Raw genomic sequence first — 144,179 nt, forward strand, 5'->3', positions numbered from 1 at the left:
ATAAAAGAGATGCTAAGCACCCCTCAAGCAGACACAGATGGAAGAAGGGAGGAAGTCAAACAAAAGAGAGAACCATTTGATGAAGAATATAAAGAAAATATGGAATACATGAAGCAGATTCAAAGAGATTACCAGGAAATTAAAAACTCTATGAAAACATGGAAAATCTGCTTGAAAGCAACAGGATAGACTATCCAAACTGGAGGACAGTTTTGCAATGTGAGATTATGAAAGGGAAAAATTTTTAAAACTAACAAGGAAACAAGCAGTGATACAAAGGCTAGAAAATGACAAGAAGATCTATAACTTGAGAATAAAGAATGTGAATGAAGAAGCAGGGATACAAACAAAGTAACTACAAAGGCTATTCAGAGAAATAATTAAGGAAAACTTCCCAAACCTAGGAAAAGGAAATGATATTCTGATATATGAGGCATACAGAACTCCAGCCACCTACAACCAAAGCAGAGCTACACCTAGGCATATAATAATCAAGATCCTAGAAATTCAATATAAGAACAGAATATTAAAAGCTATTATAAACAAGAAACAGATAACCTATAAAGGAAGGCCCATCAGAATAATGGGAGACTTCTTGACACAAACCATCAAGTCAAGAAGAGCCTGGAGTGAAATTTCTAAGCCCTGAAAGAAAATAACCTCCAACCCAGATTGATACACCCTGCTAAACTGTCTCTACAAATTAGTGGAGAAACAAGATGCTTCCAAGACAAAGACAAACTTGGGAAATTCACAACCACCAATCCAACTCTACAGAGAATACTTCAGGGCATTCTAGAGAGGGAAAAATACTAGGATTCCAGGAACAGTGGCAGAGAGGCCTCAATGAATGGAGCAGAAAACAGAATGAAGAAGACAAGTAGACAACTGATGGCAAAAAAAGAGCATAACAGAAATGAGGCAGAGAAGGTTGGTTATAATCTCTAATATAGATGGCCTTGATACACTAAATTAAAAAAAAGAACCACACATAGAGTAGATCAGGAGGTAGGGCCCACTGAGATGCTATTTTTAGGGAATAAAATTAACATGAAAAAGAATACATGGACTGAAAATCAAATAGGAGAAAACAATGCTCTATGTGAGAGAGAACCAGAGAGTAATAGGGGCCACTAGACCAGTATTTGTGGATAGGTTGGAAAGACAGGCTTTAATAGGTAAAGAAATACAATTAGAGATCAAGTCCAAGAGAGGGAAGGTTCAGAACCACTTAGGTAAACAGCATGTTGCCCCCCTCCCAATTTAAAACCAAGAGTCTTGTTCAGACCCAAAAATGCACAGTGAATCCTAGGGAAGCAAAAGGGGAGGGAGAGTCTAAAAAAGATTGTAGAAGACATTGTTAATAGTGTATCAGGATTTAAAACTCCATTACTCGCACCACTCTGCCTAGATAGATTTTATTCTGTCCCAGTTTGTCTACTTGCATTTGATTTGAGGGCATAGACAGCTATCCCAAAAACATCAGTATATAGCACAGTAATTATCTTTAATTTCCTACTGTCTTAATCTGGAGCCCTTATATAGCTTATACTGTTTTATCATGACTGATCTTAGTTAAATCTAGTGTGTTTGACTGCTGTTTGGTATCGACAGATTTTATTCAAAACTGATATGATTGATAGTATGAAGTCTGAGAGTATAAGCAACTACATTGAAGATGACAAAGGTTCTCTGGGCCTTTTCCCTGGGGCTGTCATGTCTAATATTTCAGAAAGTGGCAAAGCTGCTTTGTTTTTATCACAGGACTGCTAAGGGAAAATGCCAGTTCCTGCCCTTACTGAGACATGTTTCCTTTTTGCCACTTTTTAGAGAGCTCCAACTGGCTATCTCCATCACCACTCGTAGTTATTACTCCAATATTTGTCGTGATACTGTGTTATGGAAACAAATGTGCACCCTGGAAATGTCCCATGTCTAACAGCACAGCAATAATGGATCCCATCCTGGGTTCAGGTAGGTCTAATGGGGCCTGATGCTCAAAGGGGCTGGCTCCTTCCTCCCAGGCATATGGGCATGTGTGCACTTAGGAAAACGTCTTCCTTTGTTAGGGTAAAAACTGAAGGGAACAAAGGGTACAAAGCTACAGGGACCACAGTGCTCAGCATCTGAAGCTGAGGTACTGCCCGCTTGTCTCCAAAGATACAGGTCTATTAGAGTCAGTGTCAGAGGCAGACCTAGATTGCCATAGGTTACATCTGGCCAGGTTTCATGGGAGAACACGTTGGCAGAGGCTCTGGATGACCCCTGGGTGCTGTGGGTCCACAAGCCTCTTGGAAGCTTCCAGAAATCCTGAGAAGATAACTGAAAGACAGAGGGGTGTTCAGGTCACCCCAGCAAATTCTTTGAGGGTTGTCCTTATATTATGCCTGAATCTGAGCAGGATGCCATGGACCCAGGCCAGAGGATCTCAGGGTACAAGGAGCAGCACCCACTAACCAGAAGCTTCTCTCTTGTCTTTGCAGGAAATGCTAATGGTGAGTGCAGGCCTGCAGCTGGATGGGGCTGTGAATCTGTGAGAGGACATAGGGCACAGGAAAGGCACAGGGGATTATCCCCTCCGGGAACAGGCCTGCCTGTGGCCTGTAAGTGAGGTCAGGGTGGCAGGAGCCATCCTAGGGAGATGCCTCAGGGTTGCATATCTAAGTATTAGGCACTTAATTGTCCTCAGGGCCCGATGGCAGCCAAAGATCCTGAGCTAGAAGGAGACTTAGCTCTTCAAAGCTTTGTTTGGGTAAACTGAGACACCAAAAAGCTGAGGATATGTACATGGTGAGCTGGGTTTTAATCCATATAGGAAGCTGGATATATATCACCTTATTTGTATAAGAATACTCATCTGGTCTGTCTCACTGAAGGAATATTTATACTTTCCGTTGTGGCCTCCTTTTATATACTGGCTCTAGATACTGTGTGGGGAGGGAGAGTTCACCAGTCACTGGGTCAAGATCCCAGCCACCTGGAATGGTAGAAATCCATCACATTATGCATAGAGTTCTACAGCCACACAAAATAATCTTGTATGACATTGCTATGCTATTTAAATTAATGATGGCACACTCAGGTTTTCATTTATCACATGAACCCCCACCTGGCATCTCAGCGTGTGTCTCCATTGATGTCAGTATCTTCTGTGCCCTTTGTGGGATCAGCTTGGTGTACTTTTGCATGATTTTCTAGAAGTGATATCAGCAATCTTACTCTTCTTTGATGGTAATTTGCATGTTTTCCTCTGCTGCCACATGAGAAAGGTAACAGGTCCTCCGGGAGAAGTCACACCAGACTTCTCTTTAGGCATTCTCTCTTTTTTAAAATTTTGTCATTTATTGGTGCATATAAGGGATTCAGAATATGAGTTTGTCTTTGGTGTACTGGGTTTGCATATACCATACTCTGATCATTTTCATCCCCCTCAACTCCCTCTCCTTTCCTTCACCTGCTCCCTCTGCGGCTTTCCTTAACACTAATCGTGCACTTCCCAGTTTTCTGTCAAGACCTTTTCTAAAATCCTCGCCTCTGTTCTAGCACTGGGTGCACAAACTCCTGGTGGATAGTGTGTGTATGGGGTGTGCGCTGGTTTCTCTCTTTCAGTCTCTATGCTCTTTATTTTCCTTTCTGGTTTTGTCCTGGATAAAACTTGTAACAGTGCTTTGGGGCTCTGCCTGCTGTTAGTGTCTGTGCATGGTGGTGGTTTTCCTTGTGTCTCTTACCCACGAGTTCCCATCAGTCAGGCTGAGGCTTCTTGAGGGGGAATTAAGATCACAGGTAAAACTGGCTCAGCAGTGTGTGACTGCTGTGGTCTGCGACCCCAGCTGTGGTGGCTTAAAGAGCACAAATGTATTCTCTTCCCGGTGGAGCTCTCAGAGGCTGAGAGTTCTGTCATTGAGGTAGGCGATGAGCTCAGCAGTGCCCCAGCAAGCACTTCTCACAATCTCCTGGTGAAGAGGGAAGCTGATTGTTACCTCAGAGTTTTGAGGGTTCCAGCCCAGGTGATCCATCTCCATACGTGGTGACGCCAGACACCATGCTAGAAGCATGTGGCACAGGCTGCCCAGGAAGCAGAAGAGAAGATGAGAGGACTAAGTCCCAGGATCCCCTTCTAGAATGCACACCTAGGGACTGAAGGCCTCTCAGCAGGCGCCACCTCTCAGAGCTTCCAGTATCTCCTGGAGTGCCAGGCCAAGAATCAAGAGTTTAACTCAAGCACCATGGATACCAACCATAACATCTGCCCTCATGGGTACCCTGGATAAGACATAAAGGGCAATGTAGGGTGGGAGTCCTGTCTTGTGGCTTGTCCCCTCCTTGCTGCCTTAGCCTGCCCTGCTTTGTCATGGAGTTTGCTGCCACACCCACTGAGACATCCAGGGTCAGGCTCTGAACTAGCGTTGCAGAAAACAGACCAAACATGGGATGCAACAGTACCAAGGAGCTTAAGGAGTCAGTTTATTACTCAGGGGGGCTTCTGAGCAGGGTCTCTTCTGAAGAACCAGAGCCCTGCCCAGCACGGCCTCAGGGATTTTAAAGGGAAAGTAAGTAGTGGGGGGCACAAGGCAAATTCAGTGCATATGGTTGAAGACTTGGGTGACAGAGAGAGAAATGTTCTGTTATGTTGTAAATTACATCACAAAGCTGTTAGCGCCAGTTATACAAAAGCAGTGAAGAGGGGTTTATCAGAGGACCATTTGAAGTTCCATTACTTTTAGACAGGGTTGCACAAGAAAGGAATGTTGTGTTTGCAGGTGTCTTTGGATGCATCTTGCAGACCGATCTAAGCTTTAAAAATGAGTGAGTTTTGTGTTATTGTATTTTGCAGTTAAGAATTTAAAAATAAAAATTCTATAATATTTGTCAGTTTTTTCCATGTGTGCATGTGTGAGCCTAAGATTTGCAAGGCCCTTTGCTCCACCCCCTGCACCCCATTTGCCCCTTGCTACCTTGTGAACAACTAGGGCCTTACCTGTCACATGGTGCCTGGCCAAATTTTGGGATTTAAGGATGGGGAGGGTCTGGGCTTACTCTTGTGTAACAACCCTCGTATAATAGTATAATATTATACTATTAACTATATATATTAACTACTGGTGGTCCCACAAAAACCACATCAGTTCCTTAAAAGACCAGCGCCTCCATGAACTAATTACTGCCCTCTAGGCCATGCTTCTTTTTTTGTTTATTTGGTTTTTAATTGTTCATTTTATTGGCACATGTTTATAGCACACAATGATAACATTCCTTGTGAGCAGTGGCTGCAAGCACATAACACATCTGGACTTTTTTTATTGGCATCTCTGTTCCCTCTCTCAGCCCTTCATCTGCTTCTCTTATGCTTTTACACAGTATTTAGTTTGAGTGTCTTATTTATTACACCTAACATTTGTGTCCCGGTGCATCCATTTTCTCACAATGACTCACATTAATGCTTCTTTATGCCAGAGTGGTGCTCCATTGTGTACACATGTGGATAAGCAGCACATTTTCCTCACCCATTCATCTGCTGAGGGATATATGGGCCCCTTCCAAGACGTAGCTGTTTTGAGTTGTGCTGTTAGAAACATGAATATGCATGTACCACTATAATATGACATTCTTAACTTTCAGGAAGAGACCTTCACAGGGCAGATCTACGTTGAATGGAATTCCTAATATCAATGTTTTGATAAATCTCCATGCTGATTTCCATAGTAATACTAATGTACATCCCCACAACAACATAGAAGGCTTCCTTTCCCCCATCAGCCTCCTCAGCGTTTGCTGTGATTTGAACACAGGGCACTTGTCTTAGCTGCATCCTCTGCCTTTCTTTCTCCTTTATTTAGATGTGGTTATGTTGCCCACACCAGGCTTGAACATGCAGCCTTCCTATCTCAGCCCACCAGAATAATGGGAATTACAGGCCAGCTCCCCCATGCCCCATTTATGCTGCACCTCTTGAAAGTCCTCCACATCTTCACTCTACCAAGGTGGAGGCCAACTTTCCAGCACAGGATCCATTGAGATGCACACTCAGACTCTCCCTAAACAACACCAACCAAATGTTTTCAGATTCATGTCATCTATGATAATTGTAGGTAAATACCAACTGTCATTCAGGTCCTTGTCTTAACTAAACCATGTGTGTCTTCAAGAGAAATACATCTCTTTCATCTGTGTTAACAGATTGAAAACCCAGAAATACAACTTCTCCAACCAAGATTTACAGAAATATTGTCATGGGAAAAACAGTCAATAGGAGCCAGGAGCTTAGGAGAAGAAAGGAAATTTTACGGATGCTAGCAGACCCCAGAGAAGTGGTCCCCAAAGTCTGAGATCCTAATTATAGAGTTTGTCATTTTTATAGGATGGCAAATAGAAGTCACAAGATAAACTTTTGCAGTGGGTATCTTGTGGTGAACAAAGTTGTATGTAGCAAAGTTGTTTTTAGCACATTCGCAGAAGTTTCAGTTTGTTGACAAATCCCATCATTGGGCAGATTTCATTTGCAGAGAGCAGAATGACTGCACCTTTATTAAACAGAATGACTGTAGCTAGGTCAGGATTTGTGCTTCCATGTAATTTCAGAGCCAGAAGTGTGGCTCAGTGATTGAGTACTTGCCTAGTATGCAGCAACCACTGGGTCCCACCCCTAATACCACACTCATGCACACACACACACAAACACAACACACACACACACACACACACACACACACGTAAGTACAATTTGTCCCTCTTTTTTTAGTGATAAAAATTGATACGTGTCATACTATAAAAGTATTATTCCACACACTAAAATGCAGCACAGAAACAAAGGGATTTATGTCAAATAAAAACATAATTTTAAATATAGCCGTGTTTTATTTTTCAAGTGTTTTATGTTAGTTTTTTGATGCACTACTGCATTAACTTTGAGAAAATAAAGCTCAAAAGAGTTTGATTAGCTTTTTATCAAGTTTCACAAAGAGTTCAAACTATAACTTTTTAATGAATTAAAAAGACATGATGGGGGGCTGGGGATTTAGCTCAGCGGCATAAGTGCCTGCCTTGAAAGCAGGCAATCGTGAGTTCAATCCCTGGTACCGATAAAAACGAAAAAGCCAAAAAAAAAAAAAAAAAAAAAAAAAAGACATGATGACCCCAAATGCTTTTTGGGGATCTTCATTTCTATTCAACAGCTAGAAGGCCATATTGATTAGGAGAAAGAAGCTCTCAAACTACAGGATATCTGGTATGAGTTCATGTTCTCTAGAATTGAAGAATAAATTTTAGGAACAACAGAGGTTAGGAGCAGATTGAAAACTTCTGTCTGACAGAAAGGGTCCCGAGTGGATCCCTAAGGACCCTGTGTTTTCTAGAGATTTTATAGAGAAAAACCCCAAAGCCAGGCAGGTCCAAGACAGGAAAATATGGGAACTAGCAAGGTGGGCATGAGGTGGGACAGAACATTGGCCAACCAATAAGAGGAGGTGTATAATGGCTCAGGTAAATGGATTAAATATGGACCAATGGGGAAGTCAGTCACATAGCAATTGAGCATGAATACAAGGCAGGGCCTTTGGCTGTAGGGGGTTGGGTTAGTGACTCCTGGCTTCCCAGGGTGATAGAGACTTATGTAAAATATCAGTCCTTAGGATGAGGGTGTCTTTGTTTGATCTTTTGTCTTGAGGTCTGACTGGAGGTGTCTGTCTCTAATCTTCTGGGCTGGCTCCTACCAGAGCCCAGCCCTGTCTGACTGCCTATAATATTTTTATCTAACTCAGTTACCTGCCACAATATGAAACTTGTATCATACATCCATGTGCTTCTTTCCTATTTGTGACTTGTCTATCTTTTGGCTGTGAGCAGGGTTTTACATGTTCTTTTAAGTTGTGATCAAATTCTCTGACCCAGCCAGAAAACCTACACATGTGTGGAAATTCAAGACACGTGTTGGCACAATATCATGTGGTAGGGGACAGACAGTGAAATGGATCAACATAGGAGCCTTGGTTTGGGGGCTAATGACAGCCCCACAGAAAAAGGAATTGAACGCTGTGATGAACTCAACTTTTCCCCCAAAGAGATGGAGTCTGGTGCCCTGGCATCTGTGATTGTGAGCAGACTTGGAAATGAGTCAAGTTACAGTGAGGTCTTTAGATGTAGACTCTAATCCCACACAGCAGTGTTCTTAGGAAACAGCAAGTGTGGGCAAGAAACAGGAAGACACACGAGCTGATGATGACTGTGGACAGACAAGGGTCCCCCGAAGGTCGGAGAACCCTATGACTTACACACACAGGAATCACAGGCTTCAGCCTCCAGAGGGGCTGTTCCAGCCAAGCAGTCTGTGCCACTGTGGTATGGCTGCTGCCAGGAAACCAATACAAAACTTGTGGCAAAATATTAGGGATAAGCCCAGCAGGCCAGAAAGGTGAGCAGCAAACTACAGATTCCCTGCCTGGCCACGCCCTTCCTGCTGCCCACCACGCAGCCTGGATAATATTTCCCAGAGGACTCCTCCCTTGCCTCCACTGTGACTAGCACCTGGGCAGTGCACTTCCAGCCCCAACTCAGGCCATGGGTTCCCTGAGCTGCCACAAGCGCCACTCTGCCCAACTTCTTGCTTGCACAGCAACAGATGCTTGGCTGTGAGCCAGGATGGTGGGGCCCAGGATGGTGGTAGCAGTGCTGTTCCTGGTCCTCCTGCTTGTGGGCCCTGGGTGGGCCAAGAGGGTACAGCTGCACCCGCCTTCCCCAGCGACATTCTGGAGACCGAGCCTGAGCCCCTCTGGGAGAGCCTGGTGGGAGGCCTCACTGATTTACTTTCTAGTGGCTGTGCAGCCCATGGAGCCAGTGGTCCAGAGTGATGCCATCGACTTCCTGCTTTGTATCAAAAGGCTGCAGCACTAGTACTGCAAGGTGGGCATTGAAATCCACCCCTCTGGTCTTCCCCTACTGTGGGATCTACGGAGTGTACAGGGTCACTGGCCACAGTGCCAGGGTGGCTTGCAGGAACGATGGGCCGAGGTGGGGCCCTCTTCCAACTCAACCCAGGCCTCCTGAGATCTCCTCCAGGCAGGCTGTACTTCCTGTCCCCTATGATCCCAGGATTCAAGGAGGAAAACTTTCTTGGTTCTTGTAGCTTCCCGGTCCCGGCTTTGAGCACCTTGGCGGCCAGCCTAGTCCTGCCTCTCCGCCTAGGAAAGGGAAGCCCAGACTCGAGGAGCTCAATTCTGGTGCCTTCACAGGGGCCCAGAGGACACGATGTGGACACCTGCACTGCAGGAGCCTGGAGCTTCCATGCAGGTTTGGCCTTGCTTGAGGACACCTCACTCCTATGGTCAGAGACTGGCCACTGATACTCCAGAAGGAATAGGAGAGGACCTATGGAGACTCTTGGTTGTGGCTTGTGCTGGGGACCCTGGTTCCTTTTCCTCATCATCTGCCACAGAGATGAAGTCCCCAAAGGAGTACACGGGCTGAGGAGCTGAGGGCCAAGGATCCCATGTCCCACGTGACCTGTGCCCCATTCACAGGCCTCCTGGACATAAGGCCTTCCTGACCAGGAGCCGCAAGGGAAGCTGTAGGGCTTGTTTTTCTTTACTATGAGGGAAAATTCAAGGAGATCGTCTCCCCAACAACTGCAAGGCCTTCCAGTCCAACAGCTACGTTAGCATATTTATCACCCTAAGTAAGAAAGGGAGGACTAAGAAGGGGAATGGATTGTCTCCCACCAAAAAGGTCACCTGCTTTGTCCACAGGCTGTGGCCCTCCAAAGGAGCACTGAGTAGGACTCTGGAAGTCTCCTGGAGGAGCAGTATCTTCAGATGAAGAGTTTAATGCAAGACTAGGTGTAAGCTGTTTAAATTAATAGTTTAAATATTCATATATTACTATCAAATTATTTATGGCTCTGGGACTGTGTTCCATAATTTTCTGGAAAGAAAAATAGAGAAAAACAACAACAAAAAAAGCAACTCTTGTCTTTTCCAAAGAAACAGGGGATGTATTTTGTCATGGCATTTATTTCACTGTTGTCGCGAATGTGCTGCTATTTCATGTGTGTGAAAATGGTGATGTCAGATTCTGACGGCACCCAGCGTTCCTGTCTGGAAAGACCTGCCTGGGGCCTTGGGAGCCCCACTGCCTCCAGCAGCAGCCTGCAGCAGCCCACTCCCTTTGTCCCTTTGCTCAGTGAAGTCAGGGCAGTTCAGTTTCCTCACTTCTGCCCAGAAAATGCTCTGTCCTAGTCCACCCTGCCACTGCGTTTTAGTTCCCCCAAGACTGACTTTTGAGCTTTGCTGAGTCCATCTTCCTCGATCTACCAGATGGGAGAGACCCTTAGACCGCTTTATAAACTCCTGTTGGCCTTTTTTGGAGTAGCCACAGCCATCAAGGAAAGGCAAAGTGGTTGTGTAAAGTCCATGTAAAGGAACTCATGTCCCCATGAGAGGCTAGAAGTACGCAGGATGGTGCATGGGCCCAGCAACCCGAATGTGTATTTTTTTTGCTTTGTATTTTGAGATGTTTGTTTGTTTGTGTGAGGCAGGTCTCACTATGTCCAACTTGGCTTCAAACTCACAGTAAGTTCCTCAGCTTCCCGAGTGCTGGGATTACAGTCATGTGCCATCATGCCTGGCAGAATGCGTGATTTTAAAAGCAAGCAAAAACCAACAAAAAGCAACCCCAAGCTTCCCTGTGCACGGGGAGCCTCGGGCTAGACATTGCTGTTGTTTTTAGGCAAAATGTCCCTGTGACTGCACAGGACACTGGCTACAGCCTCCACTGCAGGAACACGCTGCCTTCCCGTGCATTCCCTGCACATGCGCATTAAACATCTACTGCATAAGCCCACACAGCCCTGGCGAAGCTGCATCACGATGCAAGGGTGCAGTTTGGCATTCTGAGTGGTTTTTTTTCCATATGTAGCCAAAGAGGACTGGCAGATAGCATTCCATTGGAACCTTGTCATCTTTGAGCTCTCTTTACTCCATCTCATTAACTTTTACTAAAATAAACCATGGTGAATGCATTTGCAGACAATTGATACAGCACACTGTAACATCAAGTAACCTTACAGTTCATCACCAAGTAACCTTATACTTTTGTTGACATATTTTACAAATGTAAACCCTGTCACTGAATAAAGATGGAAGAGGCAGGGTTGGTGAGGTTTAAAAAAAAGTTCAAGGTAATGGCAAACATTTAATTTTAATGAATGACATTTTAGAGTTCACCCAAAATGACCTTAGCTTGCGACCAGAAATTCTCTGAATGTTTCACCAAGACTTTAATTCTCTCCTAGGATGTTTCTGAACCCGCTCCTGAATTTACTTTATGGGAGTTTGTGGACAGCAAGACTGGAAAATCTGGTTGGACATTTTGTGTTTCACATTCCTTTTGCAAACTCTTTGTTCCAATGCAAATCATTGACTTAAAATACTATTCTTACCCAAGGTTTGTAAGAAGCCAGTTGTAAGAAGCCTCTGAGACAGGACTATACACCTTCAACTGCTGCTTAGAGTCTTAGGACATTGCAATGTAATGCAGTTTTTCTGATTTTTAGATCACATCCTGGACTCCAGCAATGGTCAGAGATCTTCATGCTGTTGGGATAGTGGAGGGAAGAATAAGTTTTGGGGTTTGTATATTTATTTATTTATTAGTTTATTTGTACTGGGAATTAGAGGACCTTGTCCTTGCCATTCAGGTGACTATGCCACTGAGCTATATCCCAGGCCCTGGACTTGGTGTATTTCATGTATTCACATAGAAACAGACAATGATCAACTTGCCTGCAGCAAATTCTTAAGACTTGTCTCATCTCAGAGTCTAGTGAAATCATGAGGGATTAACATGTTTTAAGGTCAGGATTCCATCTTCCTTTTTCACTGGTAAATTAAATTGTGCAGGATGCATCTAAGCATGAGACTGCACGTTTCAAATGTAATGTTTTCATGTTGTTGTGATGGGAATATGAAGTTTCTGATTTACCACTATTTCAGAATCTGTAGTTTTATATAGGTACTGATCTATAATTTGATATATGTGCCAGGCACATTGAGATGCCCAGGAAAGTGAAAACCATTTCTTCATGTAAAAAATGAACCGTATTGGACATGATATAAATAATTGGGAAGGGTATTAGCGGTGGTAAAAAGTATATTACAAATACCTGAGTAGAAGAGAATGTCCTCTGTGGGCAGGCCAAGGACTCTAGCTGATCAGGGCGTGTCTTCATTTCTGTAGGTGTCCTGGGGGGGGTGGTAGGCTCCTGCCCTAGGACAGAGGTAGGCCTGCTTGGCCCAGGTGAACCACTGGAGAGAAGAGCAGGAGGTTCCCATAGGAAGTGTTTCTAAAGGATATCTAGAAATGATGAGCTAGCTAAGAAATTCAAAATAGAATTTCTCTTTCAGTCTTTTGATGACTCTGTACACTGATTTCTATAGTGACTATACTGGTTTATGTGTCAAAGGGTTCCAGTTGAAGGTCTCTGGCCCTCAGGCTTGGGATTAGGAGCTGTGGCCCCTCTGGTATAAATGGAGAAGGAGGAACCCCATAGGCCGAAGGAAGAGGTAGCTTGATTCACTGATATCCCACCCACTAAATCTCATTGTTGAGTTATTTGGGGCCTGCTACCTTCTGTCATCACTTCATACACAACACTATAGCATTTATCTCTCAGGGTAAGTGAGGGTTTTTAAATTCAATATGTTGTAAAAATGAAGGAAAATTTCTTAGTAGCAAAGAGTGTTTCCAAATCCCCATCCTGGTCTCATAATTCTTTTTCTTACTAAAATGAGTAAAATACGCCTGGTTTGGATGTCATTTATTTCCTCTCTCCTCCCAGCAAAGTTTTTGCTATGGTTGAAATCCAGAATGTTCCCCTAAGCAGGTGCTGGGGAAGGGCTTTGGGTCAGCTGGGTAGCTCCATTGGTGAGGGCCCCATTTCACGGCACTCTTAGGATGTGATGGAAACCGAGGTGATGGGTTTAGATTTAGGCAGTGATTCATGAGTGCGTGAATGCAGGGACTGAATCCTGGCCTCACTCTCTTCCTTCTGAATGGTCTCCCTGTCTCTCTTCCCTCTCCCTCACCCTCTTTCTCTTCTGCTTCTCTCTTTCTCCTAATGGCTGCAAGAGGTGAGAAGCCTTTCTCCACTGTGCTCTCTGTCTTGATGTTTATGTCTCACCTCAGGTATATCACCTCAGGTCTACCAGTTAGTGTTTATTAGAGACAGATTTAATTCAAGACTTCTGACTAAAGCTAGAATGCTGGACTTGCAGTCTTTTCTTGAAAGTGCTTTGTCGCTTCCTTTATTTTTGGTGGCTTGTAAGGAGGCATCTCTGTGACTCAACTGGTTCTCCTCTATAAGAAGGGGCTCTTTCTATTTCACTGCTCTCAGACATTATTTGTCCTTAGTTTTTAGAAGCTGGATCAAGATGTGTCTCCTGGGCATTCTTTCCACTTTACCCTGTTTAGAGTTCACTGACTGCTTGAATCTGCAGGTTTATGGCTTTTTACAAATTCCAGCTCTGCACCCTCCTGCTTGCCTTGCTAGAACTTTGGTGTGCAATGGTACAGAACCCAGTGGAGTGAACCTACAGCATGGGTGCTGCAGCAGGCTATCTGTGTCCCAGAAATCTCTAGAAGGGTTCACCTTCACTGATATAGACATTTTCTAGACTAGGGGTAATTTCTATTGATTCCTATAGACTATGGGTAAATGCTATTGATTCCTGTACTTCACATTTCTAAAATGTTTTTCAGTTCTAAAATCTTCAAATGGCATCAGGTGAATTGGAAACGGCCAGAAGCTGAGCGTTAGTTATAGCAACAGGGTGGCCTCAGAAGTCTTCAGAGTTTCTCTAGAAGTTAAAACAGATTGCAAACTTCAAACCACAGAGGTTTCCTCAGTGAATCACCTGCCTCCACAGAATCTGCCCCACCTAGCAATTGGGGGGTCCTGACTCTCATGAGAAAGGACAAGCAGGGGTGTGACATTTGGATAGGTGAATGCTGGGATTGGTTATGGGACTGAGCTTTATATCCTCTCTCCATACTTGCACATTTTCTGGAAACACTTGATAATCCTTTGTAGTCTTCACTCCAAGATCAGTCAAACAGGAAAGCAGTGTCAGGAAATCCCCTCTAACTCTATTACTTAGAAAGAGTAGAAAGAGCACTCTCACTCAGAGGGGATATGACTCTAAGGCACAACTGAAGAGAAGGACATAAGCAGGAGGGAAGGGACCCAGGGCCTCACTCTGTGACAGAAAAGTATCAACACTCTGATGCACTGTTGAGACAAGATTTGCCCCGCCCGCCTACCATATACTGAAACTATTAGACTCAGCCTTCACTCACTACTGTGGCTGCAATTTAGAGACACTGACCTGCCTCTGTCTGACCATGTCCATCTGGATTGCCTGTTCTGTTTGACATATAAACATAATCTAGTGTAAAGTACTGTGCAATCCAAATAAACTATTCAGGTACATGCTTAGTTCTAACCACCCCCCCAACCCTGGCTCTCTTCTTATTTTCTCCCACCTTATGATAAACAGTCTAACTACCCTGCCAAAATAAATCTGCCTGACAACATAGGACTTGACTCATGTTACCAATCAGATAATAACCTGCTATTAGCTTAGTATTTGCTGTTTGCAAATCTACTATAAGCTAAACCTCAAGCCGCCATAGGGCTGATGATTTGGAGTTGGTCCCCCCGCCCCCCCACTAAGGTAATAAACTGTTGCCTTCCAACTCCTTCTTTAAAGGGTCTTCCTTTTGATTCACCAGATTTCTGCAACAATGTACTCTGGGCAAGAGCTCTGTTACTGAACTGCATCTGTAGCCCAAGCTGACTATATTTAAAATGTACAGTTGTGGCTTCCTGAGAGCCAGGACCAGCCATGGGGAAAGGGAATGGAATCCAGAAGCCTAATCATACCTTTCCGTAAACCAGCCAGTGCATGCACTGGGAGACAAGAAGAGAGACCTCCCATACCCTAAGCAACTCACTGATTTGGAGGAACTCAGGGTGAGATGAAAGGAATAGCTTGATGCTTGTGTTGTTTGATTTACTTTGCAGGCCTGGGTCTAGTGGTCTGCTATTTGAGGAATGGTAGTGTTCACTGTGGCAATTGTGGGGGATTTCCTTCTGTCTTGCTTTTGAAATCCAATGTCTTGTTCAATTTTACTGTTTTGTTTTATTTCTGTATCGGGTAACCTGAGCAACAATTTTGAAGATAATTGAAAGGATAGGATTTTGCCCTAGATAGGATACCTCAACAGTGGGAGGCGCAACCAGGGACATTTACCCTGAGGTCACTTTCCCCGCCCCTATGCAACTTACCTACTGTGCAAAAGGAGTCCCAATCAGCTACCTGCATATCAGCAATGCCACCTTAAACCCAGTCAAAAACTATGTGTATGCTCCCCACACCACATGTCCATCAGAAAAAATCAGACCCCCAGTTGTCATAGGGTTTCTCTCCACGGTCTTAGAATAAAGGCCATTTTTACTTTATATTCTCTCTTTTACTGTGCCGAAAATCCTATCATTTGGGTTCCCCGACCAGGAAGGCAGCATGCATGACTCCTGGGTCTCCCAGTTTGACTGTCCCTGCCAATTTACAGATTCAACCGCATCTTGGATTAATTCCTCATTTCTCAACATGCGGGAGCTACTCAACTTGTTGCCACTGGCCTGCAAACAACACCAGCCTAATTCATTTACCTCAGGTGAGCCAACCTCTGTCCAAGGGTTTCTCCGTGGCCGTGGGCTGGGCTCATGCTGAATTACCCATTCTGGCCCTGGACTGGGTTAGCGGTTCTCATGTTCCTTGAGTAGTCTGAGGCAGAGCCATTACTATGGTCCTCTGGGACCCCACCCATGCATCTTGGTGACAGCTGGGGGTCATGAGTTGGAATTGTTCCTTTAACCTTCCAAAATAGGTGACGATCTCTTTTGGTTAGCTGTGGTGTGGCTTTTGGCTCACTTTTAATTCGGGCATGGGAAATACTTTTTCCTTTCCCCAGAAAGCACACCTCTGAGGTACCTGTTTCATAACCTTGGTATGAATGGCCTAAAGAAAACCATAAGAATTGAACAATTAATCTTTTACTGCCAGGAGGCTTGGCCAACCTACGAACTTAATGGCTGCCCATGGCCTAAAGAGGGCACGTTTGACCCCTGTATTCTCAAATATTTATATGACTTTTGTTACACTGGCAGCAAGTTAGCAGAAATTCCGTACATACAGGCTCTCTTTACCCTAAGAACTTGCTCTTCTCTCATTAAATAATGTACACTTGCTCAAATATTTTTAGCTAGCTCTACTGTACCACAAACTTTTCCCTCCTGCCCTCAAGACCCCTTAGATGATGTGCCCCCATCTTTAACCCTCCCTTCCTTCCTATCCCTGAGATCAAACCCTGAAGCCTTCTCAGCCAAAGGTTTCTGTACCCACTGTGATGTCCTCTCCTCCTCCCCCCCTAGGGTCTCTAATCCTTCCCCTAGGGTCCCTGATCCTTCCCTTAATGTCTCTAATCCTTCCCCTAGGGCTTCTGATCCTTCCTGTAGTATCTGTAATCCTTCCCCTAGTGTTTCTCCCCAGTCTCTGACTTCTCAGTCCCCCCAACCCAATCTGTCCTGTCTGAGGGTTCTTTGTCTCCTTCCCCTGTGGCGCCATTTTCTCCACCAGCTCACCATACTCAGTCTTGGGCGTTCCAGCCTTCTGGTGGGACACATGGTTGCTGCAGCTTGCATGGAGGACAGCCACCATCTTAAGGCCTTCCTCCAAGTGGTAGGGCACTGGCATCCTGGGACAGGTCTCATGGTCAATGGCTGCCCCCTTGTGGCTCCTCATGTGATCAGCAATGACTGTGGGTCACATGATGACTCACTATGCTGCCCATAGCAGCTAGGCTGCTGCGGGTCATATGGTGAACCTCCAGTGGCCTGTGTTTCCTTGTCTCATGGTGACGAGCGGCTGCTTTGTAGCCAATCATTGGGTAATTGCCCACACGTGCCTGCTGGACAGTTGGCTGCTCGATGGCCATCTACTCCATAGCCTTTTCTACCTCAGTCTCTGCTCCCATTTGCAGAACAGGCTGGCCCTGAGGGACTTGTAAATACACATGTATGTTTCTCTCTTTCTGACTTATCTCAGATTAGCCAAAAATTAGGTTGCTTCTCTGTTGACCCACAGAATTATATCAGAGAATTTGAACTTATAACTAATTTTTATCATTTACATTTTCAAGACATGTGATTCTGAACTCTACCCTCAGTTCACAAGAGCAAGCTCAGCTGTGGCAAGCAGCTCGAGAAGAAGCTGATCACAGACATAAGGCAAATACCGCTGAAAATGACCCTATGTGTACACAATGGAGCACCACTCTGGCATCAAGGAGTATTAACGTGAGTCATTGTGAGAAAAATGAATGCACCATGACACAAATGTTAGGGGAAATAAAAAAGACACTCAAACTAAATACTGTGTAAAAGCATAAATAATTAAAACCAAAAAGATCAGATAATGGAAAACAGGAAGGTGTGAGATCTTTGGCAAAAGAGAAGCAGAAGGGCTGGGGAGAGGGGACAGAGAAGCCGATAAAAGTCCAGATGTGTTACGTGCATGCAGTGACTGCTCACAAGGAATGTTATCACTGTGTGCCTTAACCATGTTCCAGTAAAAATAAAAAATAAAACAAAGTAAACAGAAAAATAAGTGTAGCCTAGAGTGCAGTAATTAGTTCATGGAGAGGCTGCTCTTCTAAGGAACCGATGTGGTTGGTTTTTGTGGGACCACAGGTAGGTGTTATACAAGGGTTGTTACATCACAGTAAGCCCAAACCCTCCCAATTCTTAAGTCCCAAAATTTGTCCAGGCACCATGTGACAGCTAAATTCCCTGTTGACAAGGTAGCAAAGGGGTAAATGGGGTACAGGGGCTAGAGCAAAGGGCCTTGCAAATCTTAGGCTCTATGGGGGCACACATGGAAAAAATCTTAGGCTCTATGTGAGCACACATGGAAAAAATTGACAAATACTATAAAATTTTATTTTTAAATTCTTATTGCAAAATACAACAAAACTCACTAATTTATTAATGCTTAGTTGAGTCTGCAAGATGTGTCCAGTGGTAACTGCAAATACAAAATTCCCTTCCTGTGTTACCCTGTCTCACTGTAATGGAACTTCAAATGGTCCTTTGATAAACCCCTCTTCACTGCTTTTGTATAACTGGCGCTAACAGCTATGTGATATAACTTACAACATAAAAGAACAGTTCTCCCTCTGTTACGCAATTCTTCAGCCGCATGCACTGAATTTTTCTTTGGGCCCTACCTTCCCCCCGCAATTATTTTCCCTTTAAAAGCCCTGAGGCCGTGCTGGGCAGGGCTCTGGTTCTTCAAGACAGACCCTGATCAGAAGCCCACCTGAGTAATAAACTGACTCCTTAAGCTCCTTGGTGCTGTTGCATCCTGTGTTTGGTCTGTTTCCTACCACCTTAGTCCAGAGCCTGGGGGTCACAGTGGGGTGGCATTAAACTCTGTGACAAAGCAGGGCAGGCTAAGACAGCAAGGAGGGGACCAGTCATAAGCCAGGACTCCCACCCCACGTTGTCCTTTATGTCTTATCCAGGGTACCCACGAGGGCAGATGTTATGGTTGGCATCCATGGTGCTTGAGTTAAACTCTTGATGCTTTCCCTGGCACTCCAGGAGATACTGGAAGCTCTGAGAGGTGGGGCCTGCTGAGAGGCCTTCAATCACTAGGGGTGCATTCTAGAAGGTGATCCTGGGACTCAGTCCTCTCATCTTCTCTTCTTCTTCCTGGACATGCTGGGCCACATGCTCCTGGTGTTGTGTCCGGCGTCACCCCGTATGGAGATGGATCACCTGGGCTGGAACCCTCAAAACTCTGAGGTAACATACCGCTTCCCTCTTTACCAGGTGATGTGTGAGAAGTGCTTGCTGGGGCACTGCTGAGCTCATCACCTGCCTCAGTGACAGAACTCTTTGCCACTGACTGCCTCACCTGGAAAAGAACACATTTGTGTTCTTTCAGCCACCACAGCGGGGGTCGCAGGCCACAGCAGTCACATACTCCTGAGCTGGTTTTACCTGTGACCTTAACTCCCTCCAAGAAGCCTCATCCTGACTGATGGGAACTCTTGAGTAAGACACACCAGGAAAACCCCAAGCACTGTTACAAGTGTTACCCAGAACAAAACCAGAAAGGGAAATAAAGAGCATAGAGACTGAAAGAGAGAAACCAGCGCACACCCCATACACACACTGTCCACCAGGAGTGTGTGCACCCAGTGCTAGAACAGACACGAGGATTTACAAAAGGTCTTGACAGAAAATGAGAAGTGCACAATTAGTGTTAAGGAAAGCAGCAGAGGGAGCAGGCGAAGGAAAGGAGAGGGAGCTGAGGGGAAGAAAATGATCAAAGTAAGGTATATGCACACCCCAATACACCAAAGCCAACCATCATTCTGAATCATTTATATGCACCAATAAATCACAACATTAAAAACAAAGGTTCTAGAGAGAAGTCTGGTCTGACTTCTCCTGGAGGACCTGCTACCTTTCTGAGGTGGCAGCAGAGGAAAACATGCAATTTACCATCAAAGAAGAGTAAGATTGCTGGCAGCACTTCTAGAAAATCATGCAAAACTGCACTGAGCTGACACCACAAACGGCACAGAAGATACTGACATCAATGGAGACACTGAGACGCCTGATGGGGATACATATGATATTATGAAACCCTGAATGTCCCATCATTAATTTAAACACCATAACAATGCCATGCAAGATTATCTTGTGTGGCTGTAGAACTCTGTATGTAACGTGATGGATTTCTACCATGCCAGGTGGCTGTGATCCTGACCCTGTGATTGGTGAACTCTCCCTCTCCAAGCACTATCTGGAGTCAGTATGTGTAGGCACAAGGGAAAGTATAAAATATTCCTTCAGTGAGACAGACCAGTTGAATATTCTTGTAGAAATGAAATAACCTGTAACCAGCTTCCTATATGCATGAAAGCCCAGCTCACCATGTGCATATCGTCAGCTTTCTGGCATCTCAGTTTGCCCAAGCAATGCTTTGAAAAGCTAAGACTCCTTCTAGCTCAGGACCTTTGGCTGCCATCAGACCCTGAGGACAATTAAGTGCCTAAAGCTCAGGCATGCAACTGTCAGGTAGCTTCCTACCTCCCCAGGAAGGTATATGCCACCCCTGACCTCACACACAGGCCACACGCAGGCCTGATCCTGGAGGGAACAATCCCCTGGGCCTGTCCTGTGCCCTGTGTCCTCTCACAGGTTCACAGTCCCATCCACGCTCCAGGCCTGCACTCACCATCTTCTCACATCCATTAGCGTTTCCTGCAAAGACAGAGAGAAGCTCGTGGTTAGTGCGTGCTGCGCCTTCCATCCAGAGGTCCCCTGGCTTGGGACCATGGCATCCTGCTCATGCTCAGCAATAGTGTAAGGAGAACCCACAAAGAATTTACTGAGATGAACCTGAACACTCTTCTCTATGTCCCATTATCTTAGGATTTCTGGAGGCTTCCAAGAGGCCTGTGGCTCTTTGTTCCCACAGCACCCAGAGGTCATCCAGATCCTGCTGCCAACTTGCTATCCCCTGAAACCTGTCCAAATGGGACCTGCATCAACCTAGGTCTGCCTCTGACACTGACTCTAGCAGACCTGAAACAGCGGGCTGTACCTCAGCTTCAGATGCTGAGCCCTGTGGTCCCTGTAGCTTTGTGCCCTTGGTTCTAACAGAGAAAGACCTTTTCCTAAGTGCACATGTACAGATATGCCTGGGAGGTAGGAGCCAGCCCCAGTGAGAATCAGGCCACACTGGACCTACCTGACCTTAGGATGCTACCTCATCTTCCCATGACGTTAGACATGCGACATATCCGGAATGCACATGCCAGGAATACTACTACCTGGAGGACTCTTGCAATGGGTATGGGGGATGTATATAGCCATGACCAGTGGTAGATCTCTAAAAAGTGGCAAAAACAGAAAACGTCTTGTTAAGGGCAGGAATTGGCATTTTCCCCCAGCAGTCCTATGATAAAAACAAAGTAGCTTTGCCACTCCTTAAATGTTAGACATGTAGGCCTCAGGGAAGAGGCCGAGAGGACAGGCCAAGCCTGGGAGGAAGGGGAGGATATCCAGCTCCCATCCCTCAGGGCATAAAGTAAGTATGTCCCTCCCCAATGGTCTCATGGTGGGGGATGCCACACACAGGCTGGAAAGCCTCAGGGCTGTGTGAGGGAATGGTGTGCCACTAGCCCCAAGCCAGGCCAGTGCCTCTGGGACATCAGATGTCTTGGAGGCATCACGTGGCACCTCAGCAAGGTGGAGGGGCAAAATCAGGCCAGGCCTCAGGTGATGGACACATCCCCATTGTCCTGGGACTGAAGCACAAGTCATGGTGACTGCAGTAGGACAGCTGGGCCTGGGTCGGTGTGAGACAGACGCATAAAAGGGGCCCAAAAGACCACCTGACTCCCTGGCTCCCAGCAAGCCCATTTTCCAATAAGGAAGGAAAACCCTAACTTTCCTTAAGTCTCTTTTTTGTTTACTCATTTGTAAACTGTCCTAAAATAGATGTAATATAAAATTCACAATTTGAACCATTTTCTGGGGATCACTAATTTCAGGTATGGTTGTGCATGTACCAGCACCAACAATCTCTAAAACATTCCCACCCTCCAAACTGAAACTCTGCCCTAGTAAACACTCATTCCCCACCCCTGTCCATTCCTGCTTTCTCCATGGGTCTAATGACCATGGATCTCCTATAAAGGCGAAACATAGTACTGCCCTTTGGTGACTGGCTTACGTTGCCGGACAGTGTCCACAAGGTTTATTTATATTGCCATGTGCCATGAGTTTCTTCCTCTTTAATGCTGAGTAATATGCATGGAATAGATGTGCCACCTTCAGTTTTCCCATTCTTTCATCTAGGACACTTCAGTATCTTTCACGTTTTGGCCGTGATAAATGCTGCAGACACGGTGTGCAAACACCTCTCGGACCCCACTTAGCTTTCTGGGAGACACGCCCAGAATGCAATGCTGGGGCACACGTCAATGCTACCTTCAATGTTCTAAGGAGCACCCGTACTGCTTTCCACAGTAACTGCACTATTGTGCATTTCCACCAGGGATACATGTGCCTCCACTCTCTCTAAGTCCTTCTAACACTTATGATTTTGTTTTTTCAACAGTTGCTGACACACAACAAGAGGAACAGCCCCAGCCATTGAGATAGAAGCTGAGGAGTAGTTATCAGAGGCTCAGGGCCTGTGGCATCACAGCTGAAGAGGGGTGGGGACTCCATTTTGGGGACATGGGTATATTTTGGAATTAGAAGAGGAAAGTGATGTCAAGTGAGCTTAACACATTAACTTTTAAAGGATTGACTTTAGGAGGGTGAATAAGGGGGGAAATGATCACACCATGTTAACCATATATAGAAATCTATAAATATTAAAAATAAACCTAATAATCCATGTTATCAGTGTGAACTAACAGGAAGAGAAGAAAAATAACATGGTTAATTTCATCTCAGTAAACTTTACTTCAGTACAAAACAGACAGGGTAAAAATAATATAGAAACCCTCTTACCTGAACGAGCCGCTCTGCAGACTGTATTTGATGCGGCATTGCATTCCTGCAGGACTGCAGTCCCATCAGGACATGTAGAGACAGATTTCCTCACTCAGTTTCCTTAACATGGAGCTTGTCCCTGTCATCACCAGCAGAAGGAGGCTTTGCCTCTCTTGGTGCCTGCCCACCCCACTTAGTAAGAGACAAGGAACCCTCCCCACACCCCGTCCCTGATGTTCCCAGCCTGATCACAATCCTCAGAAGACATTGGTGTGATTCTCACTAATGGCCTAAGCTGACCGATTTTCCTCTTTTATGCATATGGCTTCCCTACTGGTGGCCCATACATAGAAGCAAAAATGAACTTGTCCTTTTGTTTTATCAGAGCCTCAGGGTCTCAGGGTTCCCTCCTAGTCACTGCACCATGCAGACCTGTTGCTCATGCTGGTAAACATTAGTACTAGCTCGGCCTGGACGAAGGGGATCTGTTACTTGCTGACTTCTTTCATAGCTTTAAACTCTGCATTTCACAGTGTGTTGAATGTCATCCATTTATCTACAAATCATGCCTGACCTTCCTCCTTGGCTCTTCTTCCTTCCTTTGCTATGCCTTGCTCATCCTCTGGGTATGACAACTCTCCCAGCAATGAATGAGGCTTCTTCTTACACCATGAACTCCAGACTCACAGTAGGAAACACTGGAGAAATCGCTAAGACAAACACCCCTTAGGGAACCTAAGTCCTTGCTCAGGCTGTTGCTTTGCTTCCTTTTGACAGAAGCCAGCCTTGGATGTTGCCAGGTGACTCCTGTTCCTGTGTGCTACTCCATGGCATACAGAACAGCACATATGGGGCAGAGAGAGGCATCAGGCAGCTCCTTAGCACCTTGGTGGGAAGAGAACCCTGATGTGAAGACGCCACTGCTACAGGGGCCACACTGCAGCCCATCAGAGAATGGTGAGTGGAGAATGAGGCCTTCCAATAGACAGTGCTGCAAACCAAGTCCGGCATCATTTCACAGGGCGTTATGTGCAGAAGAGGAAGAAAACCATGAAAAGAATGACTCAAGAGAGGACAGGAAGTCTGCACCTGACAGCTGGAAGTTCATCAGTATATAGGAAACCCAAAGGGACTGTGAGGAATGAGTGGCCATGACAGAGAGAAGGAGAGTCATGGAGATGTGGAGAACGTGAGGCATGAAAGGGCCAAGGAACACATCAGAGAGCCAAAGGCCAATCAGAAAATCACAGCATAAAGAACTAGGTAAAAAGAAGGTGTGCAAATAGCAATTGCCTGGGCAGTGATGGCGTTTGGCAGCATTTTGGGGAGAAAAGATCAGAGAAATTTTGGACCATGTGGGAGTATTCTCTCTGGGCTGCTGCAGGCTGAACTGACTGCTGGAGGTCCCCAGCTATATAATAGCCTGCTATTCTCAGCTGGTAAAGCAGAACACCCTGTAATGCCCCTCCAAACCATGTCCACATACTTATCACATGGTGTGCAGAATTCAGAAAATCCAGCGTCCTCAGGGAAGTAGCCCTGTTTGCACTTGCATTTCCGGTCAGTGGTTGGAGAGCACTCTCGCACCACTTCTTGGTCTGCAGTCCAAGGAACACGGGTCAGCTCAAAGTGGAGCCCCTCATCTCACCCAGGCCCATGACAGTGTAGTTACTAGAAACGGGAACACAGTGTGTCCCCTGTACACAGCTTAATCCACCAAAGTAGGTGCACTGAGGTCTTGAGATTTCAAGTAGAAGATCTATGGAAAGCCAAGCATGGTAGGGCTCACCTGGAACCCAGCACTTGGGAGGCTGAGGCAGGAGGACTGCAGGGAGTTCAAGGCCAGGTTAGGCTAAAAAGTGAGTTTAAAACCATTCTCAACTGCACAGTCAACCCCTAGTTTAAAAAAAATAAATTCTATGTTAGCTACCTGCTTCTATTCCTTCAGCTTTTCTACATGTTTGACAACTTTCATAATACAGAATTTATCATTCTCTAGGATATGAGCTTGTTGTTGTTTCACCATGTATTTTGAAATTCTAGATAGAACTGGCTATTTGCAGTGAGAAGAAATGACAAAAATCTCAAGGAAATGCTTTCCTCTGGGCTGAAGCATGATTAAGGCTGTATTCACATTGCTCTCCTCTGACAATACATAAGGAACAGTTTTTATGCCAAAGAAAAGTCGCGCGCTTGCTTTGCTACATCAGTTTGCAACTGCTTCCTCGAATGCTGGATGAATGGGTATTCTCTATTTTCTGTATGTTTTCAAAGGTAAATGCGGAACACCTAAATATCGGAAGCTCAGCCTCAAGTCCCTCTTTAGAGCCCATTGTCAGTAAGAGCACTGGCTGGGTCTGGGGTGCAGATGTCATGGCCAAATCCCTGGAACTCACCAGCCCGGCAGGTGGAGCAGACGAGGCAAGACTCCAGGCCGTTGGCATATGCTGTGAATGTCCCCAGCTCACACTTTACACACACTCCCTGGGTGTGGGGTCTCATGCAGAGCTTCTCTACATACTGACCTGTGGAAGCAATTGGGTAGCTGTGAATCCTTAAAGGGGCCCCTTACAGATCCTGGGCTGTACTGTGTTCTACCCAATCCCTGGAGGCTCAAATGAGTCAACAGCAATGCTGATGCTTTGAAGTTTAAGTTCAAACTGGTATCTGGAAGTAACAGGCACCCAGACATGATTAAGTGGCCAGCTCCACTGAGGGCATCCCTGTGAAACTGTGCCTCCAGTTCTCCTCCGTGAGCCTCTCCTATCTCTTTTTTAGGGTTCAGTGCTCACTGATGGAGGTGCCCCAAACCCAGCTGGAATTGCTGGACACACCCTGCCCTCTCAGTATATACAGATACACAGTCTGAGGTACACAGGAGAGATCCTCCTCACATGGGAAAAAAGATACCTGTCTAGGGTCCTAAACAGTAGGCAGCATGTGAGCATAGTCCCTGCTCCTCACACACCCTATCTAGTGCAGCCTCTACTCTGCTCCACTCTGGCCACCTAAACCCACATCCCAGGACTCACCCGTAGGGCACATCTTGCAGCAACGATGAGCATATATGTATTCATCAGCATTACAGGACTCTGGGCCAGAGTACTGTAGGCTCTGTTTGTACATGCAGTCAGTTATGGTGATTACCTTCAAGTTGAAAAGCACAAGAAATGTCTAAGTAGCAGCCCACCCTTACTGGTAATGATTTGTCTAGAAGCAGTGTTATGAAGCAGTGGTGAACAAGGAAGCAGCGGGCAGTGCTTTCCGCTCCTCTCCTAACAATAATCATTAGGAGCACGAGCTCTCTCAGCTGAGCATGTGAGAAGCTTTACAGCTTGTAGCTTCCCAAGAAGGCTGATTAATAAATCCCAGTAAATTGCAGTTAAGGTTGGCTCTTTACACTTTAACAGCCTAGGTTGTTTCCGGTCAGAAGGACAGCAAACATAAAAACAGGCACAGTGATCATCTGATGTAATGGGAGAAAATATCCTGAAGTTGAGGCAAGATGTGACACAGATATCCAGGAAGTTTAAGGGGCTACCGGAAGACTGAGCTCACAGAATCTGACAGGCTAGCTCCATGTAATCAGTCTCTTTAAAGGAGAAGAGAAGAAGGGAATACTGCAATCAGCCAGAAAGGAGTGCCTGTCACATCCCAGGGCTCCCCAGTAACATCTCTGCAGATTTCTCTTATGATGCCTTGGAGGCCAGAAGGCAATGGGTCAGGGTGTTAAAGATGCTGAAAGGAAAACAAGGCAACCAAGAATTCCATGTCTGACCAAAAGGAGGAAGAAAGGGAGACGTCACAGAGCAAGACAGGATGCAGAAGCCAAGGCCACTGGACTGTAAGATGCGCCAGACTGAGCCTTTCAGGGCAAAACTGGCAAGAAGCTTCAAAGGACATGCACTCTGCAGGGAACAGTAATGCGTCTGGGGAAATGAATGAAGGCCATTAGAAGAGCTGGTACTCTCCTGCTTTGGTGTCATAGTCTTAGTTTTATTTTGTGTGATTTCAAAGGCAAATACATGACAATAATAATTGGGCCAAGATTAGAGGGATGCATTGCATAAGGACAAAATTTTTACATCATTAAAAAAAGTGTGGAGATGCAGCTATATTGGAGCAGAATTTCATATGCTACTGACGTAAAGTTGACGTGACAAAATACATTTTGTCACTTTTTTGTTAGGGGGATGGTGGTGTCCTGTTCAAGCATTTGCTCATGAAAAGAAGGACATGGAAACAAATTACAATGAAACTATTATAATATTAGGATGTTAAATGCAATCTGTTAAATGTCAGAGAAAATAGCTGCAGAATACACAAAATGAAGTCAGTTAGAAATTTTCACTTTAGAAAATAAATCTGAAAAATCAGACTATCCCATAAAATGAGGGCACAAGGTGTAAGTCATCTAGAAGAATACAATGGCCTAAATCTAGTCAATTATCCCTCTGCAGCTTCCTTGCCCACTTCCTGCCAGGCTTCATCAGCTGCTGGTCCCTGCCCTGTCAGCTCCTGTCCTGCAAAAGACTCCACTGCCTCAGCTAGCTGGTCATATCACCCAGCCCTCCTATTCCTCCAAGCCCCTGGGCCAGGCTCTGTGTTCCCTCGCCAAACCAGGGTACCGCTAACTAAGGGCATCCCTTGTTAGGGGAAGGTGGTGTAGGGCTGGCACAGCTGGCTAGGGAATAAGCCAGACTTGTTCATTCCAGGATATCAGGACACGCCCCAAATAAGTCTCGGGACTCCGTACATAAAAGTTCTCCAGGTTCCTGGCAGGCCTGGGAGAAATACAGAGACGGGACACCGCCCTGTGTTCCCTTGGGTTATGTATGCTGTTAACTGTGATTCACTTTGTTTGGTCCATTTCCTGTGCAGAGACAGATTCCCCCTTACCTTCCACATTCAGGTTTTCAAATACATTTTGTCACTTTTTTGTTAGAGGTGGTGGTGGTGTCCTGTTCAAGCATTTGCTCATGAAAAGAAGGACCTGGAAACTAAACAGGCCTCTCGCCCCGCTCCCCATTTGTTCCCCGGGGAATTCCTATGTGGTCCGGACCCTGCCCCTGGATCTGTCAGCTGGTTCCTTCCCACTTAGGCTTACAGTCGGGCGCACTGTGCATGCCATTCCCAGGGCCCCAAGTCCCGGGCGCTGACGCATTGTTCAAGGGACCCCGCCACTGCCTAACGGGGCTCCAGCCACAGGTCCTCCAGGCCACGTGGTCAGGGCTCCGCCCAGGGTGGCGGGCGGGGCTGCCGCCTGCAGGGAGGGAGCCCCAGGGGTCAGCTATGGCCGGGATCGAGGATGGGAAACCCAGTCTGGGAGGCGCCAAGCACTTGGGCCAGGGCCCTGCCTTTTCCGGAGGCTTCGTTCTAGGAGGCTCCTGCCGGGCTCCCCACTCGAACCCCACGTGCGCACCCACCTGCACCAGTTGGAGAAGCAGATACTAGGCGGGGAGCCAGGTCCTGACCATCGGAACCGGGCACTGCTCAGCGGACAGTCCGGCTCATGGACGGCAGAAGCAGGTCCTCACCGCTCAGGCTGCCTCAGCTTCCGGAGTTCACGTGGGCTCGCCATAGAGGTGTGGAGTTGGCACAAGTGTAACAGGCTTTTCAAGGACTCTGGCTCCACCCCTAGGCTCGCCTAAACCATCTTGAGCCCCCACAAACTTCTCTGCTACCGCCCCCAAGCGCGCCTCTCTAGGGAGCTTGGACTCAGTCTCAGGGGCAGTTCCTGGGGGCGATGGAGGGTGAGGGAGATGGGGTCCTCAGGGGACCAAGGGGAGAAGGAGGGAGGGGCAAACGGGGTGGAAAGGAAGGGAGAGTGCGCACCTTGCCAGGGGATCTGGCCTCGGTGGGTTTAGGAGGCCAGGACCCAAGACCAGATTTGCAGGAGTCATTCTAGAGTACAGGACTGTATTCAGGGGCCCGAGGCTAGTGCTGCGGGTCGGGGGTGTGTCAGACTCCAGGGTGCCTACATTGAGGTGCTGAGGCCTGGGAGCCTGGGCCCTGGGGCCTGGGCTAGGTGCCCTGGGGACTGGGGCATGGAGCCTGGACTGGGGCCTTCTGGGGAACCTGGGCTAGGGTTAGGTGGCCAGGTGCCTGGGGACTGGGAAGCTAGGGCTGGGGACAGGAGCAGGGCCCTGACTAGGTGACCTGGTAGCCAGAGGAGACCAGGAGTGGAGGCTGGGCTTTGGGACTGTTGGACCAGTGGTGGGGCCTCTGGCTGGTGATGGGAGAGTGGAGGCTCTGGCCTGGGAGCCAGGACCCTGTGCTAAGGCTCTGGGACAGGAATCCAAGCCTGAGAGCCGCGTCTGGAACCGAGGCTAGGGTTGGGGGCTAGGGTCAGGGTCCAGTGGGTCTGCAAGCCAGGAACTAAGGGGCCCTGGGTGTTATAACTTGAGCCCCGGTATAAAATCCAAGGAGGCAAGAGACCGAAAATTTAGTGGCAAAGGCTTTATTTCCAGGCCTGGCGACCAGTCTCCGGGAGCCAATTTGGAGACTGTTCCCTAGAAGCTGAAGGGAGGACTTTAAAAAGGGGCTGGAGGAAAGGGTGGGGGGAGAGAAACAAAGAAACCTGTAGAGCCATCAAACTTGTTGACCCGAGTCTGGAAACTGTATTGCTGTCCACTTAGCTCTGACAATCTAGGGAGTTTCTGGTGTTTTTTTTAAAAATTATTTCTATCCTGCAGACTGACATTATCTCAGAGTGGCACGTCTGCAGCAATATTTGGAGAAGAAAGTGGACAGTTAATTATCTCAGGACAGCTTGTCTTCGCTAGTGAGTGCGAAGGGGTCACAAGTTATGAGACGCTGGAACTTAAGTTTTACGAAGACCTGATATCTAACTCATTTGATATATACAGAACAAAAGGAAAGCACCGATTGGGGTTTGGGCCATAGTATTACCCGGTAATTTGTTTAAGCTAAGCAGTTCTTAAAATTGGGGCAGGCTCATTTTACAACAGATCATCACCGGGTCAGGGGGAGGTCACCAGAAACCCAAATTCTTTATGGCCTAGATAGATAGGTGAGGGGAGAGGGAGGCAATAAGGCGCCATACAGAACAGAAAACGGCGGTAATGTGTCAAGGTCAGGATAAAGGGTTAAACTCACACGCAAATCTCTCTGCACACAAGCAGGTTACTTTAAACAAATGTAAATTAATTGCCATTTTAGTTTTCCTTAGCTCTTTAGCGGAGAATAGAGGCTCCTAGCAGTGATTAACAACCCTTGTTAGCTTGTTTTAGCACAGCTTCTGTAGTTTGTAGAGAGCAACAATGGTTAACATATCAATTAGGTGAGATTCTTGCAATTCTTTACAGAGGAGAGTGTTGCTCAACAGATCAATTAGGTCCCTTAACATATCAGTTAGGGAAAAAGGATAAAACAAACACATTTAGTAAGCCCCTATACAGGTTTGCTATAATACACATATAACAAAGCTATTTTTTTAGGGTACAACACTGGGCTTGAGGCATTGGGGCCTGCTTTGCAGGCGGGGGCCTGGAAGACAGGAGCTGGGGACCCTGTGTTAGTGCTGGAGTTCAGAGGCCCCTGTCAGGGCCTGAGGGTTTTGAGGCCTAAGGCAGAGCTATGGTAGGAGGGGCCTGGTGCCTGTGAGCCAGGGAACATGGGCAATGCCCCTGCGCACTGAGGCATGGGTGCAATGTGCACCAGGACAGGCAGGCTAAACCAGGGCGTGCTGGTACGCTGAGGCACCAGGGTGCGTCCTGTAGCTGGGCTGGAAGTGGTGTGGTGAGGCCAGGACTAAGACTCCAGGATACTGGGTCTGGGGTGCTGGGGCCCTGGGACTATGGGCCAGAGGTCTAGGGGTCTGGGGCGAGGGCTAGGTTCCAGGGACCAGGGTCCCTGAGACTGGGGGACTCGGAATTCAAGGTTTGGGGCCAGGGACCCAGGGGGGATGGGGAGAATGGTGTCTGGGCCTGGGTACCAAAGTTCAAAGTTCAGAGCTGGTTTCCTTGGGCCCAGAGTGGGAAGACAGTGCAGCAGTGCTAGGCTCAGGGGACTGTGGTTCTGGAGGCCTTGGCCCAGTTCCTGGCCAGGGTTGGGGGGTGGTTAGGGGCCAGAGCCCCGTTGCCAGAGTCCAGAGGGCCAGGCTAGGGGAGGCAAGTTTGCGCCTGGGGTACTGTGATCCAGAGAGCTGTGTTCAGGGGTCCAGCGTCCTGTGACGGGGACATCCTGGCTTGGGGGACAGTGTGCCTGGGGGTCATGAATCCAGGGGATGGGGATGGGATCACGGGGTCGGGGGCATTGGGGCCAGGTCGTGGGGTTCCGGGTGCCAGACCCTGTCCCAGAAGCCTGTGGCAGGGGCAAGGCCATGTCTGTGGTAGGAAGTGCAATGGGCTTGCTAAGAGTTCCACGCCAGCCTGGGCTACACAGTGAGCTCCAGATCAGCCTAAAATACACAGAGAGACACTGCCTTAAAAAGGCAGTGTCCTAAAAAAGAAAAACCCAAGCAAAGAAGCAAAAGTCTTTGAGAGTTGGGAATTTACCCCAATGGTAGAGCAAGCACTTGCCTGGCAGGGGTTTGGTCCTCAGCACCGAATATTTTTCTAAGACCTGCAGTGATGCTCTTCTCTTTACATAAAAGCAGCACTACAGGCCCTTGTATTTCCCAGGAAATCATTTCAGAAACTGTCAAAAAAAAAAAAAAAGTACTCCCCATCCTTGGTGTTCATGGGGACTCATCTTTGTAAGTAACACACATCTTTTGCTCTCCCCTGGGTGCCCATTGCCCACATCTTATCCACATGCCATCACCCAGGGCTCCATGGCACCACTGTCCTTTCCTGTGGCTCAGAGCAGCTAGAGCAGGCTGTGCCTTCTGTATGTCTTCCTTCATCACTCTCAGGGGTGCTCAGGCAATCTGGGACCCCCCTGGGGACAAAGGAACACAGGGCAGGTGCCTGCTCTGGGGCCTCAGCTCAGGGCCAGTTACCCACCGGAAGTGTGGTGTGAGTTCTTCCCTGCCCCTCACTTTCCCATTTCATCTCATTCACCTAAAAACCCAGAAGTCTTATTAAACCAGGATTCCTGGCTGGGATTGCCTGGTAAGGGTGAGGTTGTGCACGTTTGATCCTTAGTACCAAACAAACAACAGCAAAAAACCAGGACGCCATCACACCTGTGTCTCCCAAAATAAACTAGATAAGCAACTAAAAATGTCCCACCGAGAGACAGAGCAGGGAGGAACTCTAGGTCCTGCACCTGTTACTCTGTAAAAGTATAATGTGTACTTATTCCACTCTTCCGCCTATGTGTTCTCTTAATGAAGTAGACAGGGACCCTTGTGGAGATAAGAGACATGGTCTACAGCCTTAATCCATGATGCTTCCCTACTGAGAGAAAAGATGTGTGTTTCCCCCACTCTTGCTTGCCAACAACCTATGTTTTCTTACTCTCTGTGGAAGGACAAGGTACCCTGTAATAACAAGAGGATCCTAGAATATTCCCAAATGCAAGAATCCCTGCTAGTCCACTGGATGGGCTGAGACACATCTGTTATTCCTGAACTGGAGAGGCTAAGGCATAAAGATCACTGAGAGTTACTTCTTAGTTCTCCTGTGTGGGCATTAGTGTACTGAATTTCATGTTTGGGGACAGATAGAGCTCCACTCTGAGCTGGCCGTTTTTCTTATGGATTATCAGTTATCCACATTTAGGGTTCTATTTGAAGAAGCCTCAGCTATATAGTGATTTCAGGACCAGCCTGAACTGCACAGAAGATCCTGTCTAAGAAAACAAAAACAAAAACAAAAAAGAAACGAAGAATCAGGATGAATCTTAAAAATATGCTCAAAGCATTGTTTTGATCTTACCCCTAAGAGAATAGAACTCCTCTAGTGGGGCAGCTGCTCTGGAGATGGAATATATGGCCCTACCCATGCTGGAAAAGCACTCTACCTCTGATGCCCTTCCCAAGCCCTGTAACATTTACTGAGGTACAGACAGCTTCTGCATGTTTTGGACACAGGCCTTGTGTAGAGGTAACACAGACTCTCCCATTTCATGGCTTAAGATTTCAAGTTTTTATGTCTATTGATGGATACATCATTTTAAAGTAGTATTTATCAACCTTATCCACAGCACTGTGATTTTTATGAGTTATATAAATATTGTCTGATGCCTTAAAGCCCTAGTCTCTTTTCTTCTTGGAATCTTGTTTCTCCTGTGTGGACCTTAGTGTACTGCCTTTCGAGTCTGGGGACAGCTAGAGTTCCACCCTGAGCTGGCAGTTTTCCATATGGATAATCAGTTATCCATATTTAGGGTTCTATTTGAAGCCATGTGCTGCAAACCATGGGTTCACCTCTGAGCCACGTGTTTCTGGGCCCACTGCTTGCCCACAGGTCCCCATTCCAGCCCTGCATGGACTCAGGCCATCCTCATTGTCCCCTCACACAGAGCTGTGCCATCAGGGTAGGCCTAGTGCTGGCTGGGCTGTGGTCCTCAGGAGTCTTGCAGCATCTGCTAGCTTCTCATTTAAGAAAATCCCTGTTGGGAATCTCACTAGGAATGCACTGGAACATTCCATAGAGGGTAAGTGACATCTTTTTTAAGACTGAGTCTTTTTACCTGCCATGTTATTTCCATTTTCTGTGCAATTCCTGTAGACTGATGTGAATGCTCTTTGGTCATTTTATACATCTCCTGCTAGGTTCATTCCAGTCTCTCACATGGCTTTTTGGCTACTGAAAATGTGTGACTTTTAAAAAATTTATGTTTTTATAAAAAAATCCATTGTTGACATATAGTAACTTTGATGAATTTTTACATAGGAATCTTGTGTACTGCACTTTTGTTAAATGTCTTAAAAATCCTAGTAGTTTGTAGATCGATGGTTTATCTATCTATGTGTGTTATCATAGTAAAGAGAAGCCTGACAACCACTACAAGAACCAAACCCTGTGTGAGGGGCACCATTGTAGCTGCATGTCTGATAGAACACTTTTCTTGGGTGAGATCCATGGGAGCCAAGAGTAGAGGGCATGCTGTAAAGCCAGTAGAGCTCTGGTATATATTTCAGTGGTGAGGGCTTGCTCTGCAACTTTAGGATCCTGTGTTCAATTCCCAGAACTGAAAGAAAAAAAAAAAACAAAGAAAAAACCAAACAAAAGAAGACCAGAACAATGGCATCATCACCCTTGCCTGCCCCTGGCTACACACTTACCCTCCTTTCTGCCCTAAGAACAGACAGAGCAAGATGGGTGGAGGCAGGAACTGGCTGTGAGGCTTCCAGACTCAAAAATGCATACTCTGCAATGCCATGGTTTTCTTGGAAGGGTTTGGTGACATGTTGGCCTGTATGAGAAAGTGAGACGGGTGACCTAGGCCTAGGGCTGCCTCCTCTAGTAGAGCCCCAATCTGCAGGCTGTGTGACAGGATGCCTCATTCCTGAGAGGTCGCATATACTTTCCTTTACTGAAGTCTCCAATATTCTGGGAGTCTTCAAGAGTGACACCCGCCAGAGTCTTCAGCTAAATTTTACACAAATATGTCATCAAGAACTGAGACACTGTACCACCCTCCTCAGAATGCACTGGCAGAAGGTTTTGGGTCTGTAGACTGAGCTCACCAAGTCCTTGTGGGTGCCTCTTTATCCATCTCCACCTCCTGTCCCAGGGTCTTAACTGCCAGGTCCAGTTTCACTGAGGAACATTGAAGCTCTAAAAGGATAAGCATCTGGCTATGGCCCCAGCATTGCTCCTCCTCCAGTGCTCTCCTGTAAGGGCTTTAACAGCAGCATAGCAGGGATGTGCCCGCATCCTGGCTATGGCCACTTGCACCTCATGCACCCCACACATGTACCAAGTTCAGCAGATGTTAGGTCAGGCCCGTCCTGTCTCCTCTGTTCTTCAGCTATGGTGTGTACAATGTGCAGATATGCATGGTGGATACGCACATGTGTACCATGACCTGTGAGCTCTTGAGTTTTGAGGGGTGAAGGACCATGAGAGGCTGAGAAAATAAAGAAAAGACAAAATCTGGGGTCAGGTGGAGCCCTTTCTCTCTGGATGGGAGGAAAGGAGCAGCCTCCTCACTTTAGGGACATTTATTTATACATTCAGTGACACAGGGTTATGTGGCACCCCTTTACCTAGCCAGCCATTGCTTGCATTGCTAAGGGGCTTGGTGTTTTCCAGACTGAAGCAGCTTCTTCACATGGTTCACCCAGATGGTCTTTTTTCCCAATTGTCCCTGCATATGAGATCAATTTCCATCTTCAGAGGCTCCCTACATGCCCCTCTTTGTTGTTGTAGCACATGATGTGTGGTCAGCTGAAGCTGGAGGAACTGCATTTGGAGAACTCTTTAGTAGGCCTTTTCATTCTTGAACCCTTTTCATTTTAAGTTTAGTTCAAGCATTTTAAATCCCTGCATTCTTCAACTGAAACCCCGTACAGACCAATAATCCATCAGAGTAGACAGCTCTCAGTGTAGCTGGCTATTGTCGGATAGTGTTAGTGATTTGAGTTTTTAATAGGTACAACTAGAGCACTGGTTATACCTGCAGGATTTCTAAGAGCAGATTCAAGGGAGACCTGATTAAGTACAATCAGGTTTTTGTTATCTCTCAAGGACAGTTGAGTCTCCTCAGCGATTGCCTTGAAATGTTGCTTAGCCATTCTTACTATTTCTGTCAGTGTGAGTCAACTGAAAGACTCACTACCAATGCTTGACTAATTAGTTTTCCATGAAAGCTTGAGAGATTTTCTCTCCTTAGTCATACCACACATGATTGACCACATTTCTCTGTGGTCTCATAATCTTCTTGATCAGAAGGCTGGGACTCACCGAGTTATGGGATATTATAGCAGAGCTTCTCTTATATTCTGGATCCTCATGGACCTCAAATATCTGGCCTAAAACATAGGTTATCCCCTTTAGCCTGCCTATCTGTTTAGTTTTTGGTCCCCAACCCTCAGTTTTTGAGCATCCAAAAGAGTAGATTGATAGCAGTACAGTGTAGTAGCAGCAGTAAGCATAATATTACTGTCTTATTAAACATCATGGACCTTAAAGTATAAAATAGAGCCATTATTTTTAATAACCAGGCATGTTCTAACCCTTGAATACCTAATGGGAAGGCTGTTTCCTCCATACGCCCAGTTTAGGCAGAGAGAATCAGGAGATCTGCCTCTGCCTGCTGGGCGCTGCCACTGAAAGCCCCTTTCTTCCATATGACTAATGTGGAAGAGAAAACCAGGAGATCTACCTTCACCTTCAGGGAGCTGGCACTGGAAAGCTCCTTCCTGCAGAAGCAGGAACACACAGCCAGGGAAGCTCTGTGCATTCATAGGCCACTATTTGAGGCCTTTGTTTCCCTCAGACAGACATCATCCACGAGCAAAACCAGACAAACACATCCCTGTGTGTCTGCCACCATCATGGGAGTCCCAGTGTAAACACACAGGCTGAGAGAAGCACATGCACCCCTGTTGATGAGGGAAGCCCCAGTGTAGCTGCACAGCTCTGGAGAAGCTGACTCCATACCTTGGTACCTCCCTGTAAATCTGGAATTAGAGGAACCAAGATGCCTGTCATATCCCCCTATAATGCCTAGGGGCAGCCAACGTGGGAAGTGCCTGGGTTAGAATTTAAAATTGTAAAAAAAAAAAAATTAAAATTTTGTAATTGTATATACCATCATGAGGTATAAATTTTGTAGGTACAATACCCCCTTTATTGATAATTGAATTTTGTGCAAGTTTAACAATATGTAGCCTGTGTTATACATGCGGAACTTTGTTTCCCAATTTGTCACACCTGTTCTCAGCTTCCATGGAAGGCGGAAGTCTTTTGTCGAGAAGGGAAACAAAAGCCTGTTGGATGGCATCTGAGGAATAAGAGTTCATGCTAGTGGAAGAAAGAAAATCAGCAAGAGCCAAGGAGAAGTGTAAGCCTACTTTTTGGTCCTACATTGTAAGCAGGCTGCCCCCTCAGATGGGTGCAGCGTGCCCACCATCTCTGTGCCCTCCTGCTGCACAGGATGAGGATGTTTACAAAGGAAGGACCTCAGGGTCTCCACAGACTCACTCAGCCAAGCTCCTAACCTTTAAGTAGACACAGTGTTTCCACCATTCCCATCCACCCCCTTGGCAACTTGGTAACCAGCCACATTGCTTTAAACTTATTTCCAGCTATTATAACATGCCTGTTCTTAACATTTTACAACTTGGACATTGTAACACAGCTCTAACCTTAAGAACCAGGAGTGTGTCTACTAATAACATTATATTACATTAGCAGCATAACATTTGTCCCTTGTAGCTGAAAGAAGAAACATTGTTTTACCAGCTCCCTTGTCTGGGCCAAGGTCCAGGTTCCATGGAGGTCTCTGGTTTCCTCCCCTGCTTGGGGGTCTGTGAGAAGTAGTGAGAGGAACAGAAAGCATCAGTTTCTTCTAGTTAAATAATGCTTCAAAAGACTGCCAATGTCCTGGTAGCCTTTTTTAAAGAGGAAAAAAATCAAGGTAAATAAAACAATAAAATCAATTGAAATAAACCAGAATAAGTGATACAGGACTTCCAAGTCTTATGAAATCAACAATGTCTACCACAGTGCCTTTATTGTCTTTGAAACCATCTTTGGACATATTAAAAATCAAACAGAACACAATAGAATAGAAACAGAAAAAACAAAACAATGAATGCAATAAAGGGCATCAAAACAAGGCAGTAGTAGGAAATACATAATGGCTCTCATATCTTTGCTATCTTTCAAATATCTTCTATGTCATCAGAGTTAACATTTAAAAAAAAAAGAAAACAAGACCCCCCCCCCCCAATGAAAATGGTACAGTTTCTGGGCAGGGATCTCCTTCCCTGGGGCTGGTTCTCTCCCTCTGCAGTCCACAAAGGGAGCTGACTCACAGAGGGAGTCTTGGGGCTGGCTTTCCCCAAGTAGACAGTGCCTCATGCATGGCGCTGGCATGCGGGAGGCCCAGAGACTTGTTGGTTTGCTTTCTTCCTATCCTTGCTCTGAGTTGTTTTTAATTTCCTCTTAAATATGGAAATTTAGCTTTTTCTTGTGGAAACAAACTCACTCAAATTTAGGAAGATGTGTAATGTCAGTGTATTAAAAAGCAAAACTGACTTAAGAAAGCATAAAAGAGGATAGATAACAGCTGGGTACAGTGGCTCCATGAGATGGTCAATTTAGAACTCAGTATAATACAACATGGGGAGCCCCAAACAGAGGGAGAGGAATTCTCTTGTCTCACAGAGAAACTAAGGTGAGAAAAACAAATCAAACATTCACTCCTGGCTGTCTGCACCACCGTGCAGCCCTGAGCACCTCCAGGTGGCTGGTGAGACAGGCCATCCCCATGCCACCGCCTCCACCCACCGCTTCTGACTCTGTCATCAGGAGCCCGACAGAGGCTGGGGGAGTGAAATGACTAGGCGCCCACCGGCTGCCCCCGCCCTGCCTCCACCATTTCCTCGCTGGATCCTGGCCATGTCCAGGAGGTCATAAGGAAGAGGGCGGGTTGCGGCCATGTGGGCATGGGACCCCATTGCTGGGATGCATCCCCACCTTTGCACTGGCCTCTTGCATGAGGATCCGAGCCTGCGGCACTGGTGCTGAGCAGGCCCCCACCACCGGAGTGCGATCCCCAGGCAGGCAAGTGTGTCTTCACTGCTGCAAGGCCCGCACAACCGAGCCCCATGGAGCTGCGGCTGCCGCCATCGCCACCACTGCTGCCTCAGCTACATCCGCCAACTCCCTGGATCTGGGCCCTGTCCCAGAGGGTGCAAGGAGAAGGGGTGTGTTGTGGCATCATGGGCACGAACTGGACCTGCTGGGATGCATTCCCATCTTTGCACTTGCTGCTCTTGCAAGGACCCGAGCCCACGACCTCGGCATTGAGCAGGCCCCTGTTGCCTGAGCACTCCCAAGGTCCCCGGGCAGGCAAGTATATCTTCGCCGCCTGCAGGCCAGTGCGACCAGAGCCCCACAGAGCTGCCGTGGCAAATGGAGCCCAGAAAAGCTGCTTCTGACAACATCTCTTTAGACAATAATCAAAAATACAGAACCAGAATTTCCAGTTTCCGGCCATGATTGACCAGCTTCAGGGAATTGGGCCTGCTTGCCTGCGTCCTGAACTCTGGACTGGGCGACCTGGGGTGAGTGTCCCTGCACCATCCCAATCCCCTGAGAGGGAGTTTAAGATATCTCAGGTAGCAGTAATTTAGGGAGGGCAGCAAAACCCCAGTCAGCACACTTCAGAAAGACCCTAAGCAATACCTCAAGGGCCAGAGACCCCCTGGACACACCTGTCTGAAAAAAACCAGAAACATGACAAGAGATAGAAATGTAAAAAAACCTCTGGTCACTGACCCTGGAAAAATAAGCCCACGAGAGGGAAATACACAAGAGAAACACTGCGGTAATCATGCAATATTAGATACAGCTTCAGCGGACATAAAGAAATACCTTCATGACCTTATAGACGAATTTAAAACTGTACTTCTGATCCAACTGAGGCAAGATATAAAAAGAGTAATTAAAGAAATGATAAGCCCCTCCCAAGAGAACACAGGTGGAAGAACAGAGAAACTCAGAAAAGGAAGAGAAATCTTTCATGAAGAATATAAACAAAATCTAGAATACACTGAACAGATCCAAAGAGACTACCAGGAAACTAAAAACTCCATTGAAAGCTGGCAAAATGCCTTGGCAGAAACTAAAATTAGCCTTTTAACCTTGAAGAGAGATTTAGGTGTGTGATCGTGAAAGAAATGTTCTCTTAAAAATAACAAGGAACCAGGAAGAAACAATACAAAGGCTAGAAAATGACAAGAGGATTTATAACTGAAGAATAAAAAATGTGGGCAAAGAAGCAGGAGTAACAAATGAACTACAAAGAATATTCACAGATATAATTAAGGAAAACTTGCCAAGCATAGGAAAAAGAAATGATATTCAGATAAAAGAGGCATACAGAACTCCAGCCACCTACAACCAAAACAGATCTACACCCAGACATATAATAATCAAGATTCCAGAAATCCAGCACAAGAACAGAATATTAAAAGCAGCCAGAGAAAAGAAGCAGATTACCTACAATGGAAAAATTATCAAAATAACAACAGATTTACCAAGACAAACTCTCAAATCGAGAACAGCCTGGGGGGAAATAGTCCAAGCCCTGAAAGAAAATAACCTCCAACCAAGACTGAGGTACCCAGAAAAACTCCCTCTCAAAATCAATGGAGAAATATTTCCAAGACAAGGAGGAATTGTGGGAGTTCATGGCCACCAACCCAACCCTACAAAAAATACTGAAGGACATTCCAGAGAGGGAGAGGAAAAATACCAGGATTCCAGCAACAGTGACAAAGAGGCCTCAGTGAATGGGTCAGACTGTGGAATGAAGGACTAAAATGGACAAATAATGATAGAAGAATAAAATAGCAGAAATGAGGCAGAAACAGTAAGCTATAATCTTTAATATAGATAGCTCTGATACACTAACAAAAAAAAAAAAAAAAGAAACACAGGCAGAGTAGACTAGGAGGCAGGATCCATCGAGATGCTCTGAATAGGAGATGCATTCAACCTGAAAGAGGATTAATAAACTGAGAGTCAAAGATGAGAAAACAATGCTATGTGTGATAGGAAACCACAGAGAAATAGGGACAACTCATCTACCAGTTCCAGATAGACTGGAAAGCTATAATGCTTTTGGGCAGTGTAGAACTACACAGCTAGAAGAAAGGACAACCTTGTGACTTTAGTAAGTAAAGGAGTACAGCTCAAGATCAAGTTCAGGGATAAAAAGGTTTAGCAACACTCAGATAGATAACAGGTTGGCCCCCTAATCCAAAAACTAAAAGAGCTAGTGGGACACAAAACATATAAAGCACCCTGAGAAAGGGAAAAGGGAGGAATTGCCTAAAAAATGAAGGCAGAGGACATTGCTAATAGTGTATCAGGATTTAAAAGTCATAGTAGACTTATCGCTCTGTTTAGTTAGATTATATTTTGTTCTGGTCTGTCTACCCATATTAGATTTGAGGACACAGACAGCTAACCCAAAAATAAGAGGTTATACAATGGTAACTTCTTAATTTCCTATTAACTTAAAATGAAACCCTGTGTTACTTACATTGTCTTATTATGACTTATCTTATTTGAAGCTGGTTTATTAGACTGCTGTTTAGCCTTGACTGGTTTCATTTGAATATGGTATCCTTGATAGTGTTAAGTCTGGGAGTAGACAACTCCCAGACAACTACTCTGAAGATGACAAGATGTAAAAGATAACCATTCTGGTTTTGATTATTAACTGCTTTCAAGTCCTACAATATCTTCAAAGTTGTGTTTTTAATAAAATAGCTATGTAATGTTATGTTCAATTATATTATGCCTGATGATGTGGACAATTCTATTGAAAATAACAAAAGAAAGCATAGTAACCACTGTAGATCACCTAATATTGTGGTCCTATATGCCTTTTTCATTTCATGTTTTTCTAGGAATTTATTTTGTTGTCCTGTTTTGATCTGTTTTTCCCTATAATACAGAAAGGATAGAGATACGTGTAGAGAGTCACACATGGGAAGAATTTCTAAACTATTTACGGGATCAGATTATATAATACACGATGTAATGAATGGATGCTCTGAAGAAGAAGAGACACTAAGAACCCAGTGCTAATTCTGTAGCATTATGATATGAAATCTAGCAATACTATCATTCACTGTTCAGAGTGTTATTAGTCTAGTCTCTTATGTTCAATTTCAGCCTACGTAAAGATAAAGACAGCTACTAGGAAGAGACTGAGAAACATTATGTTAGACATTATTGATTTCCCCCAAATCAGGTCTTGAAGACTTAAAAAGCCTTAATCATCCTATAATGATCTGATTAGTTCTATAATGTCCAGTATATATTCAATGTGTGTGAAGATGGGGACAACTATTTGGAGGAAAACTAGAGACAATAAGACAATAAGAGAGTGAAGATCTCCAGTGGATTTGCTTTGAAATCTATGTTTCTTTAAATTGTTTCCTTCTAAACTGTTTTGCTATGTTTAATCTTACCTTCTTTAAGATAAAAAAACAAGTGTGTAGGACTGATAAACATATTATTAAATTTTTGTTGGATTGTTGAGCAGAAATGTTTGCAGTGTCATTGTTTGACTATCACTTTGTATGCTTTAAATTTGTAACTGGAGCAACTATTTCTAAGATGATGGTATGTAACTTATCAACTGGTGATTTCTTACTGTTTATTTTTCTGAAATTCTGTATTGTTATCTTTTTATCTGTTTTTTTTCTTCAAATAAAAAATTTACATATCAAAAAAAGAAAGCAAAATAAATAAATGTCAAGTTATACTGACCATAAATTTGAAACAAGTACTCTTGACATAAATAATTTTGAAAAAACAATGAAGTTTCAAAATTTATACTACCAGATATCAAGAATTATTACAAAGCCATAGTGAGATAGTAATATGTTGGATCCAGCTTATGAATGCCAAATACTGAATTTTCAGAAGCTTTACAGCTTAATTATTGACATATTGATTATTTCAAAGTGTATTCTGTGACAGTATTCTGTAAACAAAAATCAGCAAACCACCAATCAGAGCCACATTGCCTCCAACCACTGGGAGTTGGCCATGCGAAGCAGCACTGTGCCAAGCAATATCTCCCCTATGCCAGGGCTGTTACAGGTCCTGCTGGAAGTTTTTGTGGAACAGGTAGGCTTTCCACACCCATATCAGTTTTGAACCCACATCGAGTGGCCCAATGACATTGTTGTCTACACTTTGGACAGAGAGTTTTGAAAGCTTTGCTGAAGGGACAGATGATGGCTGTGCTGCCCCCATAGGTGCAGCAGCAAGGCGACTTTGAGCAAAGTGTCCCTCACCCTCCCAATGAAAACAAATAAGTTTGTTGTTTCCCTTTCTTAGGCTGTGGATTGATGACCTGAGTGACTATAATTTGTCCTCTTTACTGAGAATTCAAGTTTAGTAATAGAATAGATGTGTTGAAAATTCTTCATGTACTCCCCATCCACCTGGATTCTTTTAAAACCAATTGAAAGGGAGACAGAGAAAAAAGCTCTATGCTTGTAGGGAGTGGTTGCAACTGGAGATTGATCGCATATGTGGGGGCTAAAGCAAGACCAACCCTGAAAACTCAAAGAGCCTAAAACAAGCCAATTAAACAAGCTGTTCCAGCACCAAGAAGGCAAGAGGACAAGGCAAGCCAGGCAAACAAGTTGCTAGGCTGCAGGGTTGAAACCAACATTCTTCTTTGGAACGTATAAATAAACATGCTACAATGGTTGAGCAGTTCCTGCTCTCCCATCAGGAGGCTAAGGGTGCCTGCCACCTGACCCCAGCTTTCTCTCTTCTTTATTTTCTCATTTTCTTACAGTCCTTCACCTCAAGAACCTCAAGAGCCACATGGGCCATGGCATATGGCACACAAAGACAGGGTAGGAGGTTGAGGATGAGGGGGCGCTTTTTATTTGTACAAAGCTAGGGGTAGAAGTGCATTGGTGTAGGTCAGTACTCATCACTGGAGTGTGTTGATATTGGCCTCAATCAGGTGTAAACAGCGGGGCACTGAAACTCCCTTATTCTCTAGGGCCAGTTATAAACAGGCTTTTGAGAAACACCTTTTCCATGGGAAAAAAAGAAAGGAAAAAAAAAAGGAAAGTGTATTGATTATATCATTTGTCTAATTAAGGGACAAAGATATCCAAAAGAATCACAAATGTATATGGTTCTGCTGCTTGTTTTCTTGATTGTATTATTTACATTTTTGTGATACATTTGCATTAGACAAGATCTTAATGATTATAAGCTTCTTGAGACAATCACAATGGAATTGGCTCCAGGCACTATTTCAAAATGAAGTCATCAACAGGAAAAAGGTGGTGAACTGACAGCCACCCTGATAACCTTACCTGAGCCACAAAACTCTCAGTCTTTTCAACTCAGAGAAATTCTGCTGCATCACAGGTTCAAACGTCTGCTTCTAAGGGAGTAGTAGAGCCATATTCTCCATCTCCCTTGCAATTGGAGCTAAAAGAATCCAGATGGCTGGGGGAGTACATGGACGGTTTTCTGCCTGTCTACCTGGTTACTAAACTTTGAATCTCCAATAGTCCAGGACAATTTCAAATAACCAATATGACAACAGTCAACCTGTAAAACTTCTAAAATTTCAACAGTTGGCCTCCATGAATTGGCTATAGGATGGCTCCAGCATGTCACTCTCTCACTATGGCTTTGCATAGTCTTGATATCTGGTAGTGTAAATTCTCAAACACTGTTTTTTTCAGGGGTTCTTGCTTCAAATCCATGATTCATGTAACACTACATTTATTGAGGTCTGTTTTGCTTTCTTGAGACAATTTTAGTTTTCAGTTCACTGACACTACACAGCTTGCTGAATTTCTTGAGTTTGTTTCCAGAAGAAGGAATTCTAAACATATGTACTTGGGAAGAAATGTGAAAACAGCCTAAAGCAAGACCAGTGAAAACCAAACCAACACAAATCTATCAGGACCTCTACAGACTTTAAAGGATTATTTAACGGGGTAAAAGTGCTGATTTCTGTTTTTCTCACTGCTTTTTGCAGGTTCCCAACAGGGAGGGAACCAGAGAGCTCCACCAGTCTGGAGCTTGGCCAGACAGGGAAGGTAGAAAAACAATGTTTCTTGTTTCGTTTTGCAAGGGTGAAACATTAGAGTTTTCATGTAATATGATGTTAATAGACTTACTATCAGTTCTTAAGGAATTGTAAAATCAGGGTTAAAATGGTTGAGCTGTAAAATGCTAAAAACAAGCATGCCTTTGTAGCTAGAAACTGGCTTAAAGCAATGTATCTGGTTACCAAGTTGAAGGTGGTCGATGGGAATGCTTGATACAGGGTAGCAACTTAAAGTTTGGAAGCTTGGCTGAGTGACTTGGTGGGAGGCTGGGGTTCTTATTTTGTAAGCTTTCTTGTACTATGAGGCGTAGGGTAGGGAGTTGGTGTAAAAGACGCACCCACCATGTGGGGCTAGGGTAACCTGCTTACAGTGCAGGGAAGAAAAGACTTATGCATGCCTTCTTTCGCTCTTGCTGCTTTTGCTGTCTTCTATCGCCATGAAGTGTTGCTCCCTCAGATACGGTTCAACAGGCTTCTTCTGATGCCACCTTCCATCAGAATGCTTCTGCCTTGTGCAAACAATTCCATTTAACCCGAATACAGACTAGAAGTTGTTAAACTCCCTCAAAATTTAACTATGAAAACAAAAAAGGGGAATTGGGGCAGTATGACTAGTAACAATTTTTAAATTTTGCTAAGGATGAAACTACAGTAGCTGCAAGACAATTCAATCAGGTAAAGAAAAGAAGCTAGGAAGGGTCCTTCTGAAAGATCTTTGGACTGGACAATGGAAGGGACCCAACTCAGTGCTAATTTGGGGTTGAGGATGTGCTCATGTCTTTGCAGAGAATTCTGAATGGCCCATCTGGGTGACACAGTGTGCTGCCTGACTGTAACATGAAACTAAGCCCAGAAAGGAATTGATTTCCCCCTCTCAAGAAGTAGGTGCTCAGTCCTATGACAGTGATACCTCGGAGACTATGCCACAACTGAGAGAAAAGCAGCTAGAATGAAACTTAATTCACCCAGGATGCCCAAAAGATGGTAACCCAAAATAAAACCAAAGGTCTAAATAGATGACAGGAGTATAAGTTAAGCCCTATGATAACAATATGTTAATTATAGATAAGATTTTCTTCTTTCCAAATTCTTTTATAAGAGAGCTCTGCTGATTGACCTACCACAAATCTGACTAGTCTACTTATAGTTACAAATTTTACAATTGTAAAAGGTTAAGGTAATTGAATTTGGTTAGATTATATTTGCGTGCACTCTAATGTTGCAAAATGTTTGTTAATCTGCCTGTGTATCTGTTTGTCCAGTCTGTTAAGCAGTTGTTGAGAGTCAACTGAGCTAGTGCTCGTTCACAGGTGCAGAAACAGAAGCACAAATATAGGAGTGCCCAAGGGCACAGAGAGCCTAAGAAATGCCCTGAGGGCATGGAGTGTTGGAGGTGAACAGGTATTCCAACCCCGAGAACACAAGATGTAAGAAGTAAGCTAGTTCAGCAAAGGGGCATGACACAGGTGTATAAATAGCTACTGGGGACTTAGTTCTTGCAGACACTCACAATCTGTACTTGTTTCTATGTCTGTTCAAACCTGTACAGATCATCTGTCCATGTTTGTCCATTTGTCCATTCTTGTTCCCTTTTATTTTAGCTCCACAATTTTTTCTCTTCTTTTACATTTTTGGATCATTTTAAAGAGGATAGAACCCATACTCTATGAATGACATTGACTCACAGAGAGGCTTGGGGCTGGCTTCCTCAGGCACTGGCAGTGCCCGGCATGTGGTGCTGGTTTCCAGGCAGGGATCACCTCCCTGAAAGGCCTAGTTCTCTCCCTCCACGTCTGTGAATGGCCAAAGTTTGGTTCTTGGAAGAACAAATGAAAATAATAAACCTTTAGCAAATTTATCGAAAAAGGAAATTGATAGGATTTTTGACACAATTAGAAGACAGAAAATATAAAGTAAAAGTGGCCTTTATTCTAAGTATGCAGAGAGAACCCCATGACTACTGGGATCTGGCTTTCTCTGCTGGACACGTGGTGTGTGTGAGGGGTATACATATAGCTTTGGTGTGGGATGATGCTTAAAGGGGCATTGCTGATGCGCCAGCAGCCCATTGGAATTCATTTTGTGCCATTGGTAAATTGCTTAGGGGTGGGGAAAATGACATCAAGGGAAACATCCCTTGGTCCTGCCTCTCACTGCGGTAGTGTCCTGTCTAGGGCAAAATCCTTTCATTCCCGTCTTTTTATTGTTAGGAAAAGGGTGCTGTTTTTCTCTTACTATTTCCTTCTGAAAGGGGACACCATATTGGGGTTTAGGAGGGCTGACCGGATGATGGTTGATGCCTGTGCAGAAGCTGGTACCAGGTATTTCAACCAGGACAACTTTATCATTGGTGAGTGCCACCATGTTAGACTGGAAAAATAAAGACACAAGATGCTCTGAGGAGGCAGGCCACTATCATATTTAGGGACCCAGGTGAGGTAGACAAAGAGGTGCTTGGATTTAGATATGTAGAATCATTACCATGGTGAGGTAGAATCCTGAAAATTAAGTGTGGGATTAAGAGGAGTGAAGTTATGAGAGGTGATTATTTCCCTATCTGAAAGGGTAAAAGTTAAAAGTGCAGGTATATAGGACTTGTCTCTGGTCCAGGAGTTGAGCTGAAAAGAATAAGAGGGGTAGCGATGGCTAGGGATGTGTCACTATGAGGAAGGTAAGAGCCTTCAGGGATGTCACGTTTGACCAAACAGCTGAGGGCAGAGAGAACTAGTTTACTAGTTGTCACATAGAACAATATGAAGATGATCTTGTGCATATGTGGGTGTCTTTAGGAAAGACTGTTGAGAGTCCTGCCATAAAAAGGATAATTAATAGAATGTAAGAAATTAGGAACCAAATTGGATAACAAAACATGACGTGGCCTGAGAGTTGTGGCTGTGAGGCTTTGGTGAGGTGGAATGAGTGGGCATAAGATGGTTAGATTTAGGGAGGGCACCACCTGAATGATGTGGAAGCAGGATGGCAGTCTAGCAACTTTGACCGTTGTTGGGTTGCCTAGAAGACCAGGTATGGGCCGTTCCACCTTGGTTGTAGTCCTTGGGATGATTTACTGTTACAGGACTTTAGTAAGTATATCATCAGTCTCCCTGGTTATGGGAAAGACTTTTATCTATCCTGAAAAAGTACAAAGGTGAGAAAATATTTGAGAGTTTTGTGGCAGGGCATGTGTGTAAAATGTATCTGTCAGCCTTGACTAGGTTTATGTCTGAGAAATTGGTGAATAGGTAAGGAAGGGGTGCTATGTGTCCTTCAGGAGAAGTTTTAGTAAAGATAATAGGTGTAAGCTGTTGAGACCTCAGAGTGTCTGGGTCAGTCTCTATAAACACAAAGAAATAAAAAAGACATTTTTAAGATCTAGGTCTATAAAGTGAGTGGTGGAGGGAGGGATATGAGACAGCATGGTGTTAGAGTTTGGCACCACTGGGTAGATTGGGGTATCAGCACTATTGATTACCCTAAGGTCTTGTACTAGAGGGTAAGAACCATCAGGCTTGAGTACCAGGAGAATGGGAATATTATAGGGTGAATGGATAGGTTTAAGTAAACCATTGTCTAAAAGGTGCTCAATTATAAGTTTTAATCCCTGTAAATTTTTGGAGCTATGGGATATTGGGGAATACAAGGAAAAATTGAAGGATCCCTGAGATGAATTAAAATTGGTGTGGCCTGGGCAGTGCAGGTGGGACTGGAGGTATCTCAAACTATGGGATCGAGCAGACAAGAAGCAAGTCTGGAACCTGCATGAAAGAGGCCCTGTCTCTAAAGGCTGAATAGGTTGGCTGTTAACACACTCTATAGAGACTAAGGGCTTACTATAGTGGCCTGAAAACTCAGGAAGAACCCTATACATGGCCTCTATGTCCACAAGTATAGAGAATGTCTTACCAGAGACCTCTAGTGGGACTTGGGGTTCTGAGAACTCGGACACCTTAATGGGGGCTGTGGGCCCTGAGCTCTGTCAATTTTCAGCAGCAAGTCTGAGCAGATCTGTAGGTGATAAATCTGGCAGTGAAGGTGTTTCCTGTGCAGGCAGGGAGTTGGTTTATCCACTCTCTGGCAGCTAGGACAGTATAGTGGCCCTGGGGCAATGCCCCAACGGAACTCCAGGATTGGGGCATTCTCTTGCCCAATGTCCTTCTTTACTGCACTTGAAGCATGATCTGGGAGGGGCTCAGGCAGCTCCATCTTGTGTCAGTTTAGCTGTCGCAGAGCTCCAAGTGTTACTGCTAAAAGACCAGATTGTTATTTTTATCTCTGTTGTTGAAACATGAAAAGCCATACTATGAAGGTCTCCATTGTGGGGTTTGAGGGCCAACTTTAGTCTTTTGTCTTGGGATCTGGCCTACAGTGGAAGGTATCTGTAGAATCAATTAAGTATGCAGGAGTCAAATAATACAATCCACAGGACATTTATGATCATAACTTTAGTAATGGCTTCCCTTAAGGAGGATAAAATCCAGAGAATTTTAGGAACTGACATGTCATTCATTTGTCATATATAAGTACCTCTTATGCTGTTAGAATGTCTAATGAGATCTAAATTTTGGAGGATGGCCTGTTTTATTAATATTAACTTTTTATTTAGGAGAGAGATCAGCTATGGTGTCATTTAATGCCAGTTGAGTATAGTTAATTATAGGTTGGCAGAGGGCTGAGGTAAGGCCAGCGAACAGGCTGGGAAAGGCTCAAACCTGGCCTCTGCTGGTCTCATTGTTCTGCATGATTCAAATAACCTTTTTTGTTTTTCTGGAAAAGATCTGGCAGATCTCAGCAAGAGGGATCCAAAATGAATTTATAATTATCTCTTAATTTTAGTTGTTGAACATCCAGAAGACTGCTAACAGTACAGTGCAGTATAGGCAGTAAGCTTAACATAGAATATTAAGTGGCTATTAACCATGGGTATTTTAACATTTGAGGGCTGAAGATATTTGTGGAGCATCTATAAGCAAACAACTGAATCTGAAAGAAAACACTTGTCATCATACATTACATAAATTTTTGTTTAAAAATCATTATCTGACTGGTGACCTCGTGTGGGGCTGATCTACATCTCCTGACTGGAATACAAGAAAAAGGCAGCAGAAATAATCCCAATTTTGTATTTGAAGGCACCATCAGATCAGCAACAATGAATTGTCTGAATCATATGAACTTTAGTTGACGTGTCTCCCACAAGGATATAGAGATTATTGGAGGCTCCAATTAATAATCAAGAGCTGGTTAAAATGACCAAGTGGCCACTTCCCTGTCCAATGTCTTCTAACTCCAAGGAATTTTGTTTATCCAATTTCAACATCATTTTGACCAGCTGGCAAACTAGGTGGAAGCATGTTTTTTAAATCTATAACCCAAATAAACCTTGATTAAATGGTTTGAAAATGCAAAAAAGGAAAAAAGATTGTTGAGCTCAAATAAAAAGGAACAGCTGTTTACAGAGCAGGCAAATGGACAAACATGGACAGATGATCTATATATATTATAAACAGACTGAACAAACAGACAACAAATGTATACACTGACAATCGTCTTATAAAATTAGAGTGCACTCAAATATATTTGGCCAGTTTGAACTATACTTCTTGTAGATCAATTAATAGAGATCTCTTCAAATTAGAATATCAGAAAAGGAACCTAATTTGTGGTTAGCTTAGAAAGTTAAGAAGGAATGGCCTGGCGCCCCTGTCTTGCTGCCTAGCCTGGCAGCCATGGCCCCTCCCCTCCAGCTGCTTCCTGACCTGTTCCTTATCCGCGGTCTCTGTGCAGTAGCCTGGAGCCAAGCTAGAGGTGTGGCCTGAGCCAAGAGGCACGGCCAGGAACCAGGCCGAGGCCAGGCCACTGAGAAGAGGCTCAGAGCCCTCAGAGGGAGCCCTCAGTGGGAGCACGGAGCCTGCATGAAGCATGAGATCCCAGAGCAACCCGCTCAGAAACTCCATGACCTCTGGGCCCTGGGTTTCTCTGCCCGACACGTGGTATGGGGGCATACATATAGCTTTGGTTTGGGTTGGTGCCTAAAAGAGCATTACTGATGTGTCAGCAGCTGATTGGAACCCATTTCGTGCCACAGGTAAATTGCCTAGGGGCGGGGAAAATGACCTCAAGGTAAACGTCCCTTGGTCCCGCCTCTCACTGCTGTAGTGTCCTGTCTAGGGCAGAATCCTTTCAGTCCCCACTGGATCCCCAAGAACCCTATCTTTTGTAGGGATTTTATAGAGAAAAACCCTAAGATGAGGCAGGTCCATGACGGGGAAAATATGGGAACTAGCAAGGTGGGAATAAGGTGGGACAGAACATTGGCCAACCAATAAGAGGATGAGTATAATGGCTCTGGTAAAATGGATTAAATCTGGACCAATGGGGAAGCCAGTCACATAGCAATTGAGCAAGGTCTTTGAATGTAGGGGGCTGGGTTAGTGACTCTTGGCTTCCCAGACTGATACAGACTTATTTAGAATACCTATCCTTAGGATGTGGTTGTATTTGTTTGATCTTCTGACTTGAGGTCTGGCCCACAGCAGGAGGTTGTCTGTCTCCCCCACAGTTGCAAGGTGTCTGGTCTCCTGAGCTGGCTCCTACCAGGGCACAGCCAATAATATTTTTGTATAATAATAATGACTGCCAATAATATTTTTATCTAACTCAGTTGCCTGCTACAATACAATACAATATCTGCATGTGCTTCTTTCCTATTTGTGACTGATCACTAGTCTGTCTTTTGGCTATGATCAGGGCACTACCTGATCTTTTAATTTGTGGTCAAATACTCTGACCCAGCCAGAAAACCTACGCATGTGTGGAAATTCAAGACCCATGCAGGCACAGTATCACGTGGTAGGGGACAGACAGTGAAATGGATCAACCTAGGAGCCTTGGTATGGGAGCTGATGACAGCCTCACAGAAAAAGGAATTGAACACTGTGATGAATTCAACTGTGTTCCCCAAAGAGATGGAGTCCGGTGCCCTGGCATCTGTGCTTGTCAACAGACTTGAAAAGGAGTCAAGTTACAGTGAGGTCTTTAGACAGGAGCTCTAATCCAACAGAGCAAGTGTTCTTAGGAAAGGACAAGTGTGGGCAAAAGACAGGAAGACACAGGAGATGATGACTGTGGACAGCCAAGGGAACCCCTGAAGGTAGGAGAACCCTACAACTTACAGGCCCAGGAATCAGAGACTTCAGCTCCAGAGAGGTTGTTCCAGCCAAGCAGTCTGTGCCACTGTGGTATGGCTGCTGCCAGGAAACTAATACAAAACTTGTGGCAAAATATTAGGAATAAGCTGAGCGCACCAGGAAAGGTGAGCACCAAAGTACAGATTCCCTGCCTGGCTGAGCCCCTTCCGCTGCCCAGCAGGCAGCCTGGATAGCCTTCTCCAGAGGACTCCTCCCTTGCCTCCACACTGCACTCCCAGCCCCAACCCAGGCCATGAGCTCCCTGAGCTGCCACAAGCGCCGCCCAGGGAAACTTCCTGCCTACACAGCGAAAGAAGCTTGGCAAGTGAGCTAGGATGGTGCAGCCCGGGCTGGTGGTAGGAGCGCTGCTCCTGGGCTCCTGCTTTCGCTTCTGGGGTCCTGGGTGGGCCAAGAGGGCGCAGCTGAGCCTACAGCCCCCAAGGACATTCTGGAGGCTGAGCTGGAGCTCCAATAGGAGAGCCTGGTGGGGGTCCCTGAAATGCTTTCATATGGCCCTGCAGCTCAAGGAGCCAGTGGTCCAGAGCTGTGCTGGCAACTCCCTGCTGAGCATCAAAAGGCTAGAGCAGTTGTACTGCAACCTGAGCATCGAAATCTACCCCCTTGGTCTTCCCCTACTATGGGGGTCCATGGAGTACACAGGGTCACCGGCTACAGTGCCAGGGTGGCTGGTAGAAAAACTGGGATGGGGGAAGGCCCCCTTCCAACTCAACCCAGGCATCCTGAGACCTCTTCCAGGCAAGCTTTACTTCCTGTCCTCTATGATGCCAGGATTCATGGAGGAAAACATTCTTGGTTCCTGCCGCTGCCCAGCCCCAGCTTTGCTCACCTTGTCCTGTGGCCAGCGTAGTCCTGTCTCTCTACGCCCTGAAGCACAGACTCCAGGAGCTCAGTTCTGGTGCCTTCCAGGGGCACAGAGTACACCTGCCCCATGGGACCCTGGGGCTCCCATGCAGGTTTTGGCCTTGCTTGAGGACAGCTCACTCCTGTGGTCAGGGACTGGCCACTGATGCTCTAGCAGGGATAGGAGAGGAGCTATGGAGACTCTTGGTTGTGGCTTACCCTGGGGACCCTGGTTCCTTTTCCTCATCACTTGCCACAGAGATGAGGTCCCCAGAGGAGTACACGGGCTGAGAAGCTGTGGGCCAAGGATCACATGTCCCATGTGACCTGAGCCCCTCTCCCAGGCCTCCTGGACATAAGCAGCTTCTTGACCAGGAGCAGTAAGGGAAGCTGTAGGGCTCGAATTCCTTTACTGATGAGGAAAAATTCAAGAAGACCCTCCTCCCCAACCACTACAAGGCCTGCCAGTCCCATAGCTATGTTAGCATATTTATCGCCCTGAGTAAGAAAGGGAGGACCCAGAAGGGGAACTGAGTGTCTCCCACCAAAAAGGTCACCTGCTTTGTCCCCAGGCTGTGGCCCTCCAGAGGGTCACACTGAGTGGGACTCCGGAAAGCCTCTTGGAGGACCATTATCTTCAGATGGAGTTTTTAATGTAAGACTAGGTGTAAGCTATTTAAATTAGTAGTTTAAATATTCATATATTGCTATCAAATTATTTACGGCTATGTGAGTGTGTTCCATATTTTTTTCTGGAATGAAAAAAGGAGAAAAACAACAACAACAAAAGCAACTCTTGTCTTTTCCAAAGCAACAGGGGATGTATTTTGCCATGGTGTTTATTTCACTGTTGTCATGAGTGTGCTGCTATTTCATGTGTGTGAAAATGATGACCAGATTCTGATGGTGCCCAGTGTTCCTGTTTGGAAAGGCCTGCCTGGGGCCTTGGGAGCCGCGCTCCCTCCAGCAGCAGCCTGCAGCGGCCCACTCTTTTTGTGCTTCCTTGCTCTGAGTCAAGAAGGATCAATTTTCTCACTTATGCCCAGAAAGTGTGCTGTCCCAGTCCTGGCTGCCACTATGTTTTTAGATTCCCCAAGGCTGACTCTAGAGCTTTGCTGAGTCCATCTTCCTTGATCTACCAGATGGGAGAGACCCTTAGATCAGTTTATAAACTCTTGTTGGGCTTTTTTGGAGCAGCCACAGCCATTAGGTCAATGCAGAATGGTTTTGTAAAGTCCATGAAAAGGAACTCATGTCCCCATGAGAGGGTAGAAGTGAACAGGATGGTGCATTGGTACAGCAACCCAAATGTGTATTTTTTTGCTTTGTTTTTTGAGGTTGTTTGTTTGTTTGTTTGTGTGAGGCAGGTCTCACTATGTAGCCCACCTTGGCCTCAAATTCCAAGTGAGTGCCTCAGCCTCCCAAGTACAGGGATTACAATCATATGCCACCATGCTTGGCAGAATGTGTGTTTTTTAAAAGCAAGCAAAAACCAACCCCAGGCTTCCCTGGGCATGGGGAGCTTCAGGCTAGAACTCACTATTGTTTTTAGGTAAAATGACCCTGTGAGTGTGCAGGACTCTGGCTGTAGCCTTCCCCTGCAGGAATCCGCTGCCTTCCCGTGCATTCCCTGCACATGCGCATTTAACATCTACCACATAAGCCCGCATAGCCCTGGTGAAGCTGCATCAGGAACAGAGGGTACAGTTTGCCATCCCGAGTGGGTGTTTTCCACATGTAGCCAAAGAGGATTGCAGATAGCATTGGTGCATTCCATTGGATCCTTGTCACCTTTGAGCTCTCTTTACCCCATCATTTACTTTTACTAATATAAATCATGGGGAATGCATTTGCAGACAACTGTTATAGTACTTGGTAACACCAAGTAACCTTACAGTTCATCACCAAGTCATCTTATATTTTTCTTGACATATTTTACAAATGTAAACTCAGTTGTTAAATAAAGATGGAAGAGTCAGGGTTGCTGAGGTTTAAAAAAAGTTCGAGGTGATGGCAAACATTTAATTTTAATGAATGACTTTTTAGAGTTTACACAAAATGACCTTAGCTTGCTACTAGAACTGCTCTGAATGTTTCGCCCAGACTTTAAGCCTTTCCTGGGATGTTTCTGAACCCTCTCCCAAATTAACTTTATGGGAGTCTACAGATAGCAAGACTGGAAAATCTGATTGGAATTTTTGTCTTTCACATTCCTTTTGCAAACTCTTTGTTCCAATGCAAATCATCAACTTTAAATATTATTCTTAACCAAAGCCTATAAGAAGCCAGTTGCAAGAAGCCTCTGAGACAGAACCACATACCTTCAACTGCTGTTTAGGGTTTTAGGACATTGCAATGTAATACAGTTTTTCTAATTTTTAAATCCCATCCTGGATTCCAGCAATGCTCAGAGATCTTCATGCTGTTTGGACAGTGGAGGGAGGAAGAAGTTTTGGAGTTTGTATATTTATTTGTTGATTAATTAGTTTATTTGTACTGGGACTTGTACTAAGGACCTTGTCCTTGCCAGTCAGATGACTGTGCCACTAAGCTATACCCCAAGCCCTGGACTTGGTGTATTTCATGTATTCACATAGAAACAGACCATGATCAACTTGGGTGCAGCAAATTCTTAAGATTTGTCTCATCTCAGAGCCCAGTGAAGTCATCAGGAATTAACATGTTTTAAAGGCAGGATTCCATCTTCCTTTTTCACTGGTAAATTAAATTATACCTGCATTTCTCCCCAAATTGTGCAGGATGCTTCTAAGCATATGACTGCACCTTTCAAGTATTGTAATGTTTTCATGTTGTTGTGATGGGGATTTGAAGTTTCTGATTTACCACTATTTCAGAATCTGTAGTTTTATACAGGTGCCAGACTATAATGTGATATATGTGCTGTGCATACTGAGATACCCAGGAAAATGAAAAGCATTTCATCATGTAAAAAATGAACCCTACTGGACATGATGTAAATAATTCAGAGGGGTATTAGGGGTGGAAAAAATTATATTACAAATACATGACTAGAAGAGAATGTACCCTGTGGGCAGGCCAAGGACTCTAGCTGAGCAAGTCCTGTCTTCATTTGTGGAGTCAGGCAGGTGTTCTAGCAGAGGTTGGCCTGCTTGGCCCAGGTGAACCCTTGGAGAGCAGAGCAGGAGGTTCCCATAGGAAGTATTTCTGAAAGATACCTAGAAATGATGAGCTAGCTAAGTTGAATAGAATTTCTCTTTGAGTCTTTTGAAGACTCTGCACACTAGTGACTATACTGGTTTATGTGTCAAAAGATTCCAGTTGAAGGTTTCTTGCCCGCAGGCTTGGGGCCAGGAGCTGTGGCCCCTGAGATATACATAGCGAAGGAGGAACCCCATAGGCCCAAGGGAGAGGTAGCTTGATTCACTGATATCCCACCCTCTAAATCTCATTGTTGAGTTATTTGGGGCCTGCTACCCTCTTTCATCACTTCATACACAACACTATAGCATTTATCTCTCAGGGTAAGTGAGGGTTTTTGAATTTAACGTAGTGTAAAAATGAAGGAAAATTCCTTAGTACCATATAGTGTTTACAAATCCCCATTCTAGTCTTGTAATTGTTTTTCTTACTAAAATGGGTAAAATATGCCTGGTTTGGATGTCATTTATTTCCTCCCTCCTCCTATCAAAGTTTTTGCTATGGTTGAAATCCAGAATGTTCCCCTAAGCAGGTGCTGGGGACTGGCTTTGGAGAAGATGACAGGGTCAGCTGGATAGCTCCATTGGTGAGGGCCCCATCACACGACACTCTTAGGGTGTGATGGAAACCGAGATTATCGGGCTTAGTCTAATGCAGTGATTTGTGAGTGCACTAACCCAGGGAATAAATCCTGGCCTCACCCTCTTCCTTCTGAATGGTCTCCCTGTCCCTCACCCTCTTTCTCCTCTGCTTCTCTCTTTCTCCTTCCTGGCTGACAGGAGGTGAGAAGACTTTCTCCACTGTGCTCTCTGTCTTGATGTTTCTATCTCACCTCAGGTCTATCAGTCAGTGTTTACTAGAGACAGATTTAACTTGAGACTTTTGACTGAAGCTAGAATGCTGGACTTGCAGTCTTATGGTTCTTGAAAGTGCTTTGTCGCTTCCTTTATTTTTGGTGGCTGTAAGGAGGCATCTCTTTGACTCAACTAGTTCTCCTCTGTAGGAAGGGGCTCTTTCTATTTCACTGCTCTCAGACATTATTTGTCCTTAGTTTTTAGAAGCTGGATCAAGATGTGTCTCCCGGGCATTCTTTTCACTTTACCCTGTTTAGTGTTCACTGACTTCTTGAATCTGCAGGTTTATGGCTTTTTACAAATTCCAGCTCTGCACCCTCCTCCCTGCCTTGCTAGAACTTTGGTGTAAAATGGTACAGAGGCCAGAGGGGTGAACCTACAGCATGGGTGCTGTAGCAGGCTATCTGCGTCCCAGAAATCTCTAGAAGGTTCACCATCACTGATATAGACATTTTCTATAGACTATGGGTAATTTCTATTGATTGCTATTTATATAAACTATGGGTAAATGCTATTGATTCCTGTACTTCACATTTGTAAAATATCAGTTACTGTGTTTTTCAGTTCTAAAATCTTCCAGTGGAATCGGGTGAAATGGAAATGGTCAGAAGCTGTTAGTGATAGCAATAGGGTGTTCTCTGCATTCTTTAATGATTCTCTAGGAGAAGTTAAAACCGATTGTAAATTTCCAACCACAGAGGTTTCCTCAGTGAATCACCTGCCTCCACAGCATCTGCCCACCTAGCAATTGGGAGGTCCTGAATCTCATTCCAAAGGACATGCAGGGGTGTGACACTTGGACAGGTGAATGCTAGGATTGGTTCTGGGCCTGAGCTTTATACCCTCTCTCCAATTTGTGCATTTTCTGGATACACTTGGCAATCTTTTGTATTCTTCATCCAAGATCAGTCAAACAGGAAAGCAGTGTCAGGAAATCCCCTCTAACATTCTATCACATGAAGAGAGCACTCTCACTCAGAGGGGATATGACTCTAAGGCACAACTGAAGAGAAGGGCAGAAGCAGGAGGGAAGGGACCTGCGGCCTCACTCTGTGACACAAAAGTATCAACACTCTGATGCTTTGTTGAGACGTGATTTGCTCAGCCACCCCACCGCATAAATAACTATTAGACTCAGCCTTCACTGACCACTGTGGCTGCAATTTAGAGACACTGACCTGACTCTGTCTCATGGTATCCATCTGGATTGACTGTTCTGTCTGGCATATAAACATAGTCTAGTCTAAAGTACTGTCCAACCCAAAAAAACTGTTCAGGTACATGCTTAGTTTCAACTATCCCCTCAATCCCGGCACTCTTCTTATTTTCTCCTACCTCATGATAAACAATCTCTCTAACTAACCTGAGCAAAATAAATCTGCCTGACAACCCAAGACTTGACTCTTGGAACCAATCATATAATTTCCTGCTATCAGCTTAGTACTTCCTGTTTGCAAATCCATTACAAAATAAACATAAAGCTGACATGATTTGGAGTTGGTTCCCCCGGCCCACTAACGTATTAAACAGTTGCCTTCCAACTGCTTGATGCAAAGAGTCTTCCTTTTGGTTTGACCTCTGATTTCCAAAACAATTTATTCTGGGTAAGTGGTCTGTCACTGAACTGCATCTGTGGCACAAGATGACTGTAGTTAAAATGTACAATTGTGGCTTCCTGAGAGCCAGGGCCAGCCACAGGGAAAATGAAGGAAGTCCAAAAGCCAAACCATAATTTTCTATATACCAGGCAGTGCATGGACTGGGAGAGAAGTAAAGAGACCCCTCACATCTTAAGTAACTGGCTGATTTGGAGGAACTCAGGGTTAGATTTAGGAACTGACATGAAAAGAATAGCTTGATTCTTGTGTTATTTTACTGACTTTGGAGTCCTGAGTCTGGTGGTCTGGGCGTCTATTTGAAAGATGGTAGTGTTACTTGTGGCAACTGTGGAGGAATTTGCTTCTGTCTTGTTTTTGAAATCCAATGCCTTGGTCAATTTTACTGTTTTCATTTATTTTTGTATTTGGTAATCTGAGCAACTACTTTGGGTATAACAATATGTAATATAATACCCATTGTTAAATTCCTATCATTTTGTTTTAAAAATGGATGTAAGTATTGTGTGCTATCATTGTTGTTCCTTTGTTTTTGTTGCTATAGGGTTTTTTGTTGTTCTTTGCTTTTTGTCTTTTGTTTTTTTCTTTTCTTCCCACCTCCCTCTTGTTTGTTTGGTATTAAGGATTGAACTCACAACCTTGCACCTGCCAGGCAGGTGCTCTGCAACTGAGCTCTATCCTAGGCTCTGTTTTTTCTCCTTAAAATTAAAAAATGCCTCACACCTTGGACTCCAAACCTTGGAACACCCCCATAGACCTAGTATTTCTGTGGATCTTTGGATGCCTTTCCTCCTCCCAGAACATTGGACTGCAGTGGATTAAGCTTGCTGGGTTGATGGGAGTCTCAGTAATCCCTCATACAAACAGAGGACCTCAGCAAGGCTTCTGTAGACAGTGGTGGGGAGTTTGCCCCTAAAATAGAGGATTTCAGTGGGTAAACAGGAGCTGTACTGATGCCTCTTGCAGGGGTAGGGCATTGGCAAGCCAGGCAAGAGTGTAGGTGCGTCCTTCCTCCATACAGAGAACATAATGTGGGATGAGGAATGTGCCAATAAGGCCTTCCCCAAATTGGAGAAAATTAAAAGGGCTTATGAGACACCCAGTGATACAGTAGGGTCCCAGCCAAGACAAACAGTATACACAGGGAGATCTGGTGGCCTGAAACAACCTGAAGACACAGTAACAGCAGGAACTAAGGGTTGACTTACATTCATACTCCTCAGCTAGTCAGCCTAGGAAGAATACAGGACTCACCCAAAAGGCCCTACACAAGGAATTCAGATGAGTGGCTCACCTCTTGATTGTGGTACCCAGAAATTGCACAATTATGAACCACACAGGAGCATCCTAAGATATGCACTTCTGACAGTTGAAACTAGTCAAATTAAAAGACCAAAAATGAGCTCAATAGGGGACAATGACAAAACAGAAAAATGCAATCTCAAATATCTAGTCCATCAGGAGCAAGTACAGGAGACACTGAACTCGAGGACTTTAAAAGTCACACACGTGAACTTTCTGAAAAGATAGCAAGTGAAATAAAAAACAAATCCAGGGGACTATAGAGGAAATAAGATTAGAAATAATTTCTCCTGGGGCTGGGGATTTAGCTCATTGGCATAAGCACCTGCCTTGCAAGCAGGCAGTCATGAGTTCGATTCCCGGTACTGATAAAAAAGAAAAAGCCAAAAAAAAAAAAAAAAAAAAAAAAGAAAAAAGAAATAATTTCTCCTGTAAAGACAGAAATGACAACCTTAATAAAGGAGTTGCTTAGCATAGCTAAAGAAGACATGCATAAAAAAGTACAAGAGCATGGGAAACTGATTGAAACCTGAATGAACAATATAGAAAACAAGCATAATGCATGAAACAAATTCAAAGAGATAGCCAAGAAATAAAAAATTCTATTGAACTCTTGCAAAACTGTTTGTGAGGCTGAGGACAAAATTTCAGACCTGAGGACAGGATTTCAGCTAGTGATCATGAAAGGATAGAATTTTTACAAATAACAAGGCAGAATGAAATGACAATTCAGAACTTCAAGCTGATGCCAGGAGAAACCATTTAAGACTAATAGGCATCAAGGATGATGCAGGAGCCAATGCAAATCACTTTGATAAATTAGTTTCAGAAGCAATAGCAGAAAACTTCCCAAATATGGGGGAAAATCTTATAGAACACCAAACAGACACAACCAACATATATCTACACCCAGACATATAATAATTAAGATCCCAGACACACAGCATAAAAACAGAATACTAAAAGCTGTTAGAGGAAATACACAACTCACCTATCAAGGAAAGCCCATTAGAATCATGGCAGACATTTTAGCACAAATACTCAGGTTCAGACAAGGTTGGAATGAAGTGTATCAAGCCCTGAAAAAAACAGCTTTCAACCCAGATTGATGTACCATGCAAAACTTTCTTGGAAATTTAATGGAGAAAAAAGACACTTCCATGACAAAGAACAGCTGAAGAAATTCATGTCCACCAAACCAACCCTAGAAGGCATACTGAAAAACATATTAGATAGAGATAAAAATGACTACAATTTACAGAACAACAACAGAAAGAATCTACCAGACAGAGAAGCAATTTAAGAAGGGGAAAGGCAGATAACTAATAGCAGGAAAATAACATGACAAACTTGAGCCTGTACGTATCACTTGTATCCATCAATGTTAAAGGCCTCAATTCACCTATCAAAAGAAATACACTGACAGAATGGATCAAGAAACAGGATCCAACAATATTCTGCATTCAAGAAACACATCTGACTCAAAAGGAAACTCATAGACTAAAAGTCAAAGGATGGGAAATAATATTCCATGCAACAGAAACCCAGAAAAAACTAGGGGTAGCTATTCTGTCTGCAGACAATGTGGACTTCAACTAAAAATGATGAAAAGAAATAAAGAAGGTCATTACACACATGTGAAGGGAATAATTCAAGTATATAAACATATATGCACCAAATGCAGGAGCACACAAATATATAAGATAAATACTAATAGACACAAAAAACCAAAATTTGCAATAAGATAATTGTAGTAGGGCTCTTTAATAACCCATTGTCACAAAGAAAAAGATCAACTAGACAAAAAGTCAGCAAATAAATAACAGAACTGAATCAAACCTGTGAGCAAATGGATTTAGGAGATGTTAATATATATATATATATATATATATATATATATATATATATATATAGCTTTTCGTCCAAATAGCAATAAATTGTCATATCAACCACATTAGAATACACATTCTTCCCAAATGCACATTAGACATTCTCCTAAATAGACTATATTAGCCCATACAACATTCTTAAATAAAAGTAAAGGAATTGAAATTATCCCATGCATATTATCTGAGCATAATGCACTGAAGTTGGACAGTAACAGCAAAAGAAATTGCAAAACCTACATAAATACATGGACATTAATTAACAACCTCCTGAACAATTAGTGAGTTACAAGTAAAATTAAAGACATTAAGCAATACCTAAAATTCAATGAAAATGAAGATACAACATACCAAAATCTGTGAGATGCAATGAAAGCAGTCCTACGAGGAAAATATATAACAATAAATTGTCATATCAAGAAAACAGAACGAGCACAAATAAACAACATAATTGTACATCTCAAGTTTCTAGAAAAAGAACAGCAAGTAAAACTCAAAGCTCACAGGATGGAGGAAGTTATAAACATTGGAGCAAAAATCAATGGAATTGAGACTAAACTAAATACAAAGAATTAATGAATCAAAAAGCTGGTTTTTTAGAGAATTAAAAAAATTGATAAATCTCTAGCCAACATTATCAAGAAAAAGAAAGAAAAACTCAAATTTAACACATTAAGAACTGAAAAGAGGGGGCTGGGGATTTAGCTCAGCGGCATAAGTACCTGCCTTGCAAGCAGGCAGTCGTGAGTTCGATCCCTGGTACCGATAAAAATGAAAAAGACAAAAAAAAAAAAAAAAAAAAAAAAAAAAAAAAAAAAAAAGAACTGAAAAGAGAGAAATTACTACAGATGCCTTGGAAATTTAGCAGATCATGAATACCTACTTTGAAAATCTTTACTCACATAGGGTAGAAAGCACAGGGAAGTGGACCGATTTCTAGAAACATATGAACTATGAAAGATGAATCAAGAGGATATAACAATTTTGAATAACCCAATACCAGCTATTTCAATTGAAAAGGTGATTAAAAACTTAGCAACTGGGGCTGGGGTTTTAGCTCAGTGGCATAAGTGCCTGCCTTGAAAGCAGGCAGTCTTGAGTTCGATCCCCGGTACCGCTAAAAAGGAAAAAAAAGACAAAAAACAAACAAAAAAAACTTAGCAACAAAGAAAAGCCCAGGTCCTGATGGATTTATAGTTGAATTCTATATGAAATTTAGAGAAGATTTAATGTTGATACTCTTCAAACTCTTCAATGAAAATTAAAGGGAAGTAATGTTTCCTAACTCATTCCTGAGGGCAAGTATTACTCTGATACCAAAACCAGACAAAGACCCAACAGAAAAGGAGAACTATAGGCCAATCTCACTCATGAGCAATGATACAAATATTCTCAATAAAATACTGGCAAATAGATTGCAGCAAATTGTCAAAAAGATTATACATCATGACCAAGTGGATTTTATCCCAGAAATGCAGAGATGGTTTAATGTATAAAGAGCAATAAATGTAATACCCCACATCAACATAGTCAAAAACAAAAGTCATATGATCATCTCAATAGAGGCAGGAAAAACTTTTGATAAAGTCCAACACTTGTTCAGACAAAAACGCTATAGAAACTCGGAATTGATGCTACCTACCTCAATCTGACAAAGGCCATCTATGACAAACCAATAGCCAACATCATACTAAATGGACAAAACCTGAAAGCTTTCACTCTAAAATCAGACAAGGATGTCCACTGTCACCATTCCCATTCTATATAGTTCTGGAAATATTATCTTTGCTCTTTGTAATGAGAAATTGGCTTTCCACATGCCAAAGAGTGAAACTAGACTCATGTCTATCACCATGCAGTAAATTGAAGTCAAAATGGATCAAAATTCTAAATGTTAAACCAGAAACACTAAATCTACTGGAAGACAAGTTAGGTAGAAATCTTGAAGACATAGTGATAGGCAGAGAATTCATGAACAAAATGCAAACTTCATGGGAAACACTTCATAGAATCAACAGCTGAGATCTCATCTTATTAAATTTTTTTGCACACGAGAAATCACCAACAAAGTGAAAAGAAAACCCACAGAATGGGAAACAATTCTACCTTGTCCTAAAATTCAATAAGTTGGGTACACCTATAATTGGTAATGCAAGCTAAGAATAACTTACAGACAGAGAGAGAAAAAGGGATGGGAAAGGCAGTTTATCATAGTGTTTTTCCTCCCATGTAACCCAGTGCAAGCCTTCTAATTACTAGCAGAAACAGAAAATCAAGTCTGTCATCCATTCACTGAATATTTATTCTCTACAGTGTATCATATTTTTCCTCAGTGCAGGGCTCAAACCCAGAGCTCCCAACTTGCTACACAAGCGCTCTCTGGTTGAGCCACATCCCTGGCCCTACAATGTGCCCTTGAAGAATTTATTATATAAGAAAGTCTGTGGTTGGCTGGCCTGTACTTGAATGCCCCCTCCCAAATAAGCAAAAATTCATCGAGGTCCCAAGCAAATGTCCACTGTGATGCTGAGACTCTGTGGCAGAGGCTTGCCTGAGAAAACTGCCTGCATGGGAAATCATCTTACATTACAGAATTCTGAGATTCTGCTTCAATACTTTTAGACATCCTGGAAATATGTGACTGCCAAGGGCTGGGCATGGTAGGAGGTCTGAGATCACTTCTGCAGTATACAGAGGGCAGGAAATGCAGAGAAAGTAATCTGTATCACACAACTGAGGTAGTACCTAATAATTTGGGGTCAGTGCTTCCATGCTGATGTACAGTCCTTTTTGCCCTGGAAAGTCATAGTCTGTTTCTTGAGATTTGGTCTCACCTGACAGCCTGGAGCACGGCTCTCCTCCATCCAGCCTGGCTCAACCAGGTATTTGGGGAGTCCCTTGGCAAAGTAACACTGACCTGTGGCTTTGCTTCAGTGATGACCCATCAGCTCCTCAGCCAGCCCATTTGACACTGTTTAATGGCAATTGAAGGGACAAACAAATAGCCTAGCCAGCTCTGTACACATCAGTCCGTGGAGATGGGGCCAAGTTTATCCAAAATGGAGATAGCTCTCTTCAAAGAGAGCCAAGGAGAGTTGTCTGGGTGGTTCCTCACACCAATCCTACTTTCTGTCTTCATAGATGGGAGCCCTCTAAGGACTGCACTGAAATGGATTCATGCAGGATTTGCCTTTTTGTGACTTATTTCTCTCAGCGTGATCCCCTCTCAGTACATCCATGCTGTGGCCAAGGAGCAGAATATCCTTCCTCCCTTATGGCCTGAATCCTCGTCCCCCGTGCAGGTGGCCCACAGTCCACCCATTCCTCCAGCCATGCACAATGGGGATGTTTGTGCCTTAGACTTAGGATTAACATTGCTGTGAACGTTAGTGTAGGAAACACCGCACCTGGCACCGATTCCAATTTTTTGGGGAGCAAAATGACTGGCCATATGGCAATTCTATGAGTATTGGGGGGGGGGGTAGTCGCCATACCACTTCCCTAGGGGCTGTGGCGTCTTACATGGTACTAACAGCACTGGCATAGCTAGAGTTCCTGCTGCTGGGGTGGTCCTTCAATTTGGCATTCTCCAACCTATCTGAAGATATCAAGCTACTTAAATAGAAAATTGAAGTGGCACATGGAGACAATCTAAGAGCACAGGAAACTGCAGATGGAACGTTCATATTTGATGTACTGGAATCTTCATTGTGTGAAAATGCAGTACACTGATACCATGTAATTTTCCTTTCGTCCAATAAGGCCACCCAAAAATGTGCTTCCAGGGTCGTATCGTGCCCACTCCTGCCGAGCTATCCCAGCTAGGGCCAGTAAGTAAGACCGTGCTAACAGTTCAGTAGCAGTCTGCATCAGCCCATAGGGAAATCTGGAAGGTCTGCCAAGAGCAGCACAGGGAGGAAGACCCCGCCCAGAGGCGTCACCTTGGAGAACCCACATGATTTACAAGGGGGTTCACCTTTGCTGGCCTAGCTTTTACTCCGCCTTAAGATACAGCCCTGTGCTGGTTCTTCTACCCAGAAGCTTTTTCTTTTGTTTCCCCAGCAACACTTTGAGCTCTTGTCAAAGCCATGGCAAGTGCTGTGTTGCTGCTGCTGCTGCTGCTGCTGCTGCTGCTGCAGCCTCCGGGGGACCAGGTGAGTACCTTGTGGAAGAAGGGGCTGGTGGGTGGCTAATAAGAACTAGGGCTCCTTTGCCCTGAAAGGCACATGCTGCTTCCTAGGATCGCAGAACATCTGATTGTCCAGATTCTGTAGCCACTGCTCTGCCACATGGGATAGTGGTGGAAGAGGGGTGGTGAGGATTGGGAAGGAGTTTAGGGTTTCACCAGAGATGCACTGTTTCATCATTTCTTAAGTGTCACTAATATTTATATGTAAACATTTAGAGAAATGTCACAGTTACTATGTCACCTGTAATCTCAGCACTTGGACTGCTGAGGCTGGAGGATCGCCCAGAGTCCCAGGGCAATCTGTGCTGCACAGTGAGTTCAAGGCCAGCCTGAACTACATAGCAACACTATCTTCAAAAAAAAAAAAAAAGCTGTCTAAAAAAAGGGAAAAAGAGACAATTTATGTGCCCAAAAAGCAACCAGCACTTTGCTGACCTCAAAGGGCAATGTATGAAATGTAATTTCCCTGCTGGATTTCTCTGTCTGGTTTTTATACAGAGCACTGTTTGGTGGCTTTTGCTGGTCCTGTACAGGTCCCAGGGTTTCTGCTTACCTTGTCTGGTGCTTCAGGCACGCGTCCAAGGTCACACATTCCAGGAGGCCTCCTCAAACCTCTGTGGCTGAAATGGAAGTCAAACCATGTGTCTGTGGAAACAGTGTCTGCTGTGGATGTGGCCCTGGCTACTTCAGAATGAGAGTCCCTCAGTCAGACCAGGAGTTTAGATCCCTGCTGTGCTGCCTCCTTGCCACCAAGGTCAGAGGTGGGGGAACCCAGCCTCCTGGAGCAAGCACCCTCAGCATCTTCCTGATGAGGCAAACTTCAGGGAGAGGAAGCTGTATTCCTCTTCTCTGAACTGCATTCTTTTCTTCTTTATTACAAATGGCTTTCAATTTCTAAATTTTCATTCTGAAGTCATTTCCAACTTTTAACACTTACCAAAAGAGCACCAGTGACTGCACAACCAAGGCCCACAGTGGATGGGAAATATATCTCAATTTGAATCAATTTTTGCTTTACTTTCAGTTTTTATGAATTTAAGAAATTCCATGGTAGTCTAGAAATCAAACCCAAAGGGCTTGTGCATGGGAGGCAAGCATCCTAGCACTCAGCTACACCCCTCTCTTACCTCTAAAAACAAACCAAAGGAAAACACTCCAGGATGTCAGAGGCCTCAGGAAGGGGGAGACAGAGCCTGGATCCCTATCCTCCTGCCTTGCTGCTGATCCCATTCTCCTGGCAGCCCCTTCCCTGGGGCTTGGATAGCTGGAATTTGTGCAAAGTGTCACCAGTCTGTGAAGGTTGCACTGCACCTTGCTTCCTGCTTTGCCCAGGACTGAGCAGCCTGCCCTGTGTCACAAACGTGTCCATCACAGCGTGACTACAGTGTCTCAGCCCCAGGTGTTTCTTAGGTCTAAACTTCCTGACTGGAAATGGAGACCAGAGCTCAAGGACAGCGATGTGACTCACATGTGCATGAAGCTTCTGCAATGTGTTTTTCTTGGTACAGTGCCTCTCAGCCCTTGCTCTACATTTGCAGGATGTTTTAAACAGCAAAATTAGCAACAAAAAACACAAAAAAAATAGGTAAACACATAACACCCAACAGACTGCAGAACACATCTGTAGGCCTTTAAAAGAATTTTTTTAATTTCAAGAAGTTAGTCAGTTACCCAGGCTTGGCTTGGACTTACATCTTCCCGTCTCAGCGTCCCTAAAGCACACTCATTTACAATGAGAGATCCAACAGAGAGGCAGAGGGTCAGCTGGGTGAGCTTCAGTGGAAGTGACTCACATGACTCCATCTTTTTGTCACTCTGTGGCTATTAATAAATGGCCAAAACAGTGGCACTGATTTTGGATGAATGAATAAATTTCAGCAGTGAAGTGGATTCACGAACACATAATTTGACTTTAGTGAAGATCAACTGCTCTGGGGAAACAGTTGTGAAATTATAACCAGTCATATAGCTACAAAATGCAAAAGACAAAAATTGACCTAATCCAATGGTGAAATCTTAAAATCCATGCATTTATTATTTAATATAGCTAAAAAACCAGAACATCAATGAGAAAACCAAAAATCAGTAAGAATTCTGAGTGTTAGGGTTGGTACAGTGGTGCACACCTGTAACCCCAGGCACTTGGAAAACTGAGGCAAGAATATCATAAGCTCAAGGCCAGTCTGGGAAACTTAGTGAACCCGGTCTCAACACACACACACACACAAACACACACACACAATGCAGTGTTGAGAGTGTTGCTGAGTGGTGGAGTCCATGCCAACCCTGTACAGGGCCCTGGGTTCCACCTTCAGTAATACGAGCAAGGTTTCATGTGAATATGCCTACACATAACCGTGTAAATTCTATGCACACAGAAGCACCTACTGAAACCCGCAGATCCTAGTTCCCATTCACAGATGATGTTTCCTCTTCCCCCTCTTTCTTTCCCTTCATTGTCATCCTCTTTCTCTCTTCATCTTACTCCTCCTCCTTATTATAAAATCCTCTTTTCTCTCCCTCCCTTACATGTTTCTTTCCTTCCTTCCTTCCTTCCTTCTTTCCTTCCTTCCTTCCTTCCTTCCCTCCTTTCTTCCTACTTTCGTGTTCCTGGAAAGGGAACCCAGGCTTTCACACTGAGCTACATCCCGTGGTATGTTTTCATTTTGAAACAGGCTTTCACTCAGTTGCCTGGGCTAAGCTGGAACTTCACCTCCTCCTGTTTAAGTCTCGAAGACTATGGGGTTACACACCTGCATCACCACAGTGGCTTAAATAAAATACTTTCTTGACACAGTGTATGTGCAGCAATGGAAAAATAATATACTGTAATAAAAGAATGTTCACTAAAGTCCAAAGTCTCACAACATGCCAGGTATAGTTCTGGGCATGCAGATCAAAACAACCACAGCAAAGAAAAGTCCCCAGCAGAAGCACAGATATTTGGAAACTAAGAAACATTTTTCCAAGGTGGTGTCTGCTCCTATTGCACGTTAGACTGCAAGGAGGTGTATGAGAAAGAGCTACAGTGGGGGCTTCCCCAGCAAAGGCCACCCCAAAGATCATCCCAGGAATCAGGAAAGACTGTGCCAAGGCCACCCCAGGACCAACTTGGGCTGGAGGCCACCCGGTTCTTCTGCGTCCAGACACAGCTATGTGCAATCCTGTGAAGGAGAGGTGAGTTCCACATGCAATGTGGCAACTCCTGATAACGCCCATCTCTCTTTCTGATACAAGGTGACTGTGGTAAGCAGCGTGACCTCCTGTAAACCACAGAAGTGTTGCACTGATAATCTCTGCCATCCTTGCTGCCCAGCTGGTGAGTCCAGGCTGCTTTCTCTAGCTGCCGGGAACTGGCCTTCCCACCTGGAGAAGGGAAACCAGGGCCTCTTCTAGGGCAGAGCTGGAAATCCCTGGGAGCACAGTGTGACAGCCCCCATGGTCCACCTTCATACCCATCCTGGAAGAAGTTTCCCTGCACGCACAGTGAAGGAGGCCCCATGTGAACAGTGACAGGATCATGTTCTGCAGGGCTGGAGGACAGAGGTCGGTTAGGAACCTACTTGCACATGCCTTGGGGTGTCGGTCACAAGTGAGGGTGCTGCAGGGCCTCAGGTCATGAGGGCACAATGCATGCTGTGGTGGCAGCCAGGAGTATGGGGCAGAGCCAGGGCCACCATGTGTCTTAGGGATGGGATGGCCATTAGCTTAGCCCCAGGAATAGGCAACCTGGGCTCCACTTCACCTCTCTTCCTTCTCACTCAGGCTGCCACGTGAGCAAAGCCTACTGGGAAAACAAAGGCACTGTAAAGTGTGTGCCGTGTGAGCCTGGAACCTTCATGGACAACCCCAACATGATGGAGTCCTGCTTTCTCTGCTACCAGTGTTCCTATGGTAAGTATGTGACTGAGGGCAGGCAGGGAGAGTGGCACCACCTCTCTGTTTCTTTCTTCTACTTCTTTCCTTTCTTTTCTGCTGAAAATTAAGCCAAGGTTGTAGAAAACATCACATAAGCATTCATCCACTCAACCTCTAAGCTACATTCCCAGGCCTCCACTAACCCTTTTTTTCTGTTAGTCTTTTTAAAACCGGGTTTCACTATACAGTTCAGGCTGGCCTTGAACTCACAGTGATCTTACTCCTAGGCCTACTGAGTGCTGGGATTACGGTATGCTCCGCCACACCCGGCCCTTTACTGATTTCTAAAATATCACCTCAACCCCCAGCCCAACCCAATCACAGATCAAAGCAAAGAAAGTTTTGGACCTGTGCACAGAAATTTAGCTGGCATGGTATCTTAGTTACATTCTTGTTGCTGGGGCAAGAAACCTGACACCAATAATTTAAGAAGAAACTTTGAAGCGGTATCAGTCCATGCTCAGTTCATCAGTTGATGGCTCCCAGGCAGGGTGACACAGCACAGGAGAAGGGTCCATGGCAGGAAGCAGCGAGCCTGCCTTCCCTCTCTCCCTGTCTATTCCATCCAAGCTCTCAGCCTATTGGTTGGTGCCAGCCACACCCAGGATGGGGCTTCCCTATTCACTAATTCCATCACCCAAGCTATGTTCAACCAATAAATGGGCTAAATCAGTTATTACATCCATAATCCAGTATCACACACCCCATGATGCCGCCACTTCCCCAAAGTCCTACTTATGAGCTCATGAGTCTTAGGGAGACATCTAGCTATGACACATGGTGTCTCTCACCAAGGTCGGGTGGCAGGAGGCACAGTGCTGAGGTTTCTCTTTAGTGTGAGGACACAGATATATGGCTAGAGTGTCAATCTATATATTACTAACATTTCTAAGATCAATGAACAAAAGCTATGTACAAGATTCATATGGAGGGGCTGCGGATTTATGTCAGTGGTATAAAGGCTTGCCTGGCAAGTAAGAGGTCATGAGTTCCATCCCGGGTATCAAAAGAAAAGAAAAGACCCCACAAGATTCATATTTAAATATTCATATAAATTACTATATGTCAACAAAGAATTGTTTTCATAAAAATGTAATATTTAAAGGACATTTGCATGAGCCATAGTGAGGCTGAGGAACAAACCCAGCCAGGGATGTGTAAGATGCATGCACACCATTCACATCACTCTGTGTCTGCAGAGAACTGTAGTGGAACTACAGGAAGAAAGAAGCTAATAAAGGTGTCAGTTCTTCTCCATGGAACGATCCTTAGAACCAGTGCATCCCTAGTGAGGTTCCCGATTGGGATTTTCTTGAAAGGAGAAGCTGACAGATGTCACAGTGCTCCTGACAACCACAGTCCAGCCAGCACTAGGCCTACGCCGATGTCATGGCTCTGTGTTGGGACAATGAGGATGGGCAGAGGTCCATGCAGGGCTGGGATGGTGGCACCAGTCATCAGCAGAGACCCCAAAAGAGGCCAGCACAGAGGTGGAGCCACGGTGTGGGACTTGTGGTCTCCAAGTGAATCCCAAATGGATCCCTCACTGTGCACTTTGGAAAGTGCCCGCTCCTGCTGGGACTCTGGCTGTATCCATCCTCTCCCTGACACATACAACATCACTGCCTGGAAAGCCACTCAGGAGAAGCAAAACTGAAACAAGAAAACAGGATCTTTGGATTTAAGCCAGTGATCAACTTTTATCTAGTTATAAAAGTCAGTATCACTACATACGATTCATGAAAATCATACAAGTTTCTGTTTATCAAAAGACATACAAGCTTAAAATGTTAAGTACAGAGTAGAACATATCTGTGATGCATAGGACACACACAGCATCCAGAATGTGGTAAGGATGCCTGCACATAATCAAAGACAGGCAGGCCTGGGACTCAGGGGTAGAATACTTACCCAGCAGGAGCAAGGTCATGGATTTAATTCCAGCACCACAAGGAACAAATGAACCAGCAAACAAAATCACACTGGCAGTGTACTCTTCTGTCAGGGGTGAAACGAGTCCTGCTGGCCTCTCCATAGGTGCCACCCTTCAGAGGGAAGGGCCCTGGTTACCTTTGGTGGTCTCTTTGTTAGAAGAGAAGGTGAGGGCAGACTCCATGCCCAGGATCAAGAACTCATGGAGGGGGCCAAGTGTGTCGTGAGCAGTGTAGGAGGGGACAGTGTCCGTCCCCCCCCTGCTGACTCACCTTTGGCCTTCTCTCTAACAGATCTGAGGTGGTTTCCCACTGCTCCTTGGCTGCTGACCAGCAGTGTCAGTGTCGGAAAGGCTACTACTGTGACACAGAAAACTGTGCGGAGCACTGCTTCTCATGCAGCAGGTGCCAAAGGGGACCCTGGGACGGGGAGGTGTGGCATCTTCCTCTCACTGCTGCTTTGTATTGAGTCATTCTATGGATGCCCAGCCTTGTTTCCCCACCTATACAATAACCTAAGGGGTATCGCCGGCTATGTGGAAGAGGAATCTAACCAATAACTTGGATGTTTTCTTGTGGCCTCATGCTCATTGGTGATAGGTTGCCACACTGTGAACAAATGCCTGAGAAAACCTCCTGGAGACAGGACAGGTTTATTTTGGTTCATAGATTGAGAGGCTTCAGTCCATGGTTAGCTGGATTGACTGTTTCTGGGTCAGAAACATCATGGTGGAGGGGTGTAGTGGAAGAAGGCGACCAGCAAGCAGAGAGGCCAAGAGCTTGACAGGAAAACAGCAGGGACCAGACCAGGCAGAGGCCCCAAAGACGTGGCCCATGATCCACTCCCTGTGAATTAGCCCCACCTCCTCTTCTCATCACCTCCTAGTGATATTATGGAATTATGGTCTCTCCAATGGATTAATCCACCGACAGTGTGAGACCCTTCAGGATGCAATCACAAGTTCCCATTTCCATTCAATCCTAGACCATCAATCAGGTTGTAAGGGTTCATAGAAGAGGCAAATCGGTTAACTTGGTCCATCAGTGAGAAGCATAGCAGTCCCACCTGCAAGGCTGGGCAGAGAGGTCCTCCAGGTCTCTGACCACATAGGCTGCCCCCAGGAGTGGGTGAGGCATGTACCAGGACTCTTACAGGTGACCCTAGAGATGGCCCCAGAGACAGGGTGACCTCAGAGACAGAGATGGACTCCAAGCAGGAAGAAATGGATGCTATCTCTCTCTAGCTGTCCCAAGGGGATCCCAGTTGTGTGGGAATGCAACGCCATGGCCAACACAGTCTGCAGTGAGGCTGATCCAGGTAAGAGAGTCTACTTTACTTTTTAAAGTCTGGCTCTATTTTTATTTAGGTGGGATTCGTGTGATATAAACTTAACCATATGATTATTCCACATGTTTTATGAATGTGTCCTGCTTACCCAGGTCAGTGGGTTTCATTCTCGCAGATTTCTACAAATCCATAGCACACTTTGATCATTTTCACCCCCATCTCCCTCTTTGCCCACATTCCCTGTATCAATCCTTTTAATTTGATGAGTCCGTGTTACTAATACCACCCCTTCTTTCTAGCTCCAAAAGAGACCTATCTCCCCAGAGGGAGCTCCATCTCCAGTAGACAGTGATGCTGCAATCCCAGCCCCTACCACCTCTCACCAGCTTTCTACATCACTGGATGGGCTGTTCTGGGCATTTCACATAAAAGGCCTCAGAACAGACATGGCCTTTTGTGCCTGGCATCACATTTCTGACATTCATCCAGGGCAGGAGGTAGTGTGAGTGAGTCCATCGTTGCTATGGCTGAATAATCCAAACACACCTAAACAGACAGACAGACACACACACACACACACACACACACACACACATACACACACATATTTCATTTTCATTCATGTCCTACTGAAATTTTAGTTAGTTCTCTGTAATAATTAGCCCTTTGAGGCCAGACTATTCAACAGGGAAAGAACAGTCTTCTCGACAAATTACTCTGAGGAAACTGGATACCCACATATAAAAGAATGAATTTGGAACTTTACATCATGATGTGCAAAAATGCATTTCAAGATGGATGAAAGACCTGAAAGGAAGCCCCAAATCAGAAAACTCTTGAAATTTGGGAAAACATCTTCATGATGTTGGTTGTAGTGCTAACTTCTGATATGACAGCAAAAGCACAAACCAGGAAGGAAAAACAGGTAAAGGAAATTACAGTCATTTCAACAGCTTCTGGGCTCTGACACTTGTGCTACAGTGGGAACGGCATGGAGGAACTTTTTCAATGAATTAATCTGATAAAGAATCCATATCCAGATACGTAAAGCAAAACAAAACAAAACTCTCAGTACTCAACAAGAATAAAAAAACAAATATAAAACAAAAAGCCAATGTTAAAAGTGTGGACAGGCCTTTTATTTACTTTTCCCCAAAAATACCACCAATGTCCAATAAAAACCTGAAAAGACACTCAAAATTATTCCTTATTAAACAAATGCAAATCAAAATCAGCGAAATGCTACTTATATGCATTAGGATTATTACGATATTTTTCTTAGACAAGATCTTGCTATTCAGTTCAGCCCAGCCTTGAATTCACTGTGTAGCCCACAGCACCCTGGAACTCATGGTAATCCTGCTGCCTCAGCCTCTAGCATGCTGGGATTACAGGCATGTACCAGCATGTCCACTTCAGGATGGCCAGTATGAGCAAAACACAAAATCACAACTGTTGGGAAGATGTACAGAAACTGGAACACTCATGCATTCCTGGTGGGAATCTAAAATAGTGCAGCTATTTGCAAAGTAGGACAAGCCTCAAAGAGATGTTTTTCTCTTTGTTCCCATCAACAGTTTTCATGAAGGCCAAAAGGTAGAAACCACCCAAGTGCCCAAATATGGAAGAAAGGGATAAAGGAAACAGAGCCACAGATGTCAGTGGGAGATTATTCAGCCTATAGAGGAAGGAAACTGTAACCCACGCAGCAATATGAGTAAAACCACAGACATGGTGTTTGCAAATTAAGTAAGCCACAAACCTGCAAATTCTGTAGAATTCCACTTATACAACATACCTAGTGTCACCTCATGCACAGACACAAAAATATGATGTGGAGGGTGTGGAGAGTAGGTGTTTAATGGAGACAGAGTTTCGGTTTTTCATAAGCAAAAAGATTTAGATTGCATCATCCAACATGTAAATATGGATTAATAACCTGATGAACTGCACTCTTTAAAATGGTAATGTGTGTGCTATACATACTTCAGAACAGCTTGAAAATAAGCGAACTGGCCAGGTGTGGTTGCACATGCCTGTAATCCCGGCATGTGGGAGGCTAAGGCAGGAAGATTACTCAGTTAGAGGCCAGCTTGAGGCTATATATGAGGTCAAGATCAATGAGAACTATACAGTATGACCTTGTCTCAAAAAATAGATAAATTAAATTAAATGAGGTACACATGAAAATCATTAGAAGAGGTCGAACTTCGCCTTCCTATCTGGAGGATGGATGTGAATCCTGGATAAGCCAGGATGTTTTGCGGTCTTTACAACCCTGGTCATGGGTCTGCATCTCACCATATCCTACTGTTCAGACAGCGACTTCCAGGGCTAACACAAGGCCAAGAGAATCCTGTGGATTGCTGGAGACATGGTCTGCTGCCAGAGATGCCATGTGCTACCACCTGGGGTAACTGTCACAGAGGTCACAGGCCTAGCTTGGGGCTGGTGGCAAAGCATTTCCTCAAATAGCCAGCTGGCCAAGTGAGATCATCAGGCCTGTGTAAAGCTGCAATCTGCCCCAGGGGTGGGAGCCAGGCAGCCTCCTCACATCCCCACCCATGCTTGGCCTGCTCTCTGGGCCTCTCCTTGGGGCTACCATGTTCACAAGGCCAGAGAACAAGAATGCCTGTTTGCTCTTTGTACTGGGACTGGCAGGGGGCAGGAGGAATGTCAATGCCTGCTCTTACCAAGATATTTTCTGCTTTTCACAGTTTTAGAAAAGAGAAACCATCTGTATTTGAACACATGCATCCTACCTCTTCTGGGATTGATGGCCATCTATTACCTTCTCTAACATGAATACTGGGTGCATTATAGTCTGTGTACAAGCAGAAGTAGTAGTAACAGCCCCTTGAGGGGAGCAAGTGACATTATGGCTGAGTGTTCTCTACCTGTGCCTTAGGCAGTCAAATGTTCTAATGCCCCAATGTGAGCCAAAGACCTTCGACTGGTAGGAATCTTTGATTTTCAAAGATTTGATTTCTGATGGAGAAACTGAGCCAATAGAAACCCCAAATATGCAAAGGAGTGTTTAGTATTTGTTATGGATTGTATCTAGAAAAACTCTACCTCTTGCAGCCTAAAAATTGCAAAGGTGAAAGCCTTTGCTTTGAGAAGGGAGCCCCAGAGCACCATGCGGCAGAATGGTGGCAGTCTAGGGACATTGTTCCTCAGGATTGGATTCACAGTATTCAGCAGTCCAGACAACTGAGAAGGAAAGCTGGCTACTGCTCCAGCTGTTATCAGATCTTGGTATTATGCAAGCGATGCTGGTTTTAGGTGCATGCAAAATGAAACAGTTATGGATTGAGAAGGTCCATCCAGATTACAGAAAGCCTGGGAAGTCAAACAATGCACCCAAGACAGCAGTGTGTGAAACTCTGAATGTGAAGTTGAAAATGCAGTGGAAACCCCAGGAGACCTGAGAGGCCAGGACTATGGCTCACCTGAGTGAGGAAAACTGCAAGGAGTGAGCAAAGCTGGCCCATGATGGAAGCCAGGAGAGCTGCAACCACAGTGCCATATGGGGGAGCCACTGAAGCCCGTGGGAGTTGACATCTTCTGTTCTTACAGATTACACTGAATGCTGGACAGGGAACTCTGGATCTTAATGTGTGCCCTGCTGGGTTTTGATCTTGCTTGGGTCCCATTCCTTTCTATTCCCCTCTCTGTCCCTTCTGGAATAGGAATGCTTGTCTTTTGCCATGGTATGTTGGGAGTGTGTGACCCACCGGGGATCATTCCAATTTTGTCATAAAGGTGCATTACTCTGTGTATATAATACCTATATTTATTCTTTAGAGTATTTCTATTGAAGAATTATTAATTGTAATTTTATGAATTGTAATATATTAAACCATGAGTATGTAACAGAAAACCATAACAAAATTGTAAAGGTTTGCTTTTTCAATATTTATTGAGTGTTTATAAAAAGGCATTAAAATTTTGAATATCAAATTTTTGATGTCCAAAGTCTAAAAAATACCAATAGTAATAAAATCCTATACAAACTACAAAGAAAATACCCATAAAATGCTATAGCAAGACTAATCGTTTCTTCCATTCTAACACCTAAAGCCCTCTTCACACATGACAGCAGCGTGTTCCATACATAGCCATCGCTTACACTCACAGCACATGTGCTTCGCTTTCCTGGCTTTTTTGTAGAGCATATTTGACTTCTTGCTGGTCAAGCTGTTTTGTCAGGAGGCTCTTAGTATATTATACAATGTGCAGTTAAGAGGAACATAAAATAGGAACAAATAAAATAGTAAATACTTAACACGTATGGCCTGTTTAGAATAAATATCAACATTGCCACATCAGCTGTGTAGTTGCTTACAAAACATAAAAGATAACATCAGAAATAAATTCCTGTATGAACTGCAATAAAAATACCAACACAACTCTACCACACAAATACTGTTTGCTTCAGCTATGACACCTAAGGCCACCTTCACACATGACAACTGCATGTTCCACGCACACATCCCACTTACACTGAGAGCACATGTGCTTAGCTATCCCTTCCTATGTAGCAGCCATTCTTGTCACCTCTCATCGTCTTGTTTTTTCAGGAGCTTCCTACTAAACGTAAAGTGTGTACTCAGTAGGAAAAAATATATTAATAAAATATCAAACATGTAAGCCTGCTTAGAATACACATTCACATTTTCACATCAGCAGTTCACCTGCTTACAAATCCTAAAAGACAATGACAGAAACAAAACCTATGTGAACTACAATGTAAATACTAACAAAAGCCTGCCACACAAATAATCTCTGCCTCAACTGTCACACCGTGAACAGTCTGCACACACAAAAACCGCACAGCCCATACACAAGTGTGGCTTACCCTGATAGCACGTGTGTTTTGTCTTCTTGTCCTTTTCCGTAGGGCACAGTGGAAAGCCTTTTGCTTTTCTTGCTGTCGTGGGAGGTCTTTGGGATGCTGCACATGGTAGTCACCTGTCAACTCACCACTGTGCTCCATAATTTCCTTTGCACAGTTCCCTGGGAAGAAACGTTTTGTTTTTCCTCTGCTGTAAATGATCTCTGAAGAATTCCAATCCCAATCTTCTAAGAAACCTTAACCATGATATTGTGCACTTATTTTCTCAGAAAATTGTCACACATGTTTAGGATCGAGTAAAACACAACCACTGGCCAATGCTTTGTGTTTCAGGTGACATCACAATTGCTGCATAACTTATCAAAAACACCTACCCTGCCTTTGGCCTTGATGTAGAAAGTTACCATATCAAGCTTCTGTTTCCTTGAGTTTCCCCATCAAAATTTCCATTATGTCACCATGTTGACACTCACAGTACCAGTTTGTTTTCCTTTGCCATATGTGAGGCCAATGATATCTCTTTCTAAATTCCAAACGTTACACTTCTCAATTCTCTGTTTTAAAATTGCAACATTTCACTTATTTTTTGCTTTTTCCTACCTTCTGTTCCTACACTGATCAACTTGTGCTCTGTTAGCAAAGGCAACATCAGCTGGAATCTGGGAAACCAATTATCGAAAGTCTCATTCCCATCAGTTGGGAGATGGAGCAACAAGTCTGTTCACAGCATGATTTGGTTTCTGACTAAAGATCTGGTGGTTGTGTTTCTGCATAAATTCTTAAATTGAAAGCATAATGACTCTTTGCACCTACAAGGGTATAAATTTTTATGTCGTATTTTAAAGACTGAGGGAATATACAATATGAAGCTACAGTGCCCATGAAATGCTGTGAGATGTTCATCAGTGGTCACGTGTTTAGATGGTGTGTGAATTGCTTGTCAGTTATTCACAAAGCTCTCCACCAATGAGTGGTTAGCAACCAGCTCATCACTACTTTTTATTTCTTCCTAGTGATTTTGTGATGAAAAAATTTGAAGGAAAATTTGAAGGAAACAAATATCCTCAATGTCATTGTTATGCTGCATACCTAAAACCCATACCCATAAGTCTTTTCTATTCCTGTGATGACCATGAGAAATTCCTGCTAAGCACAGCAGACCTGTGAGTGCTTTCAGTTCAGCTGGTGAGGTAACATAATCAATCCATTTTTCAATATAGATATGAGTGCATATAGCACATTTCACTTATTTCAGCATTTGTGTATTTTACAATTTCTTGTAGCAATTCATCTGTTGCAATCAATTACCAACACTGAATGGAAATGCAAGCATTCAAAGTCCAACAGGTTTCACTCATGCCAAGAGTCTCACTACATTTTAGGAGCTACTTTTAACATTGGTTCTTTGTATTTGGTTGTATGATCATTTTGTGCCATTTTGATTAGTTAAATATGTACTCACATTGCTGTTTTATGATCATCTAAATCAAAGAGTTCTGCCTTTCCTGTGTCTGTACTGGTCAATTCTTGCTCCATTTCACACTCACAGGAAGTTTGGTCGACATGGCCAATGTTAAATTCATTATCATCTTCACCTTCCATGCAGAAAAGATCTGATGATTCACTTTTTTTTCTCATTAACTTTCACTTCCTCGACAACTTGGATATCTTGTTTTTTTTTTTTTTTTTTCATACCATTGTACTGAATTGGGCTACATTTACCAGAAAAATCAAACTAAATCCACTTTTCATTATGTTAAGGTACACATTTACATTGCAGAAGAATGGTGCAGGTATATTTTATCCCCAGTGACGCTAAAGTAAACATCCACAAAACTCATTACATGGATCACAGCTGTAGGTAAAAATCTTGGTTTGACACTTTTTCGCATGTACGCACACTTTGCCCTTTGTCATACCAAGTAGGTAAACACACTCTCTATACCTCCCAAACACAGGTACTGTGACTTACAGCCAGGTACTGTTTTGCTAAAGTACAAATTTGCGGGGGGGGGGGTAATACAGAAAGATGCCATAACAGTAAGCAGCAGAGTAAACAATCTCTCTGAAATGAACAGTCTAGGTGCTGGAATACAGCATGGTGGGGAAGACAGGAAGGAAGGAAGATAGTGGATCCCCTTGACCCAGGAAGAACCTAAAGTGAGAATTGAAGCCCATACAGAGAATTTTAAAAAAAGACAAACTTAAACAGAAGAACAAGGGAACTGGCGAAACTTTCACCCATAGTTAGAACCCCATTGTGTAAGAAGAGATGATGGAACCTGGGGACACAGAGACACAGTGAATGTGGTGGCTGGCAAGCCCCAAGGCCTCTGCAGGGAAGAGTTGTGGCAGAGGGGAGTAGCGGACTGGACAACTGCACTGGCTGGCATTGAGTGTGGAAGACTAAGTCTACCCATGGGAGTGGTCAATTGGCCAGGGGCCATTTTGGAGTCGGGCTGGATAGTCTCAGAAACAGAAGTGTAACTGGCTTCATTCAGCCATTCCTAGCTGGGAGCAGACTGGTGGGAATTGCTTGGACTGAGTCTTGCCCCAGCACACATTCCAAAAGCCATGGCCTAGGTTTCCCTAAAGCTATCCCCAACTAGCTCCATCCCGCTGGCCTACTACACTTGTTGAGGGCTCTCTGCTGTTAAACAGCCTGGGAGGGAAGCAGCAGCCTGCCCCACCCCTGCTTGCACTCCAGGAGCCACCAGTAGGCTGGGAAAAGTAGCAAACAGCCCTACACCAGCGCACCCAATGGTCACCATCAGATATCCCTAGCCAGCACAGACAAGAAAAAGCAAACAGTCTCACTTCAGAGAAATTGTAGCCAATACAGGAAGTGTTGGGGACCCCACTGAACACTTGTCCAGAAGAAACCAGGAACATGACAGGAGGAAGAAGCCAAAGGCAGTCTCTGGCCTCCAACCCAAGCAGTACTGGTCAAGGAGATTAGGAGTTACACACCTGAAGTTTCTGAAGCAACAGCAACTGAAGTAAAGAAACAACTTAAAGAGGCTATAAAAGAACTGAGAACTCTTTATTGAAAAAAGCAAATGATATGCAATATAATAACTATTGTTAAATATCTTTCACTCTGTTTTAAAGATCTGTATTATTGTTTTGAGTCTGCTGTTGATGTTTATGCCTTTTGCTTTTTGTTTTTCTTTTCTGACTTTTCTCTTTTATAAATAAAATTAAAAAAAAAAACTTAGAACAGAAATACTACCCCAGGTAAAAGAAGAAATGAGAAACATAATAAAAGAGTTGCAGAGCACCTCTATAGATGACACAGAGAGAGAGAATAGAGGAGCACAGAAAAAGGAGGGAAACCTTCAATGAAGACCATAAAAAAAGATTTAGAATACATGAAACTGATTCAAAAAGATTACCAGGAAATTAACAACTCCATTGAAAGCTGAAAAAACTGCTTGAAGGAAACTAAAGATGGACTATCAAATCTTGAAGACAGGTTTGCAGCTTGTGATCCTGAAAGGAAAGATCTTTTAAAAATAACAAGGAACGAGAAAGTAACAATACAAAGGCTACAAGATGACAAGATGACAAGAAGTAGTATAATTTAAGAATAAAGAATATGAGCGAAAAAGCAGGGGTAAATAGAAATGAAGTACAAAGGCTATTCACAGAGATAATTAAAGAAAAGTTCCCATGCATAGGAAAAGGAAATGATATTCAGATAAGTGAGGCATACAGGACTCCAGCCAGTTATAACCAAAATAAACCTACACCCAGACATATAATAACCAAGATCCCAGAAATTTAACACAAGAACAGAATATTAAAAGCAATAAGATGAAAGAAACAGATCACCTATAAAGGAAAACCCATCAGAATCACTATAGACTTCTCGACACAAACTGTCAAATCAGAGTTTGGAGTGAAGTATTCCAAGTCCTGAAAGAAAATAACCTCTAACCCAGACTGATATATCCTGAATAACTATCTTTTATAATTAATGGAGAAACAAGATACTTCCATGACAAAGAACAACTGAAGGAATTCATGACCACTAAACCAACCCTACAAAAAATTCTGATCTTCTAGAGAGAGAGGAAAAAAAGACCATGGTTTCAGGAACAGCAGCAGAGGGGGCTCACTGAACGGGGCAGACTGTGGAATGCAGGGAAAAGTAGGCAACCAGCAGCAGACAAATAGCATGGCAGAGAGATGAGACAGAGAAGCTTGGCATAATCACTAATATAGATGGCTTCGATTCACCAATAAAAGAAAGACAGGCAGAGTGGATCAGGGGATAAGGTCCAACAATATGCTTTATATAAGAAATACATTTAATCTGAAGGAGTGTTTATAGATGGAAAGTCAAAGACAAGAAAACAATGCTCTATGTGACATGGAATCAGAAAAATTGGGGATAGCTTGCCCATCAGCTACAGATTGGTTGGAAAGCCATGACATTTTTATACAATGGAGAACTGTTCAGCTATAAAGAAACATAACCTTGAAGCTCTTGTAGGTAAATGGATACAACTTGAGATCACGCTCAGGGGTAAAAAGGTTCAGAGTCACATAAGTGAATAGCAGATTGCCTCTCTAATATAAAAACTAAAGGAGTTAGTGGGATCCAAAATGTACAATATACCCTGTGAAAGTGAAAGGGAAAGAATTGTCTAAAAAGGGAAGGCACTGGCCATTAATCTTTTATCGATTTGAAACCCATATTACTTTCAATGATGTGTTTATTTTGCTTTTATTCTGTTTCAGTTTGCCTACTTATATTAGATTTGAAGGCATGGACAGCTATTCCACAGATAGCAGGATATATTATGGTAACCATTTTTGATTTCTTATTACCCTGATTTGAAGCTCTGTGTTGTTTTCGTTGTTTTGTTTTGATTAATTTTATTCTATACTGACTGATAGTATCAAGTCTGAGGGTATGGGCAACTACTTTGAAGACAATAAGATGCACTAGGATATCCATTTTGGTTTGACTATTATCATCTTTTGAAGTTCTATAATGTCTCCATTGTTTTGTTTTTGTTGCTTTTGTCCTGTACTGTTTTGTCAATTTTATCATGCCTGATGTTATGGGCAATTCTTCTGAAGATAATTAGAGGCATTATGGTAGTCATTATTGATCTCCTTGTACTTTGTTGTTAAGTCATGTACCATGTTGATCTTTTTGTTTTGATTCTCTATTTTATTTTGTCCCATTTAGTTTTATTCTCTTCAAAATAAAAAAAATGAAATACAAATTTATAGTAGAAAAGTATAGTCTGGATTTTTTTTACCCCAGTGTTATATCTCACAGGCTGGGGCTTTTTTTGTTTGTTTATTTATTGTTTTTCTCTTTTCCATTTGTACAGGGGCTCACAGCTAAGAGTTTGACTTAGATCACAGAGGATATTTTGGACTTGGGATGTTCAGCAATGCTGAAACTGTTACCATTTGGCAACTCTTATGGTTTAAGTACCTTTTGCATAAAGGGAAGTGCCTGAGTCTTGAGAACTGGGGGTTTTGGTCCTCTCCTGTTGTGTCAGTGCTTGGAGGCTGCTTTTGGGCTCTTCCTCTACAAGAACACCCAGTAGCCAAGCCTTGTCTAGTTCTTAAGAGAGCACTAAGTGTACAGGTAAGACTGGCTTAGCTGTGTATCAGAGTGCAAGCTGTGATCCCAGCTTTAGTGAACTCATAATACATAAACATATTCTCTAATGTATTGAGATGTCAGAATCTGATGTCAGTGTCAACGCTGTGGCAGTCAGCTCTGCATCAGTGTAACAAACACTTCCCACAAATCATCTAAAGAAAAGGAAAGGTGTGGTTTGGCTCAGATTATTCAGCAGAAAGCTCCTTTCCGTGATTTACTAACTCAGATGCATGTGTCAGGTTAACAGCATGGTGGGGACATGTGACAGAACCAGACAAGTAAGCCAAAGTGAAGATGCGGAAATCGGGTCCCTCACCCCTCAGGAACTCACCTCCCAGTGCCCAGAAGCTCTCCTATCAGGCCCGTCTCACACAGGGTCCACCATTTCCCAAACCCTGGCCTTTAAAGATGCTGATGGAAACCATAACTACCTCTGTAGAGCACCTGGTCCACAGAGGCTCATGATCCTCTCACAGCACAAAGTAGAAACACAGAGTTAAATGGTAGTTTTATGCCTAAGACACTGGACTCCTACCTAAAATACAGAAAGAACTCAAAAAATATTAGACGCTGCTAAAGAAAAGACCCATTTAAAATGCATAAGGGAAATAGACACTTCTCAGAAGTACAAATGGCCCACCAAGACTATAGGAAGCCATGGAAGCTGGAGGTTGAACACCTGTGCGGGGATAAGGCAAGGCCAGCCCTGAAAACACAGACAGCCTAAAACAAGCTATGTAAAAAAAGCTATGTAAACAAGCTGTTCCAGCACCAGGAGGGCAAGGGGCCCAGGCCAGCCAGGCAAACAAGTTGCTAAGTAGACATTCTTCTTTGGAGGCTATAAATAAATGTGCTACAGTGGTTAAGCAGTCCCATCAGGAGAGTAAAGGCTCCACCTGACCCCAGCTTTGTCTCTTCTTTATTTTCTCATGCCTTCACCTTCCTTCCCTTTGGGAACATCTAGAGCTGCATCTGGTTGCTACAAAAGACATGAAGAAGCCCTGGATATCACTAAGTATTAGAGAAATGCAAATTAAAACAATAGTAAGATTTCATCTTACTGCAGTAAAAATGGTTATCATCAAGAAATCCAATTTTAAAAATGCTGGTGAGCATTTGGGAAACGCTAGGGAGAAAGGAGGCCTTTAGTGTTGTTGGTAGAATTGTAAGATAGGACAACCACTATGAAAATTAGTACGGAGATTCCTTGGAAACCTTAAAATAGAAATTCCATTTCACCCAGCTAGGCCCCTTCTAAGCAGCTTCCTGAAAGTGACCCATGCATTCCCATGTCTATACCAGCAGGATTCATAAGAGCTTAATCTTGAAAGTGGGCTATACATCCTTCAAGAGATGAATGGATGAAGAAAATGAGGCATTTATACATCATAAAACGTACTCTAGTGTCAAGAAGGATAAATTTGAGCCACTTTTTGGAAAATGGATGCACCTTGAGACCATAATTGTAAATGAAGTCAGTCAGACACAAGCTTAAATACAGTTTTTCTTACATGAGAAATCCATACTCTAAACAAAGAGCAAAATGAAAGCCAGATAATAGGAGACTGTGGGATAGATCTTTTGCAAAGAGAAAAGAGACCAAGAAATGCAGGGAAGGAGGATGTAAGGAAAGGAGACAAAAAATGGATTCAGGTGTGTTATACATAAGCATCAACTCCCACCAAGAAATGTAAAACTCATTTACTGAAAACAGGATTAATAGCAATTTTATAAGTAAACAAACGATAAATTTTCCAGAACAGACTGATCATTTGGGCCTGTACACATCCAGTGTGTAACTAACAGCAGAAAAGAGTTTGGCATCTCTACCTGCACTGTGAATTGTCTTCAGTCAAATAACCTCCCCCGGAGTAACTTTGGCTTCCAGGAATAACAAGTCTGAGGGACAACCATGTTGTGACAAGAATCAAAACCACTCCCTAGCTAACAACTTTACTTGTTTGAAGGAGGCTCTTGGGATCAAATCCAAAGTCTCTCACATGGTAGAGAAATACTAACCACTACTGAGCTCTTGCCTTTTTATTTTTTGTAATGTTGAGAGAGGCACTTGCTAAGTTGCCTAGGCTGACATCAACCTTATGATCCTTCTACCTCCCCCTCCCAAGTTACTGGGATTGTTGCAATGTGCATTGTGAGGGGACTCTGCCTGGAATTTGCCTGGTCATCGTGGCAGCAGTGCAATGCTGAATCATCCTGATGTCCACCTCCCTCCCAGAAGCCCCTATGGCTTCTTCCTCCCAAATGTCTTTGCCAAAACTCATGTGTGTTAAGATTTACCCAATCCCCTACACTCTCACAAAATAATTTAGCTTACATCAGCCCCCAAAGCCCTTCCCCATCAAAGTTTATATAAGGCAAAGCCGTCCTTTATCTGCAGAGAGCCACCACAGCCTTCTTTGGGCTGACACTCTCCATGCCCACATTAAACTCCTTATCTAGTTGCCTCATCTCTCTTAATATTCTGCACTGTTCGAGACTGAGTAAAAATTTTCAACTCTCGCTGTACCTTCAACAGCAATTATTTTTGTCACAGAAAAAGGCAACGTCTGACCAATCCTCAGATAATTGCAAAGCACATCCTAGCCTCATACTAGCCCTCTGTGGGAGCACTTGACCCTCATTATATCACCCCAAGACTCTCATTTGATCCTTGCAGAGACAGACTGTATGTCTCGACATTTTTACCTCAGCATCACCCCACTGAGCATACATTCCTCTCTTATCTTTGTAACTGTTTCCCTCCTCAGTTTGCCTGTTGGAATGAGGACACTAGGCACATAATGGTCCATCCCCAAGATGCCCCAACATTGAAGCTGTTCCAGCAGGGTTTATAAGTCCAAGTCCACAGCCTCTTGTGAGATTCAAGCACACAAAGCTGTGAGCCCCTGTAAGTGTCAAATGAATGCTGCATCCTCCAAGACAAGATGGCACATCATAAAGCTTCCTTTGGGAAGAACTGGTTAGCAGCAAGAAGGGATAAGACTTGTCTTGGGTACTTTTGTCTCATTGCTGGGACAAAGTATCTAACATCCAAAATGAAGGAAGAAAAACTTTATTTAGCTCACTGTTTCTGGAGGTTTCAGTCCATAATTGGAGTCATGGCATGGGGCCAATAGTTCTAAGTAGCAGCCAGCAAAAGTAGCAAGAGCAAAAAGGGAGCCAAGCAGGCCTCTTTGCCAATTTATATTGTACACAGGACAACCCGTCACATCCCTGGTTGGATGGAAGACTCACTCAGTCTCCTTGGCTTCATCTTACAAAGGACCAGGATATTTATAAAGTAAAAACAATGGCACCCTGCTGAGTCTCTTAGATAAACTTCTAAACTTCTCAAGTTGACACAGTGCATTAATCACAAGAGAACCAAATCAAGACCCAAGGCCAGCAGGGAAATCAATCAGTCCCATAGCTCCATGTCCAGAGCCTAGGCACATGATTGTAGGGTTACAAATGCTCAATGGCTAGGGTGGCTCCGACCCGTATGGTCATCCTGGCTGCCCGCCATGTGCCCTGACTGAAGCAGGTTTTGCACAACCCTTATTCTTCTATAAGCCTATGTTTTACCTTCTGGGAATGTCCTATTTCTGCTCTTTTTCGTCTTTCAGATCATTTTGAGGTACACATCGTCTTTCAGATCGTTTAGAGATACACTATCTGTGTGTCAGTCACTTTCAAGTAGCTAACCATCTACCAATAACAAAGTGCATATTTCAATGGGTTTTCCTTTGGTGTGGACACCTTGTCCTCATTAGATATAAAAAGCAACAGAGATAGAGACCCAGAAATAAAATGGGTAAATGACAGATTTAAAAATTGTTTAGCTACATTATAATGTTTTGCTTTATTTTTCATTGCAATAAAATTTTAAAATTATTCATCTGGCAATTCTAGAATATAAAAATGAAACAAGGAAACAGAGACTTCATATTTTCCCCTGGAGTTTTCCACCTTCATTTCGGGAGAGGTTGCTTTGTTGAGAGAGATCTCCCTACGTAGTTCAGGCTCGCCTTGAATTCACTATGTAATCCAGACTGGCCTTGAACATTCAGCAATCCTCCTGCTTTAGCCTCCCAAGTGCTAGGATTCCAGGTGTGTGGAATTCGTTTACCTCAATGCCTATCTTCCAGAACTCAAGTTACCAGGAACCAGGACAGAGATTTCTGTCAACCTCAGCAGCACCTCTACAGCTAGAGACCAAGAGGTAGTCTCAGCCTCTTGTGGCTGACCTTGCTCGCTGCTGTAACCTCACCAGTCCTTCTCCACTCTATTAGGACTCTGTTAACCAGCTCAAGTCTGCAACAGCATTCACAGATCTGGGGGAAGCTCCACAGAAGGGTCCCAAGGGGCAGCCACTTTCATCAAGGAGTAGGACAGCAGCACCAGAACCACGAGTCTGACCCCTAGAAAATGTCACAGCGTAAAGGATCTGCCTGGGACATGCTGCCTTTTTTCACCACCTCTTCTGTCAGGAGTCAAATGACAAAATCTCATGAGACTCCAAGGCAGAGAACCTGTGTCATCACCCAATCACCTAATCCACATTGAGTGAATACACAAAAAGAACAACCAGTGAAAGACCGTGAATAAGTGTGCATTACCCGCACCAGGAAAGGAGAGTACCATGAATGTATGTAAAGGACCACCCTCCCCAAGGACTGGAACATGGGGCTTTCATTAGAAGAGTCATTGAACAATCACATACAAAATATGTTAAAGGCAGGCACATTTCTGAGCATATTATTTAAGATAATAGTTGCAGATGAAAGATTCACACTTTCTTATACACTACACCCAAGGTCACAGAGCACATGTTTGAATAGCTCCATTCAGGGTCAAAAAGATATAAATGTTTCTGAGAATGCTCAGTTTCATATTATACCACAAAGTTTACTCTGAGTGCTGGGAGACCTTGGATTGCTTTCTCCAAAGAATCTTAGGAGAGAGAGAGAGAGAGAGAGAGAGAGAGAGAGAGAGAAGTTTACTAACCTTAGGAGCTGAAGGAACTCGTAATCACTGTGACCAACCATGTTTGTGAAAATATCTCCTGCAGTCACCTCTCTTTTTCTTTACAAACTGTCTTTCCTTGCCCCTTCTGAATATTCTTGCCGTTTACTACAGCAGGTCTCTGCTGTTTGTCCTTTTGCAATGCTTGTCCCAATGCAGCGTTATCTGGACCATTCATCTCCAATTACTTTTTATTTTTAGGTCAGTGCAGTTGCAGGCACAGAAATGACACAACGCTTTGCATCAGCTTTCTGGGGAAGCTAAATATACATACACATGAAGCCTCCAGTGGCTTCTTGGAGTGTTCATTTCTCTACGAGAGTTACTAGGCCATATAAAACTTTTACCAAGCTGATTGTAGGGGCCAACTTATGAGCTTGTACCTGACCCAGGGGCAACAAAGACAAAAAACAAAGAGACACAGAATCAGGTTAAAATGTGGAGGGTGGGGGCCCTTGTCTCTCTTGAACAAGGAGCTCTGAGTTTCTGGCACACCTTGGCTTTATTCACTCAACCCAGGTACAAGTGAGTAGAGTTATACCAGATTCATCTGCTTCTTCCCATCCGTGGTGCTTATCCAGGTAACCATCAGGATTCCAGCTGTTTTTCATTTTCCATAGGGTGTCAGGAGGCTTCCAACCACCTTTCTCCTTAGTGCTAACAGAGGAGGTCACTCAGGCCTTCATCTTCTTATCTGGCCTCCCACATGTTCATCTGTATCAGCTAAATCCTTGAGCTTATCCAGAACACCTACCCTTGTGGGAAAATGCCAGACTGTGCTGGTGCAGTAGCAGGTGTTGAAAAATGGATGTTGAAATGACCCAGGGAATGAAGAGTCCAGTTTCGATTGAATGATTGTCCCATGTGAAAAGGAGCTCTGCTGAATTTCGCCAAAGACCTGTTGAAGTCCTGACCTCCAGCATCTGTGTCTGTGAGCTGACTTGGAAATGAGTCAAATTCCAATTAGGCCATTGGGCTGGATTCTAATAGACCTTCTCTGCTATTTTGCTAAGCTGACTAATACAGTTTCTCATGTTCCTGGGTTGCACCAATTCTACTTTTAGTAAAAATAAGTTAGGATTGAAAGCAATGGAGAAGTTTGTGGCCAGAACACCTATCTTCGAGAATAACTTCCAGGAAATCTTAGAGAAGAAGTGAGGGAAAGCAAAGTAGACTTGAAGCCCTGAGAAGGAAGCAAAACAACTGAAAGAGTATAACAATTGTCTTCCCTTCTGGAGATTTCTGAGTGACATTCTTATGATCAACACTGAGGCATCGAGCCTGAGGGGAATCTGCACAGCAAGGTTCTTTAGTGCAACTCTCGCCTGCTTAATCACTGCTGCACCCAGTTAAGCACCCAGCCCAGGCCCCTTGGCCTCAGGATTCCCTTCCTTTTCCACCTCAACTCCTGTGTGCCCAGCTCTGCCCAGGCCTTGCATCTTCCTTCTGCTCACAGAAGCTCCTGTGCTGCATAAAATGTGCAGTAAATGCACCTCCGTGTTCTTCTCTGCTGTGCGTGGATGTGCCTTATATTCAGCAGGTTCTCAGACCAAGCAGAAAAACCCTCCAAGAGCAGAGGTAAACTTTGCCTCACTGACAAGTTACAGAGTAATAATTAAGTATTCACAAACTACATCAGAGAAAAACACTGTTGGTGGATCCAAATAGAGTTCTTCATAAAATGCAAGTCATTCTCTGGAAGAACCAAACACTTCCACCAACAGACAGACAGGTGACACCGTGGGACACTACTTTAGGATGGGTTTTGCTACACATGACAGCGTGGATGATGTCAAGGAGCTGGTGCCCATGGAAAATGTCATCTCAAAACTCACGCTGTCTGAGTCCCTTTGTGTATCTTCTTACCTTGCCTTGAGAAACCTGAGGGCCTGGAGCAGAGCTGAGATTGCCTGCATAGTGGTGACAGGTGTGAATCATGCATGGGTCTTCCAAAAAGTCTTGGTGGTAGTGATGCAGTGCTGAGCTTGGGTTACGGTTGAATTAATTTGCACGTGTGGTAACACGACAGACTTAAATAGGACATTGTGGGGAATTTGCCTTCCTTTATCAAAATCATACCACAAGTTATGTGAACCATAACTACTGGGAGAGGCAGAAACGGAGGGGGGGCTCTTTGTGGTCTCTTTGTACCTTCTTGTTAATCTTCAATGAGAGAGAGAGAGAGAGAGAGAGAGAGAGAGAGAGAGAGAGGGAGGGAGAGAGAGAGAAGCAATATATGCATGGCATTCCTCGTTCCCATATCTATTAGCTATCATTTACACATCAAATACCTGCATCATCAAGACCAAATATACCAGATTTCCATGTGTATATAAGAGTAGTCAATGTAGTACACAGTTCAAATCTATCTCACAAGGAAGTGTACAATTTTGATAGGACTTCGTAAACTACTAACAATAGCTCTGCTAATATAATTTACAGGTCCAGAAAAAAACACTGCAATGCTGCCTCCACATTGAGCCCCTGTTCATCAAGATGCTATTCATCATGTTTGCAAAGCAGATGGTGCAGGCAGATGTCTCCCAGTACTTTCCACATCAGCTCCTAGGACCTATGATGTGGGTTCAAAGCACTTCAACACTGGCCCTTGCTATCTCAGGTATCAGAAGAGAAATCTGTATGTTTCGCACATATTTGGAAACACAATCATACAAACAGAAGTACAGTGTATAATCAGTCAGGTAATGTTATCAGGTATTATCAAAGCATGCTTCTCAGATTGGTGCTCTATAGGGTCCTGACCTAAATCCCCAATCTCCCAAATGAGTGTACAGTGAAGGCTTAAATCAAACAAGAGAAGTGGTATGATTTTAATGCTCCAAGAGGGTCAAAACCCTTTAGCTGAGCTCAAGAGGCTGAGGGCTAAGACAGACATCCCTGGACCACCCATTTTCATTAGGTCTAAAACCAAGGGTGGGAATCCTGCGGAAAGCGCAGGCAATGAGTAGCACGACCTTGCGAGCCACTTCAAGGAAGTCTCCAAGTAATGAATCATGTCAATTTAGTATCATGAAGACATGCTAAGAGTGAGAATATAGTAATAATTCCTGCAGCTTCAGTCTCTATTTAATTGATGTTAGAGCCAAGTGCCCGCAGCTGTGGCCTTATCTTGCCTTTTGATGTATCGCTGGCCTCACAGGCCACTACAAGACTCAGCCAGGACCAGTGATTCATAGAGGTTCACTTACTGTGAATCAGTTACCGTCGCCAGGCAAGGGGCCTAGGCCTAGGACAGACTCACAGATAAGCATAGAAAGCCAATTAGTTCATTTTAAATCCTGCTCAGAGCTGCTTTGTAGTGGTCTCCAGCAGTGGTCAAATTCTGAAGCAATGCTCCTGCGTTTGCGTGTCCTGTGTTCCTCTTCCTTTCTTGCTTTGCTATAATCAATGTATTATGAAATCTATCTGGAAATTACAAGTCATTCTAAATCAAGTAGCCCCAAAAACTGAATTAAAAAGATTTCTCATAAAATTACATCTAATGGTTCACTCTTCCCTTCACCTAACCAAAACAAACAAACAAAAAAGTTATTTTAAATAAAAATAGATAAATACCTTGAACTAAAATCATGCAGCCATGCCTATTTTGTATCCCCTTTGGCACACATGTTACAAACTCTCTATTCAACTACAGCCTTCTGGGAGCTCACGGTAAGTCCCCGTTGCACCACTCCTTAAACTTGTATCATTCCTTAAACTTCATTTGGTATGCAGAAACAATTTTTCTCTAAGATAAATTGCATTCATTTCTGACTTGTAAACTTCTACTTTAATGAGAACACTTGTGACAGGTCCAGGACATGTCAAACACAGTCATAATAGAGTTTCATGGATCCTTGATATTTGTTGCTGCTTTCTGTTTTCTTCCCCTCAATCAAACTCCAACACCCCTAAATGAATGACTCAGCGTCTCCTTGTTCTAATGCTTTTGGGGAAAGAGTTATCTACGTTTATGTTGTGTGTTGTGACATTCGGTGCCGTACAGATAATTGGAAAAACTGAGGTATGTCTGCAATAAGCATGATCTGATCCCATGAGTCTTATTGCTGCTGGCAAAATCATTTTAAAGAGAATAAAACATGTCAACCCTACTGAAGCAGTGATCTCTCAGATGCTTGAACACTGTCTTTAGACTTGTTGGTGAAAAACCAAAATCAAAAGTAATCAAAGGTAAAAACACAGTCATTGACTATGGTTAATAACCCCAATGTGATCTCTTCGAGGAGTTTTGGGGTATGGGGCCAGAAGGAATTTCAAAAGAACACTCACTTGTATTTTGAACAACTATTAAAAGGGTAAGTCCAATGATTGCTTTTTAGAGAGGAAGATGATGGTAGATATATAGAGCATTCACCTTTTGTAGCCCTATCTTGCATAATTATATTCTCTCTGGGAACAGTTTAGCTACCACAAAGTACCATGACATCACCGAAGTTGACTATATGGTGGTGCGCATTGTAATCCCAATTTCTCAAGTCTTTTTTTTTTTTACTCAAAGTCAGATTTATTCATCTCTAATAAAACAATTTTGAATTTCCAAATTTTTCTTTCTGGAGTCCTATCAAGCTTAACTTATTAGCGTCAGAAACACAAAAATAGCTTCTGGAGAACATGGCAGATAGATAACAGCAGCTATGGAGGCTCTCTGAGATACCCAGCTTAGAATCCAAGAATGGTGCGGTGGGAGGAATCCTAAGCAAGGGGAGATATACCTTGCCGACCCAGGAACGAACTAAGCTGAGAGAAACCAACTGGAAATGCAATCCTGGTGATATAATAGGAACAGAGAAAATCTCAGCATGGAAGCTGGAACCCATGCCACTGGAAGCCGTGATTTAAATTTCCTGCTGCCGCTGCTGCATCCAACTCAACACAGCAGGGAGAGAGATGCTCAAAAGCTATGAGAGGAGGAATTGGTGAACAGAGTTGAGAGTGGGACTGGCGGGGCTCCCTGCATCAACCTGCAGTGAGTGAGAGGAACGGGGACCCTTCCGTAGGGTAGAGGCTCCGGCAACGGACATTCTGGGACTGGGGCCAGACTAGCCGGACCAGGACACTACAGTGACTTTAGTTGCATATTCCCCTCTCAATGTGATTGGTGCAGAGCGCTTAGCCTGGGTGACGCTGCTGACTAAGACCCAGTAGGCTAGCCCAAACCAGGTCCCAGTGCTTGGTGGTGCACCCTAGCAGTGAAGCCTTCGGTAGGTTGACCTGGAGGGGCGGCCCCAGCAGAGGCTACCCAAGTCTGTGTCTCCCTAGTGCACTGCAGTGGGCGGGAAAACCTAGCTGACAGATTCAAACAAACTGTAACAGACAAAGGAAAAAACTGGGCCTTCTATATATGCTTGTATGGAAGGAACAAAATGTATGGGAAGAGGGAGCAACAAGAAAGGGTCAGTCCCCAATCCTGAGAACACTGATCCAGGAAAGATAAATGCAAAGGAGTATAGAAAACATGCAATATCAGACACGGCACCAATAGACATCATAAAACGATATCTCCAGAGCCTCACAGATGAGTTCAAAAGTGAAGTATTTAATGAAATAAAGCAAGATATAAGTAGAATAATTAGAGAAATGCTAAGCACCACCCAAGAAAAAACAGATGGTGGAATGGAAGAACAGAAAAAAAGGGGAGAATTGTTTGATGGAAAAAATAGAGAAAACATAGAATACATGAAGCAGGTTCAAAGAGGTTACCAGGAAACTAAAAACTCTATTGAAAGCTGGCATATCAGCTTGAAAGAAACTAAGGATAGATTATCCAAACGGGAGGGCAGATTTGTAATGTGGGAACATGAAATGAAAAACTTAAAAATAACAAGAAAACACACAGCAATAATACAAAGGCTAGAAGATGATAAGAGGATCTATAACTTAAGAACATAAAAGAAGAAGTAGGGACACAAACAAATGAACTACAAAAGCTATTCACAGAAATAATCCAGGACAATTTCCCTAGTTTAGCAAAAGGTAAAAATACTCAGATGTATGAGGCATACAGGACCCCAGCCACCTACAACCGAAACAGAGCTACACCCAGGCATATAATAATCAAAATTCCAGAAATCCAATATAAGAACAGAATATTAAACGCCATCAGGGACTATAGGGATTGGCTCAGAATGGCAGCTGCTGCCCTGCCCCTCCACCTGAGGGCATTTTCTGTGTCAGCCTACATTTCCCATGTTGTCCTCTCCTCCTGCCAGGAATCAGGATGCAGAGGAATAAACCAGGGGTTCCATTTCCAACTTTTCTGGGACACACAAAGCTGCTGGTGTTTTGTTTAGTGTTGCTCAGCTGACAGCTTTGTAGATTACACCAGCAGCATGTCTGCCATCTACATTCAGGTAGCCTGAGAGGCCTGCAGCTAATTCTGAACCAAATGACCATTTTTTTAAAGAGAATAAAACCAAGCAAAATAAAACAGAATAAAGCCAATCAAAACAAAACACTGCAAGTGACACACAACTTCAGAATAATAGGAAATCAACAATGATTACCATAATGCCTCCTGCTCTCTTTAAAATAGTTGCAGATACCTTCAGAGATAGGAAAAATCAAACAAAACAGAACATAGGAGAACCAATAAAAACAAAACAATGAACACAAAAAGGACTTCAAAACAAGATAATAATAAATCCAAAATGGGTACCATAATATATCTTGTTATCTTTGAAATAGGTGCCCATGCCACCATATATAGTAAAATCAAATGAAACAAAACAGAATAAAATGCAACTCAACAAAACAATGAAAATGATACACGACTACAAAACAAGATAACAGAAATTAACAATAGCTACCACCGTTAGAAGGAGATCACTCATAGATGCTATATAGCAGACTGTAATTCTCTGAATAGGTTATCAAATTATGGGCTTTAGACTTGCAAAGGCAGTGAAACACTAAACAGTACAAGCATTAAATTGCATTTTACCTCTATAGCTATCATCACAGCATGTGTTTCTCCAGATCAGCTGGTTACTTATGTGGGGAGGGGGAGGGTTAGGCTCTTCTTGTTTCCCAGCCTGTATGTTGGAAGGGGCTGGCATCTGGCTCTGTCCCCAACAGCCTGCACATGGTGCTGATTTGCAGGGAGGGCTTGCTTCTTCGTGATTTCTTTTCCTCTTCCCACAGTCAGCAACTGGCAATGACTCATGGGAAAAGGCCTTGACTACACCCATTTCCATTATCCAGGATCATTTGGATTCTCATAAATCCTCAACAACATCCACCACTGACCTCAGCTCTTCTACAAATGCCCTAGTTGCCAGACAGGAAAGGCTTCTTAAAAAGGGAGCTTGGGAAGAATTAAAAACTCACTTAATTCTTCTATATGCTGGGTACTCTCGTCCTGCTGGCCTCCCTGAGTATGTTCTGTGGCTCATCCTTCTGTATATTCTTTCGTGCTGAGGAAACCCTGTCTCCCTAGAGTCTTGCCTGCACCTCATCCCACCCTGAGCTGACTATTCTATTGTGATTGCGCTATAGTTTCATTTCTCATTCTGCCAGGCCTGGTGGTTTACTGGCTGATTAAATCAGGGACTGGAGTATAGAACTATTCAGAGTGAGCAAGATTAATTTGACTGTTTGAATAACTGAGTCACAAATGTTGGCAGGCAAGTGATTTGGACTGCTCCATGAGAGGAAGGGCAGGGCAGAATATATTAATCTGCTTGAACTTCCATTTCGTCATAAGCAGCCAGGCTGAGCCAGGGTGCTTTGCCTATGGTTCAGGGCTTATTTAGGGGTCTTGGGCCACCAGTGGAACTATAAGTGATGAATCCTCATTGCATGGCTCTGCTCTGGTTTCCTAAAGATAGTCTATGTGGTTACCTGGGGAAGACATAGCAACCAGTTCCCTGCTGATTGCTGGGGATATTTCAACCTAGTGGGTTTGGGTTCTTGTTTTTATCCCATTGATATGGTTCTAACAAAAGAAAATGATGCATTAAGAAATGAATAATGTGGATAGATGTCTCACAGTGTCCTTAACTGTCAGATGAAGCATGTGAGACACTGTACTTAGAAACCAAGAACCATGCAGTGGAATCAGTACACATTTGCAAGTGCCCATCCAAGGAGAATTCAAAAAACAGAAAAAAATGACATAGAATCTCAACCTTGCTCTGAAACAAAGTATGGGTTAGAGGGTATAAAGAAGTATACCATGTTACCAATGAGAGACACAGAAAGAGAAAGAGAGAAAGAGAAACAGAGAGACATAAGAGAAATAAAGGAAGTCACCATGAGCCAACCATGTGAGAAGCTTTGTTGCCCAGGATTGCTTTTGATTTTCAAAGTAATACTTGCCCTCAAGTGAATTTTAGGAATGTATTCTCTACATCTGTAAGATATGTTTTTGGCATTGTGATCAGAATTGCATTAAATCTGTATAACCATTTTGAGAGTATGGCCATTTTCACAATGTTGGGTCTTCCTAACCAAGAGCAAGGGATAACCTTGCATTTTCTAATGTCCTCGTCAATCCCCTTTTAAAGAGTAGTATAATTTTCAGCATGTAGGTTTTTTACATTCTTGGTTATGCTGATTCCTAAGTATTTCATGTTTTTAGATGCTATTGTGAAAGACGATATTTCGATAATTTTTCTCTCAGTGAGTTGTTTGTCTACAGGAGTGCTATTGATTTGTATTGAGCTACACTGTTGAATTTGTTTATTAACTCCAGCAGTCTTTTAATGGAGTTTTGGGGGTCCTCTATGCACAGTATAATGTCACCTGCAAATAGTGATAATTTACCTTCTTTCTTTCCTATCTTTATTTCTTTTATTTCTCTCTTTTGTCTGATTGCTCTGTCTCATGTTTCCAGAACTATATTGAATAGGAATGGTGAGAGTGGACATCTTTGGCTTGTTACTGGTTTTAGAGTGAAAGCTTTCAGTTGTTGTGCATTTGGTATAAAGTTGGCTGTTGATTTGTCTTAGATGGCTTTTATCAGATTGAGGTAGATACCACCTATTCTAAGGTTCTGTGGGGCTTTTATCATGGACAAATGATGGAGTGTATCAAAAGCTTTTTCTGTGCCTATTGAGATCATCATGTGATTTTGTCTTTGACTCTATTGATGTGGTATATTACATTTATCGATTTGAGTGGGTTAAACTAACCCTGCATCCCTTGAATAAATACCACTTGGTCATTATGTATAATTTTTTGATGATTATTTACATTCTATTTGCCAGTATTTGATGGAGAATTTTTGTATCAATGTTCATTAGGGACGTTGGCCTATAGGTCTCCTTTTTGCTTGGGTCTTTCTCTGGTTTTGGTATCAGAGTAATACTTGCCCTCAGGAATAAGTTAGGAAAAGTTGCTTCCCTTTCAATTTCATAAAAAGTGTGAGGAGTATTGGTGTTAAATCTTCTCTAAATGTCTTATACAGTTCAGCTGTAAATCCAACAGGACCTGGTAAGTTTTTAATCACATTTTCAATTTTGGCAGCTGATATTGTGTTATTCAAAATTGTTATACCTCCTTGATTTCGCTTTGGTAATTCATATATTTCTAGAAATCTAGCCATTTCCTCTGTATTTTCCACCTTATGTGAGTAAAGATTCTCAAAGTAGGTATTCACGATGTTCTGAATTTCTATTGGGTCTGTAGTAATTTCTCTCTTTTCAGTCCTTCTTATGTGAATTTGAGCTTTTTGTTTTTCTTAATAAGGTTGGCTAGAGGTTTATCAACTTACTTTATTCTCTCAAAGAACCAGCTCTGTGATTCATTAATCTTTTGTATTAGTTTCTTGGTCTCAATTGAGTTAACTTCCACTCTGATCTTTATACTTTCCTCTCTTCTATGAGCTTTGGGCTTGGCTTGCTCTTCCTTTTCTAGAAACTTGAGGTGTAGCATTAGGTTATTTATTTGTGCTCACCGTGTTTTTCGAATGTGAGAATTCATTGCTATATTTTTTCCTCGTAGGACCACTTTCATTACATCCCACAGATTTCGGTATGTAGTATCCATATTTTCATTGAATTGTAGGCATTGTTTAATTTCTTCCTTAATTTCACCTGTAACACATTGGTTGTTCAAGGATGGGCCTAGACCACATGTGTAGCCAATTGAAGCAGTTGGCCCAGAATGCCCAAGAGTTGGTAACCAAACACAAAAATCAAAAGTCTGATAAGAGTATGTAGAGAGAATCAAACTAAAAGTTGCATGAATTAAGAGTTCACAAAAGTCACTAATAGTCTCAAGATAAAATACAAAAATCATAGATAATTAATTATAGATAAGATTTTGTTCTTTCCAAATTCCTTTACAAGAGATCTCTGCTAAATGACCTACAACACATTTTCTGTATTTATAGTTATGAATTTTATAATTTTATACTAAAAAGTTACCATAATTTGATTTGACTAAAAAGATATTGGAGTGCACTCTGATTTTGTAAGATGTTTGCCAGTCTGCCTGTGTATGTGTTTGCTTGTTCAGTCTATTAAGATGTTGTTGAGTGTCCTGACCTAGTGATCATTCACATGTGTGGAGCTGAAAGCACAAGTGCCTGCACAGCAGGGCGTGGAATGCCTGAAAAACACGCTGAGCATGTGGGTGCTGGAGGAACACGTGTTCCAGCCTGGAGAGCACGGGCATAAGCAAGTTCAACAAAGCAGCATGATACAAATGTAGAAATACGCCCCAGGAATATAGAAAGCTCTCTCAGACCCTAACAAGTTCTGTGCTTGTTTCTATGTCTGTTGCAGTCCAAATAGATCATCTGTCCATGTTTGTCCACTTGCCCATTCTGTGAACAGCTGTCCCATTTGATTTGAGCACAATAATTGTTCTCTTTTCTTTTGAGTTTTAGACCAGTTCATCAAAGTTTAATCTGGATTATAGATTTAAAAAGCAAGCTTCCACCTGGGTTCCCAACTAGTCAAAATGATGCCAAGATTAATTGTGTACATTGTGTATAATGTATATTGTTGTTTATTATGACTTGCGAATGTCTCATTTTTCAAAAATACTATGTTCACTGTTGTGATTAGGTTTACAAAAGTAATCAAAGCTTTATTAAGATAATTAAACATAGATCCATTGTGTGGGGGTGATTATTGGACAAGACCCCCAATGATGAATAAGGAAGTGTCTGCCTGGTAATATTAACCTGGTCTTGTTCATTGATCAGAGGCCCCAGTCATCTCCATAGTCTTATAGAAGATACCTCAATCAATGTTATAGAACTATATTATTGTAATATATTTTATAAAGTTTTAAAACATGATAATCAACATATTATTGTAATATATTATGTAATATATTTGTCAAAAGAAATAATACAATGAGATTTATGCTATTCTTATGGTGGTGACAAATGATTATTACTAACCTCATTGTGTATTAATGTATTCATGCTTCCAGATGTACAGGTCTTCCAAAATGTAAAACAAGGATTGTTTATGGAAACAGAGTTTTGTTTCAGATTCAGAACTTTGCCATTAACAAAAAATTATGAGATGTGCATCCCACTAAAGGTTAACAAATTAGGTAAAAGTCTTTGATGTGTTAGGGATGACTGATGTAAAGTGGGTATCTTATGTCAAAATGGAAATTCAGATATGTTACAAAATGTCATCATGATTGTCATGCTATAATGTTGTAGATGGTTGTGATTTTCACTTTTCTGTGTAAAATGTATAACTGTTAACATTCCACAAGTACTCAAATATTAAAACACCCATGGATGTTAAAAATAATGATAATTTTTATGCTGTAAGGTCCTGATGTTTTGATAAGACAGTAATGTTATGCTTACTACCACTACTACACTGTACTGTTATCAATCTATTCTTGTGGATGTTCAAAAACTGAGGGTTGGAGACCAAAACTAAAAAGATAAACAGGCTAAATGGGATAACCAATATTTTGGCCCAGATCATTGAGATCAGTGAGGATGCAAGATATAAGAGAAGCTCTGCTCTAATATCCCACAACTCGGTGAGACTTTGGTCTGCTGCTCAAGATTATGAGACCACACACCAATGTGATCATTGGTACGTGACATACCTAAGGAGAGTCACCAGGAGAGAGTATCTCAAGCTTTCATAGAAAGCCAGTTAGGCAAGCAATGGCAGGACTCATTCAGATGACCCACACAGATGTAGTCCCAAGCATGTTTCGAAGGCAATCCCTGAGGAGACCTCTCTGACATAGACAGATACCAGAAAACTGAATGTACCAATAGACGTCTCCCTTAAAACTGGTCTTAAAAATCTTGTAGAAAACTACAAATATAAGAAGTATAAACAGTGCTATAGTAAATATTAGCTGTTAAAAACTCAGATCACTAACACTTTCTGACAATTGCCAATTACACTGATAGGTGTCTGTTATGCATTATTGGTCTGTACAGAGTTTCAGTTACAGAATACAAGGCCTTAAAATGCTTGAACTGCATTTAAAATGAAAAGGGTTCAAGAAGGAAAAGGCCTCTTACAGAGTTCTCCAAATGCAGCTCCTCCAGCTTCAACCATCCTTCCATCCTGTGCTACAACAAAACAGAAAAGAGGTATGTAGGGAGCCTCTGAAGCTGGAAATTCATCAACGTGCTGGGACAGTTGGAAAACAAAGACCATCCAGGTGAACCTCGTGAAGAAATTGCTCCAGTGAGGAAAACACTAAGTACCTTGATAATGCAAGCAATGGTTTGCTAGGTAAATGGGTGCCCACAATGCTGTTGCTAAATGTATAAATAAAAGTCCTTCAAAGAGGAGGCAATTCTTTTCTTCCCATCCAGAGAGGAAGGGATCCACCTGATCCCAGTTTTTGTCTTTGATTTTCTCATCCTCTCATGGTCCTTCACCACAGAAAACTCAAGAGCTCACAGGTCATGGTACACATGTGCATATCCACCATGCATATCTGCACATTGTACACACCATAGCTGAAGAACAAAGGAGACAGGACGGGCATGACCTAACACCTGCTGAACTCGGCTCATGTGTGGGGTGCATGAGGTGCATGTAGCCAGGATGTGGGCACATCCCTGGTATGCTTCCGCTAAAGCCATTAGTGGAGAGCACTGGAGCAGGAGCAATGCTGGGGCCATTACCAGATGCTTATCCATTTGGGGCCGCAATGCTCCTCAGTGAAACCGGACCCTGGCAGTTAAGAACCTGGGACAGTAGGTGGAGATGGATGAAGACACACTTGCAAGGACTTGGTGAGCATAGCCTACAGATCCAAAACCTTCTGCCAGTGCATTCTGAGGAGGGTGGTACAGTGTCTCAGTTCTTGAGGAGGACACATTTTAGCTAAAGACTGCGGTGGGCGTCACCCTTGAAGGTTCCAAGGATGTTGAAGACTCTGGAGCAGATATGTGTATGTTCCTAAAGAATGAGGCAACCAGTCACACGGCCTGCAGATTGGTGCTCTGCTGGAGAAGGCATCCTTGGGCCAATGTCACCATTCTCACTTCCTCATACAAGGGAACATATCTCCAAACCCTGCCAGGAAAACCAGGGCATTGCAGAGTATGCATCTTGTGGGTCTGGAAGCTTCATGGCTTCCAGACTCAAGCCATCCTGCTGGGTCTGCTCCAAGTGCAGAAAGGAGGGTAAGTGTGTGGCCATGGGCAGGCAAGGGTGATGGTGCCACTGTTCTGTTTTCTCTTTGGGTTTTTTTTTCATGGCTTGGAATTGAACATAAGATCCTAAAATTTTTGAGCAAGTTCTCTACCATTCAACTACATCCCAGAGCTTCACTGACTCTACTTCTGCCTCCCATGGATCTCACCCAAGAAAGGTGGCTCTGTCTATCAGGCACGTAGCTGCAATGGTCCCCTCACACAGGGTTTCATTCTTGAAGTGGTCATCAGGCTTCTCTTTATCATGATCACACATGTAGATAGCTAAACCACCAACTACAAACTATTAGGATTTTTAACGCATTTAACAAAAGTGCAGTATACAAGATTCATATGTAAAAATTCAGCTAAGGTACTATATGACTACAATGACATATTTTTATAAAAATATAATTTTTAAAAAAGAAACATATTTGCATTCGCCAAAGGCCATATGAGATACTGGAATGAATCTAGCAGAAGATGTGTAACATTAGCAAACAACATTCACATGAGTCTACAGTAATTGCATAGAAAATGGAAAGATATTGCCAGTTCTTCTCCATGGAGTGATCCTTAAAACCAGTGCATTCCTAATGAGATTCCCAAAAGGAAGTTTCTTGAATGAAAAGCTAACAGATGCTACAAGGACCTGAGGTCCACAGCGCAGCCAGCACAAGGCTACCCTGATGTCACAGTTCTGTGTGAGGGGACAATGAGAATGGCCTGAGTCTGTGTAGGGCTAGGATGGGGGACCTGTGGGACAGCAGTGGGTTCAGAAAGATGTGGCCCAGACCCACATGGTTTGCTACATATGGCTTCAAATACAATCCCAAACATGGAAAGCTGATTATCCATAAGGAAAACTGTCAGCTCAGCATGGAGCTCTATCTGTCCTCAGACATGAAATTCAGTACACTAAGGTCCACACAGGAGAAGCAAGGCTGCAAAAAAATAAAGACTAGGACTTTAAGGCACCAAACAATATCCATGTAACTTATAAAAAAATCACAGTGCCATCAATAAGACTGATAAACACCATTACTTTGGAATGACACGTCCATTGGTAGACATACAAACTTGAAATCTTAAGCCAAGAAATGGGAGAATCTATTTATGTTACCTATGACACACAAGGCCTGCGTTCAGAACACGGCAAAGATGTCTGCACATCAATAAGTAAAAGCATTGCAGGGCTGGGGCTGGGGCGCAGAGGTACAGTGCTTTTCCAGCATGGGTAGGGCCCTACATTCCTCATCCAGAACAGCTGCCTACTAGTGGATTTCTGCTCACTTAGGGGTAAGATCAAAACAGTGGTATTTCTTAAGCTTCAGCCTACTTTTGTTTGTTTGTTTGTTATTTTATTTTCTGAGACAGGGTCTTGCTGTTCAGTTCATTCTGGTCCTGAACCTTCTATGTAGCCTAGCTGGCCCTGAACTCTCCATGATCCTCTTGCCTCAGCCTCTCCAGTTCTGTGGTAATAGATGTGTCTCACCACACCCTGTAGCATAGCAGCTTTCCTTGATTTGGGAATATTCTAGGTGCCGCTTGCTATTACAAGGTTCCTTGTTTTTCCACAGAGAGCAAGAAAACAAGGGGAGATGGGTTTGTGAACAACAATATAGGAAGCCAAGCAGCCAAATTGATAAATTTGGGATTTAATTCACTGAGCTCAGAACCACTTGTATACAGAGCCCCTACCCCTGGTTCTGGACCCAAACAAGTGGCCCCAAACTGGAAAGAAACAGAGTTTTTAAAAGGGAGAACCACAAAATACATCCTGTTGGAAACTATTTGGCTCGAATCTTTCATTAATGTACAGTTGACACCTGTATCCTGCTTCTTTTGTTGAGCAGGTTAATTTTTCTCCTGTAGCTACAGTGCATTCTGCTTTCTCATGGGACTTATACCCTGAGTCATTTTCTATGTTTGTGAGTCAAGTACAGGCACTAGTTAAATGCATCAGTTAAGCCAAGCCACAACAAAGGGAGGGTGCATTTCATACGTTGTTGGTAAGCGAGAGTGTAGGAAACACACATCTTCTCTCTCAGTGGGCAACCATCATGGATTAAGGCTGTAGACCCTGTCTCTTATCTCCATCAGGGACCCTGTCTGCTTCATTAAGAGAACACATAGGTGGAGGGGTGGAATAAATACACGTTATACTTTCACAGAGTGACAGGTAAAGGACCTAGTGTTCCTCCATGCTCTGTCTCTTGTTGGGACATTTTTCGTTGTTTATTTAGTTGATTATTGAAGAGACAGAAATGAAGGCATGATGATTTAATAATGCTCTTGGGTTTTTAGGTCCATAAACTTGGGTGGGAAAATGACCATCAGGGAAGACCTCATAGCACACTCTGCTGGGAAACTGGCCCTGAGCTAAGGCTCCAGAGCAGGCACCTGCCCTTTGTTCCTTTGTCCCTGATCACCTGAGCACCCCTCAGGGTGATGGACTAAGACAAGCAGAACACACAGCATGCTCTAGCCGCTCTGAGCCACAGGTAAGGGCAGGGCCACCACGGAGCACTGGGAGATCAACCATTGACAGCGTGTGGCTAAGATGTGGAGAACGGGTACTTAGGGCACAGCAAAAACTGCCTTAGTTTCAAAGCTGTGCCCCCACCAATGCCAGGGATGGGGAGCACTTTTTCTTTGACAGTTTCTGAACTGATTTATCAGGAAACAGAAGAACCTATAGTGATGCTTTTATGTGAAGAGAAGAGCCTCACTGCAGGTCTTGAAAACATTTTTGGTGCTGAGGACCAAACCCCAATGTCTCATGCCAGGTAAGTGCTCTACCACTGAGGTAAATCCCCAAACTCCAAAGGTTTTTTCTTTATTTGGTTGGGGATTTTGGTTTTGTTTTGGTGTTTTATTGTTGCTGATGTTTTGATTTCTTCTTTGGTGTCGTGTGGCTTTAGAAGTGCATCTTTCTAGGTATTTCAGTGATCTTGAACTCACTGTGTAGCCCAGACTTGCATGGAACACTTAGCAAACCTCCTTCTGCAGTCTCAATCCCGGACCCCAGCCTGGATGCTGCCTCTGACACCAAGACCCCTGACACCAAGACCTCAGCCCCCAGGACCCCGAGACCGGGCCCCACGGCCCACTGCCCCCACTCTCTGGACTTCTAGCCTCCCTGGCACCCAGGTCCCCTGTCGCCCAAACCCTGCTTGCCTAGTCATGCACACAGGCCCAAAATTGGGCTCCCTGGATCAAGGAACCCAGCCCTGCGAACCTGGCACCTGCCCGGATTTTGCCTCCCCCACACCTCCTGGCCCCTTGCACCAGGACCCTCGTACCCAACCCCTGAAACCCCCCACCCACGGTGCACCAGGCTCTGATTTCTGGCCCCAGAAACCTGGTCCTGGGCTCCTCACATCGCACCCTCCTGTGCCCCTCCCCCTCCCCTTGAATCCTCATCCCCTGAACCATTCCTGGCCCAAGGCCCGCAAACCCCTAGCCTACTGACACTGACTCTGTGCCCCAACCCTGGGACTCAGTGCCCTGGGGCCCCAGGCTCAGCCTTAGCGCCTCACTTCTGGCTCTGGCACCCTGCTACAAGGGCTTCCTGGCGCCCCAGTACACCACAACAGTGCCCTGGAGCACACATGGCAGGGCCCTGGCCCATGGGACCTTGGCTTTCTACCACCCTGGCCCTGGCCTCACTCCCTGGGGCCCCAGCTCCTGAATCGGCCCCCTGGCCTCCAACAGCTACACCCTGGCCCTGGCCCCACCACCGTGTCCCCCATCCCCTGGCCTCCAACACCTACACCCATACCCTGGTCCCCAAGTCCCCAACTCTGACCCCAGCTCCTAGGACCCCCATATCCTGGCCTGTGGGCCCCTGAACCAGGCCGGGGCTCTGATCCAATCCCCCAAACTCCCTGGTCCCAGTACTCCCAGACCCCAGCCCCCAGCCCCAGTACTCCCAGAGTCCCAGACCCAATCCCCCAAACTCCCTCGTCCCAGTACTCCCAGACCCCAGCCCCAGTCCCTGGGCTCTCAGTGCCCCAAACCCCGGATCCAGAAGCCCCAGGTTTATGGCCATGGGACCTGGTACCTCCCCAAATCTGGCCCCAAGCCCTGACCCTGCGCCCCAGCCTCAGGCACCTGGGTCCTCTAGGCCCCAAACCCAGGTGCCAGTCTCCCACAGCAGCCCCAGGACCACCACCACTCCCCCAACATCCTCCACACTCCCAACACCCTCCCCACCACCCAGCTTCCAGGACCCTGTCCTGGAACCAAGGCCCTCTCCCTGGACCAACAGAAACTGCCTGGCCCTGACATTGGCCCCCTGGCTCTGAACTCAGTCACAGCACAGGCCCAAGCCTCTGTTCTCCCCACACCCGCCCACACCCAACACCCCTGGTCCAACAGTCCAGGGCCGTGGCCTCCACCCCTAGTCTCCCTGGACCCCAGTTCTGGCTCTGGCCCTGCACCACAGATCACCTGGCCACCTAGCTCCTATTACATGTCCCCAGACCCCTGGGCGCAAGCTCTCAGGCTTCAGCACCGCAACATAGGCAATGGGACTCAGAAGCTGGACCCTAGGCCCGACCAGGATCCCAGTCCCCCCACCCCAGGCCATCCTCTTCCCTAGCCTTGGCCCTGGCCACCCCACCACCTAGTCCCACAACTCTGGCCCTGGGTACTGACCCCTGGTCTTGGCAACCTGGCCCTGAGACTCCAGTCCAGGCCTTCGGGACCCCGCACCCAGGACCCCTGGCCTCCTCCTCCCTCTCTCTCTCTACTCCCTTCCCTTACTTTCCTGCTGCAACACTGAACACTGGTCCCCTTCTCCCCACCTACCCACCGAGGTGTCAGGGCAGCCTCCCAGACAGGCTAGGGCAGGAAGCAGAGCCCTGTGATGTAGCTCAAGGCGGGCCTAGGGCGGGGATAGGGGCGGGGATAAGGGCGGAACTAGGTATTAAAAAGGACTGTAGTGCTGTCCCAGACCGACTTGGCATACTCTCTTCACCAAGCACGGGTCCAGTCCCACAGCTGTGGTCCACTGCACGGCGAGGACATGCACCCAGCATCTACGGTAGGACCTTCCGCTGAGCAGCGCCCGGTTCCGATGGGCTGGACCTTCCTCCCCGCTTTGTGCCTGTTTGTCCTGTTGGAGCAGGTACTCATGGTGAGCACGGCAGGGGTTCCGGTGGGGAACCAGGCAGGAGCCTCCGAGAGGGAAAAGGCAGCGACTGGGCCGAGCGCTCCGCGCCTCCCAGACCGGGTTTCCATCCGCGATCCGGGTCACAGCGGACGCCCGGGGCTCCCTCCCCGCAGCCGGCAGTCCCCCCCCCCCCAGCCCACCCCGGAGCGCGCGGAGGAGGAGCTGTGGCCGGAGCCCACTCTGCTGTGCAGGGTCCCTTGAACAACCGCGACAGCGCCCGGGCCTCTGGGGATGGCTTGCACGGGGCGCCCAACTGTAAGCCTCGGTGGGACGGAACCGGCGGACACTTCCCGCGGCCGGGTCGGGACCACATGGGAATTCCCCGGGAACGAATGGGGAGCGGGGCGAGAGGGCGCTGGCCTGTTTAGTTTTCAGTCCTGCTTTTCATGAGCAAATGCTTGAACAGGAATCGCCAAAAAAAAAAAAAAAAAAAAAAAAAGTGACAAAATGTATTTGAAAACGTGAAGGGGGAAGTAAGGAATCGGACTCAGCACCCGAAACCGGCGCCGAATAAACGTGAATCACATTAACAGCGAACACCCGATGGAGCGCCTGCTGTCCTGTAGACAGAAAAGCCAGCTCTCTGGGTGTCCTGTCTATTTCTACGACGCCTCCCGAGAACTCGGAGAACTTTTACCTACGCGGTCCTGAGACTTATTTGGCGCGTGTCCTGATATCCTGGAATGAACAAGCCCGGCTTACTCCCCAGCCAGCTGTGCCAGGCACTGCGCCACCTTCCCCTGTCAAGGCATGCCCTTAGCTAGCAGGAGCCTGGTTTAGGGGAGAGAACACCCCAGTCCGCTAAGGCATCCGAGGGCTCAGGCGTATGACCCAGGCTCGGATGGGCGAGGCCAGCCAGAAGAGGGGCGGAGTGAACTGTGCACTACGTGGGCTGACAGGGCGGGGCAAGGGGCTGATGAACCCTGGCTAGGGCTGGCCAAGGAAGCTGCAGAGGGATGATTGACTGGATTTAGGCCTATGTATTCTTCTAGATGACTTACAGTTTATGCCTTTATTTTCTAGGATACTCTATTTTTCACATTTATTTTCTATAAGGAAAATTTCTAACTGACTTCAGTTAGTATATTCTAACAGCTCTTTTGTGTATTCTACAGCTCTTTTCTCTGACATTTAACAAATTGCGCTAACAACCTAATATTACGATAGTTTCATTGTAATTTGTGCCAACTTTACATCAGTAGTGTATGAAAATTCTGCTCCCATACAGTTGCATCTCCACCTTTTTCTTAATGATGTCAAAAAATTGTCCTTATTCAATGCGTACCTCTAATCTTAGCCCAATTATTATTCTCAGGTATTTGCCTTTGAAGTCACAGAAAACTAAAACTGGGAATATGATCACACAGCAAAACATACTAACTCTTCGAGGCCCATGTATTCACTTCTCCAGATGCCCATTACTGCTTCAGGGGATTCCACTTCTCCTTTCCTGTCCGCTTCACCTGAAACACTCAGATGGCAAGGTCTTGCCATCCAGTGCTGATGGCTTCCTCATCCTGTCTTGCGCTGTGACGCCTCCCTTTCTTCCTCCTTTTGGGCGGATGTGGAATTCCTGGCTGCCTTGTTTTCCTTTCAGCATCTTGGACACCCTGACCCACCGCCTTCTGGCCTCCGAGGCTGCTGATGAGAAAGCTGCTGAGATGTTACTGGGGAGCCCTGGGATGTGACAGGCACTCCTTTCTGGCTGATTGCAGTATTCCCTGCTTCTCTTCTCCTTTGAAGAGACTGAACACTGAGCCAGCCTGTCAGGTTCTTTGAGCTCAGTTTTTCTGGAGGCGCTTAAACTTCTTGGATATCTGCATCACATCTTGCCTCAACTTCAGGATATTTTTTCCCATCACAGCAAACGATTACTGTGCCTGTTTTTATGTTTGCTGTCCTGAGAATCTCAGAGTGTGCACTGATTTCATGGAAGCATCCTGCAGGTCTCTTAGGCTCGGTGCCCTTTTTCTCTTTAGTCATGTTTCTCTGTACTCCACAGACTTGTTGCTTGTATATTCCTATTTTCAAGCTCGATTGGTTTTTATTCTGTCCTCTGAAACCTGCCTAGTAAATTGCTCATTTCACATATTGTACTGTTGATCTCCAGGGTGTCTCTTTCTCTTTCTTTTCATATTTCTTCTTGGGGTTGCTATTTTCATTTTGTTCATACATCATGTCCCCGCAGACTTTATATGTCTCACTTTCGATTTCTCATCTGCCTGTGACCTGCTGTCTTTTTTCTTGAATGAGTTGTATCTTCCTGTTCCTTTCTATGCCTGTGATGTTGTTGTTACTCTTGTTGTTCTTGGTGTTGTTTAAACTGGACATCTGAATCTTGTACTACTGGAATTAGAGTCATTGCTTCATTCCTTCGGTTTTTGTTTTGTTTATATTTTTGTTTTTGTCTTTTGGTCAGGTGTTTTTGTTTCAGGGATGAGCCTGCAAAATCAATTTATTTGCTTCTTAGATGGCTTCTGGGCCAAAACTACCCCTGAGCATGCATGATAATTTCTAGTATCTTCCAATTATGCACGTGCATTTCAAGGTTATAACCCTGGATACCTGGCTTCCAGATGGAGAAAGAGGAAAAATGACAGGGAACAGAGCACAGGCCTGGATTCTTGATAACCCTCAGAAACAGCTGCAACTGGGGATAGCTGTCACAGCCACTCCCGTGCTCTGTTTTTGCTCCTCCATGGTGAGAGGCAGCAATTGCTGATCAGAAAATAGACCCATTAAATCGAGATGATAAAGTATGAAACTTTAGGGGGGCTGAGGATTTAGTTCAGCAGCATAAGCATCTGTCTTGCAAGCAGGCAGTCGTGAGTTCGATCCCCTGTACCGATTTTAAAAAAAAGTATGAAACTTTAATAAATCGACCACCTCAACTCTCACCTTTTCCTAGAGAACACATGTATGGCTGCCAGGAAGGAACCTAGGTAGCTGTTAAAGTGTAAAGAGCCAACCTTGACTGGAACTCACTGGGATTTATTAACTCAGCCTTCTTGGGAAGCTACAAGCTGTAGAGCTCCTCACTTGTGTAGCTCAGAGGGCTCCTGCTCATAATGATTAGTGTTAGGAGAGTAGAGGAGAGCACTGCCTGCTGCTTCCTTGTTCACCACCGCTTCATAACATTGCTTCTAGACAAATCATTACCAGTAAGGGTGGGCTGCTAGTTAGACATTTCTTGTGCTTTTCAACGGGAAGATAATCACCATAACTGAGCTTATTTACAAACAGACCCTACAGTATTCTGGCTTGAGTCCTGTAACAATGATGAATACATGAATGCTGGCCACTACTGTTGCAAGATGTGCCCTGCAGGTGAGTCCTGGGATGTAGGATTTAGGTGGCCATTGGAGCAGAGCAGAGGCTGCACTAGATAGGCTGTGTGAGGAGCAGGGACTGCCTTCACCTGCTGCTTACTCTTTAGAACCCAGATAGGTGTCTCTTGTCCCATATGAGGTGGACCCCTAGTGTGTACATCAGACTGTGTATCTGTAGGTACTGAGAGGGCAGGGTGTGTTTAGCAATTCCAGCTGGGTTGAGGTCACCCCCCATGGTGAGCACTGAACCCTAAAGAGGGTACAGTGTAGGTTCACAGAGGAGAACTGGAGGGACAGCTTCACAGGGACGCCCCCAGAGGAGCTGGCCACTTAATCATGTCTAGGTACCTATTACTTCCATATCGGTTTGAACTTACACTCCAAGGCATCAGCATTGCTGTTGACTCATTAGAGGACTGAGCCTCCAGGACCTAGGTGGGCCCCTGTGAGGACTCACCTCTGCCCAACCGCTTCCACAGTTCAGTATGTGGAGAAGCACTGCATGAGACCCCACACCCAGGGAGTGTGTGTCAGGTGTGAGCCGAGGACATACACAGCATATGCCAATGGTCTGGAGTCTTGCTGCCCTTCTCCACCTGCCGGGCTGGTGAGTTCCAGGGATTTGGCATGACACCTGCACCCCGAGATCCAGCAGTGTTCTTGCTGACAATGGGCTCTAAAGAAGGACATGAAGCTGAGCTTCCGATATTTAGGTGTTCTGGGTTTACCTTTGAAAACATAGAGAAAATAGAGAATACCCGTTCATCCAGCATTCGGAGGAAGTAGTTGCAAACCGATGCTGTAGCAGAGCAGTGGGAAACTTTTTATTGGCATGAAAACTGATCCTTAATGTATTGTCAGAGTAAGAACAATGTGAATACAGCGTTAATCATGCTTCAGCCGAAAAGAAAGCATTTCCTTGAGATTTTTGTCATTTTTTCTCACCGCAAATAGCCAATTCGATCTAGAAGCTCAAAATACATGATGAAACACGCACAAGCTCAATTTCTAGAGAATGATCAATTCTGTATTATGAAAGTTGTCACACATGTAGAATAGCTGGAAAAATAGAATCCAGTGGCTACCACAGAATTTTTTTTTTAACTAGGGGTTCACTGTGAAGTTGAGAATAGTTTTAAACTCACTTTGTAGCCTAAGCTGGCCTTGAACTCCCTGCAGTCCTCCTGCCTCAGCCTCCCAAGTGCTAGGAATCCAGGTGTGCCCCACCACGCTTCACTTCCATAGATCTGCTTGAGATTAAACAAGACCTTAGTGCACCTGCTTTGGTGGATTAAGCTGTGTACAGGGGACACCTGGTATTCCCGTTTGTAATAACTACACAGTCATGGGCCTGGGTGAGGTCAGGAGCTCCACTGTGAGCTGACCCCAGTGTTCCTTCGACTTCAGACCAAGAAATGGTACGAGAGTGCTCCCCAACCAATGACTGGAAATGTGAGTGCAAACAAGGCTACTTCTCTGAGGACATTGGGTGTTTGGAATGCTGCACGCCATGTGATAAGTATGTGGACATGGGTTGGAGGTGGCATGACAGGGTGTTATATTTTACCAGCTGAGAATCAGCAGGTCTGTGGGGACCTCCAGCAGTCAGTTCAGTCTGCAGTAGCCCAGAGAGATGGCTCCCACGCGGCCAGAAGCTTCTCTGATCTTTTCTCCCCAGAAGGCAGCCAAACGAATCACAGCCCAGGCAATTGCTATTTGCACACCTTCTTTTTACCTGAGTTCTTTATGCTGTGATTTTCTGATTGGCCTTTGGCTCTCTGATGTGTTCCTTGGCCCTTTCATGCCTCCACTTTCTCCACATCTCCATGACTCTCCTGCTCTCTGTCATGGCCACTCATTCCTCACGGTCCCTTCGGGTTTCCTTTATACTAATCAGCTTCCAGCTGTCAGGTGCAGACTTGCTGTCCTCTCCTAGCTCATCATCTTCTTGGTTTTCTTCCTCTTCTGCACATAACGCCCTGTGAAAGGATGCTGGACTTGGCTTTGCAGCACTGTCTAATGGAAGGCCTCATTCTCCACTCACCATTCTCTGATGGGCTGCAGTGTGGCCCCCGTAGCAATGGAGTCTTCACATCAGGGTCTTCTGAACACCAAGGTACTGAGGAGCTGCCTGATGCCTCTCTCTGCCCATGGAATGCTGTTCTGTATCCCCTGTAGTGGCACAGGGGACCAGGACTCACCTGGCCACATCTCCAAGGCTGGTTTCTGTCAAAAGGAAGCAAAGCAACAGCCTGAGCAAGGACTTAGGGTCCCTAAGGGGTGTTTGTCTTAGCGATTTCTGCAGTGTATCCTAAGGGAGTCTGGAGTTCATGGTGTAAGAAGAAGCCTCATTCATTTATAGGAGAGTTGGCACACCAAAGGATGAGCAAGGCATAGCAAAGGAAAGAAGAGCCAAAGAGGAAGGTCAGGCATGATTTGTAGAGAAATGGAAGACATTCACTGTACTGTGAAGTGCAGTTTAAAGCTATGAAGGAAGTCAGCAAGTAACAGAGTCCCCTTCATGCAGGCCGAGCTAGTACTAATGTTATCAGCATGAGCAACAGGCCTGTAGGGTGCAGTGACTAGGAAGGAACCCTGAGACCCTGAGGCTCTGATAAAAAGAAAAGGCAAGTCCAGTTTTGCTTCTGTGCATGGGCCACCAGTGAGGCAGCCATATTCATAGAAGAGGAAAGTTGGTCAGCTTTAGGGCATTAGCGCTCAAATGCCTTGTAAAGATTGTGATCATGCTGGGAACAGTAGGGATGAAAGGGAGGGTTACCTGTCTCTTACTAAGTTGGGCAGGCACCAAGAGAGGCAGAGCCTCCTTCTGCTGGTTATGAAAGGGACAAGCTCCAGGTGGACAGAACTGACTGAGGGAGTCTCTCTTCAGGTGTCCTGATGGGACCGGCAGTCCTGCAGGAATGCAATGCCTTATCAAACACAGTCTGCGGAGTGGCTCATTCAGGTAAGAGGGTTACTATATTATTTTTAACCTGGCTGTTTTATACTGAGGTAAAGTTTACTGAGATGAAATTAAACGTATTGTTTCTCTGCTCTTTCTGTTAGTTCACACTGGTAACACGGATTATTAGGTTTCATATTTATAGATTTGTATATATGGTTAACATGATGTGATAATTTCCCCCCTTATCCCACCCTCCTAAAATCAAACCTTTAAAAGTTAATGTGTTAAGCTCAGTTGACATCGCCTTCCTCTTCTAATTCCAAAACATGCCCATCTCCCCAAAATGGAGTCCCCACCCCTCCTCAGCTGTGACGCCACAGCCCATGAGCCTCTGCTAAGTACTCCTCAGCTTTCTATCTCAGTGGGTCGGGCTGTGCCAGGTCTTGTGTGTCAGTGGCCTCAGAACCTTTGTGACCCTTTTGGGTTGGCTGCATTCACTGAATATCACAGTTTTGAGGTTTACCCAGGTTACAGAGTGAGTTACTGCTTCATTCCTTATGGCTCCGTAAGCAATCACACTGCATTTATGTTTTTACATTTGTTACCTGTGTTTTAAACTGTTCTCCACGGGACATAGACCTTTGAGCTCAGGTCATTTAATGGGTTCAGGACTGTCTTTTCAACAAATGATTCTGGAAAACCAGACACTCACATGAATCCTCATTACATACCATGAACAAAAGTTCTTTCGAGATAAACTAAAAGTCTAAGACCTAAAAGCATATCCTAATCTTGTAAATTCTTAGAACTAGGGGACACTTTCATGCCATTGGACTTGGCACTGATTTATGATACTACAACAAAAGTGTTGACCAAGAAGGAAAAATAGACAAAGAAGTCTGGAAATGTTTTAAAAGCTTCTAAGTGCAGAGGTCACAGGCCTAGCATGGGACTGCTGACAAACCATTTCATCCAATAGTCAGGCCTGGATGCTGTGTGAAGCTGTTACCTGCCCTCACTGGTGGGAGCCAGGCAGCCTCCCCACATCCCCACCTGTGCTCAGCTTGCTCTCTGCGCCTCTCTTGAGGCTGCCTTCTGGTTTGCTCTATATAGTGGGACTAGGAGAGAAATTGGATTTCCTGCTCTTACGAAGGCATTTTCTGTTTCTCAGTTTTAGAAAGGAGAAACTGGTTGTATACATGCCTATGCATCATACTTCTCCTGGGAGGTATAGCCTTCTTCTGTTTTTTTATGAAACACAGACCCTGGGTGCATACTAGTCTGTCTAACAGCAAAACTAATAGTAACAGTTCCTTGAGAAGAACAGAAGGCGTCCTGGTTGAAGGTAGGTTGTGTGGGGTGAGATTCAAAGTGGAGTTGTCCTCTTCCTCCTTATTACACTGTGGTCACAGGAGAGAGTTCTCCTCCCTTAGGACAATGTCTGAAGGAAACTGAGGCCACCAGAGACCACAGCTCTATAGCACCTAAGGTTTGCTTGATGGCAGACAGGTCTCTGACATCTGCATGAAGGAGTTTCCTCTCCACCAGGTCCAGTCTCAGACAGACTGGCCTCTCTGGGCAGCACTTGTTCAGCCAGATTCAGTGGGGATGTTAAATGGGTTCAGGCCACAGATGGCCACTGGAAGCTGTTATTACAAAGGGCCACAGGCCACTTAGAAGCTTCCAGAATCTGTGTGGAAGCAGATGACTAGGAAAAGAGGCATGGTCAGGCTCTCCCCTCAGCTTCCTGGAGGCTCGATATGACGTGATTGCCAACCTGGGATGATATGGGTTGTCCTGAGTCCTAAGATCTCAGGGTGGAATGTGTAGTGGACACTAATTACGAGCTTTTTGTCTGATTTTTCAGATAACAGCAGTGATTTGCAGGACACATTGAGTGCAGATCTGGCATGAGGATGGCTCATTCAAGTGTAACACAGATGGAGATGACACTCCTGACCAGGGTCAGCTCTTAGATCACCTATGTGGGAGGTAAGGGAGCAGCTGCTCAAGGAGCTGCCTGTGTTGTCAGTACCTGAGAATTAGGTAGCTATTCTAATGCCCAGATGGGAACCAAAGCCCTTATAGACAGGTAGGATCTTCTTATTTTCAAAAATCGATTTATGATGGGGAAACTGAGACATAGACATGAGAAAGCCAAAAATATGCAAGGGATACTTTGGTATTTGTTATGCTTGTATCTAGATGAACCTCACCCTTTGCAACCTCAAAATTGCAAAAGGCTTTTGCTTTGAGAAAAGAGCCCCAGAGCTCCCTGCTGCAGAATGGTGTCAGTCTAAGGACATTATCCTCAGGATGGGTTTTGTAGTGCTCAGCGGTCCAGAAAACAGAGAAGGAAAGCTGGCTACTGCTCCAGCTGGTAGCAGACCTTGCAGGCGTCGCTGATTTTAGGTGCATTCAAAATGCAAGAGTTGTGTGATCAGGATGGCCTGCCCAGATTTCAGAACGTCTGGGAGGCCAGGCAGTGTGCCCCTGAGACAGCAGTGTGCGAAACTGTGAATGTGAAGCATAAAATGCGCTGGACACCCCAGAAGACTGCAGAGGCCAGGAATTTGGATCACCTGAGTGGGGAAAACTGCCAGGAGTGAGCCAAGCTTGCCCATGCTGGAAGCCAGGAGAACTGCAACCACCCACAGTGCCATATGGTAGAGCCACTCAAGCCCTTGGGAGTTGACATCTCTTCTCACGGATTACACAGGATGCTGGACTGGGTACTATGGAATTTAATGTGTGCCATGCTGGGTTTAGTTCTTGCTTTCCCATTTCTTTCTATTCCCCTATTTTTACCTTCTGGATTAACAGTGTTTATCTTGTGCCATTGTATGTTGGAAGTGTGTGGCCCACTGGGCATCATGCCTACTTTGCCATAAAGGTACATTACTGTGTGTATATAATACCTACATTTATTCTTTAGAGTATTTCTACTGAACAATTATTAACTTTAATTTTATGAGTTTTAATATATTAAACAATATATGGAACAGAAAACAATAACAAAATGTAAAGGTTTGCTTTTTAAATATTTATTGAATGTTTATAAAAAGGCATTAAAATTTTGAATATCACATTTTTGGTGTCCAAAGTCTAAAAAATACCAATAGTAATATATTCCTGTTTGAACTACAAAGCAAATACCCACAGAGCACTATAGCAAGACTGATCTTTACTGCCGTTCTTACACCTGAGGCCGTCTTCACACATCACAACAGAGTGTTCCAGATACACGCGAGGCTTACACTGACAGCACATGTGTTTTGCTTTCCTGGCCTTTTTGTAGAGCATACTGACTTCTTGCAGGTCTAGATGTTTTGTCAGGAGGTTCTTACTATATTATACAATGTGCAGTGAACAGAAACATAAAATAGGAAGAATATAAAATATTAATTCTTAATACATATTGCCTGTTTAGAATAAACATCAACATTTACACCAGCTGTGTAGTTGCTTGCGAAACATAACATCAGAAATAAATTCCTGTATGAACCACCATGAGAATACCAATACAACTCTACCACACAAATACTCTTTGCTTCAGTTGTCACGCCTAAGGCCGTCTTCACTTGTGACAACTGCATGTTCCACGCACACATCTCACTCACACTGAGAGCACAGATGCTTAGCTGTCCTTTCCTATTTGGCAGCCATTCTTGTCACCTCTCATCGTCCTGTTTTTTCAGGAGGTTCCTACTAAACATAAAGTGTGTACTCAGCAGAAAATAAGATATTAATAAAATATCAATTGTGTAAGCATGCTTAGAATACACATCCCCATTTTCACATCAGCAGTTCACCTGCTTAGAAATCCTAAAAAATAATGACAGAAACAAAGACCTATGTGAACTACAATGTAAATACTAACAAAAGCCTGCCACACAAATAATCTCTGCCTCAACTGTCACACCCTGAACAGTCTGCACACATGAAAACCGCACATCCCATACACAAGTGTGGCTTACACTGATAGCACATGTGTTTTGTCTTCTTGTCCTTTTCAGTAGGGCACAGTGGAAATCCTTTTGCTTTTCTTGCTATCATGGGAGGGCTTTGTGATGCTGCTCATGGTTGTCAGCTCACCACTGTGCTCCACAATTTCCTTTGCACAGTTCCCTGGGCAGAAACGTTTTGTTTTTCCTCTGCTGTAAAGGAGCTCTGAAGAATTCCAATCCTAATCTTCTAAGAAACCTTCACCATCATATTGCGCACTTAGTTTCTCAGAAAACTGTCACACATGTTTAGGATGGAGTAAAACGCAACACGGGCCAATGCTTTGTGTTTCAAGTGACATCAAGTTGCTGCGTAAGTCGTCAAAAACATCTACCCTGCCTTTGGCTTTGATGTAGAAAGCTACCATATCAAACTTCTGTTTCCTAGAGTTTGCCCATCAAAATTTCCATTATGGTACCATGTTGACACCTGCAGTACTAGTTTGTTTTCCTTTGCCATATGTGAGGCCAGGGATACTTCTTTCTAAAATCCAAATACTATACTATTCAATTCTCTGTTTTATAATTGCAATATTTCGTTTACTTTGTTTGCTTTTTCCTACATCCTGTTCCTACACTGATCAACTTGTGCTTTGTTAGCAAAGGTGACATCAGCTGGAAACTGAGAAACCAATTATCAAAAGTCTCATCCCCATCAGTTGGGAGATGGGAGCAACAAGTCTGTTCACAGCATCATTTGGTTTATGATGACACGAATAAGGATCTGGTGGCTGTGTTCCTGCACAAATTCTTAAATTGAAAGCATAATGTGTCTTTGTACCTACAAGGGTATAAATTTTATTCCATATTGTAAAGGCTTTAGGAGAATATACAAGTAAAGCTAGAACACCCATGAAATGCTAGGAGATGTTCATCAGTGTTCACGTGTTTAGATGGTGTGCGAATTGCTTGGCAATTACTTACAAAGCTCTCCAACAATGAGTGGTTAGCAGCCAGATTATCACTGCTTTTTACCTCTTCGCAGGTGATTTTGTCATGAAACCTCAGGCAAATTTGAAGGAAACAAATATCCTCATGTCATTATTATGATGCTGCACACCTAAAACTCACACCCATCACTTTTCCGTAAGTCTTTTCTATTCCTGTGATGACCATGAGAAATTCCTGCTAAGCACAGCAGACCTGTGAGTGCTTTCAGTTCAGCTGGTGAGGTGACATAATCAATCCAATTTTGAATATGGCTCTCAGTGCATATAGAACATTTCACTGTGTTTCAGCATTTGTTATTTCACACTTTCTTGTAGCAATTCATCTGTTGCAAACAATTTCTAACACTGAATGGAAATGCAAGCATTCAAAGTCCAACAGTCTTCACTCATGACAAGATTCTCACTATATTTTAGGAGCTAGTTTTAACATTGGTTCTTTGTATTTTGTTGTATGATCATTTTTGTACCATTTTGATTAGTCAGCTATGTACTCACATTGCTGTTTTATGATCATCTAAATCAAAGAGTTCTGTCTTTCCTGTGTCTGTATTGGTTAATTCTTGCTCCATTTCACACTCACAGGAAGTTTGGCTGACATGGCCAATATTAACTTCATTATCATCTTCACCATCCAGGCAGGAATGATCTGATGATTCACTTTTTTTTTCTGATTCACTTTAACTTCCTCCTCAACTTGGAAATCTTGTTTTCCACATACTACTGCACTGAATTTGGCTACATTTATCAGGAAACTCAAACTAAACCCACTTTTCATAATGGTAAAGTACACATTTCCATGGCCAAAGATTAGTGCAGGTGTATTTTATCCCCAGTGATGCTCAGGGAAACGTACACAAAACCTGATAGATGGAGCACAATGGTAGGTAAAAACTTCAGACTGACACTTTTTTGCATGTGTGCACACTTTGACATTCATCATACCAAGTAGGTAAACATGAACACTTTCTATATCTCCCAAGCACAGGTACTGAGATGTACAGTCAGGTACTATTATGCTAAAGAACAAATTTAGGAGGAGTACAAGAAGATGGCGGAACAGTAAGCAGCAGAGTAAACAACTTCTCTGAGAGAAGCAGTCCAGATGCTGGGATACAGCATCCAGGGGAAGACAAAATTAAGAAAGTCGGTCCCCTCGACCAGGAAGACCTAAAGTGAGAATTGAAGCCCATAGAGAGAATAAAAAAAGAAAAACTTAAATAAAAGAATGTGGGAGCTGGTGAAGCTTTCACCCAGAGTCAGAACCATTGTGTGAGAAGAGCTGTTGGAACCTGGGGACACAGGGACACAGTGAAAGTGGTGGCTGGCAAGTCTGAAGGCCTTTGCAGGGGAGCAGCCGACTGGAGAACTGCACTGGGTGGTGTTGAGTGTGGGGGAAGAATGTAAAAAAGGTTTAGAATACATGAAATAGATTCAAGGAAATTACCAGGAAATTAAAAACTCCATTTAAAGCTGGCAAAACTGCTTGAAAGAAACTAAAGATAGACTATCGAACCTTGAAGACAGGTTTGCAGCTCATGATTGCAAAAGGAAAGATTTTTTAAAAATAACAATGAACCAGGAAGTAACGATACAAAGGCTAGAGGATGACAAGAGGATCTATAACTTCAGAAGAAAAAAAAAATGTGAGCGAAGAAGCAGGAGTAAACACAAATGAAGTACAAAGGCAATTTACAGAAATAATTAAAAAAATTCCCAAGCATAGGAAATGGAAATGATATTCATATAAGTGAGGCATTCAGAACTCCAGCCAGCTATAACTAAAATAGATGTACACCTAGACATACAATAATCAAGATCTCCCAAAGTCAACACAAGAACAGAATATTAAAAGCTGTCAGAGAAAAGAAACAGATCACCTAGAAAAGAAAACTCATCAGAATCATAACAGACTTCTTGACACAAATCATCAAATCAAGAAGAGCTTAGAGTAAATTATTCCAAGTCCGGAAAGAAAGTAACCTCCAACCCAGAATGATGTTACCTGAAAAACTAGCTTCAAAATTAATGAAGAAACAAGATACTTCCATGACAAAGAACAACTGAAGGAATTCATGACCACCAAACCAGCCTTACAAAAAATTCTGACCTTCTAGAGAGAGAGAAAAAAAGGACCATGGTTTCAGGAACAGCGGCAGAGGGGGCTCACTGAACGGGGCAGACTGTGGAATGCAGGGAAAAGTAGGCAACCAACAGCAGACAAATAGCATGGCAGAGATGAGGCAGAGAAGCTTGGCATAATCACTAATATAGATGGCCTCAATTCACCAATAAAAAGAAAGACAGGCAGAGTGGATCAGGGGATAAGGTCCATCAATATGCTTTATATAAAAAATATAATTAACCCAAAAGGGTGTTATAGACTAAAAGTCAAAGCAAGAAAACAATGCTCTATGTGACAGGGAATCAGCAAAAAGTGGGGGTAGTTTGTCCATCAGCTGCAGATTGGTTAGAAAGCCATGACACTTTTATACAATGGAAAACTACTCAGCTATAAAGAAAGTTATCCTTGAGACTCTTGTAGGTAAATGGATTCAACTTGAGATCATGCTCAGGGGTAAAAAGGTTCAGAGTCAGTTAGCTGAATAGCAGGTTGCCTCTCTAATATAAAAACTAAAGGAGTTAGTGGGATCCAGAATGTACAATACACCGTGAAAGTGAAAGGGGAGGAATTGTCTAAAAAGGGAAGGCACTGGCCATTGTTCATCTATTATCATGATTTGAAACCCATATTGTTTTCACTGATGTGTTTTGTTTGGTTTTATTCTGTTTCAGTTTGTCTTCTTGTATTAGATTTGAAGGCATGGACAGAATTCCACAGAGAACAGGACATATTATGGTAACCACTTTTTATTTCCTCTTAGCTTGATCAGAAAGCCTGTATTGCTTTCATTGTTTTGTTTTGACTAATTTTATTCTATACTGATTTTTTGATAGTATCAAGTCTGAAGGTATGGGCAACTACTTTGAAGACCGTAAGATGTACTAGGATACCCATTGTGGTTTGACCATTCTCTTCTTTTGAAGTCCTATAATGTCTCCATTGTTTTGTTTTTATTGGTTTTGTCCTGTACTGTTTTGTCAATATTATTATGTCTAATGTTATGGGGAATTCTTTAGATGATAAAAAGAGGCATTATGGTAGTCATTATTGATCTCCTTGGATTTTGTTTAAAGTCATGTACCATGTTGATTCTTTTGTTTTGATTGACTATTTTGTTTTGTCTCATTTGGTTTTATTCTCTTCAAAATAAAAAATACAAGTTTATAGTAGAAAAGTATGGCATGGATTTGTTTTATCCCAATGTTATATCTCACAGGTTTGGGGATTTTTTGTTTGTTTTTGTTTTACTTTTTTTTTTTCATTTGTACATTGCCTCACACCTAAGGGTTTGACTTAGAGCACAGAGGAGATTTTGGACTTGGACGTCCAAGAACACTGAAATTGTTACATTTGGCAACCCTTATGGGTTAAGTGAGTTTTGCATAAAGGAAAGTTCATGAGACTTTTGGAGAAGGGAGTTTTTGGTCCTCTCCTGTTGTGTCAGTGCTTGGAGGTTGTTTTTCTGCTCTTCCTCTACAAGAGTACCCATTAGCCAAGCTTTGTCTACCTCTTAAGGGGGCACTCGGTAAAAAACTGCCTTTAACTGTGTGTCAGTGTGCAGGCTGTGACCCCAACTTTAGTTACCCCGTAATACATAAATGTATTCTCTAATGGGTTGGGATGTCAGAATCTGACGTCAGTGGCAAAGGCTGTGGCAGTCAGTTCTGCATCAATGTAACAAGCACTTCCCACAAATCCTCTAAAGAAAAGGAAAAGTGTGGTTTGGCTTAGATTATTCAGTAGAAAGTTCCCTTCTCCATTTAATGACCTGGATATGTAGTCAGGTTAACATCATGGTAGGAACATGTGACAGAACCAGGCAAGGAAGCCAAAGTAAAGATTCAGAGATTGGGTCCCTGACCTGCATCAGGAACTCACCTCCCAGTGCCAAGAAGCCCTCCCATCAGGCCTGTCTCACACAGGGTCCACCATTTCCCAAGCCTGGGCTTTTAGAAGAAACTGATGAAAACCATAATTACCGCCCCTGGTCTACACAGAGGCTCATGATCCTCTCACAGCACAAAGTAGAAACACAGAGTAAAATGTTAGTTTTATGCCTCAGATACTGGATTCCTATCTAAGATACATAAAGAACTCAAAAAAATTAGACTCTGTTCATCAAAGACCCATTTAAAATGCGCAACAGAAATAGACACTTATCAGAAGTACAAATGGCCAACCAATACTATAGGGAGCCATTGAACCTGGAGATTGAGCACTCTTGAGGGGCTAAGGAAAGGCCAGCCCTGAAAACTCAGACAGCCTAAAACAAGCTATGTAAAAAAAGCTGTTCCAGCACCAATAAGGCAAGAGGCCCAGGCCAGCCAGGCAAACAAGTTGCTAAGTAGCAGGGTTAAAACTGACATTCTTCTTTGGAGGCTATAAATAAATGTGCTATGGTGGTTGAGCAGTTCCTTCTCTTCCATCAGGAGAGTAAAGGCCCCCCTGACTCCAGCTTTATCTCTTCTTTATTGTCTCATACTTTCACCTTCCTTCCCTTTGGGAACATCTAGACCTGCATCTGGTTGCTACAAAACACAGGAAGAAGCCCTGGACATCACTAAGTATTAGAGAAATGCAAATTAAAACAATAGTAAGATTTTATCTTACTGCAGTAAAAATGGTTATCATCAAGAAATCCAATTTAAAAAATGCTGGTGAGCATTTGGGAAATGCTAGGGAGAAAGGAGGCCTTCAGTGTTGTTGGTAGAATTGTAAGATAGGACAACCACGATGGAAATTAGTACGGAGATCCCTTGGAAAACTTAAAATAGAAATTCCATTTCACCCAGCTAGGCTCCTTGTAAGCAGCTTCCTTAAAGTGACCCCTGCATTCCCATGTTTATACCAGCAGAATTCATAAGAGCTTAATCTTGAACATGGGCCATATATCCTTCAGGGGATGAATGGATGAAGAAAATGTGGTATTTATACATCATAAATACTACTCTAGTGTCAAGAAGGATAAATTTGAGGCACTGTTTGGAAAATGGATGCATCTTGAGACCATAATTGTAAATGAAGTCAGTCAGAGACAAGCTTAAATACAGTTTTTCTTACATGAGAAATCCATACTATAAACAAAGAGCAAAATGAAAGCCAGGTGATAGGAGACTGTGGGATAGATCTTTTGCAAAGAGAAAAGAGACCAAGAAATGCAGGGAAGGAGGATGTAAGGAAAGGAGACAAAAAATGGGTTAAGCTGTGTTATACATAAGCATCAGTTCCCACCAAGAAATGTAAAAATCATGTACTGAAAACAGGATTAATAGCAATTTTTTAAGTAAATAAATGATAATTTTTGCAGAACGGACTGACTGATCACCTCCAGTGTGTAACTAACAGCAGGAAAAAGTTTGTCATCTCTACCTGCACTGTGAATTGTCTTCCATCAGATCATCTCCCCTGGAATCACTTTGGCTTCCAGGAATGACAGGTCTGAGGGATGACCATGTTGTGACAAGAGGCAAAACCACTCCCTAGCTAACAACTTTACTTTTTTGTAGGAGGCTCTTGGGATCAAATCCAAAGTCTCTCTCATCCTAGGGAAATATAACCCACTACTGAGCTTCCTTTTTTTTTTTTAAATGTTGAGAGAGGCACTTGCTAAGTTGCCTAGACCAACATCAACCTTATGATCCCTCTACCTCTCCCTCCCAAGTTACTGGGATTGTTGCAATGTGCATTGTGAGGTGACCCTGCCTGGAATTTGCCTAGTCATCATGGCAGCCATGCAATGCAGAATCATCGTGGTATCCACCTCCCTCCTAGAAGCCCTTATGGCTTCTTCCTCCTAAATGTCTTTGCCAAAGCTTATACATGTAAAGATTTACCCAATGCCATATACTCTCACAAAATAAATGACTTATATCAGTCCCCAAAGCCCATCCCCCGTCAGTTTATATCAGGCAAAACCTGCCCTCTGACTGCAGAGAGTCTCTACAGCCTTCTTTGAGGTGACATCCTCCATGCCCACATTAAACTCCTTCTTACCTGGTTGCCTCGTCTCTCTTAATATTCTGCACTGCTCTAAACTGAGTAAAAACTTTCAACTCCATTACATTGTACCTTACAAGAGCAATTACATTTGTCACAAGAAAAAGGCAATGCCTGACCAATCCTCAGATAATGACAAAGCAGATCATAGTCTCACTAATACTGCCATCTGTGGGAGCCTTTGACCCTCATTATATCACCCCAAGACTCTCATTTGATCCTTGCAGAGACAGACTGTATGTCCCTATGTTTTTACCCCAGCATGACCACACTGAGAATAGGATCCTCTCTTACCTTCATAACCAATTCCCTCCTCAGTTTGCCTGTTGGAATGAGGACTCTAGGCACATAATGGTCCATCCCCAAGATGCCCCAACATCGAAGCTGTTCCAGCAGGGTTCAAGCAAACAAAGCTGTGCACCCCTGTAAGAGTCAAATGAAAGCTGCATCCTCCAAGACAAGATGACACACAGGAAAGCTTCCTCTTCTAAATGGGAAGAATAGGTAAGCAGCAAGAAACATGGGATTTGTCTTGGTTACATTTGTCTCATTGCTGGAACAAAATGACCGACACCCAAAATGAAGGATGTAAAGCTTTATTTAGCTCACTGTTTCTGGAGGTTTCAGTCCATAATCGGGGGCATGGCACAGGGTAAATAGTTCTAGGTAGCAATCAGCAAAAGTAGTAAGTGCAAAAAGGGAGCCAAGCAGGCCTCTTTTGTCCCTTTATATTGTACACAGGACAACCCTTCATACCCCAGGTGGATGCAAGACTCACTGAATCTCCTTGGCTTCATCTTACAAAGGACCAGGATATTTATAAAGTAAATACCCTGGCACCCTGCTGAGTCTTTTAGTCAAACTTCTAAACTTTTCACGTTGACACAATGCATTAACCATAAGAGGACCAAAGCAAGACCCAAGGCCAGCAGGGAATCAAGCAATCCCTTAGCTCCATATCCAGAACCTAGGGCACATGATTATAGGGTTGAAAGTGCCCAAAGGCAGGGATATCTCTGACCTCTATGGTCATCCTCACTGTGCCCCAACATGGCCTGACTCAAGCAGGTTTTGCATAACCCTTACTGCTTCTATAAGCATATGTTTCACCTTTCTGGAATGTCTTGTTTCTGCTCTCTTTCATCTTTCAGCTCATTTTGAGCTCATAAAGTCTAGAAATATACTATCTGTGTCTCAGTCACTTTCAAATAGCTAAACATCTACCAATAATAAAGTGCATATTCCATTAGGCTTTCCTTTGGTGTGGACACCTTGTCCTCATTCGTTATAAAAAGCAACAGAGATAGAGATCCAGAAACAAAATATGTTAATGACAGATTTAAAAATTGTTATGTACATTATAATATTTTGCTTTATCATTGCAATAAAATTGTAAAATTATACATCTGACAATTCTAGAATATAAAAATGAAACAAAGAACCAGAGACTTCATAATTGCCCCTGGAGTTTTCCACCTTCATTTCTGGAGAGGGTAGCTTATTGAGACAGGTCTCCCTATGTAGTTCAGGCTGGCTTTGAATTCCCTATGTAACCCAGACTGGCCTTGAACACTCAGCAAACCTACTGCTTCATCCTCCCAAGTGCTAGCATTCCATGTGTGTGGAATTCGTTTACCGCAGTACCTATCTGCATGAAGGAAACACATTTCAAGCTTCCAGAATTCAAGTTACCAGGAACCAGGACAGAGATTTCTGTCAACCTGAGCAGCACCCCTAGAGCTTGAGACCAAGAGGTAGTCTCAGGCTCTTGTGGCTGACCTTGCTCGCTGCTGTAACCTCACCAGTCCTTCTGCATTCTGCTATCAGGAGTCTGTTAACCAGCTCAATTGTGAACAGCATTCACAGATCTGGGGGAAGCTCCAAAGAAGGATCAGTGGGGCAGCCACTTTTACCCAAGAATAGGACAGAGGCACTAGACCCACAAGTATGACCCCTAGAAAATGTCACAGTATAAAGGGGTCTGTCTGGGACATGCTGTCTTTTTTCACCACCTCTTCTGTCAGGAGTCAAATGACAAAATCCCATGAGCCTAGAAGGGAGAGAACATGTTTCATCACCCAGTGTATTATGGATTCCTGTAGATTCACATTGAGTGAATACACAAAAAAGAACAACCAGTAGAAAGAGAGTGAATAAGTGTGCATTGCCCGTACCAGGAGAGGAGAGTATCACGAATGTATCTAAAAGACCAACCTCTGCAAGGACTGGAAGGTAGAGTTTTTATCAGAAGAGCCATTAAACAATCACATGCAAAGTATGTTAAAATCAGGCACATTTCTAAGCATGCTATTTAAGATAATAGTTTCAGATGAAAGATTCACACTTTCTGATGCACTACACTCAGGGTCATAGAGCACATGTTTGAATAGCTCTGTTCAGGGTCAAAAAGATAAATGTTTTTGAGCATGCTCAGTTTCATATTATGTCCACCTAGTTTACTCTGTGTGCATAAAAGAATGAGATAGCAAGGCTGGGAGATCTTGGATTGCTTTCTCCAAAGAGTCTTAATGTGGGGACAGAGAGACAGAGAGAGAGAGAGACAGAGAGAGAGAGAGAGAGACAGAGAGAGAGAGAGAGAGAGACAGAGAGAGAGAGAGAGAGAGAGAGAGAGAGGAAAGAAAGGAGTTTACTAACCTTAGGAGCTGAAGGAGCTCTTAATCACTGTGACCAAGCATGTTTGTGAAAATATCTCCTGCAATCATCTCTGTTTTACTTTAAAAACTGCCTTTCCTTGCCCCTTCTGAATATTCTTGCCATTTCCTACAGCAGTTCTCTACTGTTCTTCCTTTTGCAATGCTTGTCCCAATGCAGTGCTCCCTGGACCCTCCCACTCTAGGTTTTATTTTTAGGTCAGTGCAGATACAGGCACAGAAGTAACTCAATGCTTGGTATCAGCTTTCTGTGGAGCTAAATTCACAAACACATGATGGACTCCAATGTCTTCTTGGAGTGTTCATTTCTTACGAGTTACAAGGCCATATAAAACTTTTACCAAGGTGATGGTAATTATGAGCTTGTACCTGACCCAAGACCAATAAAGACAAAAAGCAAAGAAACACAGAATCATGTTAAACTATGGAGGGCTGGGGGCTCTTGTCTCCCTTGTACAAGAAGTTCTGAGTGCCTGGAACACCTTGGATTTATTCCCTGAACCCAGGTACAAGTGATTAGAGGTACACAAGATTCATCTGCTTCTTAACATCCATGGTGCTTATCCAGGTAAACAACAGGATTCCAGCTGTTTTTCATTTTCCATAGGGTGTCAGGAGGCTTCCAACCACCTTTCTCCTTAGTCCTAATGGAGGAGGTAACTGAGGCCTTCATCTTCCTGTCTGGCCTCCCACACATGTTCATCTGTTTCAGCTACTTCCTTCAGCTTATCCAGGACACCTAGCCTTGTGGGAAAATTCCAGACCTGTGCTGGTGCAGTATCAGGTGCTGGGAAATGGACAGTGAAATGACTCAGGGACTGGAGAGTCTGGTTTTGATTGAATGACTGTCTCATGAGAAGAGCAGCTCTGCTGAATTTCCCCAAAGGCTGTTGAAGTCCTGACCCCCAGCATCTGTGCCTCAATTGAAAATGAGTCAAATTACAATTAGGCCATTGGGATGGATTCTAATACCACGTGGTTGTATGAAAATGGAAAATTGGGGCATAAAGTCACAAACGGAGTAAAGAAGACCCAAGACGATGATAGCTACTGGCAATATGTGGATACCTGAAGCCAGGAGAAGACAGACAAAGCTTGAAGCCAACTGACCCACACCTGGATCTCAGACTTCAGCCTCCAGGGTGGTTGTTACTTCTCTCAGTCTGGCCCTCTGGTGTGACTGCCCCCAGGAAACCAATGGAAAAATATCACAAATATGATTTGTAAAGTGACCTTGTCACCAGGTCCTTCCTCTTGGGTTCTTTCTCTCTTTTTCCTGGCTGCCATGAGATGAGGAGCCTTCTCCCGCAACACCATTTCACCATGATGTTTGGCCTTGCTTTGGGCCTACAAGGAAGGGAGCTAGATGACCATGGGCTGAAACAAAAAGAGAGATTAAACGCTAAATAGGACTTATCTGCCAATTTGCAAAGCTGAGTAATATAGTTTCTCATGTTCTTGGGTTGCACTAATTCTAGTTTCAGTAAAATATCTGAGGATTGAAAGCGATGAAGAAATTTGTGGCCAAAAGACCTATCTTAAAGAATAACTGCAGGGAAATCTTAGAGAGGAAGTGAGTGGGAAAAAGGTGACTTGGAGCACTGAGAAGGAGAAAAAAATAACTGAAAAAGTAAAAAAAAAATGTCTTCCCTTCTGGAGATTTCTAGTTACATTCTTTTGATGAACACTGAGGCATCGAGGCTGAGGGGAATCTGCACAGCAAGCTTCCTCAGCGTGACTCTCGCTTGCTTAATCACTACTGCACCCAGTTAAGCACCCAGCCCAGGCTCCTTGGCCTTATGATTCCCTCCCTTTTCCACCTCAGTTCAGGTGTGCTCAGCTCTGCCCAGGCCTTGCATCCTCTTTCTTCTCACAGAAGTTCCGTACTGCATTAAATGGGCAGTAAATGCACCTCTGTGTGCTTCCCTGCTGTGCATGGATGTGCCTTATGTTCAGCAGGTTCTCAGGCCCTGCAGAAAAGCTCTCCAAGGGCAGAGCTAAACCTTGTCTTGCTGAAAATGTGAAATTAGTAATTAAAGTTTTGAAAAACCATATCACACAAAAATGCTGTTGGTAGATCCAAATAGAATTCTTTACAAAATGCAAGTCATTCTCAGGAAGAACAAACACTGGAAACAACCCAAACACCCACCAACAGGCAGACAGGTGACACCATGGGACACTATTTCAGGATGGGCTGTTGCTACACATGACAGTGTGGATGGATGTCAAGGGGTTGATGCCCATGGAAAATGTCATCTCAAAAGCTCACATGCTGTGTGAGTCTCTTTGTGTATCTTCTCGCATTGCCTTGAGAAACCTGAGGGGCTGGGGCAGAGCCCTGGTGGTAGTGACAGGTGTGACTCTTGCAAGAGTTCTTGGTGGTGGTGATGCAGTGTTGAGCTTAGGTTATGGCTATGGGTACATTAATTTTCATGTGTGGTAAAATGACACCGTCCTAAACATAACATCGTGTGGAAGTCACCTTTAATAGGTTCTGCTAGTCTGGGATTTAGCCGTAGCCTCTCAACTTGGTACCAGACCCAGAGAAACAACTTATTTCTCCAAGAGTAGCTTCTACCTTCTCCTTCTCATTCCAGAGATAAACCTCGCACTGCCTTTTTGCACATGTGCTGAGCCTTTTCCAATCCAAAAGTCCATAACCACCCATGCCTCCACCTCCAGCCCTCAGTAAATCTTTCTGCCTCCTGTCTTACACAGGCAGATGCTCCTTAAATCAGCTATTCACATGTCATCTTGCCCACCTCCCAAACTCCTCCCCAGTCAGAAATGATAAAAATAGTCCCATTTCTTTGTTCTCCTTTGAGAGCTTCTGTACCCCCTGCCCTGCGAAGCTCCCCACATCCATATGAAAGGTCTCTGTCTTTGTCTCCTTGTCACTCTCTCATTTTCTCTGTGCCACTTCAGATTGAGTACCCCCAAATACTCAATCAGCCCTCATTTGTGAACATTGTACTACAGCTATGTGAAAATAACCACTAAAGATGCAAAAAAAGGAAGGGGCCTTTTGTGGGTTTCCAGGTGCTTTTTAAATCTCTAATGAGACTAAGGGAAGGAGAGAGAACCAAGTGGTATGTGCATGGCATTCCTTGTTCCCATATTTACTAGTTGTCATTTACACATCAAATACATGCATCTTGAAGACCAGAGGAACCAGATTTCCACAGGTATATAAAGTAGTCAGTGTAGTACACAGTTCAAATCTATCTCACAAGGAAGTGTACAATTTTGATAGAGCTTTGTAAACTACTAACAATATCTGTGATAAGTAATTTATAAGTTCAGAAATAAACACTGCAATGCCACCTCCACATTGAGCCCTGGTTCAGCAAGATGCTATGCATCATGTTTGCAAAGCAGATGGTGCAGGCAGAGGTCTCCCAGTGCTGTCCACATCAGCTCCCCAGGCCCTGAGATGTGGGTTCAAATCACATCAATCCTGGCCCTTGCTATCTCAGGTATCAGAAGAGAAATCTGTGCCTCCCAGACATTTGGATACACAATCATACAAACAGAAGAACGGTCTATAATCACTCATGTAATGTTACTGGGTATTTTCAAAACATGCTTCTCATATTGATGCTCAAATTCTGAAGCAATGCTCCTGTGTTTCTGTTTTCTGTGTTCCTCCTCTTTTCTTGGTTTGCTATAATCAATGTATTATGAAATCTATCTGGAACTTATAAGGCATTCTAAATCAAGTAGTCCCCAAAACTGAATTAATAAGATTTTTCATAAAAATTACATCTGATGGTTCACTCTTCCTTTCCCCAATCAAAAAAAAATATTTACTTTAAGTAAAAATAGATAAATACCTTGAACTAAAATCATGTAGCCATGCCTATTTTGTATCTCTTTGGCACACGTTACAGACATTCTCTATTCAGCTACAGCCCTTTGGGGGTAACGCTAAGTCCCCCATGCACCATTCCTTAAACTTCATTTGGTATGCAGAAACAATGTTTTCTAAGATAAGCTGCATTTGTTTCTGACTTGTAAACTTTTACTTTAATGAGATGCCGCCACCTAGAAAACTTCTGACAGGTCCAGGACATGTCAAACACAGTCATAACAGAGTTTTGAGAAGCCCTGGTAATTGTCGCTGTTTTATTTTCTCTTCTACTAAACGAAACTCCAACACCCGTAAATGAATGACTCAGCGCCTCCTTGTTAATGCTTTCTGGAGAAAGAGTTACCTATGTAGGCGTTGTGTTTCTGATATTTGATACTATATAGATGATTGGAAAAAATGAGGTATGTCTGCAACAAGCATGGTCTGAGCCTGTGAGTCTTACTGCTCTGCCAGAATTATTTTAATGGAAACAAAGCAGGTCAGCCCTACTAAAGCAGAGATCTCTCAGGTACTTGAATACTGTCTTTAGTCTTATTGGTGAAAAACCAAAATCAAAAATAATCAAAGGTAAAAATTCAGTTACTGGCTATTGTTAAGAAGCCCAGTGTGATCTCTTCAAGCAGTTTTGCGGTTTGGGGCCAAAAGGAATATCAAAAGAATACCCACTTCTATTCTAAACAACTATTAAAAGGGTAAGTCCAGTGACTGCTTTTTGGAGAGGAAGATGATGGAAGATATGCAGAGCACTCATCTTTTGCAGCCCTATCTTGCATAATTATATTCTCTCTGCAAAAAGTTTAGCTACCACAAACTAACATGACATCACCAAAGTTGGATGTCCACATTTTAATCCCAACTTCTCAAGCCTTTCTTTTTTACTCACAATCAGATTTATTTTTCTCTAATAAAACAATTTTGAATTTCCAAGTTTTTCTTTCTGGAGTTCTACCAAGCTTAACTTATTAGCATCAGACATGCAAAAATATCACAAGACTTCAAAACACAAATAAATACCCAATGAGACTACACACAATGCACAGCAAACCAGAACAGAAATCAAAACAAGACTATCATGAAACCAGACATGCTGCTGATGCCCAGAAGCTGCAGGATTATTACAAAGCAATGGCTCAAATTGTCTTTGTTTTCTTAGGCAAGTAGAGCAACCTATGGCTAGGATCAAGATCACAGTGCCTTGCAGTGTCTAGATGAGTCCTCATCACAAGCAGGTACTGCAGATGGAAGTTCTCAAAATAGACCAATTATAGACAGGGAATGAGATGAGAGATTGGCCTCCTTTGGTCATTGTTTTTTGGGTATAACAATGAACTGAAGAGGCATCAATGAACTGAAGAGGTACTATCAGAGAAAAATTAACTATTCTAGAAACCGTCTATGATTGACTATGTCAATTTCCACACTTCCTAGACCATGAAGTTTCTCTTGGGAATATTTCTTTTGAAAATCCTTCACTTATGGCCCGCTTTTGGATTTTCCAGTTAAGTTCGTAGCTATATTCTTAGTGTCTCTTATTTTGTTGAAAGGGAAGTTTTGTATTAATATAGACTGGAGAAATTTTATGCCTGAATTTGTACTCTGAGTAACTACTTTGATGATTACAATATGCAATGTATTAACTATTGTTATTCTCCTATTATTTTGTAATGAAATTTTATCTCTTTTGGATTAAAAAAATTAAGGGTGGGTTTGCAGAAGATACAGTTCAATGAGAAGGCCCTGGCTTCAACCACTAGCACCACAAAAGAAATAAGTAATCACACAAGAAATCTAAAACTGGTGTATGTGAGCCCTTGGGAAGAAGGGAGCAAGTGCTGTGAGGAGTGGGGCTGGGAAAGGGGGGCAGTCGGTGTCAGTATCAGCAAAGCTGCATGCAGAAGCTCATTTCATAAAATTTATGGTTCAACAAACCATCATGGGACCTTTGTTTGCCCATCAGCCAGACCAGCACCTTGGCAGTCAGGGTGATAGAGACATGGAAGGTGGGGACTCCCCAGGTGCTCTTGGTACCAAGATCCATGGAAAATGCCAGTCCTTTTCTGTGTCACAGAATATATTTACACCCCGCTCCAGTGTCAGAAATTAGATGGAAAATGCAGGCACTGTTTCCCAGCCTACACTCAACCCAGCTGGCTAGGGACACAAGCTCAGTTGGTATAATGCTGGGGAGTTTGGGCAGCAGCCCCGGAAGAGGGTGATCAAGTGTCACAGCACACAATGATTGCATCTTCATTGTTTCTGTCTCACTCATTGATGGGAGGTTGTCAGTGTGAGCTCTCCAAGGAACAGGGCATAGTTTGAGGGGATCCTCCAGGCAATGTGTGCTCTGGGTCCCTGGTTGGGCTCAGGCTGCATGGAGTTGCCATGGGAGGTCCAGGATGACATTAGGTACTGGAGGTCCTGTTGGAGACTTTCTGAGTTGAAATCCAGTCCTTCCCAAAACACAGGGCTGATTCCCTGGAGCCACACCTGCCCTCCTTTGGCAGATTACACATCATAGAATTGTTAGCTACTGGTCCCAGGCTGTCCCTTTGCTCCAATAACAGCAATTCCTCAAGAAGGGGCAGCTCTGAGTTTAGCTGATGTTCGCAGCAGGAGAAGGAAGGGTGTTGTGTGTTCCTAGCAAGAGAGGGTCCAGGGTGAGGGGCTCTCACAGGGCTGTCACCCCATGGGGTTTTCATCCCCCACCATGTTTTCCAGCTGATTTTCAGACTAGGGTCCTACAGAGAATACCTGCAGGGAGAGGGCTACTCTACTGTGACACTCATCACTGACCTACTAACACTGCACTATGTGAGCTGACTATTTCCCATCCTGCCCTGTCCTCCTGCCAGGAGTCAGGATATAGAGGCACAACCTGGGGTCGGGTTCCATTTCCAACATTCCTGGGACACATAGGACCTGCTGCTGTTTTGTTTAGTGTTGCTCAGCCGAAAGCTTTGTAGATTACACCAGCAGCATCTCTGTCATCAAGCTACCTACATTCAGGTAGCCTCAGTGGCCCCCAGCTAGGTCTGGACTAAATGATCCTGTTTTTAATTTTAAAGAGAATGAAACCAGGCAAAGTAAAACAGAGTAAAGACAATCAAAACAAACCAGTATAAGCAACACAGGACTTCAAAACAATAGGAAATAAATAATGGTTACCATAATCCCCATTGTTGTCTTCACAATAGCTGCAGATACCTTCAGACATAGTAAAAATCAAACAAAACAAAACAGAGTAGAACCAATAAAAACAAAACAATGAACACAAGAAAGGACTTCAAAACAAGACAGTAGTAAATCCAAAATGGGTACCATAATATATTTTGTTATCTTTGAAATACATAAAATAAGATGGCCCAGGCCATCAGATATAACAAAATCAAACAAAACAACAGTACAAAACCATCTCAACTAAACAATGGAAATTATAGAGGACTTCAAAGCAAGATAATAGGAAATTAACAGTGGTTACCACTGTTAGAAGGAGATTCTCCCTAGAAGCTACATTGCATGTTATTCTCAGGATAGATGAGCAGACTTACATCTTTAGATCTGCAAAGGCAGTGAAAAACTAAACACTACAAGCATTAAATTGTATGGCACATCTATAGCTATCAACACAGTCTGTATTTCTCCAGACCAGCTGGTCTCTTATGGTAGGAATGGGGATCTGGGGGGAGTTGGCTCTTCTGATTTTGCAGCCTATGCACCAGAAGGGGCTTGCATCTGGCTCTATCCCCAGCAGCTTGCACATGGTACTGATTCACAGGGAAGGCTTGCTTCTGGTGACTTCTTTTTCTCTTCCCCACAGGCAGTAACTGGCACTGACTCATGGGAAAAGGCTTTAATACATCCCTTCCCATCTTCAGGACCCTTTGGTTACTTGAAAGTCCTTAGCAACACCCAAAACTGACCTTGGCTGTTTCACAAATGCCCTGGTTGCCCAGACAAGCAAGGCTTCTTGAAAAGAGAGTCTGGGAAGAATTAAAACCTCACTTTGTTCTTCTTTATACTGGACACTCACGTTCTGCTGGCCTCCCTCACCATGTTGTGCAGCTCATCCTTCTGTGTGTTCTTTCTTGCTGAGGAAACCCTCTCTCCCTAGGGCTGATTATGCTATTGTGACTACTCTGTTGCTTCCTTTCTCATTCTGCCAGGTCTGGTGGCCTCCTGGCTGATGAAATCAGGGACAGGAGAGTAGACTACTCAGAGTGAGCAAGCGTTATTTAACTGTTTGAATAATTGTGTCACGAACGTTGACAGGAAGGTACGTAGGACTGCTCCATGAGAGGCAGGGCAGAGCAGTGCAGAAGAAATTAATCTGCTTGAACTTTACATTGTCGTAGGCAGCCCGGCTGAGCCAGCATGCTCTGGCTCTGGCTCCTGGGCCACCTATGGAACTACAAGTGATGAGCCCTCATTGCCTGGCTCTGCCCTGGTTTCCCACCCCACAGATAGTTTGTGTGGTGACCTGGAGAACATATATCAGTCAGATCTCCACTGAATTCTGGGGACATTGCAACCTAGTGGATTGGGTTCATGGTTTTTTTTTTTTCCAGTGAAATGCTCCAAGAGCAAAAGGAAATGATGTGTTAAGGAATGAAGAATGTGACTAAGTATATCACAGTGTCCTTGTCAGGTAGTAATATACTTGAAGCATGTGAGATATCAGACTTGGGAATTCAGAACCAGGCAATCATTCCCATCTAAGGAGAATTCAAAAGGCAGTCAGAAGCAAATGATGCAAAATCTGGGTCTTGCTCTGAAACAAACTACAGGGCCAGAAAAACTTGGAGAGAAATGGGCTACAGAGTATAATAATTATTTCTTCTTAACATTCAGTGAGAGAGAGGGATAGACAGAGACAGGGACAGAGAGACACAGACAGAGAGAGAGACATAGAGACACAGAGAGACAGAGATGACAGAGACAGAGAGACAGAGGAATTTGATAGAAAGAAAAGAAGTCACCAAGAGCCAAAGCAAGTAGAGGGGCTGTTGTCAATTTCTCATACTCTGACAGGTTTTCTGATGACCAACTGAGACCCACCAGATGCCCCAGATAATGCAGCTTCCTTTCAAACACCAGCACCTCAGTATTAGTCACCTTTTTTGACTCTACAACAAACTCCCTGACATCTGTAACATAAAAGAGGAGTGGTTTATTTTGGTTCACAGTTTCAAATGTTTTTGTCCACAGGTGTCTGGTTTAACAGCAACTGCCCCTAGGCAGAAGAACAAGGCAAGCGTAAGACTTCATTTCATGGTTGCTGAAAGCAAAGCACATTGGGAAGAGCACCAGAGAGAGATGAGCCCTACAAAGGCAGTATCCCGGGGACCCGTCTCCCACTGGGCCCCACCTTCTATCAGCACGTTCGCCATAAACCTCAGTGCATTCATCCACTGATGAGTATAGATCTCATGGTCCACTCACTCTCCTAGGATCCTTTCATCCACTCATGTTATCACTAGGTTAACTGCCCAGTTGGGAACATGAGGACTGTGACTGTGCAGGAGGAAGTGTGCTGCTGGCACTTAGGATTCATGTTTGCACAGAGGTCTCATCATAGGGCTGGGGCTCTGACGACCTGGATAATTTGGTAACCCTATTACTTGGCGGGTAGGAGTGGGCTAGGCTTTTTCCACAACAATTATATGAAGCTTCAGTGTGCTTTTTCCACAACAATTATATGAAGCGTCAGTGTGCTCTTCCTGCTCCGTGGTGCCCAGACACCTCTGAGCTATGTGAATTGCAATAGAAGCTGGGGCCCCTCTTGGTCAGTGCTGCATCATCCATTTCCTACCTGGAACAGATGAAGTCCCTGAAGGATCTAGTGCTCAGTTCTGCTTTGCAATCGGCATGGCTGTTTTCCCAGCTGCCTAGTGGCTGCGGTCTCCAGCCAGATGCTCTTATGTGGTCCGGTAGCTCCCAGTTGTCCAGATACTCATGAAGTCAGACTGGGTGACACTGTGCTCATGGAAGATCAGATGCCACTCTTGCTCTTGTAATTATCAGCACAAAGTAAGTGACATGTTCCAAAGATAGAGAAACAGTAGTACCAATTGCAAATGGCATCAGATGGTTTGAAGATGGTCAGCAACTGAAGTTTGGTAATAGTAACTGGGCACCCTCAGAAATCTTTAGCATTTCTACAGTGGAAACTAAAGTAGAGACTTTAAGCTCAGACTATAGAAGTGTCCTTGGTGAAGTACCTGCCTCCACAGCATCTACCCCACTAAGCAATAGACAGAAAAATTGACCAGTCCTGATGCTTATGCCAAAAAAAAGCAGAGGAGGGATGTTTGGATAATTTTGGGGTTGGTCCCAGGGTTGAGGCTGATGGTTCTCTCCAACTTGATTCCCTGGAAACACTGGGCAATTTTTTGAACTGGAGAGAAGTGGAGACCAATCTACCTCATGTTCTGTCAATCAAGAGAACATTCTCAGTCAGGGATGGGGTAGTGGTTTTAGACTGCAATATAGAGGTAGAAAGAAGGGCACCAGCAGGAGAGATGGCTCAGAGAGCTTCATTCATGTGGGCCATGTGTTCTGACACTGAACTACATCTGCAGTGCAAATGGACTATATTTGAATTGTACAATTTTGCATGATGCTTTTAAGTCACCTTTACCATAGTGCATATTTCAGGGTCGTTAAGCACCTTCACAGTGTTCTCCAAGCACTGCGATATCCATATCCAGAAACTGTTTTATTTTCCTATGGTGAAACCTCGTTCCCACAACCCTGCTGCCTGGCCAGCTATGCAGCATCTGACACCTCCTACTTTCTTTGTGTAGGAGCCTGATGTTTCCCTTTATAGAACTGGAGTCACACAGGTTCACCCTTCCCTGAGTGATTTGTTCCTCTGGCATAAATGCCTCCCCACATCCTTTCACCTATGTGGCAGCCATGTTTCATGTGTGTTGGCCATATTTAGTTCATCCAACCCCTGTCCATGAGCACTAATGTTGCTTTTACCCTATGCTGGTGTGAATAAAACTGCTGTCAACAGGAGTGCACAAAATACCTTACCATCTGTGGCTTTGGATGCAGAGGGAGTGAAATTACTGGATAATTTGGTAACCCTATTACTTGGTGGGTAGGAGTGGGCTAGGCTTTTTCCACAACAATTATATCAAAAATGTCCAAGTCATGGAGAAGATAGATTGTACAGACCAGTGAGAGCTTTCAGGGCAGGTTGTAGAAGAGGGTACTGTAAAATTCACAGCAGGTCCCTGCCCTGCCAAACCACTGATTTTTCAGCTGGGCTGGGGGCTGGTTTATCTCCTTCAGTTGCCTAAGCCAGGACTTTGGCGCTAGCTATACCCCTGTAAGTCAGATCACAAGTCAGAGCAGTGATCACACCCAAGCTGCTGCTAAAATCGCAGTGTTGGCCAGCACATTCCCTACCTGTGGAGGCAGATTCAAGCTAGCTTGTCAGGCCAGGGAAGAGTCTGGTCCTGGAAAAGACGAGCTCATTGTCAGCCTCTCCAGGTCCTCTTGGCCCTCAATTGTGTGGATTCTGTAGACCTTGCTTGGCCAGGTGGGACTGCATGGAGGTGAGGGCTGGGTTCAGGGTGACACTCCTCCTCAGACTGTCTTCACATAAGTTGTGGGCAACAGCAGCAGCTGCCTATTTGCCTGCTGCCAGCAAAGAGTCAGGTACAAGAAGAAGGTGATGAGCCTGATTTTTAAGCCTTCTTGGTTAAAAATCCATGTGCAGTAACTGCTTCTCTACTGTGTAGTTTTTTGCGAGGAAATAGTATCATGAGATATATATTGTTACAGTAATTATTCTCCGAACTTTTGTACTAACTGTATTGCCTAATATGTAGCCAGTAGAGAACTTAGGGCTGGCTGCAGTTTTTCCTGAAATGAAGCAGTGTGCAGTGTGCACCCTGAGGTGGGAGGAATTCCCAGTTCTGCTTGTGTAGGAGCCACCCTAGTTCTGTTCCCTGAGGGGTCTTCTGCAGGTTTCCTTGATGTGGGTTTGTGCACTGTGCTGAGATGCCTTTACCTGTCTGTCTTCAGGGTTCCAAGAAGATTTCACAGCTTCAAGACCCCTGCAAGAAGGGAGACCTTCTGATCCGGTTCTCACCTCTCTGAGGCCGGACCTGCAGTGGCCCTTGCTAGCAAAAAGCAATCAATTTGGACAGGCTGGGCCTTTGCTCCCAGGCACTTGGAATTCCCTTCCGTGAGGTGCTCTTCTCCTTGTTTTCTCCTCTCTTTGCCAGCTGGATCAGAGGTGGTGGAACTCAGCTTGCGGAAGGAAGCAGCCTCAGCAGCTTCCTAATGACCAGAATTTAGTGATATACTAGAAGAGTTCCTCTTTCCTCACTTTCATTAATTGAAGAGTTTTAACTTTTAAAGCTCCATTTTGAAATAACTTTAGACAGTTTTAAAGTTCCCAAAATAGATCTAGTGACTACATAACCATGTCTAGGCAGTAAATGACACACAATTGTACACTTCAAAAGGGTATTCTGTGTTATAGGAATTTTATCACAATATTTTTTAAAAAACTTATTTATTTCTGTAGTCATGTTAAAGAGAGCACTCAAGAGTTCATGTACACCAACTCAGTGTTTTAAACCCTAGCACCCTCCAAAGCTACAGTGAAAACTAAATGGGGCAGGAGGGGCAGCAAAGGGCAGGCTGCCTGGGTTCCTGGGGAATGGCACCAACTTGCTTCCTGATTGTGGGTAGGGCAGCCTCTGTGGCTCTAAGGCCAAGCAAAGAAAAACATCGCAGCCCAAGAGCTGATGTTGTGAGCTATGTGAGCTCCTGGCCACAGGAAGTGCTCCCAGAGCACACTGGACTCGTGCCCATATGGTAAGAGCCTGGAGCACAGGCCTGGCAGAGCTAGGAAGGAGAACGTTGGCAGCAGGAGGACTGCAAGATGCATCCCAGCCTGGACACAACAGAGCCTGAGTAAGACCTTGCTTCAAAATAAAACTTGGGAAGGGCCAGGGCTCAATCTCCAGTGCCAGGGAAGTACCTAGAAAGGCAGCCCTGGAGGGCACCATGCTACAGCAGGACCCATAGAGAAGACAGCTGTTGACTCTACTTTGCTTCCTCTTGGGAGCCTAAGCACCAGGCATTGATTGCTGTACAGCACTGTTGGGAGGAGGTCCTGATGTCTATGGCACTAGATGCTGGTGAGCCCTGCTACTACTCCATAGTTAGGCACAGGGGAAATAGGCAAGCAAGAGGAAAAAAGGAGGGCAGAGCTCAACCCTAAGATTCACATTTAAGGAGGACTTGCAAATACTGTAGAATCCTGCAGGGCTGAAGGGAAGAGCCAAGGAGAAAATTCTGGCTGGGCACAAGGAGGACTAGAGCTTCAAAAGAGAGAGCCTTTGCTAGCAGGGCTGGGATCCTTTGGGCAGCAGTAAGCACTTGAATTGGGAAGCAAAATCATAGGTTTGAGCTAAAAGAGTAAGAAAACTAAAACTTTGTTTTTCAGGGAGGCTTTACAGACCAAAGTGAAGAGAATAATTATGATATAACAAACCAGGCAAGCAAGGAGAGTGGGTTGGTATGGAAAATCCATTGAATTTGTGTTGTGTTGGCATTACTGATAGATCGGATACAGGTGAAAGAGAAGAGAGAAAGCTATGCAACCCCAAAGGTCTGGGCTAAATTCAAGCAGTTCTCTCTGGTGACTCAAGAAGACTGTATTGTGTTCTTGCAAGTTGGCGCATGACAAGGAGGCCTTGATACCTGCCTGGGATGAGTATTGGGTTTTGTTTAGGAAACCAGAACAAATTAAGAGAAACTGATGGGAGTCTCAGAAGGAAGCACACAAAGCTGGGAATTTAAATCAGGATGAGCTACCACAAGGGACTCATTGTAATAGCTAAGGAGAGATTCTTTTGAAACCAGAAACACCAGGTGATAAGCAGGGTGTGGAGCAATTGCAACACTAAATAGTTACTGGTAAGACTGCAGAAGGGTCCTGGACAATCAGGACAGTGTGGACTGGCCTCAGGATTGACAAATAGGGCAAACGGACCGAAGAGAAATCTCAACAATAGCCTTGTGCCGTGTGTGGTTATCACAGTGCAAATATGAGGTGGCCCATACAGACCTGTGTCTTAGAGCTTCATACTCCATGCAGCAATGTTCAGAGATGTGACAGGATCACGTAGGCTTTAACTTCATCAGTGTCCCACTCCACCAACTCATGGGTCTGCTAATCACGATTTATTGAATAGTGTGGAAGCAGGAGGTGGGTCCAGCTGAAGGGAGAGGGTCATGGGCAGGACTTTGGGGAATGTATCAGGACCTAGTCTCTTCGTCTTTGGCTCTTTCCTTCTCTGATTCTCTCTCTCTCTCTCTCTCTCTCTCTCTCTCTCTCTCTCTCTCTCTCTCCTCCATCAGGTGTGTAGCTTTCCTCCATCACACTCTTCCACCATGATGTGTCTGCCTCCACACACATTTGACCAATTACGCCAGCTGACCATGGGCTGAAACCTCCGAATCTGTGAGCCAAGAGAACTCTTTCCTGCATTAAATTACATTTCACAAGTATTTTGTCACAGTGACAAAAGTTAACACAGCTGTCAAATGATTTTTAATCAAAACGCAAATAGTGCTTAAACCGTTGAATACTCATAGGTGAAATAAATGACCCAGAATCCAGGCCTTGTCCTGAACAATAATATTTAAAGTCTAAAACTGTTCAACTTCTAGTGAAAACAGAAAAATGTGTAACTTTGGGTGAGCTGAACATTTTTTGGTATGTCTTTGAAAGCATAATCATGAATTGAAGAATTGATAAATTTGACTTCCTCAAAGTCAAGGATCTCTGCTCACTGAGAAAGACTGCTAAGAACATGAAAAGAACCACACAACCGATAGGGACAGAGAGCCACAATGCACAATTACTCCTCATTAATTCTGGAGAATTGGATCCAGGACCTTGTCAATGAAAGCAGAACCTATGAATGATACACAATGTTGTGTTGTTTCCAGGGTAAAAAAAGAAAAAAACCAGTGATGCCTTGTGTTTGCAAACATCCAAAGCATATCCTGCTATGTATGTAAGTCATCTCTGAATTTCTTGTAATACCTAATATAAGGGAAGTATTAGGAAAATAGTTGTACTGTTTAGAGAATGACAAATGTTCATGTTTGGAACAGATAATTTTTCCAAAGTATATTTGATCTGCAGTTGATTGATCCAAGGTTATGGGACCTACGGTACCTGCAGCAAACTATAGAAAGAATTTTGAAACTCACTCATCAAAAAACACTCAGCTACAAAGTAGAACAAAGGCTTTACCAAATATGCACAGATATTCATAGAGCACAAGAAAGATACCAGTATTGCTAAGAAAATATGAATGAAAATGATTCACATTGGTCTTTTCTTTTTTCATATACATGAACTCACAATATGTGGCCTTCTATGGCTGCTTTCACAGAGTGTGAGGTTCCAGGGCACATCCTGGTCTGTCCTGAGTTCCTTTCTGTTGCTTAGTAGTATTCCACTGTGGTAGATAGAACATACTTTGTTTATGCATCAATTGCTAGGTATGTGGGTTGTTTCCCTTTATGTAGACATTATGAATAATGTTTCTGTTGCATTCATACACACAATACTTGTGATCTTTGTAGATGCCTGTGAGTATAATTGTGGCAGCCTATGACAGCTTTATGTTTTGTATTTTGAGAAGTGCTAAAAGAAAAAAGAGCAATTTTAGTAGCACAAACCAAGAAAAATGCCAAGTATTCATCAGCAGATGAATGGAGGGCTTAACGAGTTGTTCTCTGTCTACATTCTGTATCTGTAATACTTTCATCTCCTACGCTCAGCCATTAATTACCATGTGCTGACTGATACACTAAGGTCCACGGTACTCTGCAATAAGAACGCTGAACTCTTGGTACAGACAATAGCCACAAACAAACAAAGAGCACAGTGCGGCTACATTTATCTCCAGTCACAGCTACTCCAGGGGAAGCAACAGAAGGGTCACTTGGTCCCGGAGTTTGAGCCCAGGGCTCAGCCACGTAACAAGAGCTCATCTTGAAAAGGAAAAACTTTTAAACTCAGAAGACTTCACATAGCTGTCATCTGTGCTTCATAGGTGATGACCTGTTAGATGTCCTCCAACGTGGTCAGAGTCAGGATTGTAGTGCTAACACAGCACTGGTACCTTTCTCATTGCCAAGAACTAAACAGAGAATCTATTCCTTTCTCCAGGATGAGGAAGAGGAGAAAGAGGAGAGAGAGGAGGAAGAGGAAGGAGAGGAGCAAGAGGAGGAGGAAGTTTGGGCCAGAAGTATCTGGGTCATTCCACATGCCTGAATGAGAGAGGGATGCGCCCTGAGAGCCCAACAAGCTTGCATCTATGCTATCCCTGACCATTTGCTACTGCAATAGCAAAAATCCTCTACATCGCAGAGGACTTGGAAATCAAAAGTGCCCCTTCTAGCCAGTGGCCATCACTGTAGTCCTAGTCATTTGGCAATAAAAGATGACTCCTGTTGGTATGGTGGCCTCTCTGAAACCTAGGGTGTAACACTTGAGCAGAGTGTTCTGCTCAGAGTGACCAAAGTGGAGGTGAGCTGAAGCCCAAAGCCCGTAACAACCCCTAAGGAGTCTCATCACCCTCACTGGGGGTATGATAGCGAGGGAAGGCCCCAGTTGGCCTCCATAGGTCATCGTCTAGAGGACAGGTGAGCACACTAAAGGATGTAAGCGAGTCCTGACGTGGGATCTATGATGTCTGAGAGAACGAGAGAATGGCCAGAGCTCCCAGACTGAGGAGTGGCTCACCTGTGGGAGGCAGATGGATCTATGCTGGATGTTGGCTGGCAACGGCAAAGGCAGAGATGAGAGAGAAAGGAAGAGTGACCCACTGGCAGAAAACTCTAACTGGGTAGCCCTCAGGAGCTGCCTGCCCCAAGCCATCCAAGTCACGTCACCAAAGTGTTAAGGGGTTTGGTACAGTTAAGAGACAAAAACAGAGATTTTTAAAAAAGCTTTTATTGCAGGTGAAGAAGATTGCAAGGACCCTCAAAAAGGCGGTGAAGGGGAATGGCTTTTATGGAGTTGGGCTGGGGCGGTAGCACATGGTTGGTTGTGGAGTCTGGATTGGAGAGGGTTTGGTGCAGGCCTAAAAAGGGAGCAGAAGGTTTATATTTCAAACTAAAAGAAGGCAGAAGTTACTTTCAGAGATACGCTGCTGTTTTTCAAGGCCGGGTGCCATGAGGCCAGATGCCATTTTAGAGACAGCTAAACTCCGGCCTGGCAGAACCCAGGATAGGCTTTGTATCCAGCTATGCTATCCAGTTTGCTTCTTAAGTCTAGAAGTCTTTGGTGGAGTTTTTGAGGTCTTCTATGTAGAGTATCATGTCATCTGCGACTCATGATAATTTACCTTCTTCCTTTCTATTCTTACTCCATTTATTTCTCTCTCTTATTTAATTCTTCTGCCTTGTGTTTCCAGAACTATATTGA

At 43.9% G+C, this 144,179-nt stretch overlaps 2 protein-coding genes and 1 long non-coding RNA gene across 10 annotated transcripts; 2 read left to right on the forward strand and 1 right to left on the reverse strand.

Annotated features, from left to right (window-relative positions):
• The first annotated feature begins 1,551 nt into the window (after window positions 1-1,551).
• LOC134470917 (uncharacterized) lies at window positions 1,552-4,416 on the forward strand. Its single transcript, XR_010040172.1, has 2 exons — window positions 1,552-1,974; window positions 2,484-4,416. It is a non-coding gene; the product is annotated as an uncharacterized LOC134470917 (long non-coding RNA).
• Window positions 4,417-18,024: 13,608 nt separating this feature from the next.
• Window positions 18,025-88,211, reverse strand: LOC106027319 (tumor necrosis factor receptor superfamily member 14-like). Of its 8 annotated transcripts, none has more exons than XR_010040174.1 (13): window positions 88,045-88,211; window positions 77,409-77,566; window positions 65,964-66,030; window positions 36,952-37,019; window positions 34,755-34,950; window positions 34,466-34,615; window positions 34,233-34,323; window positions 33,828-33,958; window positions 28,057-33,733; window positions 25,663-25,777; window positions 25,027-25,155; window positions 20,358-20,383; window positions 18,025-19,025 (listed from the first exon to the last, which is right to left on the reverse strand). XR_010040174.1 is itself a non-coding variant. In XM_013150871.2 (4 exons), exons 1-4 carry the CDS (start codon window positions 25,754-25,756, stop codon window positions 18,753-18,755), a joined length of 522 nt encoding a protein of 173 aa, XP_013006325.1. In that variant the 5' UTR covers window positions 25,757-27,530; the 3' UTR covers window positions 18,025-18,752. The 8 variants fall into 8 exon arrangements, 1 of the variants encoding a protein (XP_013006325.1); XR_001200922.2 differs by adding an exon at window positions 61,573-61,602 and having other exon boundaries at window positions 28,057-33,958; XR_010040178.1 differs by lacking the exon at window positions 77,409-77,566 and adding an exon at window positions 61,573-61,602 and having other exon boundaries at window positions 28,057-33,958.
• An 18,399-nt stretch (window positions 88,212-106,610) lies between these two features.
• On the forward strand, window positions 106,611-116,172 carry LOC106027320 (tumor necrosis factor receptor superfamily member 11B-like). The gene is made up of 6 exons (XM_013150873.3): window positions 106,611-106,721; window positions 110,094-110,177; window positions 111,587-111,698; window positions 113,070-113,144; window positions 114,347-114,429; window positions 114,952-116,172. The coding sequence occupies exons 2-6, from the start codon at window positions 110,138-110,140 to the stop codon at window positions 114,996-114,998; spliced, it is 357 nt and encodes a 118-aa protein (XP_013006327.1). The 5' UTR covers window positions 106,611-106,721; window positions 110,094-110,137; the 3' UTR covers window positions 114,999-116,172.
• The last annotated feature ends 28,007 nt before the right edge of the window (window positions 116,173-144,179 follow it).

The sequence above is a fragment of the Cavia porcellus genome, unplaced genomic scaffold (assembly GCF_034190915.1).
Source record: "Cavia porcellus strain 051 isolate PalLab524CR breed Dunkin Hartley unplaced genomic scaffold, mCavPor4.1 scaffold_17, whole genome shotgun sequence".
In the NCBI taxonomy this organism is placed as follows: Eukaryota; Metazoa; Chordata; class Mammalia; order Rodentia; family Caviidae; genus Cavia; species Cavia porcellus.

Bases quoted from the DNA above. Each gene is read 5' to 3' on its own strand.
- LOC106027320 (XM_013150873.3), top strand. From the start codon at position 110,138: ATGAATGCTGGCCACTACTGTTGCAAGATGTGCCCTGCAG. The intron at 110,178-111,586 runs GTGAGTCCTGGG...CTTCGACTTCAG, and splicing joins TTGCAAGATGTGCCCTGCAG to ACCAAGAAATGGTACGAGAG. The intron at 114,430-114,951 runs GTAGGTTGTGTG...CTGATTTTTCAG, and splicing joins AGAAGGCGTCCTGGTTGAAG to ATAACAGCAGTGATTTGCAG.
- LOC106027319 (XM_013150871.2), bottom strand. From the start codon at position 25,756: ATGTACAAACAGAGCCTACAGTACTCTGGCCCAGAGTCCTGTAATGCT. The intron at 25,156-25,662 runs GTGAGTCCTGGG...TTGCTTCCACAG, and splicing joins CTGCAAGATGTGCCCTACGG to GTCAGTATGTAGAGAAGCTC. The intron at 20,384-25,026 runs GTGAGTTCCAGG...CTGTCTTTGCAG, and splicing joins CTGCTCCACCTGCCGGGCTG to GAAACGCTAATGGATGTGAG.